Source organism: Halichoerus grypus, chromosome 4, assembly GCF_964656455.1.
Source record: "Halichoerus grypus chromosome 4, mHalGry1.hap1.1, whole genome shotgun sequence".
NCBI classification, from domain to species: Eukaryota; Metazoa; Chordata; class Mammalia; order Carnivora; family Phocidae; genus Halichoerus; species Halichoerus grypus.
In genome coordinates, this window is record NC_135715.1 from 6,697,587 (window position 1) to 6,841,765 (window position 144,179).

A 144,179-nucleotide genomic window follows, 5' to 3' on the forward strand; every position below is an offset into this window, starting at 1 on the left:
CTAGCATTTCTGGCCAAGATGGACAAATAGGGACCAGATTTACCCTGACATATGAAATAACAAACAAAAACCAGACAGAATATTTGAAATAATGGGTTACAAGACATGGGACACCACGCAACCAAGGACAGTCATCTTTGAAAGTCAACAAAAAAGCAAAGCAAACAAACTGAGCCAGGCAACTGCTTATCTAAGATCAGGAACAAGGTATAGATGATTGCTCTTACAAGCTCTGTTTAACATGATACTGAAGATTCCCCCCAGAGCAGTAAGGTAAGAAAAATAACGAAAAGCCGTACAGACTACAGAGGGAAAAGTAAATTGATTTTAGCTCCAGACAATATTATGATCCACATGAACAACTAAATGGAATGGAATCTTAAAAAGCTACTAGGACTAATATGTGATTTTAGCAAGGTTGCAAGATATAAACTCAATATAAAAAAATAGTGATATATATATTTTTTTATTATTATTTTTTAAAGATTTTATTTATTTATTTGACAGAGAGAAACACAGCAAGAGAGGGAACACAAGCAGGGGGAGTGGGAGAGGGAGAAGCAGGCTCCCCGCTGAGCAGAGAGCCCGATGTGGGGCTCGATCCCAGGACCCTGGGATCATGACCTGAGCCGAAGGCAGACGCTTAACGACGGAGCCACCCAGGCACCCCCAACAAATAGTGATATTTTTAAACAAAAGTTATGAAAAGTCTGAGATTTTGAAAAAATGTGATTTATCATAGTTAAAATATGAAATACTTAGGAATAAATCTGACAAAATGTGGGAAACACTTGTATAGTTAAGATTATAAAACGCTGCAGAGAAAAATTAAAGATTACTTAAAAAGTTGCAGAGAGATCCATTTTTTAGGGTCAGAAGACTCAATATTTTTAAGATAAAAACTGTCCCCAAAATGATCTATAAACTTCATGTAACCCCAGTAAGCTGTATGTAGAAATTGAGAAGCTGAATTTAAAATTCCATGGAAATACAAAGCACATATAATAGTCATAATAATTTTTAAAAGAAGAGGAAAGAATAATTTTAAGATAGTTATTGGCATTAAGATAGAAAAATAGACCAATGGACCAAAATAAAGAGTCCAAAATAGACCCATATGTATATGCACAACTGATTTAGACAAAGAGGTGAAGACAATTTGGTAGGACATTGTCATCCTTTCAACAAATGATGCTGGAACAATTTGAGTATTTGTTGCAAAATAATTGAGTACTGATCCATGTCTATGACTATATATGTGTAAAACGATATATAGAACTGTATGACTATATATGATCATAAACCTAAATATAAGACCTCAAACTATAAAAAATTTAGAAGAAATGATAGGAGACTATATTAAAAATCCCAGCTTCATCTATAAAATAATAAGGAGCCACTAAAAGTTTCAAGAAGAGCAATGATGTGATCAGGTTCGCCTACTCTGCTGGCACGCCTGGGAAAGATGCTTAACCCCAATACCTCAGTTTCCTCATCTGAAAAATAAAGATTAATAATTGATTTTAATTCTTGCAAAACACCCAGTGTTCATATTAGGCTTGAATCAGGTCTGCTTCCTGTTTCTTATTGGTTAATTTTTCAACAATTGTATTGGAGACAGAATCATTAACATCTGTAATGCTTTTAAAAATGTTTGTTCACAGTAATAACATAGGATCCAGCACTCAGTGCCCATTGATTATAGAACATATACAAAATAAAGCCTCCATACAGGGGATGAAGCTACAAATAATGAAACCCTGTAGAAATTTGGTAATGAAAGTGACCCACTGTGATCTCCTACTGAATCTGAAGAAAAGACCTATTTGAAAAATGCATTTTTTAAAAAAGATTTTATTTATTCGAGAGAGAGAGAGAGAACAAGCAGGGTGAGGGGCAGAGGGAGATGGAGAAGCAGACTCCCCACTGTGCAGGGAGCCTATGTGGGGCTCGATCGCAGGACCCTGAGATCATGACCTGAGCCAAAGGCAGACACTTAACAGACTGAGCCACCCAAGCATCCCTTGAAAAATGCATTTGTATAAGATACCTTTGTGCAAAAAATGACAGTCCTTTCAAATAGAAGTGCAACTATATCATTAGATGTCGTTCTAAGATAGTTCAACTTAAAGTTCAGTTTCTAATCAGCTTTTGGCTTAATTGGTCAGAAGTGACCACGAAACCAAATGTGTTTCATGGTATTAACTACCATTACAGACTATTAAATAATACTGAACAGTAGAGATCTTATAAAAATTATTTTGAATTATAGATTCTATTTCAGTTTGGGGCAAAGGCTGAAATATAAGCAGTTAAATCGACTTTTAATGAAATTTGACAGGCATAGGAATTAATATCCAAGGTACAGAATTATTAATTCTGCAAATGATTTTTATAGCCCTCTATTATATTAAGATCCATGTGCCCGTTTTAGAAATTAAAACTGTTCTGATATTTCCATGTATGTATCTCAAAAATTGGTTTTCTGTCATATTTAATTTGTTATTAAAATATTGATATTTTCTTAAAAAATGTATATTTTCTTTTAAAATGCCCCATGAAAAATTTTTTAAATGTTTTTAGTTTATGATTTTTATATTTACATAAGTTCATTTTTATGTGAACCTTTTAAAAATCTTTATTTTTATCTTCATTTGAGTAGAATTATTTGTATAACCAAAATATTTTAAGTATGTAACCCAGACGTAAATTGTTAATCTATCTGAATGGGAGGAAATAAAATTTAGGAAAATAGTAGACATTATATCTGATGGGCTGCACCCAAACTGGTATCTCAGTGTTGATGGGCCGCAACAACCTTGAAGGAATAAGAAGCACAAGATTAACACCTGCCAGATCCCAGGTCTTGGAGGAGTGTGGTTTTAAGTCCCATCAGTTGGAGGTCTGAGCTTCTGATGTACAAAATGCCCCTGACAGGCTGTCTCATTGGGCTGGGATTAGAAAGGAGAGTTGGGGCAGGTGGAAAGCACTAAGGAGGGTCGGTGGAGTTCTTGGACTAACTTGCAGGCAGTAACACATTTCATCAGAATGTTGCTGATGGCTTCTCAGAAGAATCTGTAGAGAAAATCATTAGCCGCGGAGGGATAGTAAAACATTCAGAGGTGGTTACCTGGCCGTTTGGAATATTGGAGCGCTGCCAGATCAGGGCATTGGGCATTATACTAGCTGGCCCGCCAGATAGTGTAACTGAATAAAAGGAGTTGAGCGTAAGAAAATTGGAAGTAACTGAGACTGTAGCTGTCAGGGAGGTTCACGCTCCCTTTACAGCCCTTCGCCAGATTCCGAAGGAGGAACAAGAAGCCTTCGTTTTTCACACTCACTTCCCTTCCTACATCCACATCACCAATCCCCCAAGGGAGAATCAGACCTGATGACATCCCTGTTTTTGTACCTCATATGTAACTTAAAAAAAAAAAAAAAAGACCCGTGTTTTGGGGACAAGTGGATTTTTGGTGGGAGGGGAAGGCATCATTTTTACTTTTGTTCAAATACCAATGATGAAAATTATTATGAATATGGAAAAGATAACTAGGTAGCATTGGAATCATTGAGCAAGCTAATTATTACACTCTCACAAAGCTTGAAATGTGGTCTATTCGAAAATTCAGAACATAGACGTTTGGAAATGTCTTTATCCTTTCTGCATTTAACGTTGGGAAGGGGACAAGTAGAAATTCTAGTGCCTGGATATCCCCAGGCTAATTTCTAGACAAGTGAGTTGTGATAAGTTCAAGTTTCAGATAAGAACGTTTTTTCTTCTCTTGTTGGTTTCTTTAACTGGTGAGTAAAAATGTCCCTGGAAAGGCCTGAAAAAATTAAGAGAGTGTCTCAATGTGGGAAATTATTGAGATAAGATTTGGGTGAATTGGCATAAAAATGAGGATGTCCAGTGATTATTACTTAGTTGACTTAATAAAATATGTATGTATATATGTGTGTGTTTCTGAAAGATTAGTTCAGAGTTCTTAGTTTTTCTTTACAGCAAATACATAAAATAAATGTGAATAATTGAAGCCATTATATAGGCACCTTTCCACTCAAATTTTGTAAGTAGATATTCCAATAAAAACAAACCGACGTCCTACCTTCTGACTTAAACATAATAGATAGTACCTACATATTTAACTTTTTTAAAATGAAAAATATTTGGATTTCATGTCTTAAAGGTACATGAAGTAATATTTTTCAGCTTAAATTACCCAGATAATTTCTAAACCAATTCTTCCCTTTACTTTGCTTACATAAGTGTGGCTTTTGATGAATATAATTTAGTTGTTGGTCAATCTGTGGCACTTTAACCTTCCGGCATGGGAGCATGCCATGGAATGAAAATTTACTTTTTCATTCTCAAATGTACCAAACACAGTTTCTGTGGTCAATTTACTGTCTTTTTTTTTTCTAACTTTGTTTGGAGGACCTCATAGGACATAAGTCCTTTGACAAGGTGACCATTTTAGCACCAACATTACAAAAGCTCTTCTGTTCATAAGGGAAATATCTCCCCCTGAATTAAATCTAACCTCTTTAGTACTCCCATTTAGCCACCTGATAAATCCACTTGAGATATCTTTTGGGGAAAGAGAGGTACATGGGAACAATAACACTTCCTTTTTGAACAGTTTAATAAAGCTTCGTGAGATTTCAAGATGAAAGATAGTGTGTAATGCTGATAGCGCCCTCCAAAGCTCTGCATTCATGGATCCAATTACTTTTTTGTCATGGTAAAAGCCACAGTGGGTATATTAAATGGGAGCGTGGCTTAAGAAGTAAGGCCTAGGAGTCCGGGTATCTGGTTTCTGAGGTTGACTCAACTTCTGCTTTCTTATCTAAGTATAGCCACGCAGCTTAACTTCTTTGCCTCAGTGTCTCCTTCCATAAAATGCCTAACAAATATCTGAGAAATGCTCTTAAAATGACAGTGCAAATTGCCATTTAGAATCACATTGGAATTGCTCAGAAAAAAAATGAGGTGAGTGTTCAGCAAAGAGAAATACGATCTTCTGCTTAATTTTAGATTTTATCCTGAGTTTTACTTTTTAAAAGTCATGAGATTTCTAGAAAAGGAATGACATTTTCAAAGCCTTGAAGGCACTTGTAAAAGGATGCTCTTTCAACCGTTGTCTATTTCTCAGGGAAGTTTGATGCTGGCACTTTTCCAACTTCCTCTCCTCCCTCCTCCCAATTCCAAGTTCAAAACAATAATTGCAATGTTAACTTTTCAGATTCTGGAATATTGTCTTGGATCTGATTTGTCTAGTATAATTTTTATAAATGTATACATATCAGATCTCATCACATCATATTTGCTTACGTGGCTACTGACTTTAGATTCCATCCCCAAACCCTCAGAATGATTCATGTAACTGTGAAATGATGGATTATGAATTTGTGGAAGTGTCTAATTTTATTTTACAAAATTCAAGTGGATAGAACGTTGTCATTCATTTATTCATCAATTGCCCATTGTCCTGAGACAATGTGAGGCAATGTTGACAGCTGAAATGCGACCTGTAACACCTACAAACTGTTGAAAGATAAACTGAGGCCTAGGTAAACATTTTAAGAGTCTATGTGAGCAAAAATTGATTCAGGTCAAGCAGAACTAAATTGGAAGTGGGTAGGAGCACCCTACCAACAAGATCCAGGGGAGACTTTTAGAAAGAAGAGGCAGAACCAAAGCAACTGAATTATTTGATTGGTTGTAGCGTAAGTGGTTGCCTTATTTGAGAAAGCCCAGTTGGCTGTTTGTGATTGGCTGTCCTTCAGTTGTGATTTCTTAATCTTGAGGCGTTTCAGGCTTAGGTTTTGGTTTGCTTACACAGATAGCTAGTAGAGCATTAAAGCCACCTCAGTCTAATGGGGTCCTTGTTTAATTAATTTAAGAGTAACAAATGGTCATACTCTTAAAATATTCATACTTAAATATGTATTTTTCTGGTAATGAGCAGCATTATGAGGATACATTTTTTGAAGGATGTCTAGAAGGTTAAAACAAGTATTTTCTATAGGCACCTGTGACTGTGTATTTTGAGACGGGCTGTTGTGAAACATCATAACCCCACAGACACTTATGTCAACAAATCAAAGACATAGGCATCAGGTATTTGGCTACGACAGATAAATTGGGTATCAAAGATCATTTTCATTACTTATAATAAATTAAATAAGTTATGGAACTACTGAATAGAAGTAAAATAAATATAAATATTTTAGAGTTAGATTATCTGTTCCAGAATTGAGAATCCTAAATTGAACTATGTCGACAAGTAAATTTCTAGCATATCCATGATTTTCACAGGATCGTACCCGCAGCGTGCTCTTGCCTGACTCCATATTCCAAAGGAAATTTCGGTAAGAAAATGGAAGAATTTAGCTTCATTTTGGAGATATGAGAATTTATTTAAGTAACTTCCCTGTAGTCCAAAGATTAGGTAGCTCTGATTGGAGCTCAAGACTGAAAATTAGTGGAAATAACTTCTTACAGACCTTGTCTAAATTTAACTTGGCTTCAAACCAGTAAACTGTAGCCTCTACAACTTTGTGGACAGATTATAGCTCATCAGTATGACTAAAAAATCACTGTGGAATTGCTCTGTAATAGTTCTGTTGCTATGCCTATAAATATAATTTTACTGTGAGACTTCTCCATTTTCTAGCCGCTCAGCTATACTTTTCTGTATCAAACTGAAGGGCCTCAGGAATATTGTAAATGACAAATTAAAATAGTCTCAGATAAAACACAGTAAGTCAACACTAAATTATCAGTGGTTAATAAAAGAAAAAATAAATCATTGAATTTCAGAAGTATTTTTAAAAATCACGTTCTGCAATTGATTTTAGCTTACTCTCTTTTTTATACAAGTCTAAAAAGGTAAAATGAAATTATTCAAATTTCAATTACATTCCACTGTGCCTCACCTACAGGAAATGTAAAAATAAAACACTATTGAGGCAAAAGAGACATTGTTCCCTAAATAAATAATTAAAAGGTTGTTATAAGGGACAAGAGAAGGATGGGGAATCCTTCTTGTAGCTGGATAGAATTTGAGTATTAGTGGGGAAAGGAAAAGAAAAGAATCTGGAAGGGGTGCCTGGATGGTTCAGTCGGTTAAGCGTCTGCCTTCTGCTCACGTCATGATCTAGGGTCCTGGGATCAAGCCCCACATCGGGCTCCCTGCTCAGCGGGGAGTCTGCTTCTCTCTCTCTCTCTCCCTCTGCCCCCCACCCCCCCGCTCGTTCTCTCTTTCTTTAAAATAAATGAAATCTTTAAAAAAAAGAATCTGGAAAACTGTTTTAAATAGTTTATATTGAAACAAAGAGAAAAAGACTAAAGCAGGCAGCCTGAGATTTGTACTTTTCCTTTTTCATATTATCATTGTGTATATAGAACTGATTTTCTGCTTATTTCCCTATTTCTCTGTAGCTTTGTTGTTCTCAAAGTGTGACCCAGCATCAGAATCACTTGGGGTGCTTGATAAAGATGGTATTTTACAGATGATCCAGATTTCCTGCAGGTGTAATGCCTGGCAACCCACAAATTTCACAAAGTTGCCAAGTACTTCTTGGAAAAAACAAAACTTAATACTACCAGAAATGGTGTGATGAGAAAATATGAAGAAATCAATGACTACCGTCTTTCTGTTTTTGTTAAGACTATATTTTAGAATAGTTTTAGGCTCACAGCAAAATTGAGGGGAGGGTACTGAGAGTTCCTATGTATTTCTTCTGGCATGCATGCATGACCTCCCCCTTATCTGCATCACTCACTAGAATAGTACATTTTTTACTGAGGAAGAACCTGAATTTACATGTTAAAATCACTGTATAACTCCCTAGTTTACATCAGGTTTCACTCATGGTGATGCACATTCGGTGGGTTTGAACAAACGTATAATGACATGTATCCATAATTATAGTATCAGGCAGAGAATTTTCAATCTCCTAAAAATCATCTGTGCTCTACCTATTCATACTTCCCCGTTCCCAGCCCCTGACTACTACTATTTTTTTTTTTTTTTACTTCCTCCATAGTTTTGCCTTTTCCAGAATGTCATAGAGTTGGAAACATGCAGTATGTAGCATTTTCAGATTACTTTCACTTAGTAAGATGCATTTAGGATTCCCCTATTTCTTTTCATGACTTGATAGTTTATTTCTTTTTAGTGCTGAATAATATTCCATTGTCTGGATGTATTTTATTTCTTCATTCACCTATTGAAGGACACCTTGGTTGCTTCCAAGTTTTGGCAATTATGAATAACGCTGCTGTAAACATCCGTGAGCAGGTTTTTGTGTGGACATATATTTTCACACTTTTTAGGTAAATACTGAGAGGTACGGTTGCTGAATCATATGGTAGGAGGATGTTTAGTTTTGTAAGAAACTGCCACACGGTCTTCCAAAGTGCACATTTTGCATCCCACTAACAATGACTGAGAGTTTCGGGTACTGCACATCCTCACCAGCATTTGGTCTTGTCAGTGTTATGTATTTCTAATATGCATGTAGTGGTATCTCCTTGTTTTCATTTGCATTTCCTTGATGACATATGATGTGGAACATCTTTTTATATGCTTATTGCCATCTGTATATTTTCTTTGGTGAGGTGTCTGTTGGGTCTTTGGCCCCTTTTTAAAATGAGGTTGTTTGTTTTTTTTTTTTTTAAGATTTTATTTATTTACTTATTTGAGAGAGAGAGAGAGAGTGTGTGCACACAAGCTTTGGGGAGAGATAAAGGGAGAAGGAGAAGCAGACTCCCTGCTGAGCAGGGAGCCCAATGTGGGGCTCCATCCCAGGACCCCGGGATCATGACCTGAGCCAAAGGCAGATGCTTAACCGACTGAGCCACCCAGGTGCCCATAAAATGAGGTTGTCTGTTTTCTAAGTGTTGTGTTTTAAGACTTTTTTGTTTATTTTGGTTAATAGTCCTTTATCAAATAGATATGGATTTTGGAAAAATTCTCTTTCAATCTGTGCCTTATCTTCTCATTCTTTTGACGTTGTCTTTCACAGAGCAGAAGTTTTTAATTTTAATGGAATCTGGATTATCAATTACTTACTTCATGGATCCTGCCTTTGGTGTTATATCTAAAAAAAAAAAAAATCCATCCATATATTCAGGGTCATCTGGGTTTTCATCTATGTTATCTTCTAGGAGTTTTATAATTTTGTGTTTTATGTTTAGCTGTGTGATCCTTTTTTTAATTTAATTTTTGTGAAGGGTGTAGTTATATCTCTATTTGGTGGTGATGATGATGATGTTCGTTATTTTGCATATGGATGTCCAGTTGTTCCAAAACCATATGTTGGGAGACTGACTTTTCTCCATTGTATTGCCTTTGCTCTTTTATCAATGATCAAGTGACTATATATACGTGGCTTTATTTCTGGGCTTTCTATTCTGTCCCATTGATTTGTTTATTCTTTCATCAATGCCACACTGTCTTGATTACTATAACTTCACAATAAGTCTTGATGTAGGGTAGTGTCAGCCCTCTAACTTTGTTCTTTTTCTTCAACATTGTGTTGTCTATTCTGGGTCTTTTGCCTCTCAATATAAACTTTAGAATCAGTTTTCGATATCCATAAAATAACTTACTGGGATTTTGATTGGGATTGCTTTGAATCTATAGGTCAAGTTAGGAGAAGTGACATCTTAATAAGGTTCAATCTTCTTATCCATGATTATGGGACATCTCTCCACTTATTCTTTGATTTTATTCATCATAGTTTTGTAAATACTTATGTTTAAAGAGTTTTAAAAATAGATACTGTACTTTAGGGAAATAAAGAATTTTTGAGCTAGAAGGAAATTAAAAATAGAATTTTATCTGATATTAAAATCCTGAAAGGTTGTTTTCATAAAGTTCAACATTAAGCACTTGGTTTTCTTATGCTTCAAAGTTTAAAATGAAGTAAATTTATTTTCTGCTTAAATAAATGGGTATGAAGAGTAAGTGATTCAAATACATAATCATCTCTATAAATGTCTGTGTTGCAGTTGAAAATAAACATCTCAGTGTCCTTCCTTCTTTCCTTCCCCCTCCCTTCCTTCCTTCCTCCCTCCCTCCCTTCCTTCCTTCCTTCCTTCTTTCCGTCCTTCCTTCCTTCCTTTCTTCCTTTTTTCCTTCTGTTTTCCTGTCTGTGTCTTCCCTGTCTTCTTTCTAGTAGTAGTACTTAAATTGACAAATATGGATATTAACTATATCACATTTTTTAATGTACATGCTATTTTAATAGTTGTGCAGAGATTATAGGGATTCTCCAGTTTACCTAATTTTGTAGAAGCTGTTGGTTGGTTGGAACTAAATTTCTATTAAAAATGACTGTAATAAATGTAGTATGTTGCTTAAAATCCATGCAGTATGCTTTGAGATTTACCCAAAATTAAGAGTGACTCCTTTGTTTGGATAAGACTACACTTTGAATCATTTAATTATAGTAAAACAAAATACCAAGATGTCAAGAAACAAAAGCGAAATGTGTTGCCTCCCCCTTCATTTTACATGAAATGCAGAGCCCAGATAACACTTAAGTAACATGCATAGCCTTTGCAATGTTCGATATCTTATGAGTTAGTGGCCCATCATCCCTTCCCTGGGTGAGTCCTGTGAGGTTTACTCTTCCGTATGACATGGCCTTTCCTCACTTGCTGACCATAGGCAGGTTTTGGAGGGGATCTTAAGTTATCTGGGTATAAATTGTTCCTTTAATTTTGATGTATAAAGGGAATGGACTGTGAAGGTGATTGTAGGGAAAAATATGAAAGAATTGAAATGGATTAAAAAGATGAGTAAATGACCGGTCCAGCACCATCTTCTAAGATGCCTCTGCCTTTCATTGTTTTTGAGCTATTTCACAACTTTGTAAATTATAAGACAATGATACTAATGCAAATGAGTTTCTTTAAAAATTGCAGTTGTGTCCAGTGAAATGCAATTGATTGTTGCCCTGCAAATAGACCTATTTTACCTATATGTAACTTTAAATTCCCCTCTGAAATGGTTGTAACATCTTGCCGTTTCTCCCATTAATTAATGATTTAAGTAAAATGTTTGATATGTGTTCATTTTATATCTATATGAACTTAGGATTAAACAGTTTTTTAGGGGCGCCTGGGTGGCTCAGTTGGTTAAGCGACTGCCTTTGGCTCAGGTCATGATTCCGGAGTCCTGGGATCGAGTCCCGCCTCGGGCTCCTGGCTCCCTGCTTCTCCCTCTGACCCTCTCCCCTCTCATGCTGTTTCTCTCTCTCTCTCCCTCTCTCTCAAATAAATAAATAAATAAATAAAATCTTTAAACAATTTTTTAAAGATTTTATTTATTTATTAGAGAGAGTGCCCACGAGCAGAGGGGGTGGGTGGGGGCAGAGGAAGAGGGAGAGAGAATCCAAGCAGAATCCCAACAGGGGGCTCGATCTCACCACCCTGAGAACAGGACTTGAGCCAAAACCAAGAGTCTTCTGATCAACCAACTGCGCCACCCAGGTGCCCCTGATTGAACAGTTTTAATATCTTATTATTTAACACCATTTAATTTACTTTCTAATTAATAAACACTCCTGTCTTTACTTTCTACTAAATCACAGAAACTTACTTAAAATTCTCAGCCCATTGACTTAGGTTAAGTAGTAAATGTTCTTCAGTTTGTTCCCCTGTACACCGCAGAAATCAGTTCGATGCTCCTTTTTTCCTTTACAAATTTTAGGGCCTTCTTTTATCAGGGCTATGATGAAAAAGAAGGAATGCTACCCCAAAAGTCAATTTGAATCTACTTTAATTATTCTAGAGTAGTGAAACCATAATTGGAAAGCAAATTATAAGCTTGAGTTTGTAAAATCTGTTACTTTTCACTCATTGTCACCATTAAAACATAAGGCCCTCATAAACATAGGACACAGGAGAATTCATTTTAAAGCAGAGAAGGTTTATAAGATGAAGGAGAGAAATGCAGTCAGGGCCCAACAGGACGCATGTAGGAGGTTAAGACTGGAGGAATCATAAGGGAATTTCAGAGAAAATTCTGCCCTTCAGCTATTTTGGCTTTAAAATCCTGTCTAGCACTAATATTATTGAGCCATTTGGTATAGTCCTCCAGTACCTAAACAGGATGCTTAATCTCTGCTCCCTATAGAAAAAGTTAGATACCCTACCAACTTCTTTCTATATGTGTGAAGCATAAAGGCTTTTTGGTGCCTTTTCTAATTTTACACCTGTTTTTAAACTGAGGCTTGATCTGACGGAAACATACACTTGGAAAAATGTTCTCTTTATCCCAATGTTCCTTATTCATATATTTGCACAGCTATCAAGATTAGCATGAAAGAGATATTTATTCCAAGATCCCTCTCCTTTTGATGCTGTTTCCCTCTGTTTATCCACAATTATTTTCATAACAATGTATTGTGATGCTGCAAACTAGGGACAAGTCTCTGGAGGAAACAGTGTTCCAAGGCATGGCCATCATTAGGAGACAATAAGCTTGTTTTCATTCCAACATTCTTAGCTTTGTTAAAGGCTAAGTGGAAGAAATTAACATACTGCACGCCTTACAAAGAAAATTGTTTCTAATTATTTTGCTTCTCAAATTATTCCGTGAGCCATTGATTGGACTTTAAATATGTTTCATATCAGTTACCCTCAGCTAACATAATTTTTCAGTGTTGTTAAAGATAGTCTATTAATTGAAATAAGATTATTCTACTAAATAAAAGTAAATAAAATGACTTGGGTAGCCAGAGTATTCAAGTAACCATTAATTTTGGTCGGAAATTAGAAGTAGGATGAGCCAAATGTTTGAATATCTAAAACTTAGCTTTCAAATACTGATTGTCTGTGCCTTTCAGGCAAGATGGAATTGAATTTAGAAAAATGTTAAGAAAAGTGTGTGTTTATTATGCTATCAAGGGCGGAGGTAGGCAGAATGATAGGGCTGCAAAGATGTCTAGGTCTTTTTTTTTTTTTTTTTAAACATTTTATTTATTTATTTGACAGAGAGAGACACAGTGAGGGAGGGAACACAAGCAGGGGGAGTGGGAGAGGGAGAGGCAGGCTCCCCGCGGAGCAGGGAGCCCGATGCGGGGCTCGATCCCAGGACCCTGGGATCATGACCTGAGCCGAAGGCAGACGCTTAACGACTGAGCCACCCAGGCGCCCAAGATGTCTAGGTCTTAATGCCTGTGGATATATTACCTTATATAGCAAAAGGGAGTTTGCATGTGTGATTAATCTTGAGGTGAGGAGAGTAACCTGCTTATCTTGGTGGGGCCAATCTAATCAAATGAGCCCTAAAAAAAACAAAAAACAAAAAAAAACCAGAGCATTTTCCCAGTTGTGGTCAGAGGGAGGCATAATGATGGAAGTTCATTAGAGAGATAAAACATTGCTGGTTTCAAGATGGAGGAAGGAGCTCAAAAGCCAAGGAAAACAAGCAGGCTCTAGAAGCCGGGCTGTCTCCTGGAGCCTCCAGCAGGAATACAGCCTTGGTGACACCTTTATTTTAACTAGGTGAGGACTGTGTTGAACTTCTGATGTACAGAATTGTAAGATAATGAAAATGTGTGCTTTTTAGCCACTAAATTTGTGGTAGTTTCCTAGGACAGTGACAGTAAATTAACATAAGGCCATATCTTGGCATGTGATATTTTGTTAATTATGATAGTTTAGAAAAGCTCTACAAAATAGCTATAATTAACTTATTCCTTTTTTTTAAATCATAACTCTCTAGAGATTTAACAAAATTAACATTGACAGATAATTAAGTGAGGAGCGATAGACCCAGGATTGGGTTGTGCATGTAGATATTTACAAGGTGCTGTTTTCCAGATTTTCATGTGAAAGCAAAACCACTACCTTAAATTCCTACTTACACAAATAGAGCATGAAATTAAGGGAAAGGATTTAATTTTTGGCTTTTCATGGAAAGCTATTTCTGTTTATAAACTTTTAAAAATCTGTATGTTTCACATGGTTGCATTTTCTGAACTATAAGTGTGAATGGTTATTAACACTCTAGCACCCAAAAGTTATATTTTAATTGGAAAAATTGGAGTCCTATATCTTGCAAATTAATTGAAGTCTCTCTACTTTTGAAAATATGTCAAAAGTATTATGCAGTTTTACCACAGTGTAATCTAGCTTCTGGAAGAATCTAAATTAATATCAAGATTAAAAGTAACATAGTGATAGAGATTAAGGGGTTTTTAGATTTTCTCAGAGGATTATGGCATTGAAAACCTATGAAGTATTTAACCCAATTTACATTTGAATTAAAAATTGAAGTAGTTATTGGTAATGTTTAGATTACTAGACAGCCAGCCCACATAAGGGAGTAAAAATAACCACCATTAATGGAGCACAGAATATGTATCCTGTATGGCACATGTACTGTCCTATCTTCTCAATAATCCAGCCACGTTAAGTATTAAATTTTCCTTTTCTTATATTGAGAAAACCAAGGTTGCCATTTTGTCATCACCAGTGCAAGTCTACAGCTGGTAAGTGGCTGACAGGACAGTTCCCTCCAAGTTTCTTTGACTATCAAACTTTTGCTGTTTTAGATCTCCAGCCTGGTGCCTCTGCTTTTAACTGAAAAATAAACACAGAGAAAATCCCATGTCCACACAATGCTAACAAATCCCGGAGAATAAACTCTTAGTACGGGCAGGTAGAATGGGAGTTTGGAACAGTACAACTCTGTCTGCCTGTGTGGGTTACAGATGGTCACACAATCTGTGATCCTCCTCCCAGGGGGACGTAAGGTGTCTCCTCTCCTTCATCAGGGGAGGTACCTGGGCTGGTTCTTTTTTGACCAATAGAAAATGACAGAATCAAGGCCATGTCAGATACTGGGCTCTGATGGCTTCTCTACCTTGTTTCTTGGAACACTCACTCTGGAACCCCTGAGCCACTATGGAAGATGTCTGCGCATACAAAGGCCAGCATGCTGTAGGAATCTCAAGGTAACCCTGTAAAGATGTGAAAGGCAGGAGAGGAGGGGGAGGGGAGGGAGAAGCCCCGCAGCCATCTCCCCTTTTCTAGCTTCTGGTCCTCCCAGCGAACTCATAGACCTTGTGAATAGTGATAAACTTTCCCTGCTCTGCCCTGCCCACGTTCCTGACCCACAGAATCAAGATGTATAATAATAAATTTTGACTGTAAGTCACTAAATGAGGGTGGAGTTTGTTAGGCAGCAAAAGTTAATCAGAACTAGGTAGTGGGTAATTTTGCTCCCTGTTGCATCGAAATGTAATGGTTGTTCACATACTCATTCCTTAATTTGCTCTGCTTTCCGGTTTTCCAGTGAATTTTGAGAAAAGAAAATGGTATCCACAGCTTCATTGTCTCCTCTTCTTTCAAACTGACATTCATTCAAATCCTGTGGTCTTAATACTTGGAATCCATTGAGCCCAACATGGGTCACTTAGGAATCACCCAGAATTAATTGTTTTCATCTTCATCCCAGTGACTTGCAGTCAGTGACACGTTTTAGGATGAATTCAGGCATACCAACTGTCACTTTGCTGGACGTAATGCTGTGTTTGAAATATCCCAAATCCTTCATAAATTGGGAAATTGACTCAAGATCAATACTGCTGCAGTTAATCCCTTTGTACATGCTAATATATTAAATAAGTGTTCATTATTCTCATTTAAAGCAGTTTGGTTATTTTACTGAGACCCTGTATGTAGACGGTCAAGATTATAGTGATTTGTCTTTCCCAGGATTCCATATTTTTAAAATTATAGTTTGCCACACCTGATGCCAATTTTTAGGATGTAATTGTGACAAATAAGGAAAAATCAGAATGAATAAGCCTATAGACTTTGGCAGGAGAGATTGTTTGCATAGTGGAGTGTTTATATTGTTCACACATGAGAGTTTGCAGTTTCCAAGTGAATGATTGCAGGCAGAGCTGGAGGATATCTGTGTGGTTCCATTTCTGGTATGGGTCGATGGCAGACCACTTACTTTTAGAGTCTTCTAGACTCAACCGGGCAGCTGTGGGTAGCATCAGTTAGCAACTAGCTCTGAGCTAGAAATAAGAGCACTGGTGTATTCTAGCAGGCCCAATGACCAGACACTCATGAGGGATTAGGGTGACTTGGGACTCCTAGGGCTTGGAATACACTCCGTTAGTTGGAATGGTGGGGTACTCATTCCATCTCTAGAGACTTCCCACAGTTGACTTCATGCACAAGGCTCTGTGCAAACATCACAACACTGGCAAGCAAAAGAAGACAGAGGAAAGCATTGTGGTCAGACAGACTCTCAGCTAAGGGAAATAGATGTGGGGAAAACCCAGGCGTCTTCATGGACTGGGGCCTTATTCAGTGAAACTAGGATTTTGCTCTGAGTATCACAAAATGTGGAAGTGGTTAATAGAATATCTTTTATGAAAGGATATAACTCTCATATCCATAGTAGGAACCATGGCCAGTCTCATGGTTTCGACCAAATCATAAGATCTGACTATGAGGGAGAATGATAATTCTAGAACCAATGTGTCCAATGTGGTAGCCCCTAGCAGTATATGGCTATTTCAATTTATATTAAAAATTCAGTTCTGAGCGACACTAGCCATATTTCAAGTGCTCAGTAGCCACATACGCCTGCTGCCATATTGGACGGTGCAGATATAGACCACTTCCATTGCTGCAGAAAGTTGTCTTACACTACTCCCCTAGAACCAAGCCAGGTTCTTTTGTGAGGTGGGGGACTGAAATGCTGAATCACAGTGTGACACTCTGCTTACTGCTCTTAGCTAAAATAGGCTTGCCAACCTGTGTGGTTGGGCTGGAGAATTCCACAAGCCACTAGTTCTTAGAGATGTTGCTGGACCTTCAGACTAGATAGCAGAAAATTTGAGAGCATTCTTGTGATAATTGCTCATCCACCCACTTTGTTCACACTTCTCCTAGGACTCATTTAACCATTCAGCAAATATTTCCTGAGACCCTACTCTTTACCGGGTGCTAGTGCAGACACCAAGACTCTGCAGTGAAAAAACAAAAACCAGCTAAACAAACAAAAACCAAAAAAACAAGGGCTCTGCTCTTATGCAGCTTACATTCTATGTTGTTGATATGACAGGAAAAAAAAAAAAGTCAAACATGTAAGATAATTTCACACCGTATTAAGTTCTGTGAAGAATATTTTAAAAGGTGGGGGAGGTTGATGCTCAGGAGATCAAAAAAGGCTTCGTTGAGAATAAGCATATAAGAATAATACAAAGATTCAATAATCCATTTGTTCTACACACACACACACACACACACACACACACATATGTAGATATATAAATATATATATTTAACACCGTTAATAGCTAGTTCATGATTTATGTGACCAATAATACTAGTCTTATACCAGTAAAATTCCATAAATTGTGAGAGCAATTCAAGACCCCTGTTCATTCCCAATATACTGAATTTGAATCTCATGCATGTGGTCCTGAGATTAGTATCTTTAAAAATAACTAAAAGTAATTTTTAGGCATAGCCAGACTAATCATGAGGACACCTGAACGCTCCCTTGAACTTGATTTACTAGAAAATGAGAAACAATTGAAAGGAAACAAATATTTTGACCCAGGTTGCCTCAGCATCAAAATGAATGATAGATGGAAAAGATAAAGGGAATTATGAAAAACAAACAGAAACTCCTAAATTAATTTAGATTAACAGCTCAGAGGGACAACATTGAGTTGTATCCATGAGAGTATAAATAATAAAAAGAAGCAAAATGTCTTTTTTTTTTTTTTTAAAGATTTTATTTATTTATTTGAGAGAGAGAGAATGAGAGAGAACACATGAGAGGGGATAGGGTCAGAGGGCAAAGCAGACTCCCTGCCGAGCAGGGAGCCCGATGCGGGACTCGATCCAGGGACTCCAGGATCATGACCTGAGCCGAAGGCAGTCGCTTAACCAACTGAGCCACCCAGGCGCCCAAGAAGCAAAATGTCTTGAAGAGCCAAGTATAAGAAAGGATCAGCAGTAACCCTGAGATTTTAAATTTCATGTCTGAGATAAAGATGATGATGGTATTTTGAGATAAAACCAAACCAAAAATATTAAGAGAAGTAGTATGGGTTTATTTTTTACATATTATAAATTTGTTATTACTTGTTCTTTAGTTGTGGATGCATACTTTTCCTTTCTCTAAAGTTCTAAGACAAGCAAAAATAATAAAGAGAAACATGCTTTCATGCCAGAAACTAAGCTAGAAAAAATTTCTCATGCCCAACATAATTTTAAGACTCTCACATTATCCAAAATATATATACTTCAAATTAGAATTTCCAGATTAGATCCACCTTCTTATTACAGTTAATTATGAAAAAAAAAAAAACCCAGCAACTCTTTGTCTTCTTTAGAATCATTTTTAGAACTTAAAACATGAATAATATTTTTCCAAAATAAATCAGTTAACATCAAAGTCCAATAAAAAAGTAAACTGGACTACATGTATTCATATATTAGCTTGACCTAAGTCTGGGATCTGGGCCAAAGTTTTCAAATTATACTATCATTATTTACAGAAAGAAGGAAATGTTAACTAACATTATTAAATAAAAGCACGTATACACATGCATAACAGGAAGCAAACTACATGCTAATGTTAATGAATGTTGAAGATGTATATTTATACACACAGGGAAGATAAAATATCCTCTTGAGTAGTGTTGGAAATAGTAGCTATGCCAGGGGAAAATTTATACCATCTCCTTGGTTGTAGGGTATTCATTTATCTTGTTACAGAAATATACAAAAAAGCCACTTCCCCAGTTGCCTAAAACAAAATTGAAATTGAACATTTTGCATTTGAAGTTCTTTCCACCACCTCGTTTCTTGATGAATGGCAGATAATGAAACGTAGGTGTCTGCAAAAATAAATGTAGTATACGGGCTACCTCGGTCTTCTATGAAGTACATGTTTTATGTATTTAAAGAAAAAATTTACCTCTGTCCAGAAAGTTGGCTCTTTTGTATTCATGATGGACCCTGTTTTGAGTCCTGTTTCTTTTGCTACATTCCACTTGGTTCAGCACAGATGATTTCATATTTTGTTAGGATTCCATATTAAGGCAAGTTGTATTTAGTGCTTAAAAGACTTTTCCTAATCAACCTAGACGTTTAGGCCACCTATCGAGACAAACATCCCACTCTTCTATCTGAAATATTTGATCTCTCTTGCCCCGTTGTTGTTTTGTGTGTTTGGGAGATGATCATCTTGGTGTGGGGTCCTGATTTTCCCAGTGACTTTGCAGCCCAGGAACTTGGCTGAAATGTTGATGAGCCCAGACAGAAGAGGTGATGATGGCAGGAAAAGATAATTGGGAAATAGTGCCCTGGGGAAGAAATAGTTTGGCGGGGAGAGAAGTGCTTGACCACTTTTTCTCAAAGGACATTTATTTTTGAAAGACAGAATTAGGAGTGTGCAATTGCAGAGGCAACTTGGTTTTGCAGAAATATATACCCCAACATGCTTAAACTCGTTTGCTTTAAAGGTTAAAAAAAAAAAAAATAGAAGAAAAATGTGCATCTCTTGAAGAGATTTCCAAACTGTCATTGTGAGTAGTAATCCAATATTTCAATTTAGGAATTGAGAGGGTTTTAAGTAAGAAGCAATCATTCTGGGGAGAAAGCAAATATAAATGCCAGCAGTCAAAAAACCTGTGAAAAGATATGACTAAAACCGAGATTTTAAATATTTATCTGTAATTCTTGACTTTTAAAGTCCACAGACACGTTCCCTCGTGAGAAGAATACAAAAATGTGAAAATGTTAAAGAAAAGCATAAGAAATATTTCAAAGAGAAACAAATTAAGACAATATTAGTATTGTTACAAACTCTAAAATCAAACAGAAAATACTTCTCAGTAAGATTGGATGTTAGTTCGAGGGAGAAGAAAACTATTACAAAAATAATTTTTTATTAGTATCACTTATTTTTATTTATTTCGGCCTTGTGACTTGCCAGTCAATTAGTACATGGTAGCAGACTTTGTTTTTTATTATTATATAAGAAAGGTTTCATTCTCTCATTTTAGGGAAAATTTTAACTAAATTGTCTAATTGAATGTTGTAAATACTTCAGGACGAGCTCAGGCCAGGCTTCGTTGGAGACATCTCTCTATTATTCTAGGACTTTTTGCTTCCTGTCTGCCACCCTGATTCCCTCCTCAGAGGCCCCTGTCCTCCTGGCCTGGCTCAGAGCTGTCTTTTTCCTGATAGTTGAGAAATATTTTAAAAAACAAATTCACATGTTGCTGATTCAAGTATCTTACTGTCTGACAGGAGGGATATATATTTTGTTAAACTTTCTTTATTCTTATGGATATGTCCCTCTCCATGCCTACATGTGTTTATTCCATATCAGTGTGCATAGATCTGCTCATTCCTTTCAACGGCTATATAGTATCTCCAGCTGTCAATCAGTCACTGTCAGTGGTTATCTGATTTGCGTACATTTCCTCACCTAAGGAGCAGCGCCTTCCTGGGCTTCTAGCCATGTTTTCTATTTGTTGGTCCGTGAGTCTGTCTACCATACTTTCCACCTATGATATGTTGCACACTCCTGAAGATTGGAGTATTGAAATTCATACTGCTGCATCCTACTCCACATATAAAAAATAGGATTGCCAAAGGACTACCATGTATTAATTGACTTGGTTTGTATCAATTTATATTCTTATTACTTCTTTACTCCAACTGTTGCCACACAAACTCAACAGCACTGGATGTTATAATTCTTGTATCTTTTTTAACCCAGTGTATTGTCAAAAAAGCGACTTTATTTTTTTATTTTGGCCTCTCTAGTGGGTTTTGTGGTATATAGTTAGGACTTTAATATTTATTGAATGAAAAAATAAACATTGCCTATTCTTTTGTTTTTCTGCAAGAAAAAAACACATTGGTCAAAACATTTGAACATTTGTGCAAGATAAACAGACATTTTAATGGGGATTTTTCTCGGTATTTGTGATATTTTTAATTTTAATGATCATTATTTAAAAGGACTCCATTGAAATGGACAAAGTGATTCCTCTCAATTATACTGTTCAAATTTTTCTCAGTGTAATTATAGATGTTCTTTATAATAAAGGGATATAGACTGACTTTGAAAAGTTCTAAAGAGATTAGATAGTAATCATCACATTAATATATAAAATGCACACATCTTAAATTAATGTAATACGTAGTTTAAGATTATATCAGCCAGCAGTTCATTAAATTTGCTCCATTTACTGCCAATATTTTTTTTATTAAACAATGAAGTCTCCCTAAATATCCTTGGCTCTTTTCCATATGGTAATTTGTATACTTCTCACCAATATTTGATCATTTGATCTTAAAATTTCAAATATTCTTTAATTTTAAATAAACCTAAAATTTCTATGTGTGAACAGCCAGGCTAACAGGGGAACGGTGTCTAGAGTTACAAGTCAATATGGTTGGTTAATACCATTCTCTTCATGAGCGTCTACAGGAAAATTTTATAAATAGCCTTTTTAATGCAAGACTTCTCTTAAACTCACACCCATAATAATTCTGTGCAGAAATAAGACGGCCAAATATGTGGAAATAAATTCCATTTGTGTATTAAATATCTAAGATAGGAAAAAGTATGCATATAAAATTTAAAGCTAGCTAAGGATTCATTGAAAAATTTTTGTATACCGTCTATCCAAATCTGGTTTTAAAGAGACTGTAACATAATTCCAGGAATAAAGACCTTCTGGAATTGGGATTTATGGAAAAGAGATTATAGCTCCATTTGGTTCTAGAAATGCAAAGGGTCTGAATGATCATCTAGGCAGAAGGTACTTTTCTTTCCATGCTAAAGATTAAATGTGGGTTCTGAAAATATTGCTTTAAGCAAGCACACATTTCTTCCACCAGCATTAAATTTTGTATTGATTAATAGTTACCATTTCTTCCCCCTTTGGAAAGAAAACCTGTAGGGACAAAAATCACTATTCTGCTTGCATTGAAATCCCTACTGACAATGAAAAGTAAGCACTGATTTTTGACAGGAGGGTGCAGCTTAGTGAAGAAATGATTTGAACCCTGGATGAGATAATGCTCCTATGATATCGTTATCTAAACAGGATGTATGTGATATCAGTCCAAAGGATTGTATTCCTTTAAATTCCTATATTGTTAATTTCAGAGCATTTTGAGATAGAACATTTCTTTCAACTGTGAAAAGTAACTCTTTTATAAAACATGACTCTTTATGATAATTCTTTTGAAAAATTATCTGAGTACGGGAAGAGTAACGGAATAGCAAGGGTGGTGATCACAGGGGTTTTGGCCACTTCAGGATTTCAGATAGTGTCTCTGAATTTATCAGGCTCTGGAAAAATCCATCAAGGTTGTAGAAAGTAATCAAGTAATGACTGAGGATGCATCCTGAATCCTGTTATGTGATGTGCCACGTCTCTTGTAGAGGGGAAGTCATAGCTGAAGGTGACAGGGATGAGGCAGGGCAGCCTCTTAATACTCTCAACAGTTTCCAACTCATGTCAGGCCAAAACTGTAATAAGAAAGCTCACAGCAGCTGCCTACACTGTATTTGGTTCTAACTCAGATGAGAACATTCATCATTTCTCTGCCCTTCATGAATGCACATGCATGTGCATTTTCAAATAAAAAGTCAAAAGATACTTCAAGGTTTGGATAGAATCCTCATACTTAAAAGTAACCCAAAAGAGCAGAGCTTTGAAACTTCAGCAAGTAGTAAACAAATAGCAAGATCTTGTCCATTTAAATGTGTATGTCTTCAGATCTGTCAGGTCTTTCCAAATTGTATTTTTGATATGAAAATAGCAGGTTAAATTTAACCTACACAAGGTCCTACAGACTCCTGGCTGATCTGTTTTACTTAATTGTCCTAAAATCTAAAGTAAAAAGAATTTTGAAATCATACTGACAGTATTTGAATAACAAAAACCAGTGCTTCTTGATATTTTTCTATAGACTTTTATACATAGTATCTAATTTAGTATTTATAATAATATTATTAATTAAGTGATTTTTTATAACTTTAAGTGATTTGTTCAGAGATCCATTAAGGATTTAGAGGGAGAAAAACCCTATTCTTTCATCATGTCATTACACTGTGCTATCCCAGTACCATCTAGTAAATGGTTGACATTCTCTACAATTAAACTTGTAGTACGGAGGCTTAGAAAATATTACATATATTTGGATTTCCATTTGGTACTTTATAATGATCACTATCATAATTTAAAATTAGATTTGAAAAACTCTTAGAAAACTAATGTCTGTCTTTTATTTCTTTTTCTTTTTCTTTTTCTTTTTGGTGAGAATGATATTCTTTTGGTATACTCTGGTAATCTTTATGACTCACTTGTTATTTATCAATCCATTCACTATTTTCTTAAATTTAAATAAATTTCAGATTATATATATATATTTTTTAAATATTTATTTATTTGAGAGAGAGAGAGAGCATGCATGAGTGGGGGTTAAGGGAGCAGGGGCAGAGGGAGAGGGACAAGAAGACTCCCCACTGAGCAGGGAGCCTGATGCGGGGCTCGATCCCAGGACCCTGAGATCATGACCTGAGCCGAAGGCAGTTGCTTAACTGACTGAGCCACCCAGGTGCCCCCAGATTTAACATATTTAAACTGAACAAATAAGCCAGTGGTGTCACAACTTAAAATTTGTTTGTCAAGGTCATTCCTATGTGAAAAAATATAATTAATAAAGGTACTACAAAATTTTGCTTGCCCATAAGGCAAATATTTGTGCTTTGATACACCATACAGTTATTGAATATCCTCATTTTTTCAGGCTCTGAGTTTATGGTGATGATCAAAACTGAGCTCCCTGCTCTGTTTACAATCCTATCTGGGAAAACAGTATTAATTAGAGAAGCACATTAATTGCTGTATACTTGATTCAAATTCAGACGATGATGATTCTGAAAAAGATTAGGCAACACAACTGGCTCAAACTGGGAGATCGGGGAAGGCTTCCTGAAGAATTCCTGACGGAGCGGCAAGAAATCTGTAGGCTGAGACGTGACACAGGAGCCTGGCTTGGGGGGCATTTGAGGAGGAGAAGCAGGCTGTGGGAGGAGCTGGACCAGGAGGGAGCCTGACAGTTCCAAGAAAGGGAAAACGGTTCCCAATGGATGGAAAGCAGAGTGCAGTTTTGCCAAAGAATCCAGGGGCTTGCCTAGGCAAGAAGGCTGAATTTTAGCCAAAAGACTGAGAAGCCATTAGAGGGACTTGGTGTGGACCAGATCAGATTTGCATTTGCAGCTCTCTCTCAGCTTGCAGTACTGGGGGGGTGGAGGTGGGGATGGGATGGGTGCAAAGTGGATGGGGGAGGGGAGGCAAGTCAGGAGTGCAGGGGAAGAACAGTGGCAGGAATCAGGGGAGGAGTGGATAATGACCTCTCTTTGGTTGTGTTTTTACAAGGAGACACGCATTTGCAGAGCATTTTCTGTCTGATAGAGGGATAAGCGTCCCCCAGACAGCATGAGAGACTGGCCCAATCAGAACATGCTCCGGTGTGTGCAAGCTGAACATCAGCTCTGCATGGTAATGTGATTTTAAAACACTCTCTCAGGGACGCCTGGGTGGCTCAGTTGGTTATGTGTCTGCCTTGGGATCATGACCTGAGCCAAGTGTTGCCGAGCCTTGCTCAGCAGGGAGCCTGCTTCTCCCTCTGTCTGCATCTCCCCCTGCTTTTGTGCTCTCTCTCTGACAAATAAACTAATAAAATATTTTAAAAAATTAAAAATAAAATAAAACACTCTTAAATCTATGTAAATAAGGTAAAAATGTTGAAAGATCATTGTATGCTCTTGGTGGTCAGAGATTCAGACTTGGAGTAGCCTACATTTACTGCAATTCGATGAGATCTGCTTCTGAGTGCAGCTCCCCACCCATAAAAAAAAATGACAAACGATACTTGTCTTTGTTAATAAGCAAGACTGGGTTAGGATTACCACAGAGTCAATACTTATGCCAAAAAGAGTATTGCAACCAAACCCAGAAAATACTATATGTTTTGCTAAGTGAAAAGCACCTCACTGAATATCTGGAAACCTCATTGTCTTCCCATTTTGGCTCTTTTATGAGTTACCATAACTCAGCTCTAGCTGTAATGTAACTGACCAGCACTGATGATGAAATCAGTAGCCACTAAAACAAAAATAAATGGTGTTTGGGGTGCAAGAAACACTTAGCCATTTTCATCTCAGGGGAAATACATCTGACTTAAATATATTTCACCTCCCGATATTTCATATATATTAGTAAACCATTATTTTACCAAAATTTTTACAATATCTAATCAAGATACATAATGATGTCCTCTCTCTCTTTGTGCTTATGTAGAGTCAGTGCGTGTTTTAGATGGGAATCACAATGTCATTCAATTTCATTAAAAATCATTTACGGTTGGGACTTTGTTTTAAGCTTTTCCTACTATTCAGTTCAAAAAGCCTTCAAACAAGTCACTTGGGGAGAATATAGTCAGAGAGCTTAGTTGGAAGTCCCCAAATTTGGGAGATAAAGAGGCATCCCTTAACACATATATGATTCGGCACATAAAATTCATTTTACAGATGCAACTATTTTATTTTATTTTTTTTAAGATTTTATTTATTTGTCGGCGGGGGGAGCCCAACTGGGGGAGCAGCAGAGGCAGAAGGAGAAGCAGGCTCCCTGGGGAGCAAGGAGCCTGAAGCTGGGCTCTACCCCAGGGATCATGACCTGAGCAGAAAGCAGACACTTAACCGACTGAGCCACCCAGGCGTCCCAAGATGCAACTATTTTAATGCAACGTTCAAATTAAGAAACTGAGATCTCATGACTTTTAGCGCATTAATGTTGTTGATTCATTTTTTGAAGGTTGCTGATTCTGAAGAGATTTTATGCCTTAACTGACTCCCCTGTTATAACGATTATGTTAGCTGAGGTGGCATGATTTGTGCACGTTGCCCCCTTGGGGGGGCACAGTGACCCCTCCTATTTCTATTATTTTCTATTTCTTGAACACAGCTGACTATTTAAATTGCAGTGAGGTTTGTGTCTGAGCTAGGACTGGTGTTAGAACAGGTTGAAATTTAAGGAGGAGGAATGACAGAATCCCCAGGCACAGACAAAAAGTATACCAAGGAAGCTTCAGAGGAGAAGCCTCTTGACCTTGACACAGGCCTTAGTAAGCTTCTGATAATGGATGAAAAGGAAAATAAAGAGGCACCCACACCACTGGGTGTGGGTGTCTGTAATTTATATTATCTGTATACATATGTATGGATTGTTCTAGCAGTGTCTGTTTATATTGATCTATCTATATTATTTGCTTAAAATATAAAGAGTTGACAGTTGGTAGGCTGCGTCTCACATCGTCTATTCTGGCTAAAATGTGGAAGTATGAAGAGGTTGTGATTACAACCATTTATGATTCAGTCAAGTAGTAAGTACTGTCGAGATGATATATCCAATCAGATATTAGGAGGAGCATCTGATTGTAGTAGATTATTCTATCTTAAGAGAGAGGCTGTGGCTATTTAGATTGTGATTTTTGAGTTTATGAGGGCAAAGCAAACTGCCTGCTGAACTCCTCATCATGCGTAGAAGAAACTAACAGGCAAAGGTAAAAATGCCTTATCATCTACAACTGACCTGATTGTATCACAACAGGAAAGGAGCTGACTCTCAGACCTGGAACTAGGTTTGCTGACTCACTGGGCACACAAGTGTTCAGGGACATATGTTGTGAATTTGGAAAGTAGATGAATATATAAAGTCATATGAATATTTATAACTATCTAGTGCTTTTCAGAGCCTGTTTATTAACACAAAACAATTTTAGATGGGCTATCAAGAAAGTACTTTAAAACAAATCGTAGTCTATTTATTTAACAAACATTGATTACGATGCACAAAGTAATGTGCTCCAATAATATAAGCTACACATTTATCAAAGAATCCATAGTTTAATAGATTTTACTGCGCTGATTATTAACAAAATTGCTTGAAATGCTATATCAACAGTTTTAAATACAAATGCACAGTGACCAAGCTCTAATATAAATGAATGAATTTGACCTGCTGGAAGACCATAGACAGACCATAGGATGCTGAGCAGACCACAGTGAACAGAGGAGACTTTGCCCCCTATAAATGGTTGCCATGACTTCGTTTTCCTTAACTGATGCCAACTGAGAATACTATTCCTATTGACAGATTTTTTAAAAACAAAATTCTACATACAATTTCCAACATTATAAAATCAGCAGCCAATTCTGATACTCAATATTCAACTGCCAGACCAAATGAGTACTCAGGGGGAAATGGCCAGAGGGCTCCCCAGGATGGGACCTTGCCTGTCCTGGTATTGAGAAAATGACTCCAGCGTAGAAAGTCCATGTAAATTGTTGGGGTGCCTGGGTGGCTCAGTCAGTTGAGCATCGGACTCTTGATTTTGGCTCAGATCATGACCTCAGAGTCCTGAGATGGATGGAGCACCCTGTCAGGCTGATGCTCGGTGCGGAATCTGCTTTTCCCTCTCCCTCTGCTCCCCCACTTGCTTGCGTGCTCTCTCTCTCTCAAATAAATACATAAATAAGTAAAGTCTTTTTTTAAAAAAAGGAAAGAAATCCGATGTAAATTGTGCTAACTTTACATATTGAAGGGAATCCCACCAGAGGCGTGTTTCAGAATGTCTTTTTACAGAATGACCCAAAGCAAAAAAATCTCAGAATTTTTATTTTTATGAGTGTGAATTTTAAATGGAAACACACACAGTCTATACTCTATGTACTGATGAAATGTCCTTGTCAAATGACAGCTTGACCAGATTGCTCATTTGAAGTTTATACCTCCCTTCATAAGTAAAAGAATCATTTCAGTTCTTTCCTTTCTCTCCTTTTTTTTTTTTTTTTTTCTTCCCTGTTTGTAAACAGCTCCACTGTGGGTCACCGGGGCCTGCCTGCTCTCTGCCCTGGTGTAGGAGGGAAGGAGAGAATGGGGAGGGATGATTCACAGTGTGGAGGGCTGGGCACGAGAAGGCCACTAAGCAGAGTCGGTCAGAATACTAGAACGGCCAGAACAATTTGCTGGATTAAAAATTCTCTTCCTTATGAATATTATTAAAATTGATTCAGTCACCTTGATTTCAGCTTCTTCCTCTCTGACTCGCTCTGATTTTCAGAGGCATTAAGTTGTTGCCCAAGATATGTGTAAATAGGGTCCTTTTCTCTCTACTCAACTTCCTAATGCAAAGGAAGTCCATCGATCATATAGAGAAGGAATAAGTGAAGGGGACTTATTAATTTTTTTTCTTTAAACCAGAAGATCTCCATAATCTTGGCTGCTTGCTTGCATTGGAGATGATATTCAACGAGTGCAGTTTAGGGGCACCTGGGTGGCTCAGCCGTTAAGGGTCTGCCTTCAGCTCAGGTCATGATCCCAGGGTCCTGGGATCGAGCCCCACATCGGGCTCCCTGCTCGGCGGGAAGCCTGCTTCTCCGTCTCCCACTGCCCCTGCTTGTGTTCCCTCTCTTGCTGTGTCTCTCTCTGTCAAATAAATAAAATCTGAAAAAAAAAAAAAAAGTGCAGTTTACAATCCAAAGGACTGGACCCATTCTGTAGTAATTTTCTTTATTTGAGGGCATGTGTCTTCTTTATTGTATTCTTTCTTGTTTATCCATCTTGCCAAGTTTTCCAGTAGAAGTATCCAAATAAGATCTTTAGCAACTTACTTTGGATGTTAGTTTTCTTTTGAAGGACAGTTATTAAACTCCTAAGAATGCTCATTTTCTTCTTTTTTTTTTTTTCCTTTTTCTGATAAAGCAGTGTCATCACTTTTTTCCAGTCTTCTATTTCTCAATAATATGTTACATTGAAGGAACACAAAATGGTCTTAATTTTGCAATAATGATCAAGGCAAAAAGTGTTTCCCGGGAACTAATGCTTCCCCGACAGGACGAAATGGCTTGAGGTCCAGCTGGTTAATATGCCGCAGGAAATGCCACCAGCCAAGATTTGTATTATTTCCCTGAGATGAAAATGAACCCCCCCCCCCCAGAAAAAGGCGAAATGGATTTTTTTTTCCCACTAATGGGTAAAATGGCCTCATTTTGGATGCAGAAGACATTTGAAGAGAAGGTATGTGTTCCATAACAGCTAAATCAAAATTTTCAGTGATCTCTGCTCTTGTTTTTAATACAGTACAGAGCAAACTATAATCACAGGAAAGGCCTGAGCTTGCTTTTTGAGCTTCTGCACTCTTAAACATTTCTTCTTCTTTATTTAAAGAAGCAGAAGGGGAGGAGAAACATTCAAATACAATTTTGCTGCAAGCCAGTGACCTTATCGGCCTTTTCTTAGATAGAAGTACCTTTCAACTTCATTCAGTTTGGTAATTTCTTTTTCTGTCTTCCTTTTTTTTTTTTTTTTTTAAAGATTTTATTTATTTATTTGAGAGAGAGAGAATGAGAGAGAGCGAGTACATGAGAGTGGGGAGGGTCAGAGGGAGAAGCAGACTCCCCGACGAGCAGGGAGCCCGATGCGGGACTCGATCCAGGGACTCCAGGATCATGACCCGAGCCGAAGGCAGTCGCTCAACCAACTGAGCCACCCAGGCGCCCCTCTTTTTCTGTCTTCCATTTAGATTTAGCCAGAGATAGATTTTTAACAGGTTGCACTATATGTGCATTTTCCTAAAATAGTGAAGCTGCTATTAACAGATCGGTATAATAGTTAAAGTAATTAGAAGGATTCCATCCTTGTGTTAATTAACACATATTTATGATTGCCCGCGTGAACAAGGGCAAAGGGGGTAGAGAGGTGTTAAGATGTGTCAGTTAGATTTCAAGTCTTCAAAGACCTTTCATTCTAGCATAGGGTAAAGACAAGCATATATAATTATAATACAAGATGGTACATAAAAATGTGAAAAGTGTCCTTCCATGTTTCAAAGTAAGAGTGACCAGCTCTGGCTCAGTCCATCTGTGGGATCTTTGGGAGAGGATTCGACATATGAACAACTTGCTAATAGGTAGTCTTGCTCTCAGGAGCCGAACTGGGCATTCATGTGGTCAGAATTGGTAGGTGCAGAAATGCAGATTTTCTTAACAATGGTTCTAAGAGCTTTATCGTTCAAAGAAACCTAGTTTGAATAAATAGAACAAACAGAGAGCAGACGTTTATACCTACTTTCACCATGTGCTAAATGGATCAGGGTGGGGCTTCAAGGCCACATTCAACGGGGTCCACAGCACTCCGTGGCACAGGATAGAGTGAAGAAATCCAGAGGTCTCCACTGCAACAGAATAGCTCTGTCTCCCTGAAGAAATCCTTCCAGCTAGAAATGTATTTGGGTCTACAGGTGTTTTCTTTAAAATGCAACCAACCCTTTGGTATATTTTAAGCTTTACAGAAAAGTCACCTTCGGTTTAGCATGGAATGGCTTAAAAATCAGATTACTTTTCTCCAAATACCTGATATAATTTCCATTAAGGAGATAGACATTTTGATAGCGGTTGGTGGGGAGAAGTTACTTTGAAGTGAAGTGTTCCTGGGCAGAATGCAGACCAGAGGGTTGTGAGTAGTCAGAAGAGCCTTGGGGAAGCAGAGGAGGGGGTTCTCAAAAGCCAGGAAACAGATGCTGCACAGAGGGGGCAGAGCAAGGACATTCAACCCCTTCGAATTATACCACTCATTCGCTGGCCCTAAAGAGTTACTACAAGAAGATGAATCTTAATAATAGCTTTTGACCTACTTTGAATCTTCAGTATGTCTTAGCTTGGTTTTTTTTTTTTTTTCTTGCCCCTCAATCACATAGCTATATAGAGTAAGTGCACTGTCAAATCAAGAACTCCTATTCAAGTAGGCTTTAAAAATGTCACAAAAGAATGTTTGAGTCTACGTCTGCATAGAGATACTGCCCTCAGTGTGCTCAAGGTGGTGTTTGAGAGCTTATAGTGTCTACGGAAGACTTAGAATGTTGTAGGATAAGAGATGGCTGTGTTTCCCTTGATATTAAATATCTCAGATGGTCATTGTGAGCCCCACGCATGGAGTCCATGCTGTGTCCGAAACTCGCTGTGCTGTGGGTCAGTGACCCACTATCCACTCTGGATGGACTACAATGTTTTTGAGAAAAATGGCTTCATTCTTTACTATCTCTCTAAAATGGTGGCTAACATATAAATAAAGAATGAATAAATGCATGCGTTCTTAATACATTATGACTAGTCTGTATGTTCTTTTAGCATTACCTTTAGATACCATTTTTTCATAAGAGTTGCAGTTCTTTGGTTTTGTTGTGTTTGGCTTTTTCTCTGTATAAAAGGAAGACTTGCACAGGGATGTGACAGGTATCTCTTCTATATCTAAACATTCTTTAAAATGTGTGGACAGAGAAAGGTAGAGAGCGTGACCTGAAAATAGGGGTAGATTGGAATGTAAACAAACTGGGAATTAAATAGAATACCAAACACTTACTAACATTTTCCATAGTTTCAGTAGACTCTACCCATTCTTTATTCCCTAACAACTGATCTTTCAGAGATAAGTGAAAAATATGATCTTGTTTCTGTCTCTGCTTAAAACCAGCTTGGGTCTTAGCATAGAATGAGGTAAATCTAACCACATGCCAATCATTCATATAGTGACATATAAGTAGTATTTAGTAAGAACTAAAAATTATTTATGATCAGCTCTTGTTAGGAGTTCAGGATATTCAGTATGACTCAATTTTTTTTCCTTCCCTTGCAACCAAATTATATACTACGAAGACTTGTGATTTTTGTTTCTATCCAACACATGCATATACATAAAGACATCGTTAGGAAAAGTGATAATTAACGAAACTTTTTGGAGTGAGTATAGATAGTGTTCTGCTGTGACAGATTTTTTTCTTCACAGAATTCATTTTCTGTGTATCTACCATGTGTCAGATACTCCAGAGTTTCTGTGGTAGATACAAAAGGCTTACATGACATTTTTCTACAAAGAAGTTTGATCAATAGTGAGAGGATAAGCCAACACATGTAAAATATTTCTAGAGAAATGTGAACAAATAGTAAAGTGTTGAATTGAGTGAAACAAGTGCTTTCTGGCTTTTAAGACATTAGAGGTAGTGATTGTGGAAAGCACCATGGCGGGAATGTGAGAGTTAAAACAGAAAGTCCATGAATGGATACAGTTCATGCACACAATAAGGAGAGAGCCCAATTTCCGCATACCAGGTATTTTTGTTTAATTTAATATTCATTCTTTGCCTGGTTCCAGTCAAGATGACCTCAAGCTTTCTACTCCAGAACAAGCCAGACAAGTTCCACTTCTTATAGGTGTTAAATTCCTTCTCTTATTAATTTTGTTCATTGGAGTCATTAGTTGGTAGATCCCAATTCAGGTATTTGTCCTCCTTAATTTCATGCTACAGTTCCATGGGCTAATGATACAGTATTCCTCAAATGAATCTGAAAGTTTCATTTATGCCAGAATTTCTATCATAAAAGCATAGTTGAGAGTGTTGATGGAAAATTAAGATGATATAAATATGTAAGAGCTGGGAAATATATAATCTTAAACATTCCACATTATTTTTATTATCTTTTTCTCACAGCCTTATGAGGCCTTGGATACTAATATAAAAACCAAAATTAGAAACCTCTCCTCTGTGGATGTTTACTGCTCAGTCTACAGTGCATGCAGTCTTGATTTTAAAGCTCTAACACACACACACACACACACACACACACACACACACACACACACAAATGATACTGTTTTACCTTCTGACAGGTAAAAAACCAGAGCCTAATTGTTGTGGTGGTTGTGAATTTTGAGCAAAGGTATTTTCTAAGAAGATGTATTTTTTCTTTTAATTTTCATTCCCAACTTCACAATATACATATATGTAGAGGTTGTGATTTTAATGGGCTCCCACCCTCACATGTACACAGATGTACACATGCTTTCAAACATAAACACACAAATATGTAAACATATATATGAAGATTGGTTACAACACAATTCACTCCCAAATCTCACTCCTCTTATGCTTACTGTTCAAGAGCTGTATAACTTTCCAGGGTTGGTTTCTGCTCCTCGACCCCCACCAAGGTTGAGTTGAGCTAAAGAACAAGAATATTATGGTGTTATTAAAATGAGAAGCTTCTCAAAAGGTTTCAGGATTTGACGTCCTATACTAAAAGCAACCCTTATTGAAATATAAATATAATGAAACCATTAATTACATAAAAGTAGAAATATTTCTAATTTTCAAAACTACTTCTCACTGAATACATATTGGGAATCAGGTTATCTACAGGATCCATGCACAATAGAAAACATTATCCACATATCATAGATGATGAAACCATTACACAGAGAAAGTGGTTTGCCACAGATTGCCATAGATCGTGAGTTGGGGAGCAGGGGATCAGTTCTCAGTCACTTCTATTCCAAAGCCAAAGCATCTTCCATAAAAGCAGAAATACCGCCACATGTTTCACGTGCTAACTCATTTAACATTACAGGTGTTTTATATAGATTCATGCTTGACATCAAAATCACAGAATTTTGGAACAAGGGTAGACCTTATCACGATATTTTAGTAATTGGCTGCTGAGCTGTACTCATCTATTTTTGAATTCTCTTCTCTCTGAAACATCTGTAAAAATCAATAGAACCATCCGTTGACTTTCAGGTGGGCTTTAGCTTTCACAAGCTTTTAACTACCAGGCTTCTCCCATGTACTTTCCAATTCTGGCTTAAGGAGCAACTACCATCTACATGGGTGAGTTAAAATGCAAGGGCAAGTAGGTTTTGCCACTCTCACAGTGAACTCTTCCTCTGATATGCAGAGTGATCGGGCTTCCCAAATTATCTCTGGTGAAGAAGCGAGTTTTGATTTGTGTGCGTTTCCACTCTGTTTTGGGCCAAGATAACAATGTTTGGTCTAGTGCACATGGCACGTTTGCAGCTTGCCACACACGTTCTTTGCTGGTTCATCCAAACCCTGAGTCGTCTTTGTCCAACTCCATGAGATAAATCCACTAAGGGATGGGTGTCATGGCAGGGCCAAATTTCTATCAAAGATTCCAAGATGTTAACTGCAAATTCTGAATGCCTATCATCACTGTTAGGTTTTGGACTTGTGTTGGTTCACAGACCACACTTTGAGAAGAACTAAGAGGAATTACTCGTTAATTTGTAACAGCTCAGCTACCAACCCGATGAGAAAAAAAATTTTTTTTGGCAAGGAATTTATATTGTGATTCGTATTCACTGTGCTAATATGTGTTAAACAGTCAGAGAATAGACCTGCCTGGTATTTGGGAAAACATTTTCCTTCCCCTGCCTTTAAAAGCACTTACAGGCACCAGAAGACAGCAGAGTAGGAAACATCGCGGGCTACCTGGGCCAGTGAGTTGTGTCAGAGTCGGCCCATGCCCTCTGACGCTCAAATACACCGAGAAGTGAAGGGATTCATCAGCAGGGCGCAGAGAAGGGGACGTGCGTACACCCAATCAGTCAAGGTGACTGACAGCCTGTGAAAATATTACAATGAAACACCGTGTTTTGCTACGGAGGTCACTAAAAGTGGCCCGCCTAGATGTTAATGGGTCAGGTTTCACAGGTGTGTGGCATCGGTCTTAAAATCTCCATAGTGCGCATGCTTCAAGTAAACCAAAGGCAGTCAGAGAGAAGCCGGACAGTTTTTGAGATGCTCAGAGAATCGAGAAGTGGAATGCCTCCTGAGCCAGCAGTCCATCGGGACTTTGGATAGAATTTAGTAGAGTTGACTCCAGACGCTAAATATGTGCGGGTCTAACTGCTTTGTCGTATTCCATTGAATACATGCCCGTGCATTACCTTTCCATTTCTGCTGTGTCACAGGTCTAGAATGGCGCCATTCGCCTTGGCCACAAGCCAGGCTAAGACGACCAGTTTAGAAGAAAACTTGACTACCCTCTGGTGACCTTGCTACCTGTGAATGAATGTGACTGCTCATTTGTAAAGGCTCTGGGCGGGGGCAGTGGATCACTCCCTGATTTCTGATAGTTAAATAATGTGCTGGATCTATATCTATAAATATGGGTATATATTTGTTTTTTTTCAGACGAACCTATAATACCATATGCATTATCATGAATATTAACTGCTAGGAAGGCTAATAGCATTTAATTACGAGGATAGAGTAGCTTCAGTTTGGTGGACATACTCCGTGAGCAAGCAAGGATAATTCATACGAACACATGCCTTTGCCATCCAAATAAAGAGGATTAAGTCTATATTTGAGTTTGTGGAAAAGTTTTTAATTATTCTATTTTGTGTGTAGCCCTCTGGCTAAACATCTCCTAGCACAGGGAGCGTAGAAATCACTGGGAGGTCCTAGTGAAACACTAGGGGTTGCCCGCCCCATAAGCCGAGGGTGGGCTTGGATTTATGTTCTAACGACTTCCCAGGTGATGCTCACTCGATTCTCAGGTTGGTCTTCTGATTAAAAGTGAGTATAATGCTCCACTATTAACAGATCAAAGCCCAAAACTCCATTGCAGGGTGCAGCAGGACCATGAAAATCTGGCCCAACCCCCTTTTCCATTCTCAGGTCCTCCCATGACTCTTGCTCGACTGCGCACTGACAATGCTCGAGCTCAGTATTGGCCATTCTCTGAATATACCGTCGTCTTTGAGGTTTTCCTGTTCGATCTTACCGTCCCTTCTGCCCAGAGTGTCCCTCCACCTGTAGAGTGAAAAATGATCACCTTTCCTTCAAGGCAAGTTCCAGTCAAATTTCTTCTAAGGAAAATACTACCTAGGACTAAATTTAAGTGAATAAAATGAGGACCTCTCAAAATTTGATTATAGTGGATTGTTTCATCATGTAATTTATGGACGTCCTGAGGATGCTGCTACGTGCTTCAGTCCGTTCCATTAGGGGGTACAAGATTCAGTGTGAATTTTGGATCATAAACTGTTTTCATCATTCACTTGATACCATTTCATTTTGTATCATGATTTTTAATAAAAAGTTTCTGTCTATGAGAATGTTTGATATGGATTTTAATAATGTGCCAAACCACACACACAAAAATGTTGACCATAACACTTACGAACATCGTTCATTATCATACTTAAAATGCAAATAGCTTAGGTATGAGGAAAAGTCATTATAAATGATATATTTATTTATTTTTAATTTTTTTTATAGATTTTATTTATTTATTTGAGAGAGAGAGAGAGTCAGCATGGGGAGGGGGCGCAGAGAGGGAGAAACAGTCTCCCCACTGAGCATGGAGTCCAATGCAGGGCTCGATCCCAGGACCCCCGAGATCATGACCTGAGCCGAAGGCAGATGCTTAACCAACTGAGTCATCCAGGTGCCCCAAAGATACAAAGATATATTTATTTCTAAAGCGTGACTTTTCTTGGAGATTTCAGTTATGCATTCAGGTGTAAGTCGTTCTTATAAAGACACATTCATTTAGCCTAACAAAATTGTCTCAGATCCTGATTTTGTATCTGTGAGATATAAACTTCTGTGTATACCTAAGTTTGCAAGATTTCAAATCTTCGTACATATAAACAGGTAGTTCTGCAGAGTCTGACATTGTTGTTAGGTTTTACTAAAGCTTGAAACCTAAGTTTCTGCCAAAAAGGTTCCCGGTTAATCTGCTTCAAATAGTGGTGAATGCTTTATCATTAGCCAAATGGGGAAGGCATGGCTGCCTGCAGTCTTCCTTAAAGGTTAAAGAGTGATATATGGGTGCTAAGTAAAGGCTTATCAGGTTACTGTACATCAGAACACTGATAAAACTTCCTCAGGAAAGAACCAAATGGAACAAGGACCTTTTCAGAAAATGTTGGTTTGTAGATATGACATTACAATGGAACTCATCTAAATGACAGCATGGCTTAAGGATGGAATTTTTACTCCCAGATCAGGAAATTCTACAGCAGGAACCAAAGTCTGGCTTAGCTCTTGAGCTGTGGCCAGAATCTAGGTTGTTTTTCTGCTGTATGCTGGTTTTCAGAGACATGCGAGTTTCGGAAGATAAGAACAGAAGGGCGTATTAGTTGCCACAGGTGGTACTTACCAGATTAACCAAAGGAGCGGAGGCCCCGGGACAAGTCTTCATTCTCCCTGGTGTCTTTACAAGTCGAGCGTGGCGCTCATACTTGAAATCCCGATGTGAAAATGGAAGAAGAAGTAGAAGGTGTGTGAGCCATAGAAACAGAGTCTCAGGGCCCCCTTCGAGATCGTAAGACTTTGCTTTTATATTTTGTTCTGTTTGCTGTTGCGTCCTGTGCTTTTAAAAAATCTATTTTGTGCCAGTCATTTAATGGCAGGTCTTCTTTAAAATGTGTCTGGGTCTGTTTGGAGAAGTAGAGATAATAAGGCACGCAAATTTGTGAGAATAAGCCCAGAAAAAGGAGCCTCTTAAGTTAATTGTGTGTTTCTCACTAATTCCCACCAAGGGCATGAAAGCCACCACTTAAGTGATCTTTCTGTTGATTAGGGTAAGCATCCAGGAAGTCCTTTTTGTTATCTAATCTAAGTCGCTCTGGCTAAAATTCTCCCTGTTTTGTTTTTGATAGAGAGAGCCTATTTCCCCATTATATACAGTGGTCATGGAGCCATAATATATTTTGTGAACCCCGAGAGGAAACCAAGCAGCAAGCATGTTTTTAATCTTCATTTAGTGCCAGCGTTGGGTACTCTATGTATGTACATATAACGAGGACGTAATGTATTGTAACCTACTTGGGAAATTGTAATTTGTAGGGACAGGTAAATTGTGGATTTGAGATTCAGACTCAGGCCTGACTAGTTCTAAAGTTCATATTCCTCTTCTCCATATTCTATCATTCTCCAAAAAGCATGAAGAAAGAACAAACATGGTTCATATAACCCTGAAAGGTACTCTGATATTTAATGTAATACTTAAGGAGAGAAAATTTAAAACAGGCTTCATGAATTCACTGATCAAAATTATACTGAGAAACAGTGTTTGGAAGGGTCAGGAACTGGTGGTTCACCAAATTGACAAGTTCAATATATCGTATCGTTGTGGTCTCATTTGATGTGCATAAGCATGCTAATTATGTTTGTCACAATTTTATACATATTGCAGTTATCACAAAAGTTATATTAGAACACTCCATGAACAGTATGATCTGCATTAACAAATCCACATTTCACCATGAAAAGGGTTAGTTTTCCAGATGAAATGCCACTATAGCTATGTAAAGGGGTAGGAGGTGGATCAATCCAAGTTTAGCCACTCCAGTGAAGTCATCCCAGCAGCCTAGGGTGACTTGGTCATCAGCATCGGTGGTCCCCCCAGGTGTGGAATCCATATTTATGGGATTCATCTAGAGATAGGTGGCGCCTGGGTTCAGCTGTGCACAGGGCGGAAGCCACGCAAAGGTGTCCCGGACCACATGAAGTGGGCGATGGCGGCTCAGTCTACAGCCTCGCAGATCGCGGATACTTGACCCCTCTATAGAACACAGGTTCATTCTTTGTCTCTGACCAAAGTCAGTGCTTCAATTCTGGGCAAAGTCGTAAGAATTCTTCAGCTTTTTAAAGTTTAAAAGAAATTTTATAGCTATTTGCATTTGGTATTGTCATAAAGTGGATATATAAAAGATGTCTAAAGTATGGTTTCTGTCTTTGTGGAGTTTTGAATATTGTTGACAGGACAAGATGAATGGAAGAAGCAATTATAAGCAGGATTTGAGTTTTTCTCTAGCTTTAACTTGTATTAGGTAAGTCAGTTCTTGGGTCTGGACCACTCTGCAGTGAAAGGGCTGGACTACACTGTGTCCAAGTTCCGACTGAATTTACTACTTCTATCATTCTACTCAATGTCAAGTGAATAGGGTACAGAGAATAAAGCCAAAGGGATTCCAAGGAGGGAGAGAGAAAGAGAGAATCAGATGTGGTCAGAGAAGTCCTGGATTAGACAAGCTTTTGACTGATATTAAAAAATTAAGGGTAAGAATGAGCTCAATGGAGAGGTCAGAGGGCAGAGGGTTATTATGGGGAAAATGGAAAGAATAAGGAAACCAGAAGTGAAAAAGGCATGAGGTAGTCATCTGGCATTGAGAAGTTTGGCTCAACTGCTGGAAATGAAGGATGGCTTTGTATCAGAGAGTATTGGGGTTGCTTATGGAAATCCGTGCACACCGGGCCAGCAGGGCTGGGTTTGAGCTCAAAGATAAAGAGGAAGCATCAATCAGGGACCGTTCCCTCGCAGACCCAGAGGAAAGGGGAATGCTCATCTCAAGCAGTTTGAGCAAGATGAAACTGGTAGCCATCATTTCCAGTTATGATCGGCCCATAAAATATTCGGGGGAAAAATAAAGAATCAAATGCCAAGACTTACTTAAAAGTACCTGGAGATTCACAACAAACAAGTTTGCAAAGACTCTGGTAGAACAGATCTGCAGTTCCACATGGTAACGATTAGCAGAACTGGGTATCTGCCATACCTTCACCAGGGCCTGGGAGCTACAGGTTGTTCCAAGTGAGGCAGGGGCTGCTTCTCAGCCTCTGCAGGGGACAGGAGGGTGTTTGAGTCTGAGACCTTTGGTGTAGGGACCCAGGTGGATCTTCAGAAAGGAGAAGGCCCTCATTTAGAGTGGGCATAGAAGAGAAGGGTTATATGGGAGTTATATAGGAGTTTCGCAATCAAATTTGTGAATTCACATAGGAAAGGGAGGGCTGCTCACACAATGAGGAAGATTAAAAATGCTTAGTGTGTATGTTAATAATCACTAATACTTTTGGAAGTCCTTAGATAACAGGCACTTAATTGTATAATTTCAGCATTATGTTAGATGGCAATTGAAAACATTATATTCATCTAAGTGTTCCCTTGTAACTGCTTCAAAATTTCGGCGTACCAGAATAGGTATGAATGTTAAAGAAAAGGATGTTGTCCTACTTCGTGCTTAACTTATTTTTGAGTACACAGATTTCTTGTCTAGCACCTTGGGATGAGTTTTTAAAATATGATCTATGTTCTTAATAACCTGTATTGAACATCTTGATGCTAAAGACAAGTAAGTTATTATAATCAATTCAATGTGGGCTGGTCAAGTGTTTCCTTTTTCACAAAGTAGGTTGCAATTCTCACGCCAGCTTTGCCAAATTGAAAATAAATATGCCTGTCTGGAAAAGAATCCAAGTGAGATTTTATAAATGAAATAATATGCTTTAATGCCAGGTACCAAAGATGGATCAAGAACACCATATTTGGGCATGAAGAGCTACTAAATGTGACTGCACTTAGCCTAGGAAATCAGTGATTTACCAGTTCCTACTACTTCCTGATTTATGTATATTGTCTATGACCCAGCTATTTACTAAGGAGAGGGAGGTGATGCTATGAATCCTATGTGAAAGATGAATCCTATGCTATTTACTGTAGTTAGACTTTGTGTTCCTTTTGACTCTTAAGTGAATTCTGAGGCCTCTGAAATAAAATTAAAAAACCTGTTTATTAATTTTTATTTGTACAACTGTACTTAATCTACAACTAACTGCGTAGTGAACACATTTTGAAATCAATCCAGTTAATGCATGACTGGTTTTTTTTTTTTTTTTTAATCTTTTTGCATTCTTTTCTTACTTAGTTTTTAACTGCAATCCCCAAATCTGAAGATGGCTTGGAAAACTAGAACAGATTTGTGAAACTGAGTAATTTTTCAAAAGTCTTGAAACAGAATAAAACCAAATTGAAATAGGTAAAGTGGGGCTCAAAATCATATTGCTTCTCAGTTGCCAGTAAATTTTGTATTTGTGGTAAATTGATGTAGACAAAGCAAGCACACAATAGTTTCACCAGACATTCACAGCATGTGATTCCAAGACCATAGCAGGGTTTGGTTTGAGTTTATTTTCTGAGTTGTCTTGGATGCTCTCCTTCCGGGTATGTCTTCTCTTCAGTCTCATGTGTCGTGTCTTATTTCAACTCTCTGACAGCATAAGCAAGCATTAGAGCAGAATAATCTGTATGCACAGTGGGAGAAAGAGGCAGACCAAATACACACTGAATAGGGAACAAGAAGTTTCCCGCAGTTGATAACATTATTCTCCCTGGTAAAGAAGTAGATATGCTAAGCATATGGAGACATGCTCATGGATCAATAAGGAGAACTTCTAAATATATGACCATCCTGTGAAAATTTATATCTTGACTGAGGATATGTTTTGATAGCATAAGTAATATTCTCATAAAATTTTTGGAGTGACACATGAGGAATGAGGGAAACCATAATATAAAAAGCACATGTTAGATCCTTGCCAACGATTGCGCCATCTTTCTGCCTTATAAAGACATTGATTTTCATCCTATCCTGCTCTTTTATAGTAGCTCAGTTCTATATATCTTGAGAATTCCTTTGGGAATAAAACACATCTGAAATTAGTGTAATGAGCTTAAGTTAGGGGAAAAGCAAGATTCCCTGGATCTTGGATAAATACACTTAGTTTAACAAATTTGTCAAAATGTATCCACTGAGGATATAATTTTCCTTAAAAAATATGATGTATACCTTTATTTATTTGATTATTTTTTCTTAACCTCAGAGCCTTTAGGATAAACTTGGAAAGGAAATTCTGCTAGACTTATGGTTTTCATATGGTGCCTTAAATTCTAACATTTCTTTCAGATATTCACCCCCAAGACTCATTTTAGATCTATTTGCTGTGGGAGAAGAGTCAGAAAGAGACTTTATGATGAAGTTTCTTCTTCTTTTCCTGATCTTCTTAAAAATAGGAGAAATGGATTCTGAATTATCGAATACTCCACTAGGAATTCAGCAGGTGGTTCCAAATTAAATTCACGAAATTCCAGGATGACATTTTCCTTAGATAATCCCAGAATATAACTTTACCAACTGCATGGGATTCAAACCAAGCTTCTTGCTAAGAGGTAAAACATAAATCATTAGGCTCTAAAATCAAGAATAATACTGTCAATTACAATTTCATGGTTACAAATGAGTAAATGAAGGACCAGTATGGGGGCGTCTGGATGGCTCAGTCTGTTAAACAACTGCCTTTGGCTCAGGTCAGGATCCCAGGGTCCTGGGATTGAGCCCCACGTCAGGCTCCCTGCTCAGCAGGGAGCCTGCTTCTCCCTCTCCCTCTGCTGCACCCCTTGCTTGTGCTCTCTCTCCGGCTCTCTCTCTCAAATAAATAAAGTCTTTAAAAAATTTTAAAAAAATAACGTACCAGTATGCATTGGAGTAGAGAGAGTTTAAAAGTCATAAATACCTGAAAAAAATTCCTTACAGGTCGAAGTTCTACAGTATCAGAAGTTCAATCTTGTTATACCTTTTGATAAATCTGTTAAGAAAATAGCTTGTTGGGTTATATTTGATTATTTGTACTTCCATATCAATCTTTGGATTCCTCCTATGCATTTGTAGCTATCCTTAGAAACGGTGAAATTGGTTAAAATATCCACAATATGGAATAGACAATAAAATTTCCTAGTTAGCATATTATGTTGATTTAAAACTCATTTTTGTGGGCGCCTGGGTGGCTCAGTTGGTTGGGCGACTGCCTTCGGCTCAGGTCATGATCCTGGAGTCCCGGGATCGAGTCCCGCATTGGGCTCCCCGCTCAGCGGGGAGTCTGCTTCTCCCTCTCCCACTCCCCCCTCTTGTGCTTTCTCTCTCAAATAAATAAATAAAATCTTTAAATAAAAAATAAAACTCATTTTTGTCCCATGAATTTTAGTTTTGATTAATTCATAAAAACCACTTTTTTTATTATGTTGTTAATCACCATACATTACATCATTAGTTTTTGATGTAGTGTTCCATGATTCATTGTTTGCGTATAACACCCAGTGCTCCATTCAGTACGTGCCCTCCTTAGTACCCATCACCAGGCTAACCCATCCCCCCCCTCCCCTCTAGAACCCTCAGTTTGTTTCTCAGAGTCCATAGTCTCTCATGGTTCGTTTCCCCCCCTTGATTCTTCCCTTCCTGCTATCTTCTTCTTCTTCTTCTTCTTCTTCTTCTTTTTTTTTTTTAACATATAAGGCATTATTTGTTTCAGAGGTACAGGTCTGTGATTAAACAGTCTTACCCAATTCGTAGCCACTTTTAGAAACAGAAATGATTAAATTTTCAGCAAACATTATTTAATGAAATGAGTTTCTCACAGATATGTTTGCTAGAGCCAAATTCTATGGTGAAAGCCATAATCTTATCCTTGATCTAAAAATGAATGTAATAAATTTAATCTCATAATTTATTTACTCTAGTATATTTATTCTACAGGCACATGGTGAATAATATAAAATAGTTTATTGATTATATTGAAAAAATAGAGATACAGTGGATTCAGAGGATGGAGTGAACGCATTATTCTCATTAATTAGATTTCATGAGTAACATTTATGACATTTCTGTTTCCTGGAATTTGAACTTAGGCTTGCTGTAAACAACTGAATCGTCTTTTTTCTTTGAAAAAAATCTGATGGGCTCTGGATGGCACAGTAAAAATTATAAAACATTACACTGTAAAAATATTAATATTGCAAAACCTTACAAAAATTATAGTACAATGTTATTTTGCCATTTGCTTTTTTATGTAAACATCAGGAAAAAAAAAAAAAAACAAACTCCAGCCATGAGAGCTTCTAATAAGAGTCAACTGAGCATGGGCTGACTCTCCTACAATACCAGAATCCCTCACGGAACTTTCTTCAGGAAAGTCCAAATTCCACTGCTCACATTTCTAAACATTCTAAAATTCCTGGTTCTGGAAAATAAGGTATTAATCCTTCCAGTTGTGATTTTCCATGTTTCTATGTTACAGTATTGTTGTACTCTACCTTCCCCCAACTTACATTAAGCACAAACTGCATGCCAGTTATTGGGCTAAGAGAACATCACACTGACAATGACATTAAATTTTCAAAATACTCATTTAAGGGAGATAGTGACGAAGAATGACACGGAAATGAGTACTTTCTTCAAGATCACAGAGCTGAGTAAGTAATGAGAAGAGATCATTTAGTTTATACTTCCAAAGACTCTGCTTTTTGTACCAGTTCGGAAGGACTCAGTTCAAACCTCACTTTTCACAGAAAGCTTATAGAACCTCTTCAGGCAATTCACAAGCTTTGTAATCTTTCTGGGACAAACTTTTTCTGAAAGGACCAGATGTCAACATTTTAGCTTTGCGGGCCATAAGGGTTCTCTCTCCTACTCAACTCTCTGTTGTAGCGTGAAAAAATATGTGGACGTTGGTAAACCAAGGGATGGGATGTGTTTCAATAAAACTTTATTAATGGATACTATATTTAATTATCATATATGTATGGATACATATTTATTTATAGACATTATATAAAGTTAGAATTTCATGTGGTGTTCACCTGTCATGAAAGGTCATTCTTTTATTTGTTAGTTTTACTTGTTTGTTTTCTCATTTGTGGAAAAATGGAAAACCATTCTTGGCTCACAGGCCTTACACAAACAAGTGGCATCTGCAGGCCATAGTTTGCCAGCCTCTATTCTAGAGTAGGATCTTTCAAACCTAAATGTCTCCTGCCCCATAGATGTTCTCTAATAACTAAGAAGTAATGAGAGACCACTCTACCCAAAATGTCTTGTGATACTGATAACACACAGTATTTATTACATGCCACCCAAAATGTTTTATGCATATTATTTAAGTGAGTGTCACCCCAGTCCCATGGAATAGATATGATTTACTTAAAACAATGGCTGAAATGGGGCTTTGACCACTGTTGGGACATCTCTGGCCTCACCCATGAATGTCGCAGAATCCAAATGTTTATCTCTAAACTTTGAAAAACATAATTTGTCTATCTTTAAAGGCCAAGGAAAACTTTTCACATTTCAGGAGGAAGGGCTAAACTAGACAAACCTACACAATACTGATATTTGGGAGCATCGGCCTTCTAGGGATTTTTGGAGGTCACTTTGACATCTTAGTAATGAGTACAGAGTAATTGTGCACATGAGAACACACTATGCATGTTCTAATTACATGATCCCTTGCTCTACCTTCGGAGTTTTGATTTAACGGACGCATAGATCAAACACAAACAATAGCATAGGAGCAGAATATATAGCCACTATGTTTTGATTATTACAGTCATTTTTTCCTAAGTATAATAGATGTCTTAAACCCAACCTGTTGGCTACTTAGCTAACTTTGTGAAGAGAATAAAGACAGATGGCAAGATGAGCCTCATATACACATACGATATATTTAACTGCATTGTACTGAACAGATACTCTTTCAGGTGAAAATTGCCTGACCTTTCTTGATAGAACAGTTAGGTTTTACAAGAAAATGAGATATACTTCTTGTTTTTACAGCCTTCCCTTTAAGGACTAAATAGTGAAATTATAGCTATCTGCCACCGACTTGACAAAACTCCAACTGTGTTTATTGCTTTACCTTTGTTTTATTTAACACTTGACCTCAGAAACCTTTGTAAAGTGTCTTTAGTTACTACAGAATCTGGAAACATTGAGCAAATATATCATTCTTTGTCCGTACTTCAGGGGGAAGGCCATTTTTCCCTGTCAAAATTTTCAAGCTTTGGGGCTTCAAATAATTGAAGTTAAGGAGTATTTGTATTTTTAATATTTCTCTCATCGGTTTTCTAAAAAAATCAATTTAATAAATGCTTACATCTGTCAATGTCATTAAACCACAAAGCGTGTGTATATATATATATATACACACACACACATATATATATTACATGTTATTATCGATTTAATAGCAGGGGAAAGAGTAATGAAAAATATTATAAATATACTTAATTTACAACTCTTTCAACATTTTGCATATCTCTTAAAAGGGACATGTGTATACATACACACACACCCCCCATCACCACCAATTTATGAGGTGATGAAAATATATAATTTGCTTTGCTAAGTAACTAACTCATAAAGTTAATACATTGCTTAAAGTGCCAAAACTTTGTAAGAACCCACGCGACAAATGGACTAAAAATACATGTAGATTACATTACAGGTATTATTAATTATATTGTATATCATCTGTATTCTAAGTGTTATATCATATGAAGACTGGAAAAAGCAGAAGTATCTTACTGAGAAAACGAGCTCTGATATCTTCATGAAGGAAGAAGTGATTGTGATATAATGTGGCACAAAAGAGTTTGAATTAGTTTAGCCAAAGAAGATAAATATACTGAAATAAACAATTAACACCTGGCACAATCCTTCTCCTAACCAGTTGTCACATTGTATTGAAATAATCTCTAGCCAAGCTTTTTACCGTGAAACTCTATGCTTCCATAAGGGATTTAGTCCATCTGTACGTTTAAACCTTAACCCAAGCACTGACAAATGATTGGTCCTCACCAAATATAAAACAAATATAATAAATATTTGTTTCAACCAACTGAAGAAAGAAGTCTTTTCAATTAATAATAGGGTTTTCAATGTAATTAGAACCACACAACACACACACACACACACACACACACACACATGAACAGAGAGAGAGAGAGAGAGGGAGAGAGAGATCTCCTAGGAAAATCAAACTTTCAGATAAAGTGAGGATTTTAAAACATGAATTGACTAACTTTTCCTAATTCACCTAGTTCTGCTAATTCTCAGGGGAGAAGGAAATAAAGACCTAAGATTTATTTAGTGTCTCTTCTGTAGAACATGATGTGCTAGGAAATTTTCATTCTTTATTCTTTTCAGTGCCAGTAGTTTTGGGATAGCACCTCATAGTAAGCTACATGTAATAATGATTCATCTATTTTGTACTAATACTTATCACAGCAGTTTGAAATATGTTACTCTATGGCAATGGTAATTATAGCATTTTGAAATATTTTATCAATATTTTATTTTTATATAAAATATGAAATATTTTACCATATTAGTAGTAAAATTCGTTCCTATTTTTAAACTTTCCATAATTTATTTTTTTTCAGATTCATTATCTCCTATAAATTTTATGTCATTTAATTTTTGTACAAAGTAAACTACTGAATTTAATTGATGAATATGAAATTGCAATCTGGTCCTTACAGACTTTCAGTAAACTAGTATCAACATTTTTTAGGAGGAATTATAATCTGATCTGACTGTCAAGGATGAAAAATTCTGTCCTGTCTTAATTGTCAAGTCACATTTTTACAAGTAGCAGAAACATTGCTGGAGGTGGGGAGGAAAGGGGCCAAAGAAAATGAACAATTGTTGGCTGGTACCCTGGATTGTTTTGTGCCCGATTTCAATTCTTCTTACATTTCTTTACAATTACTCTTCAAAATTTCAGAAGAGACTTTAAACTTATTTTTCATAATGATTTTCAAAATTTCTTCTGCCAAGTGGGCTAATATGGTGCTTTCTTGTGTGCTCTGATGTTCTAGTCACGGAGACATAATGTTTTCACTCCCAAAAATAGAATACAGATATATCTTTTTGTAATGTGACCACATCTTTCAAGACTCATTTGATATATTTGTTATGCTCACTTGGAACTTCAACAATATTTCTGTGTTTCCTTATTTTTCATTTTTATCTTACATGACAATAGTGTTTAAATAAAACCATGTAATTCACTATTAGGGGCTAGCCTCCACCATATCTCAGACTGGCCTAAAAACAAGTTACTCTTCCTAAGATTACATAGTCATAAAGATATTCATTAAAATTCAAAACACTAAAAATAGAAATATGACTTTGCTGTCTAAACTGATGGCTATTCTCTTTTTTATTTTTTTTAACTCCTGAGAGTAGGGTGTAATTTACAATCATCTTTATAAGTTCATAATTGAGGAGAGGCTGTGATTCAACAATGCCTGCCAAGTTGTGAGGCTCACATTTTCTTTAGAGAAATATTGCTTATTTGTGCAGTGTGCACCATGCCTTAACTAGATGTGTATGCCAATGGTTTTATTTTCAAGCACTCATATTCATAGATTCCTGCCATATGATTGCATTTTACAGTAAAATATGAGTGTATTCATAATGATTTCATTTAAATCTATTCATCGTTTATAAAAATGCTTAATGAAAATGCTATGATTTGAATATCAATTATGTGAAAATCTCCAATCATCATTGATTATTCTGGTCAGTTGCTGAGAGATGTTCCTCACTTTCAATATCAATTTCCACATTCTGTCTATAATAGCAACAATAGATATTTAGATAGCAACCGACTGTATTAACATGCATATTATCTTATTTAAGCCACTTAACAAACACATGGCATAATTATTACTATCCATACTTTATAAGTGAGAGATGTGAGATTCAGAGAGGTTAAGTAATTTATTTGAGATTTCTTAACTAATAAGTGACCAAGACAGGAATTAAATCTTGTGTATAAAATCCAGTATAATTTTCATATATATTTAAAATACTCTCAGCAAAGATGAATAGAAGTTTTATTTTATAGACTAGGATATCTGTAAGATGTCAACTTTAAGGAATCTGATCTATTCTTAATTATTTTAATTCCAGAGTTATTTAGTTATTTAACTCCAGAATTATTTAATTCCAAAGATGAAATAAATGATTGTCTGTCTCCTGTTATCTCACAAATGATATGACTTTGTACTTAGGGATATTAGGACAGGAAGATACGGGCTTTGGCTAAAATGGAAGGGCTTTGGACTATGTGTAAAAATGTGTTCTGTCAGTGTGGCGCCCAAGGAATCCCTTCCTTTGACATCTTTACAGGATGAACTCCCCAGTGATTATGGAAGATTTATTTTCTGTATATGATGATGGAAAATTAACTAAATGATTTTCAATATTGGGGCCATCAGCGTCTCTAAGGAACTGAAGAATGAGTGTGCAAACACATAATTTGACTACAAAGAATAATATTTGATGGCCTCATGATCAATTTGAATATAGAAGCATATGCATACACATCATTTCCATCTTATGTAGAATGAAGGAGAAGCAGAGGCAGATGGAGAGTTGCCTGCTCAACCGTGCCTTGAGTCCCCGTCATTTTATCCACTCACGGGAATCAGCTGAAAGTTGCACTTGGATATTTCCTACTCTGACTCAAATAGTCTTTTGATTAAAATCATACGATTATTAGTTTTTATTTTCCAGATGGAAAAATGAAGACCAAAGAGTGTTTATGTGGAAACTAGTTTCCCTGATCCTGTACAGTATTTTTTTTCACTTCCAAAATCTTAGATACACTATTGCAGACTAACACATCCTTTATTCATCCACTTAATCTACATTTTTTCTGTATTTTATTCAAAAGCATACCAGAAAGAACAGAAGCATTAAAGAAAAAAAAAAAAAAGAATGTTTCATATGTAACTTGTTTTGCTATTCATCAGTGAAGGGCACTTGGTCAGTAAAGGGATTTCTCATCAGTACACCCACTGTCTCTGCACAAACTAAATTGGCATGTGGAAAGCATGGCTTAAAGTTTGGGACCATATTTCACCCTAGCACATCCCAAGAACACTATCAAAGCCCTTAACAATCATTCCTCCAGTAAAGAACATAATTAGACTCGTGCTAATGATAGATAACAAGTCATATAATTTTTACACAAGTGAAGAATGTTAACTTTTATCAAACTAAATTTCAGAAAGGCTTAGTGAATTGTCTAACATTCCACAACAAAATTGTGCAAAGACTCCCTGGAACTCAGTTATGTACGAGTTAGTTACTGGGAAACTGTGTATGAGTGTTTCTCCCCCATGATGCCCTCATGTTTGGCCAACTGTGACATATTCCATGAAATACATAATTTATGTAAATACAACAAAGAAAAACAAAGCTCTTAGTTATTAACTATTGTGCCAATTTGTGTTCTTTAGCTACTAATAAAATAAACCAACTGTACCTGTCTGATAAAAGCAAAAAAGTTAATGTGTTAAGGATGAGGGGTAGCCCAGAGAATTAAACAGCTACAGATTCTGCACCAGGAAGGACGGGAGAAAGACTAAGCCAGGCATCCTTGTGCAAGGTCTCAGCTCCAGTCCCATTTAGGCCCCTCCCCAGGGATGAATCAGCCACGTGGGTGTTTTCCTTCCTTGTATCCTTCCATTCAAGGGTCAGATACTGAGAAAGAAATCCCTACTGACCCTGCTCGTCCAAGACAGGGCAAGTGCCCTGCTTGGCAGTCCAGAATAGAAGAGTAGTTTCCCAAGGAAACTGAAGGTTCTTGCCAGAAAAGAAGAAAAGTGGTTCCTAGTCATCAAGCAAGACCTCATGATTTGTCAAAGCTCAATTTAAAAGTCACTTCCTGCAAGGAACCATTTTCTCATTCCCCTAAACTTTCTGGGTAAATTGACTTTCACTAGACAAGCATGTGACAGGTATTCAAGAAAATGAGATATACTGGAGGGTGAGGGAGACCAGCCCTTGCCCTTAGGGAGCATACATTCTAGCAGAAAAAGGTATTTCCAAGCCACCAATTTTGTCCTTCTCTCAGGATCCCAATATCCAGCGCTTTAGTTATAAGTTTTCCCCATACAGAGATTTGTAACTCTTTAGTGATGATTTTTTTTTAAATTGATATTTCTATCTTCTATAACATTTAGCATATCGTGTGTCACAGAATGCACACTAATTACCACTTTAACAGTGGCCTTAGGTGCATAATCTCTTAACTTGGTCTCCTGATTATCCTGTTTCTGATGGCTTTGCTATAGATACAATAAAATCCAGATTCTCAAAATAATTCTTCTTTCTTTTTTTTAAAAGATTTGTTTATTTATTTTAGAGAGTGAGAGAGAGAGAGAGAGCACATGGGGGGGAGGGGCAGAGGGAGAGAATCTTCAGCTGACTCCCTACTGAAGTGCGGGGTGGGGAGGCACTGGATCCCAGGACACTGAGATCACAACCTGAGCTAATACCAAGAGTTGAGCACTCAACTGACTGAGCCACCCAGGTACCCCTCAAAATGATTCTTAAAGCAGTTCATAACTTTCCTTCCTCCAATTGTTTTTATCACTATACCATTTATGTGGTTTACATTGTAATCCTACCCTGTTGCCAGACTTAAATTCATCTCCCACTTTGGTCTTACATTTAGTCATTGTTTATACCTCTATTGTTGAGACAAATTCTGTGCTTTATATTGGAATTGTTTCTATATGTTTCTGTGGACCCTATAGATTGTAAGCTCCTGGGGAGGAAGGATTATTCAGCTATAGTTCTCTTCAACTTCTAATCGGGTGGTTTGCACAAAATAAGAATTCAATTATTGTTTACTGAATTAAACAAGATATGATTTTGATCATTTATTAAAAGGTATTTGTATGTATTATATGCCAACATTATATTCTCCCTGTAGAAAAAGTTATATGCAGTGTATTCATCACTCTTAAGGGTATCAGAGCATAAAATAATTGGAATAAACTATTAGGACGGATACATAGTATACCTCTATAGAAGTATTAAGAAGGGAATGGCTAATTCTATGTAGGTGAACTTGCAGATACGAAGTTAGGTGTTTTCCAAGACAAAGAGGCAGTAGCAGGAAGAACAAATACACAAATACACAAATACACAAAGCAGGAAGGATGTGGGACATTCAATTCAATGAGCAAAACTAAGTGATCAGGAAGGAAGATTACATATCAATATAACTATAGTTAAAGAATTTTAAAAATCTTTCTTGCTGTTGGTAATGGAGACCCATTGGAAGGTTTTGAGATGAACTATGTGTTTGGATATACATTTTCAGAAGCTCATTTTGACATCCTGTGGGGAATGGCTCCCTGAGGAAGTTAGTAAGGCAAAGAGCCTGACCTAATTTTGGCAGCAGCAGTGAATTTTTAACAAGGGAATGAGCACAAGACATGGTAATGTGTCTGTTAAGCCGAGTCCAAAGCACGTGGTAACCGACAACAGGAGGGAATGTGGGGGGGGAGTGGTTATCCAGGTTGACCCCAAGGTTTCATGGGAGAGAGAAAGAATGAATAGTGGTCCCATTACCGAGACTGAGGAAGGGGGGAAAGAAGCAATCAGAGAGAATGGGAAGGGTAGGCCAGGGGAAAGGAAGGCACTCGAGCACACTGCAGGTTAAGGGCAAGGATCATGGGGAGAAGAAGACCTTTGGGATTTTCAAAATTTAAGTGTGGAGAGAGGACCATAATCCATAACAAAGAGACTTGGTCAGGAAGAAAGAGGAAGGTAGAGAATTTTGGAAACCAATGGTGGTGTTTTGAGGAAAAAGTGTTTAACATGAGGATATCGAATATTACTGAGAAGATCAAGTCTGCTGAGCAGGGCTTGAAACATTAGCAACCAGTCAACTGAGGCTTAAGAACAGGAGAAACTGTCTCAAAAGCTTACTCTGTTCTGGAGAAAGAGTGGATATATTTTTAATCCTGTAGTTGTTTTACCATCACTATTTTGACCTTGGAAGCATTCTGATTCTGTGTTAATGATTATAAACATTTAAATCAGAATTATACTAGTACCAATAAATTATTGATGAGAAATTAAAAAAAAAAAAAAAAAAACAATTTACTGAGAACTGGTATTAGGTAAGGGAGTATCCAAACATCTGGATCTTATCCCCAAGTACTAACGCTATTAGGCAGCCATATTATGTGAAATAAACCTTGAAGTAGTGTCAAAAAAAAAAAAAAAAAAGAACAGGAGAAACTGTAATGGTGGCAGGGGCCATGGGCATGGTTATTGAGTACTGACCAGGAAGGAGCAAAAGGAAGCCTGGGGTGCTGGATATTTTCCATTTCTCAGTCCACATTCTGATTCTATTACTGCATTTACGTGCTTTGCTCTAGGTATATAATGCCAAACTGAGGGTTGCTTGGGGGGAGGGGGGTGGGGTATGGGGTCAGTGAGTGATGGACATTAGGGAGGGTATGTGTTGTAATGAGCACTGGGTATTATATAAGACTGATGAATCACAGACCTGTACCCCTGAAACAAATAATACATTATATGTTAATTAATTGAATTTAAATGAAAAAATTAAAAAAGAATAAAATCAGTGAACGATAACACCTAGAGAAAATGTAAAATGACTTCTGCAAGTTACTTGGGCATTACTAAGTCAGACACAAGATTTGAAACTGGATCTGTTTGACTCCCATGCAGTTGCCGTTAACCACTGTGCTAACTGCCCCCAGACCCGACTCTTACCCCTCACGGTCCATTGGCACGGCAAAATGGGCTTCCTCCTGTTGGCCCCTCTTAACACTATCTTCAATGTATCTGCTATTCTAAGCAATAGATTGAATTATTTTCACTTGCAATTTTAAAATATTTTTTTTCTGAGCTCTCCGTCAAGGGATTATACAGATACTACATGTAGGTTTGCTTAAATCCAAAGCTATTCATAGATCTGAAAAAAACTTTTTAATCTAGTGTCAATATGATATATGATAATGGAAATGATACTATTAGATCTTAATATCCTGAACCAAAAAACTTAAAAAAAAATATTTGAATATCACGGAATAGAGGGAAATACTCAAAGAAAGGAGACATCTTTTCTTATAGGGATAGTTAAGTCTCTTTCTCTTTATAAAATTTCTTTTTTACTCACAATGTAGAGTCCTTTACTTTTTCTTTTCAGCTTAATAACTTCTTGAGACATTATGCATATTTTAATATGATTAATCTTATTTTACCTTTATGGAAGTATTTTGAGTTAGGCAGGACAGATATTTTGACATCTGTTTAACATATGAATGAATTGTGGACTGACAAATAATAAATGATGTTTTGCTAGACCATAGATCTAGTGGCTTAAATAGATATTTAAATGCAGAGCAGCTGAACTGACCAGCTGATGGAGGCACTTTATCTTCTTGGCAGACTGATTTCTCATAGTGACCAAACATATTTGCAGTACAGTGTAAACACCATTCTCCTGTGAGCTTTGTTGGTGGGCGTCCACCAAGGAACTGATATCTGGGTTTCCCACAAGTAGAGTTTTCAACCTGAAAACCCGGAAGCCACAGCCTGAAGAAAAGCCACCACCCTAAGATGTCTCCCAGGAGCCCTGTCCCAGTTCATGACCTGAGCTATAACGCTCCTCTGGCTGCTATTTGTCTTAATAAGGGTGTTGCTTCTCCCACGGATCATAGCTTAAAGTGCTAGTGTCAATTTAAGGTAAGTCCACAGTTCATATGTATTTAAATACACACATTTCAAATGGTGTGATGAAAATTAATCGATTTTCAGTCTACATGCAATATATAAAAATGCAACTCTCTCAAATTAAAAATGTGTCGAGATTGGCATAATTTCATAGCTTGTGGACCAAGTGAACTACAAAATGGGTGCACTCTTGACACTCTGTGACCGCATTTCAGCACGTAGATAGGTATAGTTGCCATCTTTTGTCAGAATTGTGTTGGCTTATGAATTTAGAATAATTCTGGGCATGCAGACTTCATGTGACATGTGACCATTCCATACACCATCCTAGTATTAATTTTAGAAAGATGCCCTGCATACCTGAAAATGTGATTTAGTATCACTCTAAGCTCTAAGTTCTAAGCTGTGTTGCTTCTTTAAGCAAAATTATGTAAACTATTTTAAAAAATATATTGAGTTTTTCATTAGCAATAGAAAGTAATGTCATGAGTAAAAAAAGGATGTCTATTTTGTTATGCATGATCTATAAAATGTTATTTTTAATAGTTTTTTTAAATTAACCATAGGTTAATGATCCAAAAAATCTATTCAATGTATGTGTCATATATCTTACATTCATGTCAATCTACAATACCCTCACTTATTTATGCATAGCTTTACCAAACTGAATGTCTGTTTCACTCACTATAAAATTTTGTAAAAGTATGAATATGCTCAGATCTTAAGCTTCTCATAAATATTTTTTGAATGAATAAATGTGACCAATAAATGTGACCGCTTTTGTAAAGGCGAAGGAGTTTGAGTTATAGCGATTTGATTCCATTCCCTTTAATTTTTTGAAATATTACATGATACAAAAATCATATGCACAATTTAGACTCATAGCCATTTTTAGAAACTATAATTTTTGATTCAAAAGAAATCTGCAATCTTGCAAAAATGAGACTCAGTTTAACAGTGTGTTTCCAAAGAAATTGTAGCTGCTTTTCTTGCCTTTCTTCTTAGACAAGAGACTTGTGATAAGGAGAAAAAAAATCACAAAATTCCACAGGGCCCGTAAATATAGGCAAGGAGTCCTATAGTTGTAAGCACATCATCGGGAGTGAGAACGAAACAGGCTCTTTTCTAGTTCTCCATCTTACCATCTTACTATTATTGACATGGCAATGTCACTCACTAGTGATGTGCTCCTGGACAATTCACATGGTTCCTCCGGGTTTTACTTTCTTCATCTGGACTTAGATGAGCCCAAAGACTACTTCACCAGCTTAGAATTGACTTGCTCTTTCCAGATTAAAATTTAAGCAGATGCAGTATCAGATCTAATTTGTTTTTTGCAGATAAAAAAATGTGAAAAGGCTTATTATCAACTGGATTTTATCTGTTTTTCCTGTATAATGTTTCTAATGCAACACTGGGTTTTTGTGTACACCTCGAGTTTAAAGCAAAAAGTAAGACAATAGTTCTGTAGGACACATCTGTTGCTTTGCTATGACACTCTTACTTAAAAAAAAAAAAAAAAACTTTAATCTGAACCATTTTTAAGAGGTCTGGTTCTTCAGGTTTTTACAAGTTCCATGAATACCCTACTGTTCCTTTGGACATCGTTATTAGTCTGGTTGGCTATAGGTGCTGAGCAGCAGAATTGCTACAGCTGAAGGCTGGACCAGATGGATACCCTTCTGATAGCCTAAAAGCTGAAGATGTTCAGGTCACCATGTACATGATTCACAGCCAGACAGTGTCATGTTATTCCTCTAAAATCCAGTGTCTTAACAAATGCTATGCCTCATTTTTAATGATGTAAAATAGAAGTTTTAACAGCCTATCATTTCTTTTGTATAGGCTGTCCTCTAGGACCCCGACCATAGGAGCCCAGCAGAGTTTCCTGAGTGACAGATTGGGAAAGAGGGACAGAGTCTATTAGAAGGAAAAGGAAAAAGGGAAGTGTGTCTAGCAGACAAAACAGATACCACAGAGGACCTTTCTGAGACCATTCATCCCATAACAAGAGAACAATAATGATTAAACATTAAAATTATAACACTTGCTGGGAAAACTGGATCTACACCTATAAAAGAATCAATCTGGGCCCCTATCTCACTTCATACCATATACAGAAATTAACTCAAAATGGATCAAAGACCTGAAGGGAAGAAATAAAAATATAAAACCCTTAGAAGAAAATATAGGTGAAAATCATTGTGTCTTTGGATTAGGCCATGGTTTCTTAGATACGACACCAAGAGCACAAGCAACAAAAGAAAACTAGATAAGTTAGTTTTTTTTTAAAGATTTATTTATTTGAGATAGAGCATGTGAGTGGGGCTGGGGGTAGGGGGTGCAGAGGGAGAGGAGTCGCAGACTCCCTGGTGAGCGCAGAGCCTGATGCAGGACTGGATCTCACGACCCTGAGATCATGACCTGAGCCAAAAGCAAGAGTCAGATGCTCAACCGACTGACCCACCCAGGCACACCTAGATAAATGAGATTTTATTTAAAAAAAAAAAAAAAAAAAAAACCTTTTGTGCATCAAAGAACACTAAGAAAGTGAAAGACAACAAAATGGGAGAAAATATTTGCAAATATATATTCGATAAGGATTTAGTATCCAGAATATAAAAAGAACTCTTAGAACTCAGCAATACAGAGATAACCCAGTTAAAACCTGGGCGAAGTATTTGAATAGACTTTTCTCCAAAGAAGATACAGGGGCACCTAGGTGGCTCAGTTGCTTAAGTGTCCAACTCCTGATTTCAGCTCTGGTCATAATCTTGGATCGTGAGAGCAAGCCCCACATCAGGCCCTGCACTCAGCAAGGAGTCTGCTTGAGACTCTTTCCCTCTGCCCCTCCCCTTGCTCGTGCTCTTTCCCTCTCTCTCTATCTCAAATAAATAAAAAAATCTTCAAAGAAGACATACAAATGTTCACAAGTACATGAAAAAATTGCTCAATATCATTAGTCATTAGGGAATGCAAATTAAAACGACAGTGACAAACCACCTTGGATCTGCTAGGATGGTTATAATCAAACAAACATAACAAGGAAGGTGTGGAGAAACTGGGACCCTCATACATTGCAAGTGGGAATGCCACATGGTCCAGCAACTATGGAAAACAGCTTGAGACTTCCTCAAAATTAAACATAGTTTACCATGTGGACCAGCAATTCCAGTCCTACATACATATCTGAGAGAAGTGAAAACAGGTTCAAATACAGACATGTACGTGAATATTCATACCAGCATACTCATAATGTCAAAAAGTAGAAAAAAATAAACTATCTACCAGCTGATGCATATCTACTAGTTGATGAATGCCCGTACAATGGAATATTATTCAGTAACAAAAAGAAATGAAGCATGATACAAGTTCATGTTACAACATGAACATGTTACAATATGAACTCTGAAAACATGCTAAGTGAAAGGAATCAGACACAAAATGCTACACAGTGTACTATCCCGTTCATGTGAAATGTGTGCAGTAGGCGAATCCACAGAAACAGGGACTGACTGACGAGTGGTGGCCAGGTGCTGGAGGAAGAGCGGCGTTTGGCCTAACTGCTAGGGCTTCCGAGGAGTGTGATAAAAGTGCTCTGGGTTTAGTTAGTAGTGATGGTTGAACAACACAACGACTGTACTAAAATAACATTCAAGAGTACACTTGAAAATGGTGAATTTTATCTTGTGTGACATATGTCACAAAAAGAAGTGTTAAAAAGACCCACTGAATTAAATGAACAGCCAACTATAAATATCTACAGGTATAGACAAGTGTGCAAATAGTTATCAACAATCTATTCTTGTGAAAAGATTACTAACAGTTGTCTAATAAGATGAAACTGAACATGTGTTTAATTGCTTCGTTTATTAAGTATTTATTTGCGTGCCTACTATGTGCTAGGCACTGTCCTGGGCTCAAATAAAGATAGATTCTAGAAAACATCAGTTGTTCACGTTTTTATTTCAAGACCCTTTATACTCTCAAAAATTATTGAAGACCTTATAGAGCGTTTGCTTATATAGGACATAATCTATCAATATTTTCTGTACTAGAAATTAAAACTAAGGGGCACCTAAGGGGCTCAGTCAGTTGAGCATCTGACCCTTGGTTTTGACTGACTCATTATCTCAGGGTCGTAAGATCGACCTGTGAGCTCTGTGCTCAACACTGAGCCTGCTTATCCCCCACCCTCCCCCACTTGTGCTCTCTCTCTCTCTCAAATAAATAAATAAAATCTTTAAAAAAATAAAAATTATAAAAAAAATTAAAACTGAGAAATGTTAAAAAATATTAACTAAATACAACAATAAAAACACATTATCTTTGATTATAAGTTCTAAAACAAAAATGAATGAGATTGGCATTGTTTAAATAGAGTTGACCCTTGAACAACTTGAGAGTTAGGGGAGACCCCTGCCATGCAGTTGGAAATTCATGCAGTTGGAAAAACTTTTCACTCCCCCCAAAATTTACTAATAGCCTCCTGTGGACTAGAAGCCTTTACTGATAACATGTACTCAAGGGTTGAAATTTAATACAATTAATCTTTTTCACTGCTTCACTGAGGATCTTCTTGGAAGCTTTGTGTTTGTTTCCAGTAGATGCATGGTGTGGAAGACATCAGTGACGACTAGGATAGTGATCCTTACATCTTGATCTGATCTATGCTCTTGTGAGATTTTACCCACTATCACTTTTGGTCCAGTCATAAGAATGGATTTGACTTTGTAGACCCCCTAACTGGTCTCAGGGGCACCCATAGATCCACGCACCATACTTTCACAACTGCTGCTCTAGATTCTCGGGGTTTCCTCTGAGTTCCTTTGTCAGTTGTCCTTTTTCATATTTCTCTACATGGTAGAGTGTTTCTCATTGTCTCTTGGATTTTTAACATTGTAGTTTCTATTAGGGCTTCAATAGATAGGCACATCCCTTGATGCTTCTTTTCTTTCTGGAATCTTCTCTAGCATGCCATATGAGCTCGCTATATAAGGCCATTCTTCTCCACCTCCTCTGAGCTCTTGCTGTGGTTGCTCTGGGGAGCCTTCTGTCCTTGGAGTACAGAAGACCTTGTAAGCCTGGACATTCATGCAGGGCTGTTTGAGCAACCCACCTTGAGGTTCACATCTGCATTCATTTTCTTGCATAGTCATTTCCTCTAAAAGCTATTCCCTGCTATGTGGAGGAGGTTTGGTGGCCTCTTAGGTTGTCTTCTTAAGTAACTGAATGGTGGGAGGGATAATTTATTTGCTCATAAGAACATCCAGTGCCACAAAGTGCCATTAAAAGAGTTCTCCCTGTCCTCCAGCTAGTTTAGAATGCTTATCAGTTTCTCACCTTTACAGTCCTTACTGCCTCCTGCCAAGATTAGGACCCAATCCCAGGAGTGGCCTGTCCTTCCCAGAAATTTCAAATTTCAATGCTTGAAAGTAAAAGATTACGATTGCTGCCAATTGGGTTTATGGGCTTATGTGCTCTGCTTTGGTGACAGTTAATATAAAAAATGGAGAAATAAATAGATCTTAATATATTATTTAAATTTGGATGAATTGAAATGGAACTCTAACTGTATCGTGTCTCTCATGATTAAGGTTGCTGTTCTCAACCTGCTGCTTCTGCTGGCCTCAAAGATAAACTCCCTGACAGTGGGGGCAAGATTCTGTGGGAGTTTGGTTCCCAACTATCTGTGACTTTCTGGACAAAGATTTCATAACATCTTCAAGCCCATAGTGGTCCAAAAGGTGGTAAAAATCACTTAGTACTGATCTTAAGCTTCCAAATAATAAATAGATGGGTAGTGAGATAGAAATCATATCATAATTTAATGTATTCCACATTACTTTGGTACAATGTAGAATTTGTGATTAATCTGTTCCACTATTTTCCTTTTTTTTTCTTTCGAAAGTACACAAAAACTATGACAAAAATAGTCATTTCTCAATAGATGCCCATCAGTTGAGTTAGTTGAAGCACAAAAAAATGAATTTAATTGGCTAATACATTTTGTGGGTCAAAATTGACCCTAGGAATTACTTTTAGAGCTATTCTTCTGTGTTATTGTACTTTATAAACTTACTATTGGTAATTTTTTTAATTTAAAAATTAGGATTAGTAGCATTTTAGGACTTAAAGATAAAAATAAATAAAATATAAATATACTTACTTTGCATTTTAAGCATATGCTTTCATGCCATATGGAATCCCAAAATACCACAGGTATTAGGGAAAAGTAAGCTCTTGTTGCCTTAAAAGATATTCCTTTGTTGAGTTCATACTGCTAACCTTTTAGGGTATTGACAGCCTATTATTTTTTATATGTGCCATCTTTATCCAGGAAACTGAAAGAACAACTAATTATATCCTTCTGCAAATGAATGCAGCAGAATGGCTTTTGTTCAACACAATTTTAAGTCTATTGAACAGGAATGCTGAATGGCTTAAGGATTTACCAGGGAGCGTGTGTTCCTGTGTGCGCACGCACGCACCACGTACGGCCACTTCCGTGGCACAGGGATATGATTGCACACTATGCTCTGTTAGAAATTGAGCCCATTCTTTTGGACCACGTCTCTCATTTAGCTTGTATATTTTTGGTATGATGGACATGGTAAATACTGTTCCTAAAGTTTGTACTGGGAAAGGGCAAAAGGAGTGAAAAATTAAAGTGAAGTTCATGAAAATAAACCTATTAACAAAAGCATAGTGATTTCTGGAATAATCCCTTCATCACTGCCTTATATCACAGTACTTTCTCATAAATAATTGTACAAGCAACTCCAGACATAGTGCAGTTTTGGGGAACTGCACTGCAAGATGCACTAGCTGCATTCAGGACCCACAGGAGTCTTGGGTTCCAAAACCTCCTTCAAGTGAAATTCCCAGATGCTTTCAGAGGAGAGGCAAGCTAATGGGCACATTAACTAGGAGCTGATTGAAGGAAGCCCATGCAGCAAGGTGGTGGCGATGGGGATGGGCGAGGTGTCAAGTAAAGAGTTTGAAGGTGAATCCTCTAGATATTAAAGGGAAGCTATCTTCTTGGGTAATCATGCTCTTCTCACCTCTCCAATCCTCCTTTTTAGCCCCAAATCACTGAATTGTATGTGTGTACAGATTTCAGGAAGATGTTCAAGCTTCGGGCAAGCAAGCATAATCTTTCTCTTCCATCTCTGTAATCACTGAGGTCTTCTGAAATTAGTGCCATCATCCATAAGAGCTTCCTGTTGCCACTTATGGTACCAGTCAGTTCGCTGGGAAGGCATGAGTTCGTAGAATTCATCCTAGCCAGAGGGTGGGCCTTCACAGGACAAGGGAGGAGACGGCTGCATACTCCACTTGTGTCCTTGGACGTTACTCGAGGTGTAGAGTGATTTCAACTCATTGTAATATCCTTGTGCTGAAGAAAAGGTTTGATGGTACAGTTAATATTTGTTTTCTTTACCTTACGGGGATTTTATTGCTCTTGGCAGTATTAAACGTAGCTGTTTTCCCATGGCCAAGGTGCATATCAATATTTTAATAACAATAATGTTTAAGCTATCTTATGGTTTTACAGTTCACTAGAATGCTAGTAGTTTAGATCTCTCGCTTATGTTATTGTATTTACACTAATAATATTTAGATCTGTTTCAATCATGAGCCACAAATATTATGTTTAATTAGGAATACCCTGCCCACTGTGAGATAAAGGGACTGTTCTGGTGCTGATGTCATTTTCACTGCTCAGATAGCATTTTAGTGGTTATATTGATCCAGGAACAGTGCATGCTGAATTACCCCTTTCCACCTCAAACCCTTGAAGGCACGGCTTAGGCTGTTGTTGTTGTTTTTCTTTTTAATACATTTGTATCTTAGTCCCAACTTAGTTTTTTATCTGTATTATAGTAGTTGATCAAAAACTATTTGTTGAATGAATGCATAATGTATGATACTTAGGCATTTTTTACTTCAGATATGAATGATCATTTTTTAGTGAAAAAATGCATTCCAGCATTCTAAAATTCTCAAACCATGACCCTGTGTAAAATGGTAGGTAAGATTTTTCTAGAATGAAATGTGAAGCATGTTTTTTAAACTTTCCACATCCAACAGCTACTGTAGAATGGTTTTTTATTACATAAATAATTTTAGAAAGTATATAATATATACTGTATAAAACTTAGTATGTATCTAAATATATTATATTTAGTTATATATAAATCTATATATTTATATATACTTATATAGAGACATATATTTATATATGGATATAAATTTATATCTAAATTTATAAAATTTAGAGTAAACATTTATACAGGTGAAAGGAATTATACAAAGTATTAATGATGAAGGTATTATTTTAAAAAAATACTCTTAAAACTAACAATTATTTATTCACTCTTACCTTGTGCCAATCATTATATAATTGTGGAAAGTAGGTAGCAATGAAGAACCCATTCATATAGAACACTGAAGCCTCAAGACAGAAGGTAACAAACTCTCCAAGGTCATACAGCTAATACGTGGAAAAGTGGGGTTCTTATCAAAAGCAATCTTAAGTCAGAATGGTTTTACTTCTTTTTGGATAGGAAGGGTACTTGCACATAACAAAAATTCAAACAGTATAGAATTATAAAAATCACAGAACAAAAAGCCCCCTTTCCCACCCCTCCAATTCCTTCTAATTTTTTTATTAAAAATCATAGTATATTATATATCCATTATAACAAATATATATCCATTATGCATATTAATTATGTATTATCATTATATGTACAATAGATAATGTGTACATTTTGTATATATAACATACAGTGGGTCTATGTAATAGGTATGTAATAGGTGTATACACCTTTCTTTAGTAATAGGGCTGCATGCACAAATCTGTCATATTTAATTAATAGCTATATGGAATTCTGATCTGTGGATCGACTTAAGTTACCTTGTTCTTATTAATTAATTTCTAGTTTGTTTCTATTGCCATTTTTATGTTTTGCTATTCCTAAAAGTGGTGGAGTATCGTTCTTATCTAAAAAGTTAATTTCATTTATGTCTTCCATAGAATGTGTCACTGTTACTGAAGTACAAGAGTCAAGATGACAAAAAAGTAGATGAAGGAGGTTCACAAAATCCAGATAACTGACTTACCTGGGTAATGAGTATACGGAGGTTTATTGTGATTGCTTTTCCTGTGTTTGTAAGTGCTTAACATTTTTACAATGATTTAATATAAGTTCCTTTATTAGGCAACTGAATTTTAGGGAAGGATCAAAATGCCCCACAAATTCCCCTTTTCTCCATAATAACATAGGGGCTTCAAATCTGGACATGTTAACCCATTTCTAGAAGAAAATATAAATGATGTGAATGCATTAGGAGACTTAAAGTCCATGGCAGTGAAGTTTGAAAAAGGGTTTTATAACGAAGGATGATAGCAGTGAACAGATTTTTGGAATGAAGTAATGTCATTCAGTGAGAAGGATTATTTGATGAGGGATATTTTGAAACAACTGGGGACAGTGAAGTCAGTGGATGAGAAATTAACAGTGTAAATGTCTCAAAGGAAGAAGATCTGTGATTACTTTGAAGATTCTCTCTATTCTCTCTGTGTAACTATATTTCTCTCTCTATATTCTCTCCATATAACTATATTTATATTTATCCATCTGCATCTGTACTTGTATCCACATCCGTAACTATAGGCGCACACACACACACACACACACACACACACACACACACACACACACCTGTATCGATAGGCTGGTTTTAGCCTCCTTGTGGTAACATATGGTTTATTTATGTAAAGCTGCGATCCATTCACAAAACTTAGCACATATTTCTGCCATGTCATCGTGATTAGGGGAGTGATGTGCTCTCCCGACTTTGCGAATTCAGCCCAATAGGGACAGCTATTTTTCTGAGTCTATGGGTTGTGAAAACAGTGGCACCATCATGACTTACAGACTCCTATGGTGGTCTCACGTCTGTGGTTTAGAAGATTATTAGCTCTCTAGTGGGAGCTTCACACCCAGTGGCCAAGAGAAACTTGCAGATGGGAACAGAGAGTATTTGCTGTTCTGATTGCAATTATTCAAACCTTTTAGCCTTGAAATGTGATTGAAATGTATTTGCCATACTCTCCTGACCTCTGTGTGTGTGTTTGTATGTGTGTGTATGTGTAATTACACAAAAAATGGTGATGTATAAAATGTCTCCAACTAAAAATCTGTGGATAACAGATTACAGTACTGTATGGGAAAATATGATGAATGCCATTCATGCACAGCCAAGCCCCACTGGTTTCAATTCAGTTTGGATTCTCTTCCTTCATCAGTGAGACCCTATATTACCCTCAACTTTTCAGACTCCCTTCCCACAGACTTCAGGATGGAAGCTTACTCTGCATTGCTTATACCTGCTCTTTATGTTCTAAATAAAGTCTTAAGCAAGGGTTCCCTCTTGGTGTCTAGTCACTGAGCTGTGAAGGACGGTAGAGTGTATTAACTTCATAATAGGATTAATTTTATATCATGGCCCAAGTTGCTGTACTTTAATTATTTTTTCCCACTAGAAAAAGGAACTAGTAGTGTACAAAATCCCCCAGAACCTTAGGCCACTTGTAGCTCAGAGGCTGAAGTGGGCTTCAAGTGCCTAAGGATTATCTCTATTCATTTGAATGTTTTCTGGCTAGAATGTTAGCAAGCTGAGTGTATTTTGAGAAAATACTAAAGGAAATGGCTGATAAAAATATCAATGTCAAATATCTGCTTAACGGAGATACATATCTGTTCTTTCTCAAAGCGCTGTTAAGCTGCCCTCCATATGCTTATCATAGAAACAATGATCTCACAGTGGTTTTATCTCCAGACATTTTCCTGACCAGACGGAAAGAATCTGTGGAAGTAGGCATGTCCCTCGTTTGTTTTAATGGGGACTGGGTTGGTTCTCATATGAGGAATCCACTTACACATGATGTTAAGATCTACAGACGCAGTCATTGAATGCTGTGTAAACTCCAACCTCTGCACACAGGGAGCTGGAGTTCCAAACTGCTGAAGCCAAATAAACAAAATGGCAAGGAAGTGGTGATAAACTTTCCTTGGAATATTGGCTCTTCTTCTTGTTTATGAAACTGCCAGCTGATAAACTTCTGGTAACTTTTTAAAATATCTTCTAATTACTCAGAGTTTCCCTTAAGGAACTTAGTAGCCAAGTGGTGGGAAGGGGCACGTTTAGGTGGAAATCAGGAAAGAATGTGTTAAGTGAGCAGAGTGTTGAAAAAGACCGGCCTGAATAGGGTGTAGAAAAGCAATTGTAAGATAAGGGAGCAAATGTGGTGTCAATGGGGGGAAAAAAGGAATTGCGGTATCGAGTAAAAAAAAAAAAAACTAATTTGTGGATTTTGTTATGTGAACTACACATTTTGAGCTTACCAGGCTTGGGGAATAATGTCAATCTTTTCTTTTTTGCATATCATCTGGCTACAAAATTTTAGACATTTTATGGAAATCAAATGAATATTTAAAGTCACAGAGAGGCTTAGGAATTTTTAATATCCTGCTGACTTTTTTCCTGTTACATTATGGCTTAAATCACTGTTCAATTAATTTTCCTTCTCGTTAATGGGAAAAAAAAGAATTTAGAAGAAATATAATTACAAATAAAGTAAGGCACTTGCACTTTTATAAAGAATCTATAGTAGATCCTAGATATTTATGAAATGTATATGTACTTTATAAATTACCAAATTTGTGAATTACATTACTAAATTTAATTTCCTGCATAAAATACAATGAAATGTAATGAAAGATTCAAAGTAATCCCTTTGGACACTTGGTTTTCCATAAATATAATTGTATTCCATAAATATAAGGTGAGATGCTACTTTATGTAATCTAAATGTCTATTCTCTAACCCAGAAGCAATGCTTTTATAGTACATTTTACCTTTATTTAACTTCTGTCACCAAAACAAGCAATTTAGAATAGTTTCACACAGAAAAATATTATTGATATGTCTGTATCATTATCAAGAAAACCCTTTTAAATTCCATGTGTTGGAGAATTTCTTCACTTGTGAGGCGACGGACTTCTGCACACCATCTCGTAAGAAACTCATGTCCATATACAAAAAAAAAAAAAAAGGACATATCCTAACATATACTGAACTGTTAAGGTGGGTACCGAGCAGATGAAATGTTGCAGGCTAGATCTGATAGTGGCAGCTTTCTAGTCTACCTGTGCTTAAGACAAGTAAGGTAGTCTTGCTTCTCAGCGTGATGGTGAGTTTTCCACTTCTTCTACCTCTCCCAACTAGAATCCCCAAATGTGTATGTCTGTATCTTATCCAGTGCTGCCCAAGGAAAGGTGTGTTTATCAGCTTGAGATTCTGCTTGTGAAAGACTGGGGTTTATCTTGCTTCCAGAAACAGAAGGCACAGAGGAACCAGCCCTGAATTCCTGCGTAGTTGTTAACAAGTAAATGATTTCTTTGTCAGTTATTCCACTCACTCGCTGATATGATAGCTCTTTCCAGAATCAAGGCCTTGTTGATTTCTTTTCCAAACCTCAGAGCAATTCTCTCCAAAACTTTGTAGAGGGGTGGTGCCTTGACCACATGAAAAGGAGTTGAGGTTCCAAACCAACCCACACTAGCACGATTTGCATAATGCAAGTCTCATCGATTTCTACCATCCTCTGTAACTTCCAGATGGGACTTCTAAAGACATTATCCCTGGAGAGCTCATGCCAAGTCTAGCACAATTCTTTATAGAAGTGGTGCTCAAAGTATGGCTACTTAACTACCTGCATCATTATTATCTAAGAATTAAAAAAAAAAAAAAAAAAACAAGTCCAAAGAACAAAGCTATAGTAGGATGCCTCTACTCGTGTGGAATTCCTGGCACTATATTGTCTGTATCGGTTTTATTTTCACCATTGTCACGTCAGAACTGAACACAGTGAATGGCAAGAAATATTTCTTTTGCATGTTTTTTTTTTTAAGATTTTCTTTCTTTATTTAAGATATAGAGAAAGAGCAAGAGAGAGAGCATGAGTGGGGCGCAGAGGGAGAGGGAGAAGTAGACCCCGCGGAGCAGGGAGCCCAATGCGGGACTCAATCCCAGGACCTAGGATCATGACCTTAGTTGAAGGCAGATGCCCAACCGACTGAGCCATCCAGGCGCCCCTGGCAATAAATATTTCTTGAATAAAGAACTGTTGTACCACCTCCCACCACATCACACCCCATGCATCTTCAGATCCCAAAGAAAAATGTCCAAAAATTTATCCAAAGAAAGACTCAAGGAGAAAAGGGTACATAAGAAGAATATCAAAGTATCTCAGTAATTCTTTTTCAGAGGAAAAGTGGCTTGATCATATTTTTATTCATTGAGAATATACTAAATTTGCTTAGATTCTTCTGATAGTTCTAGAAATTCTATTGAGGCATTTATACATAAAATAGTTTAAAAAATATTTATTGCAGAGTTGAATCTGATAATAGTATATAACAGCAATATTGTGCCAACTATCTTAATGTTCTAGGTGTGCTTCATAAGAAACTCATTCTGAATATGGAAAATTGAGGTTGCAAAGCATGTAGTAGATACAAAGATGTATTTTTAATATGTTATCTTAATAGAAAGAGGATACAGATTTTGAAAAAAAAGCTCTTAATCTGTTAAAATTATGAAAAATCATTATATTTAGAAATACCTATAAATCTCAGGATTTAAAACAAGTATGTTATAGTATAATGGTTATAGTATAATGCTATTATCCATTCATAAAATTTACTGCAAAATGTTAGTGCCAGCAACTTCACATAACACTTTTATTTCCCCCCTGTGATAAAACACTATTTCTTTGTGGAACTAAAATAGTATACAGATTAGGTGAAAACTTTAGAAACTGGCTTACAGACTTTATATTATCATTTGTTCTTGGTTTTGCTAACTGTGTCCAAAAAGCAAAGTTCATTTCAGTTGAGATTGCCTGACTGCAACCTTGACATTTCACCAAGTCTTTGCTGTAGGGAGCTCAAGAGAATGTACAAGACTATTCAATTTAATTTGGCTTTAAAATCTCATTGTATCTGGCAATTTAAGACATAGAAGAGTAACTTTTCCCCAGTTAAAAGAAACTTCTGGTGTTTGGTTAGCAAGATAATGAATACCCAGACAGGCAGTGTGTTATAGGTAGTGCACGAGCTTTGGAATTAATAGACCTTGGCTTAGATTTCAGATCTTCCAATTATTAGCTATGTCAGCCAGGGCAAATTACCTTAATTCCCTCTACTCAATTTATTGATCTGGAAAAAGAGGGCAATAAATCCTATCGTTCATGGTTGTAGTGAGTGGTAAAGTATCTAATATGTGTGAAAATGACTAGGCTAGTAACTGACTATGGGATATACCATTTACCTTCATGTGCACTTTGTGCTAGGGAGGATAATAGTCATTGTATAGGTTACCACATTATAAATATGAATATGAACACAAATATACATATTTGCCATTTAGAGTACATATCCATGCACGTGCACACACACACCTCTATAAAAAATGGTCATGGGATTAGCATTTAATAAAATGGAATTATAACATCGGGAGACAATATAATATGATAATTAAGAACAAAGACTTTTTGGACAGACACAAATGAAAGACTCTTGGTTCTACTTATTTCCTGCATGATTTTGGGCAAGTTATTCAACCTTTTTAGTCTCATTTTCTTCCTAAGAGAGTCCATACCTATGTCATAGATTTCTTGCGTGGAATAAAGGAGTTTGTATATAGGAAAGCAGGGTCACAGTGACCAATACAAAGGAAGTAATCAATACACGGACATGATTATTTTACAGATCTCTTGAAAAAGATACTTAAGCTTAGAAAATCAGATCAGAGGGGCACCTGGGTGGCTCAGTCAGTTAAACGTCCAACTCTTGATTTCAGTCAGGTCATGATCTCATGGTTGTGGGATCAAGACCCAAGGGCTCCATACTTAGCAGGGAGTCTGCTTGAGATTCTCTCTCTCCCTCTGCCCCTCCCTCTGCACGTGCTCTCTCTCTCTTTCAAAGTAAGTAAATAAATAAATCTTAAAAAAAAAAAAGAGGAAAAATAAAATGAAATCAGAGCCCCTTATTGGATGAAATGATAGTAACTGGACACAGTGGGAAAGATCAGTGATGGAGTATCAGAATGGATTTTATTGGATGAAATGATAGTAACTGGCTACAGCAGAAAGATCAGGATGGACTTTCTTGACTTTGAGGTTGGAATTTAAGCTTCCTCCCCAGGTTTTTTCAAAAAAGAGTAATACTCTGAGTAGCAGGATTCCTCTGTCTTAACCCAACCTCTCTCAAACTTTATCTGTGTGAACTTTGGGAAGAACAAACTCTAAGTGAAATTTAAAGTCTCTGAATAAATAGAATGTATTAGTATTCAATTTTATTTAAAAAAGTGACCTTGATGGCTTATATTTTAGTTTTTAATATGAAAAATGTTTTAAATTTTTAAATCGAATAATGGTGGCTAAATTAATGAAGTCACCAAAAGTGACTTCAGCAGAGGAGGATTTTAATAATTAAGTGGATAAGTTGACCCATTCTGTGACTACCAGTCTTTCTCTTTTGCCAGCCCCCTTTGTCATAGCCCAGTGGGTTCATGAACAGAATGACCATGACAGCAGAGAGGGATGTTATGCATGGGCTTTAGTAACATGGACTTCCACTTACCAAGACTGACTTGGCTCTGACCACTGATTGTGCCCAATCTGCCAGTGGCTGAGATCAACAGAGTCCTCGATATGACACAGTTCCCTCGGGCGATCAGTCAGCTACCTGGTGGCAGGTGAATTACACGGGACTTCCGTCACAGAAGTGGCAGCATTTTGATCTTACTGGAATAGACCCTTACTCTGGATATGGATTGGCCATCCCTGCAAATATATTTCTGCCAAAACAACAACCAGAATCTTATAGAATTCCTGTGCACTATCATGATATTTCACACAGCATGGCATCTAACCAAGGAACTTACTCCTTGTAAAAGAAGTGTGATAATGGGCCCTTGCTCAAGAAATTCACTGTAACACTCCTCCACTGATGCAGGTAGAATGGTAGAATGATTTTTTGAAGACTCTGCACAGGTTCTGTGGAAATACCTTGCAGGGCTGGGACAAGGTTCTCCAGAACTCTGTGTATGCTCTGAATCACCATCCAATAGATGTTGCAAATTATTTTGTCAAAATTGATCTTCTTGGGGCGCCTGGGTGGCTCAGTCGTTAAGCGTCTGCCTTTGGCTCAGGTCATGATCCCGCATCAGGCTCCCTGCTCAGCGGGAGGCCTGCTTCTCCCTCTCCCACTCCCCCTGCTTGTGTTCCCTCTCTCACTGTGTCTCTCTCTGTCAAATAAATAAATAAAATCTTTAAAAAAAAATTGATCTTCTTCACATATGTATTGTCAATAGAAACTAGTAAACTTGTCAATTTGTCCTCACTCATAATTGAATGACAAACCTTTTTTTTTGGGGGGGGGGAGATAATCAGTTACTAATACATACATATATATATTTGTTTGTATGTATACACATACATACATACATATGTATGATTGAAGCATGATCAACATGGTGTTATATTAGTTACAGGTGTACAGTATAATGATTCAACAAGTTTATACATTGTCAATGCTCATCACAATAAGAGTATTATGAATCCCCTTTATCTTTTTCACTCATTGCCCTTAGCCACCTCCCCTCTGGCAACCACCAGTTCTCTGATTTAACAGTCTATTTTTTGTTTGTCTCTTTTTTCTTTGTTTTGTTCTTAAATTCCACATATAAGTGAAATCACATGGTATTAGTCTTTCTCTTTCGACTTACTTCACTTAGCATTATATGTTCTAAGTTGATCTATGTTATTGCAAATGGCAAGATCTTGTTCTTTTTGTGGCTGAATAGTATTTCATTGTATATATACACCACATCTTCTTTATCCATTCATCTATGGATGGACATTTGGGTTGCTTCCATATCTTGGCTATTGTAAATAATGCTGCAATAAACATAGGGGTGCATGTATCTTTTTGAATTAGTGTTTTTTGTTTTCTTTGCACGCAATAGTGAAATTACTGGGTCATATGGTAATTCAATTTTTAACTTTTTGGAGCAAACCCCATACTGTTTTCCACAATGGCTGAACCAATTTGCTTCTCCACCAACAGTGTATGAGGGTTCCTTTTTCTTCACATCTTCTCCAACACTTATTATTTACTGTCTTTTTGACTGTAGCCATTCTGACAGTGTACTGATATCTCATTATGGTTTTGAGTTGCATTTCCCTGATGTTGAGTGATGTTGAACATCTTTTCAAGTGCCTGTTGGCCATTTGTCTGTTTTCTTTGAAAAAATAAAAAAGTCTTTTCAGGTCCTTTGTCTGTTTTTAAATTGGATTATTATTTTTTTTTATTTATTTGTCTTTGGTGTTGAGTTGTAGAAGTTTTTGTTTTTTTTTCTTTTTTCTTTTTTTTTGGAGGTTCTTTATATTATTTGGATATTAACTGCTTATTGGATATATCCTTTGCAAGTACGTTCTCCCATTCAGTACATTGCTTGTCATTTTGTTGATAGTTTATTAAGCCATTTTTATTAATTTTAGTTTCAAAAAATGTATTATATATTGGGACAACTAGGTGGCTCAGTCAATTAAACATCTGACTCTTGATTTTGGCTCAAGTCCTGATAGCAGGGTCATGAGATCAAGCTCTGTGTTGGGCTCCATGCTCAGCAGGGAGTCTGCCTGCGATTCTCTCCCTCCCTCCGCCCCCCCATGCATTCTCTCTCTCTAAAATAATAAATAAATAAATCTTTAAAAACTATGTATATATATATAAATATAATATATACACGTATATACACTATATATATACACTATATATATGTATATACTATATATATATATATAGTATATAGTAAGGAAAATCTTAAACAGATAGTTATTTGGCAGAGAGTCAAAAAATTACATTACACTTGGGGCACCTGGGTGGCTCAGTTGGTTGAGCGTCTGCCTTCCGCTCAGGTTGTGATCCCGGGGTCCTGGGATCGAGCTCCACGTCTGGCTCCCTGCTTGGTGGGGAGTCTGCTTCTCCCTCTCCCTCTGCCTACCACTGTGCCTACTTGTGCTCTCTCTCTATCTCTCTGTCAAATAAATAAATAAAATCTTTGAAGAAAAAAAAATTACATTACACGATAAATTCCAGAAACTGCAGTGCTGTCAGTATTTTTGTTTCTTTTGAGGTTGATTCTACTGGGTTTAAATGTCTCTGCAGTTAAAATTTTTAATAGAAAAAATTTAAATGATCATATAGAATGACTGATTTAATGTTATTCAAATTCTGTTTTCTTCATCTTTATAATTATTGTGTTATAATTGTTTATTTCAAATCAGCTGTTCAACACAGGAACATAAGGACTGTGCTGGAAGCAAATCTAAATGATCCCCAAACTCTATGAACTTTTTCTTGAAATGAATGACTAGCTGAGTCAGTGTTTTTCAGGGTCACTTTTAAAACTGACTCTAATTTAACATCCATGTAGAATACAGTATTTATTGGGGCACCTGTGTGGCTCAGTAGGTTGAGCGTCTCCCTTCGGCTCAGGTCGTGATCCCGGGGTCCTGGGATCGAGTCCCACATCTGGCTCCCTGCTCAGCGGGGAGTCTGCTTCTCCTACTCACTCTGCTGCTCCCCCTGCTTGTGCTCTCACTCTCAAATAAATAAATAAAATATTTTTTAAAAAGAATATAGTATTAAATAATAAGTATGCTAATTTGATATTTAAGCATACATTATTAAATTCAAGAGAAACAATGTAATTGTTTAGAACTTAGACCAATAAAATATTTTGGGGAGGAAGACTTTTTAATCATGAACTGGGGATATATCCATGGCATAGTGTGAGGCAGAATTGGGACGACCTCATTGTCCTTTGAACTCAGTGCAATTTCCTCTTTGATTATAGATTGACAGAAAACTGTGGGTTTCTTAAAATCAAAGTAAAGCTCTTATCTAATGTATTTCCATTTCACAAGTGCAGTTACTCTTGTATATGGGAACAGGCACCTTTGCTGAAGACTAGGAAAAAGTTTATATAATTAACTTTTGATGTTCTCACAATAACTTTACTCAGAAATATCTACCTTCCCTTTATTTGAAGGACTTTGGATCTGTAATTTGACTCAAATTTGGGAATGGAGTGAGGATTAAAACTATTTTGATGGTTTCAATCAGATCTCTATGCAGTAGAGCTAGAATACTTGTCAAAAATAGAAATATAATAGTACCTTAAAGAGCAGACATTAATTATGATCCTTGGAAATCCCTGGTCAATTTACAGCTACAGTAATCCATGGGAATATAATTCTGGTGACTCCAGTGGCCCTTATGTTCATTAGGACCACAACAGCACTTTGCGTCTTATGAATAAATCCTGTGTCTTTGGTTTCTGACAACACAAATATTTCCAATCCCAGTATTTTTGGAGAGACCTAAGTTCCTTTGGCATCACTCACCTGTAATTTCTTTTGATAAAAAGTTATCTAATCTCTTGATAAAAGGAATCATCTGGGAGAATGATAGTTAGTGAATAGTTAAGCAGGTCACAATATTGACAGACATTCTAGCATTCCATATTCCAAAGACCTCACATCCTTCCTACTTTAAATGCAATGGATTTCTGACATTGTACCCCTCATGGGTTTCCACTGAGACCAACTTTTAGCCAACATGCTTATTAAACAACTAGAAATAAGTTCAACTGCTCAAGATAAACTAGTCTATCCAGAGTCTTTGGATAAGGGTCCAATTTGAAATTTTTTTCCTGATTGAGCACCCTCAGAATCCATTCCTTTGAAAATTCTCACAAATAATACTGATATAAATAAGTCTAGCAAGTCTGTTGCTATGTCATTTTTTTTTCTGTGTATACTTGGCTCCTATTCCTACTTTAGCTCTAGCTAAATTCAAGGTCTAGATACAATGAACATTGGGTAGGTAGGAAGTGGGATGAGAATTGTCTTCACCGTCTGAGGTAATTCCCTCATTTGCCATTGCTGCTAAAACAGGCTGGGAAATGGACACATTTATGTTTCCTATTATTATCCTAATAAATTGCTTTTTCTGCTTATGCTAGTCAAAATTCATTAATTGTGCTTTCATTCAAGGACCCTAAGAGATAAAAAAAAGTTACCTAAATGTTGAGGCATTGAACAGGAAAGAATTGGAAACTGATTAGTGAAATGGGGATATATGGGAAGATTCAGAGAATGCAGCCACTGGATTCATTCAGCTTTCCTAGTATATCACTTGCTGGACTATTAAACCTCAGATGTAAACCTTAAACTTTTATTTTTATGTCACCACTCGAGTTTCAAAATACTTGGTGATAAGATACTTTCAACTGCCTTTGGGATCTTCTGATTTCATTTTGACTGCAAAGGGCATAGGAAGGAAGAGACAGCACACTGTTTTTGTTTCTTTGTTTGAGTGATGGAACTCCATGTAGCACAAAGTCTTGCACAAAGTAGGAAGCAGGCTGAGAGCATTGATATACAAAAAAAAAAAGAAAAAAAGAAAAAGAAAAGGAAAAGAAAGAAGGAAAAAGTGACAAATGTCTAGATACAGCCAGAGTATTTTAAGTCAATACTGTATGTCCTTTTCTTCATCTTCAGTGTTTAAGGCAATTTGAACATTAATAACTGTGCTATAAAATTACCTTTCTTTTAAAATATAGATGAATTATTAGTTTTGAATATTTAATATTAAGTTCATTTATCCAATGCTCCTTAACCTTTTTCATTATTTTAAGTTTTTGAAGTATTTCTACATTCATAGCATTTTCTTTAATATGTAAATGGAAAAAAATCACTCAACATTAAACATCTTACTCTTTATAAATCTAAATATAATGTGTGCCTTATTGTTGAAGTTTTGGATACAACAGTAATAATTTTACCATCCTGATACCATGTTGTAATTCTATAGATTTTTCCACTCTACTTATTTGAAGGATAAACTATTGTTTAATAGATGGCATAGATTCTAGAATCTTATTGAGAGAGATCTTAAAAGCAATTTTGAAATGTTCTCCTATTTCTTGCAGGAGATACATTTTGGGGAGAGTTATTTTCTCTGATTCTTTAAGTAGATAATCTTTTGACTATCATTTCATACATCTAGTGATTTTTTTCTGTGTTATCTGTTGTGCTAGGAAAAGTGCTAGGAATTGTGCTAGGAATATATACCAGTAGTTTTCAACTCTGGCTGCAGTTTGGTTCACTTGAGGATCCTTTACAGCGCACTGATGACTTAGTACCATTCCTCCAATATTGAACCAGATTCTCCAATGTCATGGCCCTGGCATTGGTATTTAAAACAAAAATCTTCCCAAGTCATTTTAAGCACAGCCACGATTGATATTCACTGGAATAGATAATACGGAATGCAAGAAGGCATAGATTGTGACTCCTCTCTTTTTGTAAAAGACCAATGTCCACAAATTAAAAGAAAAAAACAACAAACTCCAGAAATACTGTTAACTCAGAGGGATCAGACCGAGTGGAGAGCACGAATAATACTCTGCATAATGGGGCTCACTCCTGGTATAAATATATACAACAAGCAAAACAGTGTACTCAGTGTACTCAAAGGGCTTGCCCTCAAATGCATAGCCAGCAGTAGAGTAGGACCTCCACCCAGAGGTAGGTTTTATTCCAGGTAATAATGGTTTCAAGCAGGACAGATGATACAAAACTATTTTAAGAATAGCATGTGTGAAGTTTATCCTATCACTGACTTTTAGGACTAATTTCATTTAAAAATTTTTCCATATAAATTTCTATTAATTTAAGGCACTGAATAGCTGTAAGGTCAACAATAGATTTGGTACCATTCTGCTTTGAGCTTAGATGGACCAAGTACTTTGGAGGAAAATAAAATCCATTTTTGTGAAAATAAATCCATCTTTGTTATGATGTACTTGCTACAAATGACTCATTATTTCCTGCTATCATAAGACATTCAATGGCAAAACAAAATATTCATGTCTAAATTATAACGTATTGATTAAATTTTTCTGATTGTTTTGCCAGTTTTCTCATGTCATAAACAATGCCCTAGAGATAGTAATACATATTTATATAAGACTTATTCAGTTTTATGGTACTTTTGGATGACGATAAAATAATTAATATATTCATTTTCATATGGGTATGATCAATGGTGAATTAGAATATTTGTTTTAATATTTCCAGACTTATATTTGAGAGACTAACTGTATGTACAGGTTTTATACTATTGGATAGAATGAGCATTCTTTCTTCTCATATTTTTTAGTTATAGTTTTATAGATATGGTCTTAGTCCTAAAATACACAAGAATTTTCCTTTACACTAGTAGGTTTCTAAGTCAATGTAAAATTTTGCAATATGGTGTCACAAAAAAAAATTTTGTTTTGAAAATAAACATTTTCATTTTTTTCCCTCAAACCAGTGCTTAAAGTAATCAATCTCATATTTTATTTTAGTCATATACCTTGAAATTGGTACACTGATTTGACAGGCTTGAAAAATTATAGAATGAATATTTTAACATAATTATAACTTAAATGAATAGTCTTAGAGTATAAATCAACTGCATGTTTGCTCAAAGAAATTTCAAATATTCTTTAACCATACCATAAACTGAATATTTTTTACCAATTTCCTAGTGTTACTTTCTCTGTCTTATTTTACAAGTACTCTTCAATATTTAATCTTTAACAGTCTTTTGGAAATGAACTGTGTTAGGAAAATAAAATCTTTGGAAAAGTAAGTTATGATGAGATGGAAATGATAGGTACATTAGACCGTTAAAGTCTTTCTGTTGTTGCAGTCTTACTCATTTACCAAGGCATTGCTCTTGTTAATCTATTGTCCTCTATTATTTATGCATCTTATTCATGCTGCTGCAAAGAATGTCAGTAGTATACATATCTATGTTACCATGTTATTTTGGACAATGTAAATATATAGGAAGAATTTCAGATATATATAACCTCACTACTTTCCCTTTCTCCCATTCATTTTTGTTGATTCTTCACATGTTGCAAACCTTCGAATATCCCTTTCTTATTTTTCATTATTTAATTCATGTTACCTTAGGCCTATTAATAAGTAAATATCTTGATGCCTTGTCCTGATTTTCTAAAATTCTCAAGGGAGCATACAGATTAACCTCTATTAGAATTTTTCTCCTATTACTAGTTTGGTACAAGTGAATTACATATGTAAACACAAATATTAAAGTTCATGTATTTATAATTTATGCACATTATTATACAAGCAATATAAGAAACTGATTAAACTGAGAGACGCCAGAAGACAGGGAAAATATTACATTTTTATGTTAGGTAAATCTGGATATAAACTTTACTCACATTTTCATACAATATTGAAATAGCCAAATGGAATCTAATGGTCATCATTGGTGCTTCCCATTTTCCCATATGATGGAAGTGGTTCTAGTAGGGATGCATGGGTTGATCTGGCTTAGTATCCATGAAAAGATGTCCAGAATGCACCATGCAATGTCACGATTCAAATTAAGTTCAAAGAAGGAATCAGGTATTCAAGGTACAGGTTGATTTGCTTCTACTTCTTAAAACCCAGAAAACACATAGCCTTGCTATCCTTTGTGACTGCATTCTCCTTTACTTACCTTCCTGCACGTTATTTTGCCCCTGACACACTCATTCATTAGTATGACTTTTTCTCTCTTTATTTCCCCTATTTCAATGAAGGATTTTAGAAGAGAACTCAATCATTGCTAAAATAATTTACAAAATAGGTAAGCATCCCTTTGACTTTTTGATAAACATCGATTTCTGATGGATGTGGTGTATGAAGGACCATAAGTTGAAGGAAGCAATGATTTAACTTAGCACAACTAATAATCATGAAGCACCTACCTTGTATAAATTGATATTCAAAATGAGTATGACACAAACATAATTTTCAAGAATCTTATGGGTTGGGAGTTGAGATATAAGATGAAAGGAGAAAAGGTATAAAAACCAACTATACAATAAGTTAGAGTAAAACTTTTGCTTAAAGGAAGTAAAATGTCAATAATTTGAGATGTGATAAACACTTTATTTTTTATTGAAGTATAATTACCATACAGTGTTATATTAGTTTCAGGTGTAAATATAATGATGAAACAATTCTTTACATTCCTCTGTGCTCATTATGATACATGTTTTCTTAATCCCCTTTATCTATTTCGCCCACCCCCCACTGCCCTCCCCTCTGGCAACCACTGGTTTGTTCTCTGAATTTAAGAGTCTGTTTGTTTGTTTGTTTGTTTTGTATGTCTTTTTTTCTTTGTTCATTTATTGTGTTTCCTAAATTCCACATATAAGTGAAATCATACAGTATTTGTCTTTCTCTGTCTGACTTATTTCACTAAGCATTATAGGCTCTAGATCCATCCATGTTGTTGCAGATGTCAAGATTTCATTCTTTTTTATGGCTGAATAGTATTCCTGTGTGTGTGTGTGTGTGTGTGTGTGTGTGTGTGTGTGTGTGTGTGTAGCACATCTTCTTTATCCATTCATCTATAGATGGACAGTTGGGTTGCTTCCACATCTTGGCTATTGTAAGTAATGCTGCAGTAAACATAAGAGTACATATATCTTTTCAAATTAGTGTTCTCATTTTCTTTAGATAGATACCTAGTAGTAGAATTATTGGATCACATGGTAATTCCACTTTTAATTTTTTTGAGGAAAATCCATACTGTTGTCCACAGTGGCTACATCAATTTGTCTTCCCACCAACAGTGCACTAGGATTCTCTTTTCTCCACATTTATGCCTACATTTGTTATTTCTTGTCTTGATTCTAATCATTCTGACAAGTGTGAGGTGATGTCTCATTGTGGTTTTGACTTGCATTTCCCTGATGATTAGTGATGTTGAGCGTCTTTTCATGTGTCTGTTGGCCATTTGTCTTCTTTGGGAAAAAAAAAAATGTCTACTTAGATCCTCTGCCCATTTTTTAATCAGATTTTTTTTTTTTTTTTTTTTGGTGTTGAAGTTTTTAAGTTCTTTATATATTTTGGGTATTAACCCCTTATTGTATATGTCATTTGAAAATATCTTGTCATTTATTCTACTGAATAAATTCATTAGGTTGCCTTCTCACTTTGCTGTACAAAAGCTTTTATTTTGATGTAGTCCCAATAGTTTAATTTTGCTCTAGTTTCCCTTGCCTGAAGAGACATATCTAGAAAAAATTTTTACAGCCAATGTCAAAGAAATTATTGCCTGTGTTTTCCTCTAGGATTTTTATGGTTTGAGGTCTCACATTTAGGTCTTTAATCCATTTTGAGTTTATTTTTTGTGTACGGTGTAAGAAAGTGGTCCAGCTTCATTCTTTTGCATGTAGCTGTCCAGCTCTCCCCACACCATTTGCTGAAGAAACTGTCTTTTCTCCACTGTATATTCTTTCCTCCTTTGTTGTAGATTAGTTGAGCATATAAGTATGGGTTTACTTCTGAGATGTGATAAAAACTTTAAATATAGTGATAATTAATAGAATATGTCCTAAAATATAAAGGCTGAGAAACATCTTACAGGAAGCAGATCACTTTCCTAGAAAGACAGTTAACTTATAATTCCTTAAAGCTTAAATTTTTCAATAAGGTTCAGCAAATACTACCTCCTTTGACTCTCACACCAACTGAAGCTTTCCTAGTAGGTAACGTGGTCTCTGGTTCACTATAAAAAAAATGTGACTTTGATTTTTTTTTTTTTTTTTTTTTTTAATGCCTGACAGGAAGGTGGGAAGGGGCTGGCATCTCAGACCATAGAAGTACAATTCAGAACTGCAACTTCTCATCTGGAATTGAACCTGGAAAAATCAGGTAAGGGAATTAAATCCTAACCTAAGAATATCTCCCCTAATCAGATATAGTCTTAGGTATTTTGGGGATTTTTTTTAGCAGTCATGAAATTATTAGATTCACATTAAAACATTTCAGAGACTGAGAAGATCTTGAAAAGGTAGAGAATAGAATCAACCTAAGGAAATGCAATATACTATATATAATTATAACACTCCACACTAAGTCCAGAAGGTATACTCCAGTTATAGATGGGTTAGATATGGATCAATACCAGCCCTTATAAGAAAGATCTAAGTCTTAATTGACTGAAGGCTCAATCCGAGACAACAGAGTTTTGAAGGCCAAAAATGCCAATGCGAGGAAAAGGGAGTCGGTGAGGAAGACAGGATTGTTCTTGCTCTTCCAAGATGTTAACACATCCCACCCATAAGCTGCATTTGTTCTTCAAAGGAAAATTGACAGACTAATTCAAACACATCCCAAGAAGAAGGATAAAGATTGGCTAGACGATCATCCTCTATGAGGATCATTTGAAAGAACTGAGGAGGTGTTTCTTGAAAGGAGGTAAATTGGTTGAGACTGGGGTGGGGAAGGATTGCCAGGTTTGGAAGGAGCTACTTTCAAAATATTTCAGGGTGTTACATGAAAGAACATTTAGACTTTTCTGTGGCTCTTGAAGGCAGAACAGGAACCATCAGGTGTAGATTTCAATGCAGCATCATGACTACTTTTCTGAGAACTATGTTATCCATCCAGCAGTTGAAAGCACTGCTTTTTTGCTATGCTGTAAAATAGTGCTTTCATCTGGATTACCTTGAAAGTCCATCCTGACTGATATTCTATTATTTCATTAATTATATATTGCATCTTTGCATAATAGCTTAGATATGGTGTTACAGATTGATTAGCACATGCGGAAGAATTTAAGGCTTTGTTGTTCTACAATACATAAAATAGTAGAAAATACAGCTTAGGTGCCTAAAGTACTGATAACATGAAACATATGGGATTGAATGGAGTAGAAACATAGCTAGCTTCACCTTAGTTTCACAAAACAGGTATATGATGGCATTTAAAGGAACAAAAGGTGTTTGAAGGAACAATAAAAACAACAAAACATGATGTTAGCATCAGAAGCATGATAAGAAGCTTAGTATAACATTTCAATCCTCACATTTTAATTATATTTTCTCAATAGGTATTTGCTCAGTGGATGAATGTATAAATGAATTATGAAGCAGGGAGCTTATTTTCAACACTTCAGTGAGATTTCTATATGGACAGCTCAGTGTAATGTAAGAAGATGTCTAATGATATGGGAAAACATGGCCCTAGGTGTCAATTTCTTCTTGACATGGTCCCAAATCACTTTTTTAAATGGTTTTACCTGGATCCTGTGCCACAGTGAAATGTCACTGAACCCATGTAGAGGGAGTTGGGATTTTTGATCTTGTGCTAAATCAGGCTCACTATGGGTGGCAGCTGGTCTATAACTGAGAAGAAAAGTCTGGCTGTTTTGGGTGTGGGCATTGCTTCTATAATCGCAGCAATGTGCTCACTTGGCATATCATCAAATATTCTTTTTGAACCTGTCTGATCATTTCCAGAGAGGGGAGGTCTATTTTGTTATGGTTCGTTGAACCATCATTTAGAAAAATGCTGCATTTTAATGGAATAGCTTCTAGGGCTGGGTGTTTTAGTCATGTCTACAAGGGTCTACTAAATACTGACAATGCCAAAAGCTAGTTTTAATACTGCAGTAAGGTATGAAAAAAGAAATAGAGATTTTTTGGAACAGGGGTTACATTTGAAATGACCCAGGGTTAGAATTACATATAGAGGCAGATTAAGTCTTGAGAAAGATCAAAGACATGAATGCTATTTGCTTGAGTCCTGCAGATATTCCAGGGATGAATCGCGTTCAGTGGTCAAAATTCCCTTTTCTCTTGACAGTATTTTATTCATGACCCTACTTTTAAATCTGAAAATTCTATTTGGTAATATATAATGTTACTGTTAAAGTCACTTGACATAAGATGTCTTACTACATGAAAATTCCTATTTTTAATCCTTGGAACAGAAATAAAATATATGCAATTGCATAATGTTTGACAGTCAGCTCTTAAGGGAAACCCAAGTCTGAGGTTGACATTGAATAGAACACTAATGCATGTGCTTCAACTATTTTTGATACCCAAAGTATTGAAATATGGTGAAGATGGTGGGAGAAATTCCCCAGTCTGGAGATCTTCTGGAATCCCTTCATCTTTCTTAACTCCTTGATTCAAATGTCTCTAAACTTAGGAGTTTTCTACCATCATCATTTACAACTCAGAGTTGAATGCAAATTAAAATTTTCCTTCTCTTGCTTTGTGTCAGTTAAGATTACTTTTGGTTACATACGAAGTGAATTGGTCCAGAGTACTTTACAAAGTAGAGAGACTTTTTTTTTTTCTCACGTAAAAGAAACACAAATGTAGGTAGTACAGAGCTTGTGCAATGGCTTGATGAAGTTATCAAGGACACAAATTTCTTCTATTATCTTGCCTAGCTTAGGACTTGTTATCCTCATGTTAGCAATATGGCTGCTATGTCTCCAGCCATCATGCTTGTATTTCTGATAGGAAGAAGGTTAAGGAGAGCAAAGGACAAAATGCAAAAGCCGAAAAGACATATGTAAGCAGTTACTTATATTAACATATCAATGTTCACACATTTTGGCAAACCTTATCTGCAAGAGATTCTGGGCAGATAAATATTTTAAATTGGGTACATTGCAACTTTATACAAAATAATAAGGATCTATTAGTAAGGAAGAAGTTATGAATGGATAGATATTGAACAGGCAACTAAGTTTAAAGTTATTAAACTTTAAAAGGGAAAATATATATCTAATTATACAAAAAAAAAAAATTGTCAGTACCGAGTACTGAGAAAACCCAGAAAAGTGAAAGAAAATCAAATAATTTTAAAAAGTTAACTGAAACTCTACTTGCTGGAAGAAAGAATGTTAATAATGGTTAGCTGCTTTTTTCTTCTCTTTCTCATACTTGATCTCTTGTTCTCTGTATATGATTGTGCTTTGTGTTGGTTTTGAAAAATAATGCTAAAGAATGCATTACATCACAGTTCAATTCTTTTACATCTGCCTATTATAAATATTTCTAGTAGTAATAGCTACTATTTTACAACCGTTTTAAAGACCTATCACGTTCTATCATATGCATATACTTCTACATGCTTAAGCTAAGTGCATAATGGAGATTATTTCAATTTTTCCTATTGACAATTTTTAAGTCCCTTAAATATATATTAATATATATATATATATATATATATATATATATATATATATACATACTTCATACTTAGATTGTTTCTGTAGGATGCATTTTGAAAGTGGAAATTAATCAGAGCATATGCACATTTTAAGGCTTTTAATATGTAACTAAGTAGCATGACGAGTGCATGTTGTCTCTCTGATCTCCCACTCTCTTTAGAATCTTTGCTGTTTAATAGGTAGAGGAAATAATATCTTAATATTATCTTAATTGTAGTTCATTTATATACCAGGAGGAGCTGTAATTTTTGGATGTGTGAGGCCATTGACTCTTAATCCTTGAAAATCACTTCTTCATGTGCTTTGCCTTTTGTCCTATGCTCTGCTCATTTCTCATTTCACCCACTTCTTTCCATCTTTATCCACTTTCCAAGCCCCCAAACTCTCCCTGCCTAGTGCTCCAAACAGTCTTGCAGGGCCTCCCACCTCACTGTGGCTTTTATTTCTGGGAAGGATTGGCAAAGACAGGGATGGAACGGGCTCCTGTGCCCAAATCACCATTTTCCCCAGAGCTCCCCTTCATATTTACACTTGAGTTTCACTCCTAATTACCGAATGACGGCAAGTGTTCCCTAAGTGTTCCTTCACTTGGAATCACAAAACCTGGGTTGGGTCTCAGCTCTATTATTGAGGTCTGTGAAAGGTTCGGGAAGGCAGCCAGTCCCTCATATTCTTCTTTCCTCCCAAGATTATAGCCAATCCAGAGACTGACATAGGAGATCAGAGATCTAGGATTAAAACAGCTGAGCTATCGCTAATAAAAGTTATATTGGAGAATAAGGCTTGGGCTCTGTGGCCCCATTGGCCTCCTAACACGTGTGCCTTCAAATCCTCAGACTACCTCACTCCATTCCCGACAGTTCTGGACAACAGCCGACCCACTGAATTTATCACATCGTAAAAAACAAACTTGACTGTTACTTCATGGAGATATGGTGGAGAGCCCAGCAGAGGCTGAGCCTGTGTGTCTGGTCCCCTCTCCCAAGCTCTGCAGTAGGGAGGGAGTCCAGCCTTTTTCTAGAGGGAGCCCCTGTGCGTGAATATGGACACAGGAACTCAGGACACCTGCGTTCCTCCCGATGTCTTCCACCACCCTCTGTGTGACGTTGGCCAAGCTTTCTCAATTCTTTTAGATTTTGTTTTCTCAGGTTAAGCTGGAAATAATACCATTTCTAAGGATTTAGTAATGCACTATTCAAAAGGAATCCTAAAATTCATGTCTAGGTTTTCTGAACTGTAGGTTTGATCCAACACACAAATTCCTTTTTTTTTTTAATGTGTCATACAGAATTAAGGATTAAGGGGCCAACAGCACACAAAGAGCATTTGAGTACTTTTTCCTATATTTACAATTAAAAATAAGTAGTAGTAATAACAATTTAAGATGATAAAATTTCATATGTAGTCAAATAATTTGATAAACTTGAAGTTTTATATTTTCTTTGCAGTTTAAGTTTCTCGATGTGATTTTCAAAATTGCATTTTAGAAAACCTTTTTTTTAAAGAAAAATATATAATTTTGACATTTCCCCTATTCTTGCTTGACATTGACATCGTCACTGTCTCCTCATGCTCTCCTTTTGCAGAAAGAAAGTAGATACATATGTCATTGTGTCATCCATGTCTGGGGGGGACATAAAGGAGTATTTTGACCTTCATACTCAGGTCAAAATTATATAAAATTGATATTATTGTCCATTTGTTTTGATACTTGGTTTTAGTATCTTTAATTTAAATGACATTGACTAAATTATGTCCTTTGAAATTCTGTGAGATTTCTGAGAGGAAGGTATACGTATAAAGTTAGGATTCCACGTGTCTTTGAGAACTCTAGCGATCACGTGCGCCAGAGGCCCGACCGTGCCCCGGATGTGCGGCAGGGGCCCCGGATGTGTAGCAGGGGCCCCGGATGTGCGGCAGGGGCCCCGGATGTGCGGCAGGGGCCCCGGATGTGCGGCAGGGGCCCCGGATGTGCGGCAGGGGCCCCGGAACTCCTGGGGCGGAAATGCACGCCCCAACCTCACCAAAGACCTGTAGACCTTGAAGAGGAGGGCTGTGTGCCGCGGAAGACAGCAACATACCGGCATTTAACATGTCCTTGTGTGTGTAGTCATGTCAGAAATTGGAAGATTTAAGTGCGGAGAACCAAGGTCAGGAAGAGCATGGCAAGGGCTTTGCACGCAGAGCGAACTGATGGAAGCTGGCGTGTGATGTAAGCTGCACTCGCGGCTGAGCACCAAGGTTGGGAGTCTGTCGGCGCTCTGAGATGCAGGCATTAAAAAGCCCCTAAAGCCCCCAAATGCTCATCTGAATGCTGAAAAAATAAATCGGGAGGGGGACACTACGAAATTCACGACTTTATTGCAATTTTGAATTGCTTTCGAAATGACTAAGTACGATTTGTCCAGGCAGGCAATACGCTACGATCTAGCTTGTAGAACGCACATTAGAAATCCATATCTTAATCAATCAGCATCGTGAACAAATTTGATAAAATCCCTTTTTCCTTTTTATCCCCTTACTCTTTTTGAAACTTCATCACCGACACGGCAAAGAGACTATCTTTATGCCACGGGAACAGAAGTCGTAAGAGATTTCATTCATCTTACTTTTTGTGTAATCCCCACAAGGGAGGCGGGAGGCAGACTGGCAAAAAAAAAAAAAGGAATGAACTGCTATGGTTTTTACTTATTATTAAAATGTATTACACTTTTTCCTAATGCAAATGGGATTTAAATTTGATGCTTCTTATCTTAAATCTGTTATGGCCATTACAATTTCTGTTGTGTTAAATTACTGCTTTCTTTACTTTCTTATCCATAAAGTCCTTGTCTAGACCCTGGCTAACTAATACATTTAGATTAATGAAATGTCTTTCTCGTAGTGCTCTGGCTTTCTGGCTTCGAGCCTTTCTGACTTTGAGCTAATCCTACTCTTATGCATGATCCAATCCAGAGGGATAAATGATCATAAAACCCTCTGTTTTATTCCCCACTACTTAACATTACTTGACTCCAAGTATATCCATGACCTTGCCTTATTTCTGGCCAAGATGTCTCATTTCTCAAACTCTCATTTGTTCATTACTCATACTTTCTTCCCCATCCCACTTAATAGGATCCCCACACTTAGAATCATTCTCCACAGCCTCGCCTATGTTTGTGTCCTTCCTCACCACGGCACTTACTCCCAAACAGAGACCGGCAGAATGATGTCCTCGCTGCAGAGACTCAGTGACTCAGACTCAGTCTTCTTACAGATCCTGTCTGCAGAGCCTCACACTTGCTCCAACCTAATTTTTATATAGTGTGTGAAATCTACATGGTCATTCTGTTCCCTCTTTGGATTCCTTAACCCCACATCTGACTTCCCACTTCACTAGGATCCTTGAGGCTATGAGCCCCGAAGATAAACCTCAACAACACCATGCGCTCAGCAGTCAACAAAGTACAGTATCTTCGTATCACCTTCATTTCAAGAATTCAGTAACATATTTTCCATGAAGGCCCATGAAAAACACATTTAAAACAATATCACATAATTCTCCAAGATCGTGACTAAGTGAACAGAATCTAGGGTCAGAGACATAGGGGTTTTATTCCCATTGTGGCATTTGTAAGTTTTATAATTTTGAGAAATTTCTTATCTGTATGAGGTCGCAAATAAAGCTCATAACTCACATTATTGTTTTGAATATTAATTAAAATAATACACGTAAACAGCACAGAGCTGCCTGACACACTGTGAAATCTCTGTAGTTTGTTTTTAAGAGTCATTTCAAAGGTACAGTCACTGGTAGCCTAAAATAATGGTCCACAGAGGAATGTGATGTGGTGGAATTTGTGACCTGAATGAAGATCGGGTCTGCCTCTTGTCTCTGGTAATTTATAGAAGCAGGAGTTTGGGTAAGCCCCTTAACCTCAGTTGTAAAATGAAGGTATTAATGAATACATTATGGGTTCTGGTGATGATGAAGGGATTTCTTGAGCAGGGGAATGCTTCATAAACTAGTAGGTGTTACGTAAATGTTATTGAAATATGGAGTTATTACTGACCTTTTAAGAAAGAACAAGAATATGCATTTTATGTGTAATTTTTACTCAATTATATTTTGGGTTTAAGCATAGGAGTAGAAATTGCCTTTAATAATAAAAGTAAAGAAAGGAAAACATGCATACTGACCAGGGGTTAGAAAGAAGATTGATTTGAGAAGGAAGGCCTGAAATATTTGTTTGTTTTTTGATACTTTGCTCCCTTGCACTGTATGATATGGGTCAGTTTTTTAATTACTATATTTCAGTGAAGTTATACCTGTCTATCTTGGTTCATGATCCTGTGAGTCATTATAAAATAGCTTATTTGGAACTTACTATGAAATAGTCTTAGAAGGTATTTCTTTTCTGTTTCTATTCTGGGAACCCCCCCCCCACAAAAAAAATCTACATAGTACCTTTGCTATATTGTGATACAAATAAAAAAATAATAAAAATCAACAATGTTCCCTCGACATCACCACATTACGTTTTTTCTTAACTTTCGGGCTGTTCTTTTCAGTTTGACAACGGATGCAAAGTTCTTAAAAGCCATCTAACTAAGGTCATGTTGCCTGTAGCCTCTCTTTATAGATAAAACAATGCAGAAATTGGTCATTTAAATACTGAAAGCATACTTTGACTTATCTTTTAAATGGATATCTCATGGTCCTTGATTCAAGGACCTACAACTGTAGAGCATTGCGGAGAGTGAAAATGGGTTGTTAGAGTAGATGGTATAAGCTGTTGGGTGGGTTAGTGATGCCAAGCCCGCTCTACTACATGCACTCCGAGGACACGCTGGTTTGGATCATAAGGGATCCGTAAGGGATCACTTGAGACCTGCCATTACCTTGGCAATATGCGGCCTTCTGTAGTAACTTACATGTGTTGGTGGTGAATGTCTGTTCCAGTAAGTTTGAAAAGGGATTCTAGATGCGTGTTCTTGTACCAAAACATTTTACCCAGATCATAAGAATGGATATTTATCTAAATTTCAGAATTGTCATTCATTTAAAAGTGGGGAGATCAACTTCTATGATTGTCAGTACTGGATTTAGGCTTAGAGTGGACACTTTCAGGGCTCTTTTAGTCATCTTTGGTAATCAGAATAATGACAGTAGCATAGATGGTAACTCATATTTTCGGAGGACGTGTTTATTCAGAACTCTTTGAAGTGACATATATGCATGGTCTTGTTTAAGTTTCACGATTAGCCAAATAGGTAGACACTGTTATTTTTCCTATTCGGGGGAGGAGGCAATTGAGGCACAGGGAAGTAAAAATGAGTAATATATAGGGGTTTGCTTTGAACAAAACATCACCCTTGTCCAGGAGCCAAGTGCCTCAAATTTCACTGTCAGTTTGATTGTTTACCTTGCTTTTGTGAGTATTCTTTTAAATAAAAACAATTTTGGAAGGGCTGATTCATTAAGCCATTGAGTTAGTGCTTATTAATTAATCCATTATGAAAGGCAGTCCCTTGAGAATCTCAGTACACTGGGTGCCCAAAGAAGCAGATGGAATTGAAAGAGAATAAATGGGTCAGAATGAGCAAATAAGCTCAAATTCTATGTTTAGTTATTTCATACATGTGATATATTTATAAACTTTCTATAATGTTATAGGTCATTTGATCTCAATTAAAAAAAACTGTTATAGATTATGTCAAAAAGGAGAAATGAAAAACTCAAATTAGTACAGATTAAAAAATCATCCATGCAACAGTAACCTGCACAAACAGCTCACCCACTTCTGCGTGACATGGAGAGAGATTGGATGCAAAGCAGTGCACATGACCAACGCTGTCTGGGGACCTTAAGATGCTATTAGAAAATACATCCATGCTAGAACCCCTATATGCAGAAAATGTACAGCTAGCCGTGAACTTCGCATAGTTTAGTTGGGAGTTCACTAATAATGCTTTCAAGACAATAAGTGGAAAGGGATGCACATATGGGGACGTGTCCGCAAGAACTTAAAAAGTGGAGTTGTGTTTATGAGTGTTTTTGGTTTAATGGAATAAGCATACATATAGGACAATTTTGGTTTGAAATTGGAATCTTTCATTCCAGCTTTTGGGTTTGTTTCTCAAAAGATTCATCACATTCAAGACTTAAATTCTAGAAGCCAGCTCCTCATGGGTTAGTTTCTTGGGTAATAATTCTTGTAGACATATGGAAAATGATTTTTTGAGTCATATAAGTCAATATCTGATAAAATGGATTTAGCAGAAACTTTCTAAATATTCACCTTTTGGCTGAGGCTAAGCCTGGAGAGTTTAAAGCCCAAAAGGAGAATTTTTTGGGAAAGTTATGAATGAATGGATACTAGTTTATTATGGAAATACAATTGTAACCAAGCACTATAATGTGTCTAGACATACGGGGCTTGGTTGCCAAAAATGAAGTGTTCTAGCTTTAAGAGAAATCCTCGTGGAAAGTGCACAAGATGTTACATGGTGAGAATTCTACCAAAGACCCATATGTGCTCCTGGCACCATTTGGAACTCGTTCCTTTTTTTAGGAAGGGATTCTTATGGATAGGCTGGAAACTATGAACACTATTCCTCGGACATAAGCATAGGTCTGGGAGAGAAAAATACTGTGTAAAGAAGAACGGTTTTAAGAAGTTTGAAGATTATTGTAGTTTTCTATTTTTTCTTATTTTGTTTAAGGGTATTTGACAAAGCTATTGCCATGTGGTGATTTTAGGAGAACCCAGTCAATGACAAATTTAGCAGTTCATTCTCCTTCCCTGACTTTTTCTTTTTTTTTTTTTTTTTTTGAAGATTGTATTACAATCCTTCAGATTCTTAGAGGCTTTAGGTTAAAATCCAAGGTGAAATGTTCTTATAAGGCCATAAATATGACAAGGGTCATAAAGGAATTCCTTAAGGTTTAGAAAAGGAGTGGGGTATTTTTAAGGATACTATCTTTGATGGAAAGAGAAAAACAAACTTAATGTGCACCTTAAAAATTCTCATGCCAGTAATCAACCTCACATTGATTTTGAGATCACCAACAAGACTATATTTTGGAGAGTTTGATTTCCTGGCAGTCTGTTCTTTGACGCTGCAGGTTTTAAATGTGCGTGTGTGTGTGCGTGTGTGCGTGTACGCGCATGCTCACATGTGTGTAGATATCCAGCAATCTAAATCACTTCCAAGCACTTATTTTTACAAATGACTTTATACTTCTTTATACAGAAAGAAGAATTATTCTCTTGCGTTTTTAGAACCACTTCCAGCAGTGTGTCTCCAGAGTCAAATAGAGCTGTCTTCATCATTTTTACATATAGACTTCCTCAAACACTAAAAAGAATGATAATCGCCTAATTATAAATTCACTGTTAATATAGCCTTAGAGCTGAGAACATTTCACTCTAGTAGTTAATTTAGTCTGTGGTAAATTCTCACTGTTATTTAATGTCATTTATCACCTGCTGTTTTGTCTTACTGAGAACATCCTGCCTGCCCCACAGTCTCCAGTACATGGACCTTCTGTGACTTTAATGTGCTCAGAACAAAGGCTCCAAAGTGCAGCTATCAGGAGAATTTTGGCAACTTGCCTTAGATATATTCAAGCCATTTTGCTGCCTGTCACTCAGTGCTCTACAAATTGAACTCCGAGGAGAGGTAAAAAGGGTCTATGAGGCATTTTTTTTTCTGGGAAGAATATGCTAATAAAGCGTCATCAGCAGGAAGCAGGCTGTGTCTGAAAGAGTTTTGTCAACTCTGAATTAATTTTGTGTGTTAAGGAACACGGGGGTGCTTCTAGAGCCGGTCTGTGGTAATTAATCCTTCCTGTTTCTGGAAGAACAGAACTGTAATAAATGCAGCCCAGATTTAACAGATGTGTGCACACAATGTCTGCTTTATGAGGAGTAAAACAAAATGATGGGTACAGAACAAAAAAATATTGATTTAAAAAACTAAAACAGTATGGAAAGCACGAAGCTTGGAATTCCCAGAGTTTATGCAAATATAGTATTCCTTTAAATGTTCACAGACAACGTGTTTGGAAAACATCTGTCCATGGGATTGGTGCTGGGAAGAGGCTCAAAAAGACAGATGTTTCTTGTTCCTTAGAAAATTGAGTAAAAAAAATTGCACACAAGCATAAGGTAAGGGTTGGAGTTCACTGTACCTAGGTGTGGTTGGAGTTGGATCCAAGTCATCAAATGGTGACCTCATCCTGGGATGAATCTCTCATTATGCTCTTCCTTGTTTTGTTTTGTTTTTCTTTCTTTCTTTCCAAAATGCATTATGGAGGAAAAAAATTCAAGTTATATTATCTGTAACTCTGAACACCATGCTTGTGTGGCAGTTTGAATGACGTCACAAACAGGAGAGTTTGCCTTTCAAAATTGGACAGGCAAATTGCACCACCAATGCTGTTATCTGATATATTCAAACACAAGATTCACAGAAAGGTGAATAAGGGCAGGTTGACATGGTATTCATTAAAACAAATCTATACAGAAAAAACCATTTTCAGGTCAGGGCTACCAAAGCCATCTAGCTCATTAGCTCATTCCCTTCTTTCTTTTCTTTTTTCTTTTTTCCTTTTCCTTTTGATCTCATTAAGCTATCCCTGCCAATATGGCTAGGAGGTGCGAGTCTGACATGGTTAAGTTAAAATGGAATAATGGGGAAAATGCCCGGCCAGCAGGAATCATTTTGATAGGGCATGCTTTAAACAGATTTTAACATATCTTTCTCTTCTATCATGAAGATATCTTAAGTGTATATTTAAAAATTCAGAATCAAAATTTTAGGGCCTACTGTGAAAAGCATATCATAAAATCCAGCTCCCTCCACGTTGCCTATAGCTTGTCACGTAGAGTAAATATCGAAAACACTTGAGCTCACTTCCAATGAAATGTATTACTTACTTCATGCAAAATAGCAGTTCATTTTGCTTTTGGCAATGTTACCCATGGAAAAGCGATTTTAAATTCAGTCCTGGTTAACCCTTTACATTTCACATCGATTTCAGGTAGGGACTTTCTACTTCAAAGAATTTTAGCTTTCACCATAGTGGTTTCACCAGATTACTTGGTAGGTTATGTAAAAGCTCTTTGATTAGCTGTCTTCACATTACTTAGGGTGCACATCAAAGTCAATCATTTAATTGTTGTTCGAAGTTGTTGATATGTTTCAGTGAAATAAAAGACTAGAAATTACTTGCGACTCTCATAGAAAGAGCAGTGCCACTGAGCAAACCTGCTCATTCCATGGGTTGTTTTCAAGTCTAGTTGTTAAGGCATTCATGGAGAAAGCATCCTTCTTACCGTGTGTTATATGCAGCTTATCATGCTGTAAGTGTAGGAAGAAGTCACTGCCGGAGTTAACTCATTAACTATTTTTTTAATTGCATATTAGATTCTTCAACTATAATGAAACTCCATATGCTATATTTAAGTGAAACAAAAATACATAAAATCATTGCCTGCCCTTGAGGAAGTCATACTCTAATCTGGCTCCTCTGGATATTTAACATTTCATTTATAAAATATAATAAGAGGATTCAAGACCCAGGAACAGTGATTTAGATTTCACCAGCTCACGGGTTCAACTAATGAAAAGCCATTCCAAGTGGAAGGACCAGTTAATGTAAGGGCCTATAAGATCATGGTTCCATAAAATAATTTTAAGAAGTATTTTGTCAGGAACTTGGAACCTACAGGTCTTCATCCAAAGCTTACTCCTTACTTAGTGCAAAGAACTCCACAAGTAACAGTAAACACCCTGGAATCATCGAACGTAACAAGCATGCTAACCACAAGGCCTGTTTGGGATCAACATGGTACTGGATATCAACTTGGGCCAGTGTATCTAATTACCAAAGAACTTGAGAATACAGCATAATGGCAGAGAAGTGTGGGAGTCCAGAGTCATAGCAGGAAAAAAAAAATTAAGGCCTTCCAAAAAAATTTTGGGATCTCTTCTCTGACTTACTTAAAAGCTCCTGTGGGTTTTAGGGGGGATGGGTCAGGTTTTCCTTGAGGCATCTTAAACCCTCTGTTCACCAATGAGTACTCCTCCCCAGGGTCTGGGAACTTAGTTGTAAAGTAATGTCCCTTTCTCACAGTTGTTTTCAAAGCCCAGGATAAATTGAAATCATCTAGGCAGTGCCAGGGCCTCACCTCTAGTGATTCTGATTTTCTAAAACTTTTGTGTCCTTGAAAGAGGGTATACTTGAGAAGTGGTTAGCAGAGTACTTACCGGGTGCTCAGTAAATGCAAGTTATGATTATTATAATTACTGTGGTTATCAGGGTTAACAACTCCTGAAGATGATTTTGATGCAACTCGTGTCCAGGAATCACTGTATTGGAGTACAAAAGATCAACACTGTCATCCTGCGATTCGCCTGGAGTTCACACGCAGGGATGTGGAGGACTGAAGACCACAAGTCATGGCTGGATGCAGTGTGTTTCTGTTTTGCTGTGTGATTGTTAAATATATGTATACGAGAATCTCAGACAGCTATTTCTGTGACTCCAAGGCAAACCCAGTGATGTTGCACGTTGCCATTTTCCCCAACATTACTTGCGTTCTCAAATTTCAGTGTCTTCTAAGGACAGCAGTGATGCTCATTTCGACCTCGCTTCACCTATGATGTGCTATTTGGGGGTTGAGAATAAAGGAGGAGGGTGAAAAATATCTAGAGCTCAACCATTCAAAACTGGACTAGACGTTTACAGTTTGACACTAAAAGCACCATATTTTTTTTTTTTTCAACATTCCTCTGGCTATTTGGGGTCTTTTCTGGTTCCATACAAACTTTAGGATTATTTGTTCCGTTTCTTTGAAAAAAGTGGATGGTATTTTGATGGGGATTGCATTGAATGTGTAGATTGCTCTAGGTAGCATTGACATCTTCACAATATTTGTTCTTCCCATCCATGAGCATGGAACGTTTTTCCATTTCTTTGTGTCTTCTTCAGTCTCTTTCATGAGTATTTTATAGTTTTCTGAGTACAGATTCTTTGCCTCTTTGGTTAGATTTATTCCTAGGTATCTTATGGTTTTGGGTGCAATTGATCGACTCCTTAATTTCTCATTCTTCTGTCTTGTTGTTGGTGTATATAAATGCAACTGATTTCTATGCATTGATTTTATATCCTGCCACTTTACTGAATTCCTGTATGAACTCTAGCAGTTTTGGGGTGGAGTCTTTTGGGTTTTCCACATAAAGTATCATATCATCTGCATAGCCAAACTATGGAAAGGGCCAAGATATCCATCAACAGATGAATGGATAAAGAAGATGTGGTGTATATACCCAATGGAATATTATGCAGCCATCAAAAAAATGAAATCTTGCTGTTTTCTACAATGTGGATGGAGCTAGAGGGTATTACGCTAAGCAAAATAAGTCAATCAGGGAAAGACATGTATCATATGATCTCACTGATATGAGGAATTCTTAATCTCAGGAAACAAACTGAGGGTTGCTGGAGTGGTGGGGGGTGGGAGGGATGGGGTGGCTGGGTGATAGACATTGAGGAGGGTATGTGCTATGGTAAGTGCTGTGAATTGTGTAAGACTATTGAATCCCAGACCTGTACCTCTGAAACAAATAATACATTATATGTTAAAAAAAAGAAAGAAGAAGAAGATAGGAAGGGAAAAATGGAGGGGGGGATATGAGAGGGGGAGACGAACCATGAGAGACTATGGACTCTGAGAAACAAACTGAGGGTTCTAGAGGGGAGGGGGGTGGGGGGCCATGGGTTAGCCTGGTGAGGGGTATTAAAGAGGGCATGTATTGAATGGAGCACTGGGTGTTATATGCAAACAATGAATCATGGAACACTACATCAAAAACTAATGATGTAATGTATGGTGATTAACAGAACATAATAAAATAAAATTTAAAAAATTTTAAAAATTTAAAATAATTAAAAAAAATAAAAGCACCGTATTTTAACCCTTGCCTACTTAACTGATTTGGTTCACACACCTTCAGAGGTCATATGTAGCTCGTAACATGTCCCTCTTTCTGTGCATTCCTGGACTCAGTGGAGGCCACAACATTTAAGCCGATATTGCCTAGAACATGAAATTGAAGTTGCTGTATATTTTTCCAAAATGGCTGGTAGAAATCAGTTTCTAAAACCTTGCTGATTCTCTCACCATCTTCAGTTAGTGATGATAAACCATGTCATGTGAAACCTTCAAAATGTTTAAGGATGGAGACAGAAGATGTCCCTTCCAAATTGCTATCAATAAAAGCAATAATAAAGTTGTTATTAAAAGCTCACAGTGCATCAGGGAGTAAGAGTAAAGAGTTAGTAAATCTGTCAAATGTTCATTATTCTGGACTCCTGCTTAGGAATGTTCTCAGATCCCAACATGGCACTGCTGTGTGTGATATCCCCGGGCAAGTGCATAAAATAACAGTGGTAATGAGGTGTGTAGAAATGTGCTTATCTCTTTTCACCCATCATCCTGGAGCTGGGATAACATGGACTAAATGAAAAAGCAATCTTTAGGAGGTTAACATATCCCAGATACAAAGTTACTGAACCCTTTGGAAGGGTTTGTTTGAAGAAGTGGCCAAAATTTGGTTCCATGTAGGAAAAAAGTTGCCATCCTCCCATCTGCCTCCCCGGCTCCCCAATCACCACCTCCAGCCCACTCTCTTCAGGATAAATCAATTTGTCAGAGCAACTGAGCACCTATGTGGGGGGATGTTCCTGGTAATTAAGGTTTATAACAGCAGCTGTTTTTGAATCTTGGCTTTTAACCTTATGTTGGTGGGGGAAGCCATCCTTAAAACATCTGGGTGCCTTGCTGAAACAATAGCTTAGCTTCTGCAGTAATCTTGTATAATTTCTGGTGAATAGTAGGGTACATTTAAACAGTTCTAATGGAGTGAACAATACTGTTTTAAAGGGCTTTGATCATTACTTATCTTTCAGCTGATTATAGGAATCTTGTTGGAAGCGTTCAAAGGATTTTTAATTTTGAATCTCTTTATGTCTTCAACCTAGTGATGACACTAATTTCCCCCATTGCCTGTGAAAGGAAGCTTAGTTTTGTCCTCAGACGTTTTTGTTCCCTCTGTCATGTCTTTTGTGTATGCAGATGGGGCTGATTAATTCCAAGGCCTTTGCCACATTAAAAAATAATTTAAATAACTAGACATGGTAAAGACAACCAAAGTGTTTCTGTTTAAGGAGGAAACTACCAACAATACAAATACATATATTCAATTTTTATTTCTTCTAAACAGAAACAATGGCACTGTTTGCCGTTCATGTACAAATGGAATCTCCATGTCATGGAAATAATAGGATTTTCTGAATTAACCACCTTTCCCTTGTTCTTTTCTTTAATATTCACTAGAAAGGGGGAAACAAAACACAATGCTCATTGAACAGATTTGAAATGAGTAGGACTTGCTATAAAAGGAGGCATATGCTCTCATCATCCACCTCTCACCCAACAGGATAATTGTGAAGGAGAAAAAGTCTCAGAAGAAAATGGAGCATTGGTATGTTTTGTAATTGTAACAAAATAAAAACAACGAATTAGAGGTCTTACATTAGGTAGTTTTCTTTAACCATGAAAACCTGCCTCCTGTAATATTTAAGCAGGTGTCTATAATTGACTTTCTTTTTTTTTAACATTGCATGTTTTCTGAGATATTTAATGACAATTGTGTGACAACATTGCATACTTTAATACAGCATCTGATTACCTGTGTATGGTAACATTTGTCAATTTTTTGCACTGGTGGGTATCCACATTCACTCCCTTCATCTGACAGCCCCCCTTTTTTGGGGGGGAGGGTATCCCCTGTTTTGTGTGGTCTCAGCAGGAAATCAGCTTCCTGGGTCTGCTGCCCACACCGGGGCCACATTTCCTCTGATCTTAGCCGGGGAAGGGAGGTAAGCTCTTGACTTAAACCCTGCCGATCAGAAGCTTAGTACCAGGACTCTGTGTCTTGAGGCAGTGCCACAAAGATTGTAAAATACTATAGAGCTTAGAGCGACCCTGCAGAGGGAGAAGCAACCACCCACGGGCCGGCCTTAAAACATCTGGGACCTCACCTGCACTTCCTGCCATCTGGTCCCAAGTCACACCAATTCTTTCCTTTCCCGGCATCTTTCCAGTACATTAATTCACTTAGTTGAGATAGGTAGGTTCAATTTTTGATTTTTGTTATGTCAACTCCACAAGTGATATACTTTGGTAGGTGTAGAAACTGGGCTATTTTAATAGGATTTCTTTTCATTAGCTAGTTGTTTTATAATTGCATTTTGAAAGTATTATTTATGATACAAATTAGTAAAGTAGAAGAACATAATAAAAATATAGAAAAACAGTTAAAAACAATAAATCCTTCAAATCTACTCTAGGCAAATCTGGACAACAGCATTATCATTAAACTCCTTCATGTGATGTAGCAAATAGAATGGAACTCAGAGCTGAGAAGAGGCCAAACAGGAGCTCCCAAGGAGAACTCAGCTCAGGTCTAAGAGCCGAAAGTGAACAGATGTGGGTCTGATGTGGGAACTGATGTGGGTCTTTCCTTCTAGAAGTGTGATCTGTAGACCAACAGCATCAGTGTCACCTGGGACTTGTTAGAAATGCAGACTCTTGGGTCCAACTCCGGACCCGTCGAACCCATAGCTGTACTTTAACAAGATGCCCATTTGTATGGATGTTAAAGTCTGAAATGAAGGTATGGATCATGTCGTACACATGAGATGTGGCCTCTGTGACATGTGACATCTGTCATGTGACAATGACAATGCCCAGGTGAAACTGTAACCCCAAAACCAGCAGGTGCAAAAAATTGTGTAATTGGATCTGAAAACAACTCTAAAATGAAAAGGTGCATCTATACTTTATCAAGTATACGTGTGTGTGTGTGTGTGTGTGTGTGTGTGTGTGTCTGGCTCCTTAGGAATACTTTAAATTCCTTAATATTCAAATTCTGCATCATTGGCTAATTAAGAATTATAGAACTGGAAAGAATAAGAAACAGAAGTATTATGCGATTTTGGATGAGGAAGTCGAGACATTTCCTCCGCATTGGATCAGACGCTTCTCCCAAAGCGTCAGCATTAGTCTCTGTGTACTGACGAGAGCTTCACACAGAAGCTCTTAGTGAAATCTGGAGGACAACTGAAAAATCCCTTCCAATATTTGTGGTGCTCTCAGACATCGGATGTTTATTGATCACGACGGACTCCAGGAAGTTGGTGGATGTTTTTATCTTGTGGCAGAGACAGAAAAAATATGAATTTCAGGTTCCCAAATTGCAAATGCTCTTTTTTGCGGAATGCTTGAATAGGCTGGGGGAGGGAAAGTGATTTTTGAAGAGTTTGTTGGGATCTGGTTGAATAAAATATAATGCTCTCCTGGGTTTATTTTTTTTTTAAGATTTTATTTATTTATTTGAGAGAGAGAGACACAGCGAGAAAGGGACACAAGCAGGGGGAGGGTCAGAGGGAGAAGCAGGCTTCCTGCCGAGCAGGGAGCCCGATGCAGGGCTCCATCCAAGGACCCTGGGACCATGACCTGAGCCGGAGGCAGACGCTTAACGACTGAGCTACCCAGGATCCCCTGCTCTCCTGGGTTTAAATTAAAATTAAAAAGTCAACAACCACGAACCTATAATACACAATGGTGAACTCTTAAGAAATAGTATGCTAGAGGTTTCAGAACATCCCTAGATAAAAAAGGGGGAAAAAATCTGTCTTAGGATGGCTCTCCTTTGCAGTTTTCTATTGCTAGAGAATATTGACTCTAACTTGAAAGGAGTGATACATATTTATTATATCTCCATCTCTCACTTATGTTTTTGCAGTGGCTCATACTTTACAAAATGCATTCTCATATAATAACATCTCCTTTGGTCCTAATACAGCCCCATGAACTGAGCCAGCCAGGCATGATGGACATTTTATTTTCCATCACAGACAAAGAGGTAAGGTAGTTGTTTCGCTGGGTTTGAATACTGGCTCTGGAATTTACTGCCCATTAGGAAATGATGTAAAGAGCTTGTCCACTGAACCATTGAAAATTTTTCCCAAGCACTTACCATGTGGCTAGCCCTTCGCTGAGCACTGGACTATGTCCGAGATTCAGACATGGTCCTTGAGCTCCTGGAACCTAGACACACATGTATATGGAGACAAGTTTGCCTTTTTAACCATAGCCTATCAGACTCAAAGTGTGTGTTCTTTATCTTCAATCACACCACCTGTGGCCCCTAGAATATTGTTAATATGGGACACTTCAAAAAAGTATGTTTTGGAGGTTTATATTATATTTCATGTTTTAATCTGGTTTTTCTTTTTAAAGTATTTGACTTCAAAGTAAGTTATTTTTTTTTAATTGAAATAATGCTGCCAACAACCCATTACCCATCCTTAGTGTTCTGTAGTGTCCATTACCTGTCAAGAGAGAAGCATTGAGGTTTGCTCTCATTAATTTTTAAGAGACTGTGCTGGGAGGTTTTCCTCAGAAATAAAGACAAGGCCTTGAGCCTTTCGGTTTGGTGCCTGCCCCGGCTACCTTCTTTATTCTGTGGGCTCCTGATCTTCCCTCTTTTGTGCTACTATGCATACTTCCCTCCCCTGCTCCTTGCTGGCTTCAGGCTTGAACTCCGATTTTGGGACCTACGCCCCTCCTTTTCATCAGATTTCATCCACTATGTCAAGGTTGCCTGTCACCGTCATTCTGAAAGCCCCACGTACTGCTCCATGGCATCGTTGAGCATGATTGTAACTTCAGATTTACTGGGTAAGTTGCAGTGCTTATTCTTCACGAGAACAGAAAAAAATTACTTTTATTTCAACATGGATTTCATGGGTCTAGCACATCTCATTTGCTACATATGCGTTGATGGGATTTAGGAGTGATTCATGGCACATCGATGATTTTCTCTCTGTCCTGTTTGGAAAGAATGTTGTAGGATCCATATGTGACACAGTTCATTGTGAGCATGTCAGAGCACATATTATTTTGGAGATAGCATTAGGAAACATCCAGCTGATAGTCCATAAGCTAGTACTTCGATGTGGGATTTAAGTTTTGCTTGTTCATCTGCTTTGAGACTAGAAGTGTATGGAGGAGGGAGTCACTGGTTTCTAAAATATACTTAATTATATATAGGAGGAAATTGACCAAAGTATAGTTTTTTTGCAAAGCCTTTTAAAGCATGTATGTCAGAGTGGAGCAATTATAGTTTAATAGTGGTTGGCGAAGGTATTATGAAAAGGGACAAATAGCAAATATTTTAGGTTTTGTGGGCCATCCTGTGTCTGTTGCAGCTACTCTACTTTGCTGATCTACGAAAGAATCCACAAATAACATGGAAACATCAGGTGTGGCTGTGTTCTAATGAAACATTTACAGACACAGGCCGTGAGCAGGTTTGGCCCATGGCTTCTAGCTTTCAGACCCTTTATTGTATTACAGATGCACTTCGGGATCATTTCTTAGGTTATTCGAAAGCTTCAGGGGGTGGGGAAGGCATGGAGGAGTTGCCTCAGTGGGCATTTTGTGCAGCTACTCATATGCTCCCAGCTACTTCGGGTTGTCCACTAAAAACTTGGCTGTGAGCCTTACATAACCTGTGATTTTTTTTATAGTGATTCTTGACCATTTTTCTGCCTCCAGAGTAGGAATGTGTGCACCTCAGTCACATTAGTGTCTTCTCTCAGTGGTGAGGCGTCAAAGAGGGTCAGACAATTAAACTAAATTGATCTTAGCAAAATGGTTATTCTTCCATTTTTAATAATCCCAAGACCCACATGTTTTTATTCCTCTGGCGGCTTATTTTTCATTATGTTTATATGTATCTGGCAGTTAAAAATAGCTTGGACTCTTATTTTTTCCCAATACTTTTCATATGATTAACATTTAACAGGAAAGGTACTTCTCATTGCTGTTCACTTGGGGCCGACGCTTGCTACTGTTAGATAAAGGTAGAGCCCTGAGTAAGTTACTAAGGAGCATTCTATGTTGGTATGTATTGGACCTGGGTCCTAAGTTGCCAGTGTTTTATAGTTAATTTCCTTCCTCCATCAAAGGCTAGGACATCTGGGAGGGGGATATGCTCAACTTGTTTTATCTACCTCCTGGATCAGTGGACTAGCCTAGTCATCCTCTTCTTGTGCTGATGGGTGGGAGCACAAAAGAGCATAAATACCCAATAAAGGTGAAAGTATGCCGTTCCTCTGTAGACAGAGAGGAGGACAATTGTGAAAGAACTGAGGAGGGGAAGCCAGAAGGGTGCCTAAGTCTCATGTGTTCTCACACCGAGTCATGTTGAGAAGAGCAATACGATAATTAAGAGTATGGGATGGGTCTGTTAGCCCCACCATGCTTGTGTGCCCCTAGATCTTTGCTTATCCTCCCCAGGGTTTCTGAAAACTGACTTAAACAGATGATGCAAATTTAATCTCAATAATTGATAATAACCTTAAACTTAAAACCTTAAAATAACCTCAGAATATGTTGTGGCAGTAATAAAAATATGTACAGCATGGTCATAGAGTCGTAAAACATGTGAATTTTTAAGATTTTTTTTTAATATTGATTGATAGATTGATTTTACAGATTAAAGTCTCTTTGCTTACTTCTAGTGAAATATGCCAGAAGCACAAGCTCATTCACTGAAAATCAGAAAAAAAAATTACTGAAGTAACACATCAGATACATTTTTATATATTGATAGAAATGCTACATTGATGTACCATGTTCATTAAAATTTTGCATCCAACATCAACCTGCGTTTTCTAAGGAGGTAACACTGAATGTACCGTGTAATGTAATAGGACATCAGTGATTGTTTGTCAAGTTAATATACTTTTGTTTCCAGACTTTCTTTATGGTCATCTTGTATAACTTTAAATAGGAATTTTTGTCAATATAACCATATTAATATTTTTTAAAGTTATAAAATTCCTCATGGATAAGAATGATCAAACAAACAGAAATATCAAATAGAATGAGAAATACTGATCTATCGTTCATGATATTTTCAGATACTCACATGAAGGACAGTTGATATTTTGACTTGACCTGCTCTGGTGGCAAATACACTTAGGTATGTCACCGGTGCCGAGTGAATTAAGTACCTACTCAGTGTGGCACACACAATATTGTGTATCCCACAAACCTTTTCCAGATTCTTCCTTTGTGCCCAGGAACACTGCCTTTCCCAGGCCCGTCCAACTCCGGGGGCTATGTGGTAGTCACGGCCATAGGATGTGGTGGAAGTCCTGGGCATCTCTGCAAGGCCTGTCCCCTGCATTCTCCCTCTTTGGAGGTGGACAATGCAGAGGGTCCACCGGAGGCCTCCATGGAGGCCCTCAGAGTCAGTGAAGATTATGTCCAGCTGATCTCCTAAGATGGTGCTAGAGCCTTAGCAGACAATGGCCTTCCCTGGGTGGAGCCACTGGGACTTCAGGTGGACAAGTTACTGCACCGCAGTTTGCCTGACCTGATTGATACACCTCAAATAAACACACGAGCGTGGGGAGTATAGGGAGGGCACGGGCAGTGCGTGTGGACTTAGGAAAAGCTTTATGATGAAATGAGATTTGCCATGAGCTTTGAGGATGGAGTTGCAATCAACCAGCTCCTGAATGTTCTCGTACCTGCCTCACGCTTTCATGCCATAAAGCACCGCTCAGAGCTCTGCTGAAGCCAGCTATGCCTTTCCCTATATTTAAATATCAATGCCCTAAAATAAAATGCCAGGGTCTTAGAAAGCCTTCCCTGAAGTCCCAGCAACATTTTTTTTCAGACCAGCCTCGTGTGTCATCTTCAGGATTATGGAACTTATTTCATGCATTTTTAATAGTTGTTTACAGTATTATTTTACTGTCTAGCTTGTGATTTCCTTAAGGTTAAAGATCATATCCTTTGTATCGTTCTATGCCCTACAGCACTTAAGAGAACATTTGTACATAGCCATTTCATCATTTATTTACAAACACAAATGTGCACTCTCTATGAGTCACACACCATAATGGGTCTGGGGATCAATACACGTATGCCCAATTGAGCTGAATTGTTAGCGAGATACAGAAAGACATCAGAGGCTGATGGAAGCATTACGAGTATAGGACCAGCATCGTACAGGGACAAGGACTGTGTGTGTCCGCAAGTTCAAGCACAGTTGGAGTGGGAGGCAAGCACAGAGAGAGCTGAGCAGTTTGGAGGAAAGTCTTGAATGCCAAGCCGAGTGCAATTGACTCTACTTAGTGCAGAGAAGTCAACAAAATTCAGTAGCATAACATTTGGCCATCGGAAAACCCACAGAAATAAAATTTGCATATCAAGTTTTAACTCGAAGATGGAATACATGAAAAATATATGGTGTCTAGTCTCAGATTATTACTCTCTACCAGGGCAATAAGAATAATTCCACAAGCCGACAGTCAGCTGCTAATTAGCTAGTTTTTTTTTTTTTTCCTCGAAGATTTCCTAGATCTCCAATTGGGCAAAATGGTATCTACAGAGGTTAAAGAGTATTGGAATTAAAAAGACACCAACTTTCAATGGATTAAGGAGATGTGTGCCCCACAGGTGGACTGCGAGGACGTTCCTAGCTCGCTGCCTGATGGACTTGTACTGCTGGAGACTTCAATTACCACCCTGCCAGGCCCTCTGCAGGGATGTGAGTCTGCCTTCTTCCGGGCGTGTTTCATGGTGCATGGTGCTGGCAGTCCTTGTGAGTCCCTAAGGAAACATAATACCTGCATCGTGGAGAGCTATGGGATTTACGCTCCCCCCGATCGGCTTCAGATCCAAACCTAACTGTTATTTTTACAGGAGACAATTGTGATTTTAACTGGACATGTCATTATCAGGACCACTATGAGACAGTGGTCAAAGGGAAGCCTTTGGAAAGAAAGTGTTCCTTGAGGTAACATGAAAATTTTCAGGTAAATTGATTGTATGTCATTTTTATGCAAAAAATGTGAGGGCTTTTTAATGTGAGGGCTTTTTAATGTATCGTGTATCTGCAAAAAAGTAGTTAAGAGAATCATTTAATCCTGTAGGTGTTATCTCTATTACCAGCTTATTCCTTAAGCAAGATTCAGCCTACGTCCCCCTACAAGCTGGGGAAGCCAAAAACTCTTCCCACTTGAGCATGTGCTTCAGGAACACAGTATGTCATCTTGATATAATAAAGTCGTGGCCTCTTGGAGACTTCTCTGCAATGGGCAGTTGCTTTGTTTCGAGGGGCACGTGATGCAGGGGTAGAGCTGACACCACTCTATGCTTTACCATTACCCCGGATTCTTCTCCTTTAAGCACATGAAACCAAAGCCTCTTACTTGTCTCTTAGAGGGAAAAAGAAAAGCAAAACTTTTGGTGTTATTCAGTTATGTTGTTGTTGTTGTTGTTATGGGATGCAAGTGGAATGACGAAGCATGATTGTATGTGGGTCCAGCATCTTCTAGGGGAAATGTTACCAGGAAAATGTTACCCTTTGCTACATGGGGGTGAAAAAGCTCACTTTTCCTGTGCTCAGATCATTTAGTCATAAATAAGCAGGAGGTGGGTAGTATCCCAAGCTGGCTGGGTTCCTCTGCTCAATAACAGGGATACTATACCTACAAGGACAGGCCTGCCTTCTCAGTGAAGATGTAACATGTGTGTCCTAAGACCATGCCCCTGGAATTCCTTAGCTCCAAATCTCAGTCCGCTGAGATCCAATTGCATTGTGCTTTCCTACTAACCTCGACCCTCGTTCTACCTTTCGTGGTAGCTCCCACATCTTTCTACTTCTCTTCTTTGGGGAGCTGGCCACTTGCCATGCCACTCCAAATGAGTTCCCAGTTTGGTTCTCGTATTCTACTCTTGGCAACCCACCTTCATTGCTGACCACCACATTTGATCTGTTTTCCTTGGCAAGGGCTCCAGTGAGAAAAAAGAAAGCTAAGAGAGAGGGGTCTTCCCCATTAAGAAAAAGAGATCTCAAAGAGCAGTTTAGCAGTTTGTGTGGGGAACTTTATGTTATTATATACGATTTAGTTGTGATGAGAGTCGAGATGAAACATTTAGAAGGTTTTACCCGAAGTGTCATTTATTTCCATCTTTGGGGAACTAAAAATTGGGTTTAGGATTTTCCAGTTCCAGAGCCTTGCCTGTTAATCAGTAATTCACATGACCATATATATCCAGTTGTTCCTTTTTAAAGACATGTATTGAGCACCTATTATAGGCAAGGCTCTGGGGGTAAAAATTCAAATGTTATGATCTCATTCTTGGGTTGGATTTCATACTGTGTAGAGGGTAACATACTTCATGAAAGACCTTGCAACGTAAGGAGAAGACCATTTTTTATTATAGAACCTTAAGTCATTATCTGTGAGCCCTCCGAGTGTAGAATCAATGACTCTGTGAAGGTCCAGAGCATCCGAGTGCCCAGGACCGACAAGAAAAGGCAGCACCCCACTGGGTCTCATCCACAAGTGAGGAAAAGTGCATGGTCCCCAGCTCACTGCAGTGAGAACTCTAGCTGAGTGGAGAGGCACAATGATCACTCAGAGGATCCTCGAAATCCCTTCTGAGAAAATCAAATATATCTGAACCTCTTTTCATGTGGGTTTGTTGGTGCCAAGCCAATGGGTTGCCCATGAGGAAACTTTCTTGACTTAGAACATGTCAGCACAGTGAATTAATCTAAATTATTTGCACTAAGGACATCACGAACATGTATGGTCCACATAGAAATCCCTAGTACGATGTGACATGGCTGATAATGAACCATTTAGAAATACAGGAACAGAAGGATAGTTACATAGCTTGTGTTTCCCAAACTGGACTGGCCCATGGGGCAAACATAGTATCCAATATCATTTTTCCAGCTCTGGGATCTGTGCTGCTGGAATTCTGGGTTCCTTCAAAATCCTTTCGGATAGTTTTGGAAGCCTCCTCCTTAGAATATGTGTGTTTGAGAGGTCTCTTCAGTGCTCCACTAGCTCGTTTTCTCTTGTTTTCTGTTTTGCGTTTCCTATTTTCCCTCACTCCTTCTGAATCACTGTCATAATGTGTGCTCTTCATTCTGAAGCCTGAGTTGGAAGCCGTGCCACTAATATCTACCAATTATGCCTTTGCCACTGTGCGGTCCGACAAAAGAGGCACCATTGCCAATACGCAGCCTAATTATGGCTGCCGCTGTCCATAGGAGACTTGTTAATGCCCCCTGATAGCTGTTCTGAGGCTTCTCGTGTCTGATGTGCGGATCTGAAACCTCTCCTGCCGATGCCAAAACGGTCGCTGCCAGGATCACAGGCATTGTCTCTTGCGTTACAAACACATCTGGCAGTAATACAGCCAACGCGTTCAGGGTCCCAAGGAGGTTTTTGTATCGCCTCTTTAGTTTCCACTCTCTTTCTTTACACCTCTATAATAAGCTGAATAACGTCCCCCGAAGAGCTCAAACCCTCATCCCTTGAACCTGCAAATGGTACCTTATTTGGAAAAAGGGTCCTTGCGGATGTGATGAGGCATCTTGAGATGGGGAGATGAGCCACGATTATCCAGTGAGGTCCTTAATGCTATCACCTAGGAGATGCAGAGGAGAAGATGATGTGGACACAGAGGTTCGGACTGTCAGCAGCCCCCGGAAGCGGGAAGAAGCAAGGGGCAGATTCTCCCTGGAGCCTCCGAAAGGAGTGTTGGCTTTGTGAAATCATGATTTCAGCTCAGAGATGCTGATTTTTGGACTTCCGACCCCCAGACTCTGGAAGAGGAAATTTCTGTTGTTTTAAGCCCCCAGGTTTGTGGGGATTATCACAGTAGCCACAGGAAGCTAACAGGAGCACTGTCCGCTGGGGCTCGGCACAGATGCAGGGGGCAGGACCGGGGAGAATGCATGCTGGGGAAGGTGGGGACCTCTGAGAAACTTAGGTACCAAGTAGGAAAGGAAAAGACACACTTCTCGCTTCTGTTGTGAACTGGAAGTTATTCTAGAATTAAATTTGAGCCTAATAAGGTGAGCACTCAGAAAATTTTCAAAATATCACCAAATATAAATGATGGGCGTTGAATTTGAGCACATACAGTCCTATTTGTATTGCCTCCCAAAAATTATCTCTAGAAATTCAAATGTAAACAAGAAAAGTACACAAGCAATGCACATGCACAAATGTTGTATGGGAATCAGCCGGGGAAATTATGATTATCTCTGTTGACCTGAGAATGTTTATTTTGAAACTTAAAAATGATCTGTGTTTTTCTTTTCTTTTCTTTTTTTTGCGGGGACAAAACAATATTTTTAGGAAGCTAGCCCTGAAAACCATCTCAGTTCCATATGAGCAGATGCTGTTGGCATCAGTCAGGATACTCGCTGACTGCAGAGTGCTGGACTCCACGCCAGCCACGTGAAGGGCGAGGCCTTCGGCGACTTTGTCAAAATGGATGTAACACAGGGATAGATAAAAATTTTGCAAAAGGGAAGGGAAGTTTGAAAAGGAAAAACAGAGAGAGAGAGTGAAAAACAATAAGATCAGAGTTATCCCTCTGCAAGATCATTGGTCCTTTGCAAGATGGGGCCTGGCAAATGCTTAGAACTCAGAATGATTTTATGAGTGTGCGTGGCTCAGCCAGAGTGGGACCAGGGGCCTCGTCCTCACTGTGCTTCTGTTCTTAAGGGATTCCTGTGTAAGAGTCATCTGGGAAAATGTCTCTGGTAGTTAGCCGCGGCCATGAGGCATTGCTGTTTTAAGAACACCTTCTCCAGTGTCTGCAGAACAAACGGGAGGCTTTCCGGGTGTGGTACTAAACTCCGGATGAAGGGATGGCTGACCTAGATGTCGCCTGTTGGCCCCTGTCGCCCAGTCCAGAGGTTGAACTGTGAAGGAGCAGGTTCTCACCACTCAGAGGGCAGGAGCTGAACAGAAATGGGCCCAGACCCAGCTCGCCTCGGGGTGTGTGGGGACGGGAGAGACGGGGAAGAGTGTCTTCAGCTCTGCTAGTTTTGTTATAGTGCTCCTGCCCACCCCCCGCCCCAAATTCCGGCATCAGATCCACTGATCAGTTCAGGGGGAAATTTTGAGATTTTTCAGCGAACTTACAAATAATGGGAAGTATGGATACCATGAATAACAGAAAAAGAGTGACTGGGGGAAAACATTGCAAGAGAATGTTGATGGCCTGTTTTATGCCAAGTACACAGAACAGCCAGGGAGGGGCTGCAGGCTCTGTAATGCTCAATCCTAAGGAAATATCATTACTTCTGCACTCTAAATGGCAGTAGAAGAGAGTCACAGACTGGGGAATTGTGAGACTCGAAGTGGCTAGTATTTGCCCATTTGAGTTTATTCTAAGTGTTGTTTTTTAGATATAGTGGTGGATGCTAGAGCTGGTCACCATTTTGCAGGAGTCTCTTCTGATTGTACTTGCACATGGGAAGTTGGGGACCCTCTGGGCCATCCAAAGGAAAAACTGAGTCTTGAGTTGAGAAGGGTGACAGCCTCTTAGCAGCCTCTGGGCTCTTGGGCCCTGGCTGACCCTGACAGTGAGGAGACTCATTCAGATTGCTAAGGCCCCCAGGGAAATGGGTAAAAAGACCCAAAAAAAGAAATGAAATACCTTATTTTCTGTGATCAGTCTATTCTCTGCTGACTGCAGTAAAGGGAAGTATCCCTGGGGAGCCCATGGAGAAACTCGCAATTTCCCCCTCCTGTCTCCAGGGGACCCTTACTCTTCAACAGTTGGGAATGTAATTCATTTCAGAATATGAGCAACTTGCGGCACCAAACTGTGGCTCTAAGAAAGTCAAAGGTGGTGAATGTCTGGTTTAATTTCATACTATGCACATGAAAAGCCAATCTTTGTGCAGACACACAGCATCAAAAAATCCAACATCTTGTGATGAAAAGCAAGCCAAGCTTCTCTTTAAAAATTTCATTAAGTCCATGAAATCTGTGTGCAAATGCTTGAAGGAGGGACCAGGGAATGGCGCAGGGTTCACAGCGGGCCGAGGCTCCAAGTCATTTATTGTCACAGTGGCGTTGAGCTATGTGGAAGACAAATGTTTGGCGTCTTCTATACTAAAAAACACTAAGTTACCCTTAGAGGCTGCTCATTAGATATGTACAGAGTGCTCACTGATTGAGAAAAATATGGATAGAATTTATGTAAGTCTCGACACCTAAAAGATGCTATTCAAGCAAAAGTTCCAGTTTGGTCAGCCTGAGAGTAGATCTTAGAAACAAGAATAATACTTGAGGGGCACCTGGGTAGCTCAGTCGGTTAAGTGTCTGACTCTTGAGTTGGGCTCAGGTCATGGTCTCAAGGTATGAGATTGAGCCTCAAGTCTGCTTGAGATTCTCTCTCCCTCTCCCTCTGTCCCTCCCCTCCACCTGTGCGCTCTCTCTAAATAAATAATAAACTCTTTAAAAAACAAAAAAAATAATACTTGAGTGCCTGCATTTACTTCCTGCTTAATGACTTAGAGTAGAAGGAAAAACCAAAAGCCATTTTTTACATTTGAGAATGACTAAGAGTGAGATTCCTAGAGCACAGATGAAATAGTTCATGTTTGAAATGTAAATTTTCTCTTGGAAGGTAAGTAGGTATAGATATTCTTCTAATTCAGCCTTCCTTAGTTTGGAAATGTCTTAGCTCCTGCCCTGATTGTTCACTATTACAGTAAACATTTACTGAGCATCTACTACATTCCAGATGCTGAACAGATGGTACATTTGGCATGGGGCTATCTATTCAGGTGAGGAAGAAGAAGCACCTGCCTTCACGGGAGTCACTGTCACTCAGGGACAAGACTGTAATGACATGTAATTAATCACAGGGCAGATGGGGGTGGAAACGGCGAGAAAGCACACATCAGTGCTTGGGTATGCAGAGGAGACCATGGTTTTAGAGAAGAGGAAAACCTGCTGGTGAGCCTTGAACATTGCTTCCAGGAGAGGGTCTAGGGGCTGCGAGGGGCATTGAGCAGGAAAGACACATATGAAGGTGCCGAGGAAGATGGGCATGTTTGTGACTACAGGTAGTTAGGTTTGTTTCAGTGAGAAAATGGGACAGCACCTGTTGTTGTTTATAGATATATGAAGAAGGCAGATGAGGCTTAAGTTATAGTATGAGAATCCAACATTGTATAAGTAAAAATTTCCTACAAATGAAAACAGAGAATAAAAGTGCTTTACACGGGGACTATTGTTGTGTAAGTTCTTATGTTCCTGTTTGATACTTGATACCTGAAATTTCCTTCCATCTGTACTTTTTTTTTTACTATTTTCCTTCCACAAAAGAGAGGCCAGGACCAAAGTAGGGCCTAGAAATACTTATGTGAGCTGTGTATCCACCACCCCAAATCGTACAGCAATTGTATTATGCTGTGGGTAAAATGTGAAATTTATTCTTAACAGCAAACATTTATTTCACTTGGTTTAGTGCAATTTCTGTATAACTTTTTCTAAAGTGCAGTATATACGTGTTAAGATGATGTAAATGGTAAATTTAATTAATTCAAGTAGATCTTCATTTGATCAAAGTATTACTTTTTTTTTTTATAGAAACAGACGAGTGTCCTAAAACTCCGTGTTGTTTTTGAAACAAACGTTTTGCATTTTGGGGGAATTAAAAATCACACTTTGGCAAAAAAAAAAACAGCCCCTAAACTCTTTAAATGTTTGCCTCCACATTTTTGAAAGAATTCCAAACATGGCAAAGGACATTCTCCCAAATAGAGGGAATGTGCTGGTATGTTTTCCATTAACATTATTGGGCTCTCATAGCTAACACCCTGCTTAATACCTTAGATGTGTTTTCTTATTTATGACCCACACAATTATTTACCTCTTGTAGTTCTTCCCATTTTGGCAAAAGGTCTTATAAAGCTGGTAGCTTCATCTGATCATAAGTAGCTGTGATAGCAAATAACAACTTCTTTTTAAACTCATTAGGTGAGGGAAAAATATTTCCAAGCACTCAATTTAACGGAAGCTATACCCACCACAAATTGCAATGGTCTGCATCATTCGAGGGTTTAATTGTTGGCATCCAGAGTTGGAGATGCAAATTCTCTTTCTAGCCCAATGCCAGGCACCACACCAATCCTGGTTCTATCATACGGTGGCTTCTCCACACAATCTGAGCTCTGGGGCTCAGGCAGGGCAAGGGAGTCAGGGAGGATTTCTCAAAAATTCAACAAGACACATTTTTTTATTTGAGGGAGGGGTGATGGAAAAACCACCAGGGCTCCAACTGCACACACTTTCACGACCAGCTATGTAGAAGGAAGAGAAAGGAAAGAAAGAAGACAGAAAGTCAGTGGTCCAGGTGCTGGTGAAGCATGTCTCACCTTCTTCGGTCAGGAGTGTGCATCTCTGCCTCTGCCCCGATCTTCAAGGAGAATGTAGAGCATTACATACAATTCATGAATGTTTCTATTCTCAGGGTGAAGGGGAAGATGTTTGATTAGGAAAGGATTTCTGGTCCCACAACTAGGTATATTAGAATGTCATTTTCCATTAACTCCCTCCTCCAAATAATAACTTTCAAAATGGTGAATTGCAGATTGTGTTTCTTTTCAGTGGGAGCTCAACATTTGGGTTGGGTGAAAACAGCCACGATTAGACACACATGTAGAGAAGTCTCAGCTCATGCAATTCTAGCCACAGAACAATGGCACCATGCTTCCTTTAAAGGATTTGATTGCTGCTCCAGCTACTGCTCAGGCTGAGGATGGTTTCCTCCTCCTTTTTTATTTATACAAGGGCTCTGTAATATCCATTGTTTTTCTGCAGACTGTTTGTAAGGTGGTTTGGCTAATAGCCAACTTTCGTACAAAACTTACTGTTCTTAAGCACAGTACTTGTATTAGCTAATTTAACCTTACCCACTGTAAGTAGTTTCTTTTATTAACCCTTCTATAGATCAGAAAACTGATGCATAAAATAACATCACAGTAGGTAATCTAACCAGGATTGGAGATAGTTTTAATTGATAGGGTTTTGATTAGCCCAATACATGCTTTAAGAAGTTTTAAGTCATTTGAAATCTTCATTTACATCTTATATAATAAATATAATAGCTATAATATATATATAATATAAAATAAATATAATATAATAAAATGTGCCATTATTTTAGTAAGATGATGCTATTGGCCTATTGCCCATTGTTGTGTAGAATATATTTTTAGTTATTCTGCTGGCAATGATGATTTTTCTTTCACTAATCCATTCATATCTTATCAGGTGTCCTTGTGATCCAATTTGGGATCCATCCATTGATTCGGATTTGGGACAAACTTCCTCTTATTAGGAAATTAGTACTTGATCTTGGGTCAAATTACATCATACTTTAAACAATTATATTAGACATTAGTCATAAAGATTGCTATATTTTAATTAACAGGGCAGAGTTGGAGCACATTTTTGCTTTGCTGTTTTTCCCTTCTGTTTCTGGAACTAATCTTCCCCACACTTTAAGTTCTAGTAATTGAAATATTCGAATCTGGTTGCATGTGAAACTCAGAGCGGTAACCAGCATAACTGAAGCAAGCACTTAGACCAGGTAGGTAAACATCCACTTTCCATTTGAGTTGTGGATGAATAGTGCTTCGAGGCATTCACTTCTCCACTTAGCATTTCTGTCTATTCTTTCTTCATATGGACAAAAATTGCCCACATTTTTTCCTTGTATATTTCTAAAACCTAAGCCCATAGGTGCACTTACAGCGTTTGAAGAGCTAGCACAGAAAAAATATAGTGTGCTGGGAAAAACAGGTTGACTCGGAATCAGCAGATTCTAGTGAGAGCTATTCCTCAGGCAAGGGGAAAGGAAAGAGCACCGAGCAGTGGGGATCTATGGCTTCTTGTTGGTGGCCAAGGAGGATCGTGAATAGGTAATCGGAGCAGGCAGGACCTCACAAAAAGCTTTTGGCCCCCAGTATGGCACAGAAAGAGACAAAAGCTGTAAGACATCAGGGAAACATAAGGTAAGGGAAAGTGAATATTATTGTGATATTATTCTGAACAGGACACCCATGACCACAGTCCTCCCCTGCCTGTGGGCTAAAACACACACACACACACACACACACACACACACACACACACAAACTTTTGCATTTTATAAGACTCTGAAATTAAGAACAGTACTTGATGAACCTCAAAATTAAATCGATTCAATAGAAAACAGACAAATGGAATATTCTTATACGTTTATGATTTGGACTGAGATTCACAGCCTCCACATGCTATTTTAATATACTAGGTCTTTAGGGGTGATGAATGAGAGCAATTTAGCTATCATTTACCAGCATTTGGATTATCTGAAGCAAGCCTTTAATTTTAGAGTAGTTGCATAACCTACCACTGATTCTGATCTCCCTAAAAGGTCTTAGGCAGTTTAGCATTAAAATAAATGTAATTTAGCAGTTAGGAGCACTACAATATAATTCCATGATATATTCAATTATAAATGTCAATGCATGTGAATTAATTGTTTCCCTTCTCATTAATAGTGTGTTGGTTATAGATTCTTGACTTTGATGACTTGAGTCCTATTGAGAAAATGTTTTTTCGTTCTCTCAGGAGGGCATCTCTGAGATAATAGTGCTAATATGAATCTGGGCAACAAGCTGGTAGAGAAATGCTTTTCCTCTGGGCTCTATTATAGCCACTTCAGAATAAGTATTAAAATAAAAAAAGTAACTCCAAAATAAAAATATAAAATAAAAAGTAGGAAGTGGTAAAACTACCAGAATAAAAGACAAAGAAAACAACCAGTGTCCTTGGATGATCATCTTAAAAATCCCAACTCTCAAGGACCTGGAAAAAAGGGAAAGAGGGTCTGAATCTTACCTAAAGAAGAAGAAACCATTGCTAGAAGCCACACAGGGCTCCTGGCAACCAAATATGTCTTAGCTCATTCTGCAAATATTTCCTGGGCATCTTTTAGGTGCTTTACTCAGTGCTAGATCCTGGAGATGTCAACATTAAAGGGCATGATATCAAGCCAGAGGTCTTCAAACAATGACTAGCATACTATAGGCAGTTGATAAACAAATAATGTCAATATATTTAGCAATACTATGTGTTTGAGTAGAATAAGTATATACAACATATTCAAATAGGGTGAGTATAATCAGTGATAGTATTTGTAGCAAAACTGATATTCAGTATGAAAGGAGAGAAGAAAGGCAACCTAACTGTAACTGACTTAGACTGGGCTTAGAGTAGCTTGCTCAGTTTTGAAAAGAGAAGATTTAAAAATAAGTAATTTCCAGGTGAATATTCAAAGAAGAAGAACGGAAAGGGAGAGAGAAAGCATAGTGGGTATTGGGAACCACAGAGTTTGGAGTTATGCTGGATGAAGAAGGAGCAGGCGCCGTGGGGTTTCCTGAGGATGCCCTGGTTCCCATGCCCAGTTCTGCTTGGTAAGAGAGGCTCCGTCGATGCACAGGTATTCTTATGGGAATTGGGAAGTACTAATGCAGTAGCATCCATAATGACAAACAGAAGTAACCAGCCTCCCTCGTACCTACTGAGAAACGAGTGAAGTTACACCCGTAACAAGGACATGGAATATGCACAAGGAAGTTGGTTAGAAAGCAAGAACATTGGGCCATATCTATGCCCTTTCTCCATCTAGCAAGACAGACTGTTCTTTATAGAAGATGATGCCTAAGGCTCAGATGCCCTTGATGGGAACTCAGGCAGCCTCTAATTGGCTTCAGGGGAGGAAAGAGGGTGACCAGAAGTCCCTCTCCTTCCTTTGCTTTTATGTTGGTTTTAGTATGACTCGCGTAATGTAAGCCGTCAAAGTGTAAAAGAAACAGACCTTTAGACCTCACACCGATATGTGGCTACATTTACAGGAAATGGCAATATCCCAAGCTTTAAAAGGTATTTTCTGTGCCTACCTAGGCATTCAGGGAAGAAGCACTTAACAACAAGCTGAAAATAGCAAAATTATTCTATTGGTAAATTCCCAAAGTAATCAACTACAATACAACAACAGAAGCTTCCTTTTTGTCTTAAATTTTTAGTTGTTGTCTTTAAAAGTGAAGTCAAATCAATGCATTACCTATAGTCTAATAGTTTTTGCCTCCAACAGCTATGGAATTAATTAGACCGTGTTGTCTAATCTCCCTTTGAGAGGTATGGCTCTGGCAACTATGATTCATGGAAAAAGTGAATATTCTTTATGTACACGTTATAAAAATAATAATTTTAAGGTTAAGGCTATTTGTTCACTGCTTAGACTGCTCTTGTATTTTTTTTTCAAGTTTCCCCTTTAGCTTGATTTTATCATTTGAATTTGTAATCTGATTAGCACTTAGCACAAATTTTGGGAAAATAAAGTGAAACTATTCTTGCTAACACTCTACAGCTGTTCAAGGGAAAAAAAAAAAAGATACTCCACTCGTTACTATTTAAAGGAAATTCCTCTATGCAAGAGTTTCCAATTAGGTTATAGGCCACCTTTTAGATGCTAGAGGAGATGCCTGATTACATCTGCTTCCAAAACAGTGTGGAAATTCTCACAATCCCTTTATTTAAAAAACCTGGCAATCGGATAGGAAACAGCTATGAATTAGGAAAGCAAAGTAATACCATTTAAGATCTAGAATAGTTTGATCTATAAGAGTAGAGGGATCCAGGGTAGGTGAGTAATTGAACTCATTAAAATAGGTGTCTAATAACACATTTTTCTGTCGTTCATTAAAAAATATTGTCTGCTTTATTATTTTCCTTCATATAGGAAGGCTTGTTTGCATATGTACTGTAGAGGTTATTTACAAAGCTGTAGATACAGTTTAGGCTTTCTTCTTAAGCATTGTGGTTTCTTAAAAGTCTCAATTATAAAATTTAAAGTACCACTCATAAAGATTAAACAAAATCTTACTGAATTTGGACAAAATATCTCTGCAAGCTATATGCTGCAATACTTTGTGGGATACATGGTAAATAGCCCAAGAACATAGTTAGGGATGTTCAGGTGTTCAGTTTCTTTCTCCTCTTTTTATTTCTCTTCCATTTTCCCCTTTCCTCTGATTTTCTTAATGAGAAAATACAGAAAAAATAAATCAGAATGGGGATGAATAATTTGGATTTTAAGATAGTAAGGTAGAGAAAAAATTAAAACCATTGGTGTTTGAAATAATAAGGCAAAAGATACTATTAAAAGGCAAGAATGTCTATGTCTATATATTTCATGTAAATCTGAGAACAGGAATCTAGATGTATGCATTTTTACTTGGCGCACAGCGTATGAATATATAGGTATGCGTATATATTTTTCTGCTTGATGTAGAGCACAAGAATATAAAGTTCTCTGCTGTGGACCTCTAGAAATTCTAAGAATCACAGTAACTCACATTATAAATTAAATTTTTCAGTCAAGTAGAATATCTGATGTGATTAAGAATGCATTTTTAGGGGCGCCTGGGTGGCTCAGTCGGTTAAGCGCCTGCCTTAGGCTCAGGGCATGATCCCAGGGTCTTGGGATCTAGTTCCGGATAGAGGTCCCTGCTCAGTGGGGAGTCTGCTTCTTCCTCTGCCTCTCCCCACCATTCCTGCTCTCTCTCTCTCTCAAATAAATAAATAAAATCTTTTAAAAAAAAGAATGCATTTTTAATGTAGATGCACAGTCAGCATTGACATGGTAATGAGAAAAACTAACAGCAATGAGCAAAGCTTATTTTCTTCTTACACCTCATATTAACTTCTTTTAACTCTCCTCCAGCAGCTACTGGAGGAAACAACTTTGCAACTTTCTCTCAGGTATTTGTCCCCTATACTTACCGACTGCCACTTAAATGAGTTCAATGATTGGTATCCTTTCCCATCACGTGGAACCTAAGAACATGACAATCGGTAAGCTGACTCTGGACAAGGCTCCTAAGGGAGAGGACCAGCTCTGTGGTCCTCTCATCCACCCGAAGCCCCATTCTTTCTGCCCATGACCTCTGCCTCCAGTGTTACACGAGTGCATTTTGGGGAAGATAACACATGTGACATCATGATATATTATTCTTTTTATGGGAATGTTTCTTTCCGGTTCTTTCTTTTGCCCTCTTGGTTTTAGATTGCTGCTACACAATGCGAATAATGACACAGAAGCACCCTATTTATTTAAAAGGTATCATGTGGTTACGTACATGATCTGTGATAGGGAACTAAGTGGTTCTTTCTAGAATTGATTTGAGTGGCCCTCTGAGAGAAATCAGCCAGCCCTCTAGAATGAGCTGCCATAGATACCCTTGTTCCTACTGCCCACACTGATCCATTTAAGTGTTTTATTAATAGTTTATGTGACTCTTTCATGTTTGGTATTAGTGTTTTCATACCATGAAAACTGATAACGCTGTTTTAATTGTGCTCTTGGATTGCTAATTGTTAAAATTGTATTGTGTTTCCTTCAGGTTCAATTCCTTTATGATAATATTGTTATGGCCATCTTTTAATGAGGTCAGATTACTCTCCGGCTGTGTTATCCTTCTCCCTGTCTTTTCTCTCTCTCTATTTAAAGATTTTATTTATTAGACAGAGAGAGAGAGCACAAGCAGGGAGAGTGGGAGAGGGAGAAGCAGGCTCCCCACTGAGCAGGGAGCCAGATGCGGGCCTCGATCCCAGGGCCCTGGGATCATGACCCGAGCCAAAGAGACGCTTAACCAACTGAGCCACCCAGGTGCCCCTCTCTCTTTTCTTTTTTAAAGGCAGTACTTCCTGTTCCTTGATCATTTGTCCTTTACTGTACCATAGTTTTCTATGACACTTATTCCTTCTTTCTTTTATTTATTTATTTATTTATTTTTTAAAGATTTTATTTATTTATTTGACAGAGAGAGCGAGAGAGCACAAGCAGGGGGAACAGTAGAGGGAGAGGGAGAAGCAGGCTCCATGCCAAGCAGGGAGCCCGATGCGGGGCTCGATCCCAGGACCCTGAGATCATGACCTGAGCTGAAGGCAGACACTTAACCATCTGAGCCACCCAGGTGCCCCTCCTTCTTTCTTAAGACTTTATTTTTTAAGAGCAATTTTGAGTTTCCAACAAAATTAAGAAGGTGCAGAGATTTCCCATGTGCGTGGGCTCCTCCATTATCAACATTATTCACCAGGGTGGAATGTCTTTTACTACAGGATGAACCTACACTGACACTTCACAACTACTCAAAGCTGATAGCTTACCTTAGGATGCACTCCTCTCGCTGCCACCTTCTGTGGGTTTGGATATCCCTCATTGTAATATCACACAGAGTACTGTCACTGCCCTAAAACACCTCTGGGTTCTGCCTCGCCCTTGCTCCCTGCTCTCCTGAAACCACTGATCTTTTTATTATCTTCCTGGTTTTGCCTTTTCCAGAGTCTCACATCATCAAATAATGCACAACGCGACAGGAAGAGTCTTGATTTTTCATTTTGAGGAAGTAATGAGATTTTAAGTTTAATGCCAAGATAAGTTTGTACTATTCCATTTATATAATTTCCTAAGAATCTTATCAAAATACTGATTTGGTATAGATTTTATGCCAAATATTTTAATATTTATTTAGTATAAACAGGAACTCAGACATTCTTAACCCTGCTTTTTTTTGTTGCTGTTGTTAAAAGACCCGCAAAAGCTAAATAGCTTCAGTCTAAATTGATGATCCCCTTCAGGTGAGTTGAAGCCTCTGTCCTTAGAATATTGAAGTTTTAAAATCCTGAAGAGCAATAATTAAACAGTCCTGGTCTTGTGTTCTTAGAGGGTGGGAGCTGGGAGAGGGCAGACAGAAGCACTCTTGAGAAAAGTAAGGTGCGTAGCCGGGACTCATCGCTGGTTTGTAAACCTCTGCATTTTCCTGATGATTTGGAGGCTAGGGAAACTTTTGACTGCCTTCCCTTACAAACCAAGACTGGAGGATTGATTCTTACAGGATTTTCATTTTCGAAAAGTACTTGGTCCATTAATTTTTAAACTGCAGCTTCTTACATTTTGGTATCATCTAAAACTGGATTTAACAGTCCTGGAGGTAAAGTTACTCCTGTAATAACAAGAACTCATTTTTAGATGGATGCAGCTTTGGAATGTTCCTACCTACTAAGACTCCCATTACCTTATCTGGGTAACAGTTACTCCTGTTTTGAAGCTCAACTTCTGAGCTGATTGTACTTCAAATCTCCTAGTTTTGTTTTGCTTAAAAGCAAGTATGTATTTCAATGAATTCGGAATTAAAAATATGATTCTGATTTTTCTCTAAGAGATTTTCCAAGCTTTCCAAATGTGAACTTTCCAGCTTTGGCTAATTTTTATCTAAGGAAATACAGGGTGCAAAACTGAAGCAAAATATCATTTTCTGCAAAGTTAAAATCTTGACATATTCTTTCTATTACCTACCTTTCAGGAACATGATAAATGCTCCCAACATGTGAGAGACAACATTTAAGAAAACGCCATTGCCTTAACCATGGCCGATATTTTGAAATAATTCTCAACATTATCTGTCCATGGTTGTTTTCTGCCCTTCAGAACCTCCCCAGACACTCCCCTGTGATAATTCCCACACTAAGCAGTGCCTGTCTCTGTATTAAATATTTTTGGCAAGGCTTTAAATCTTTCCTTCTTTGGTTTTGGTTGTATGAGATAGAAAAGACCTTGATTTCCACACGTCTGTAGTCACTAATGGTAACTGTCTGCTATCAACTTGCTTCACAATCTCAGAGGCATCTCGAATGTAAATAATCAAAAGAGTAAAAGAGGAGTAATAGAATATTTTGTGTCAAAATGTTATGGCTAAGAGATCTAAAAACTGCTCCAAGTATTTGTCATAAATGTAAAAGGGAGATACAAGAACCACTCCAAACTGAAAACAAAAGCTGTCTTCCATACTTGGCCATCATGGCGAGACCCATTTGGTGCGCCTTCCGACATGTGCGCACGTGAAGATCATATGCTGGGCAGATGGACGTCATCCTCGCTTGATGCTTAATGGACCGTGGCACACATGTGATGTATTAGTGTATTCACCTGTACTAATTTTACATGCACAAACATGTGTAGAGCTAAATTGCAAAGAAAGACCACTGCAGAGTTACAACTTTGCTAATAAATGACACATTTGCTAGCAGTTCAGATATTTGCATAGGGATGACAGGAGGAACTATGTTCTGAGGTGCAGATAAAAACTAATTAACCTGGAAGCATAAAGTATGGCCATGTTGGTGGTCTTAAACACTTAAATATAGGTGCTATCTTGTAATTTTAGTTTTAAAACAGATAAAATCTGATCCAAATGTCATTTTTAAATACAATATTTGGAAAGCCTATAAAACACTCTTATCACCACTACCTAAAATATGGTCTTTCCAGTAATTTAAAAATGCTTACTGATGCCAATTTAGTTTTATTTATGTGAAAAAGGGAAACTATATAGAAAAAAAATGCATACTGCAGAAAAAAAAAATAACCCACTATTAAGGGCATAGCTAGATTGGGTATGCCAAATCAAATTATGTCTTTTTTTTTTCTTTTTACAAACCATCAAACCAAAACTGTCTTTTTCCCCTTAATATCAGCAAGATTCTGCTACCATGAGACAGCTCCCAGAGGTTCATTGCTATTTTTAATAAAGGAAGGAATATTGTGGACGCTGTGTGTATGCTCATTGTAAACCATTTTTGCTGGACTCAGTCTGAACATATAGAAGAATGACACAGAGCAGACCAGGAGACATCTGAAGTGTGTATCAGCCAGGCAGTGATTGCTGGCACTTGCCAAGTATTTAAATTAAATTTGGATATCTATCTCCATGTGTGCTTAGCACATACATAGTTTCCTTAGGCCACAAACTTCTATTTGCTGTTAAGTAAAAACAGTCTCCTTTGTTTCCAGATAAGATACAATGTGTTTTCTTTAGCTCTTTCAAACTTTATTATTAGGCTCTAAAATATAAAAGTTCAATAGTAATCTAAAACAAAAAGTGGGATCAAGAGATTGGTCTTTAGTGCAGAGAATGGTTCTATAGTTGCATAATTATAACTAAAGTTCTAAGTCTGCTTATTTTCCATCAACATACAGATAATATTTCAAGTTTAATTCCCACTGAGGTTTTGCACCTTTTAAAATACTTTAGTATTCGGGGCAGCTGGGTGGCTCAGTCATTAAGCGTCTGCCTTCGGCTCCGGTCATGATCCCAGGGTCCTGGGATCGAGCCCCGCATCGGGCTCCCTGCTCGGTGGGAAGCCTGCTTCTCCCTCTCCCACTCCCCCTGCTTGTGTTCCTTCTCTCGCTTTGTCTCTCTCTGTCAAATAAATAAATAAAATCTTTAAAAAAATACTTTAGTATTTTTTAATACGAAGAGAGTCAACTATGCTAGCTTTTTCTTGTTCTCAGGCAACTTAATTTTCACAAGGGTCCCGAGAGGCATTTGGACTTCTGCTCCAGTCCTGAAGTGAACTAGGGAGTGAAGAAATGGAAGTGTGGTCCTTAGAGCTAGCAGCCACAGACTCTTCCAAAGCCAATGTGGGAGAAAGAGAGGTATTTCAGAGGTAGCTGCTCCAACTGCTTTATGATTCTTGAAATCACTAAGTGTTGAGTCATCCATGAGAAAGAAGCCGAAAGGAGCATACAGCTACATAACTTACACTCAAATGATCTTTATTTTTTTTTTAAGATCCTATTTTTTATTTGACAGAAAGAGAGAGAGCGAGAGAGCACAAAGAGGGGGAGGAGCAGAGGGAGAGAGAGACGCAGGATCCCCGCTGAGCAGGGAGCTGACCTGGGGCCCTGAGATCATGACCTGAGTCAAAGGCAGACGCTTAACTGACTGAGCCCCTCAAATCATCTTTTAAAAAAATCGGGACCTAATAATGATGCCCAGAATGGGACGTTTAATGACTATTTTATTTACATCTTAGGTAAGTTTCCTTCTTGCAAGCAATTCAGATAAGGTCCATTTTGGCCACATGCTACTGAATATATTAGAGAGCAAGTGGCAAGTATTGATTCAAGTAGAAAACCGTGAATTTAAAAAATGGTGAGATAGTCCATATCTTTTTTTTTTTTTTAAAGATTTTATTTATTTATTTGAGAGAGAGAAAGCATGAGAGGGGGGAGGGTCAGAGAGAGAAGCAGACTCCCTGCCGAGCAGGGAGCCCGATGCGGGACTCGATCCTGGCACTCCAGGATCATGACCTGAGCTGAAGGCAGTCGCTTAACCAACTGAGCCACCCAGGCGCCCGAGATAGTCCATATCTTACACATCTTGTATTCAACTGTATATGTTGGTATATGCTTTCCTGTCCTATCTCTTTCTTTTCTTTTCTTTCTCCCCTTTCATTTTATTATTATTTTCCAAAGCAAGAGATTTCCATTTAAGAATTTGAATGACCAGTGCACCTGTTCCTTAAAACAGACACATTTAGAGATAATATTCCTTCAAAAGCACCTCGTGGCTTTATTGGCATCTTGATTTCATCTGTTGCTTAAAATTGATATCCTATTTCTAAAGTGTTCCCCATCAGGTCATATCCATATATGCAGTTTAACTTTACCACCGTGAATTAAAAACATAGGTTAAACATCCACTTTGTGCAAATCTCAGCGTAAAGCCCAGGTAGACAAAAAAAGATAAATGAAATATAGTCTTAGCCTATGATTTCTGACTCTCTAAAAGATTAACTGATTTTGACCAGCGGTCAAAGAAAGAGAGGCAAATTTCTCTGGGTCACCACAGCTTCGTGGCAGCGCTAGACATACTGTCAGTGTGACTCGATCCCAAGGAAACCCAGTCCTAATTTGGAAATGGAGAAAGTGAGTTCGAAATAGTCTAGGTTCTGCAGTTTTCATTTGCATCATAGGACTGACAGGAATGCAACCCAGGGGTTCCCAGAGGAAGGCGATTTGGGAACATATGCCATCTAGTAGGTAGAGGCTAGGGATGCTGCTCAGTATCCTGCAATGCACAGGATGGTCCCCCACAACAAAAAATTATCTGGTCCCAAATGTGAACAATGCAGATTACTTCACATGTGATTCAATAAACAGTCTATGATGTAATTTTTATTAATCGATAGCCAAAACACTTAATGAACAACTCTTCAGATTTGTTCCAAAAACTCAATTAGTCAGAATGGCTGAATGGGATTTTGGGTGTCAATAAAGAAATTGTATTAAACCATTTGTCCACTTACTTAAGAGATCATTCAGTAATTCACCATTAAAAATAATGGCGAAAAAACGGAAAAAATGCTGTGAAATGCTGAACCAGTTTGATCGGCGATTCTGTGAAATCATTTCTTTGACTAGTTATTTTGTAATGGTAGAAACATGAGTTTAGATTCAAGGTAACATTGGGAACGTGGCCCCTTGGCTTTGCCTTTCTGAGCCTCCAGGACTCTGTAAAATAGGGCAGTCTTGCAGAGTAGCTGTGACTATGGAAATGAGACTGTGCACGTCAGGACAGATGCTAAGGGGCTAAGAAGAGAGAGCATCATTTTGCTGGCACCACGAGTGTCGGACTTTTTACGAGTATTACCGTTAGCACTGAGAGTACCCCCTCTCCTGCCATCCTATATACAGGATTCTGTGTGAAGAGTAGGGAAAGGAAGACCTCCTGAGTACAACTCCATCATTTTTTAGCTTTTAGAAGTTAGGAAGTTTTCTTAATCTCTCTTGAAATCTCAATTTTCTCATCTGTAAAACTAACTTTAATACACTTTAGTTCATGCACCCAATGTTCAGAGTGTGTTGGAATTCTGTGTATAGAAGGAAGAAAAGTCATTCATATTTTGCACTCTTACCCAAGCATATAGTGTTAGAAAAAAATAAAATATATATGGGGATGGGTAAGGTAATGTTAGGAAAGAATATTGGAAAATTATGAGGGAATCTTCTCTCTTCCTAGCCTACTCCAGTCTAGAAAAACATGTCTAATGAAAATCAATCCATTCTTCTTTGATTGAGATAGTTAATTATCATTGGCCCCTATTGATGATATTTTATTACCATGATCTCATTATCAAAGGGTGGCTCCGATTAAGGTCTTACTTATATTACACTGCTACATAAATTGAATAGGACATAGCTTACTAACATGCGTGTCTAAGTTCATTAAGCCAAAAGAAAAAATATTGCCAGAGTGATAGTCATGTCTGAATTTACCAACGACCTAAATTCCAAGTTCCCTACAATGATCTCCAACATGTTTCGTGTCCCCCATGTCCAAGAAATGCATGTGAGTTTTCTCCAAGTTCAGTTTAGATCCTCCGTTAGAATTCATTCCTGAATTATTTTTTTCCCTACTACATTTTATTTCTCTGCCATTAGGGAAAGTTAAATTAAAAATTTTTGCTGCTTGGGACACCTGGGTGGCTCAGTCTGTTAAGCGTCTGACTCCTGATTTCAGCTCAGGTCATGATCTCAGGATCTTGAGATCAAGCCCCACATGGGGCTTGGCGCTCAGTGGGGACTCTGTTTCTCTCTCTCTCCCCTTCTCCCTCTGCTCCTAACCCCACTTGCACTCTCTCTAAATTAAATAAATAAAATCTTTAAAAAGAACCTTTACTGTTTTATTTTTATTAAAACAGATGCAACTGTTGTCACCTGTTATGTTAACTAAAATGGAGATTTCATACTTCTAGAAACAAGTGCATCACTGGGAGAATTACGGGAATACTTAGGAATCGGTTAAAAACAATGGCTGTAAATTACTATTTTCCTTATCTTAAATTATCAGTGTTTTTGGATAAATGCTGCTGATTGAATTTCATACAATATCAAAACTGAGTCATGGGAATTTCTCCTCCAAAGGCAACAATTCTCATGACATTGAGTCTCTCCCCTCGTGTGTGCCCTTGTGAGTAATTCCAGAACTTGACTTGGCTACCATTTATGGCATATATCAGAACTGCTCGGACTTGATAAATGAAGTTGGTACCATAAGAAGAATGTAACTTGCTCTGTTCCAGGACTGTTTGGTGAGTTCCTTCATGTTATTTTTAATGGACTTAAAAAAAATGCATTGCTTCATTTTTAAGACCATAGTGCCTCTTAACAAGTGCTGTGCTATTTTGTAAAACACCTTTTTAGTTGAGCTGACAAGTATGTACAGTGAGTGTAGATTCCATGTGTGACTTAAAATAACCGTGAAGACAAATCAACCCTGGGAATTTGGGTCAATAACAAAAGAACCTGTATGAAGCCCACAGTCACAGTGTTTGCTGGTACCAGCAGGAGAAGTAATGTAGTCTTGTTGGTATTAAGCTGGAGTAATGCTTTAAAGTGTGTGGCTGCCTTCTTCCGAGGTAGAATAATCCATAACTCAGCTCTCCGGGGACACCTTCTGTATTACGGCATATTTCTATATTCAGCAGTAATAAAAGATGTCATTCGGATGACCCGAGGTCTACAATTTCATGCTATGGAAAGAAAAAGCTATCTCCTTCCCTCCACAAGGACCTTCTTCATGGCTAATTAGGGAGCCCTGTCTTTCCATCACAGTTAGCTGCCTGGTCAGACCTCGCTGTAACATTGTCAGAACTTGAATAACATGGATCTTTGGGCTAAAAGAAAACTTTAGAGTTGATTCTTTTATTCTGTTTTTTTTTTTCCCCCCTAAATAATCTTGGAAAGATTTGTGTAAATATTCATTTGTAAGTCCCGGTCCCAGGAGCCTATCCGGATTTTACTTGGATGCTCTGTGTTTATTTAGTGCAAAGTAGGAAGCTAGATTTGCTGATATTTTCAATATAAATTCCATTATTCATGGATCTGTTTAGATTTTTTAAATTCACGTGCAGTAAATCTTATTTTTTTGTTTTTTTAAATTAACTAAGATTGGAGTTTTAAATTATTTTCCTTTCAGTTCAAAATACACTTTATTTTTTCCCCTAATGCATTTCTTAAAATTCAGAATATATATATATGATTTTTATTTATTTATTTGTCAGAGAGAGAGAGAGAACAAGCAGGGGGAACAGCAGGCAGAGGGAGAAGCAGGCTCCCTGCTGAGCAAGGAGCCCAATGCAGGACTGGATCCCAGGACCCTGGGACCATGACCTGAGCCAAAGGCAGATGCTTAACCTACTGAGCCACCCAGGTGTCCCAAATTCTGAATGTATTTAAAGAATAGTTTGTTTGTTCTGTCTCTGTCCTGGTGATAAACAGTTATCATATTAAATGTATGGGAAGTAACATGGTTTTTATTTTTATTTTTATTTTTTTTTTACAGTTTTTTTTTTTTTTAAGATTTTATTTATTTGACAGAGAGAGACACAGCGAGAGAGGGAACACAAGCAGAGGGAGAGGAGAGGGAGAAGCAGGCTTCCCGCCGAGCAGGGAGCCTGATGCGGGGCTCGATCCCAGGATCCTGGGATCATGACCTGAGCCGAAGGCAGACGCTTAACGACTGAGCCACCCAGGCGCCCCAGTAACATGGTTTTTAGAAAAATGAATATTTTTAATCTGGCCATCAAGAAAGTTTTTAAAAACTGAATTAAGGGGGGCACCTGGGTGGCTCAGTCAGTTAAGCATCTGCCCTCAGCTCAAGTCATGATCTCAGGGTCTGGGGATCAAGCCTCAGGTGGGGCTCTGTGCTCAGTGGGAAGCCAGCTTCTCCCTCTCCCTCTGCCCCTCCCCCAGCTCATGCGCTCTCCGTCTCTCTCAAATAAATAAAATCTTCAAAAAGAATTAAAAAATAAAAAAATAAAACCTGAATGACAAACCAGGTGGAAATACTAATTTAATCAGGGAACATTCTGAAGGGATTTTCATCACAGTAAAACATTTGAGTTTACAATTTTCAAGAGGAGCTCTGAACTGTATGAACTGGTCAAAACTCTACTTGAGTATAATTTAAAAAGTTTCATCTTGTTCAACTTCTCATAATAACAGTTTACTACCTGCTGTGAAAGTCAGCCTTTACTTACCTGAATTCTGGGTCATCAAACGATAATCTTAACATTTTTATTGTTATAATTCATATTCTAATATTTAATGAATAAGTTTAAATTTGGACCTCCTAGGCACAGACAAATTTACAGGATTCCCTTGAACAATGGCTGGTGAGACCGAAGACTGAAGATTGTGGTTGTATATTTTTCTACCAAATCCATCCAATCAGTGTCTCATCAATGTGAGCATTAGGAATAATATTTATATCATCCGGGTTTTTCGTTAAAGGTGATATATCAAAACATGTTAATTCCTTTGTTTATTGGCAATATTCTTAAAATACTTATTCTAAGACATTTGAGACCTGGAATCCTGAGGCATTGCATTATACCTTATTCGACTAATAGGAATTATGAGTTCAGTACCTCTATTCTTTCAATAATTCATTGTTCCACTAATCCTACAATTGTTAACTGACTATTTACTGTCTGTCAGGCATTGGTCTAATTTACAGGGATGCAGCTATGAATTAGAAAAAGCTCCCTGCCCTCATACAGTTTACATATAAGTCGATGAAAAATAAACACATCAATAAAATAACAGCTTCTTGCTACAAGCTATAAAGCAAAATGCCCAAAGGTGAAGAATAGAGATTCACTGTCCTGGATTGTGAGACAAAACACAAGGTTCGATGTTTATTTATCCCACAACTAGAGTACAGGGGAGGGATAGTTTTTGAGGAGTAGGCAAATGTGGTAATATTGTCTTGGGACAAAAAAAAAAAAAGATTGTCAAGTGAGATTAGGGCAGGATTATCTGCTTTCCAGTCTGGTTTGAGGCATGTAGTATGGACTGAGGAGTACTTCTTTCTTTCTTTTTTGTTTTTAAGATTTTATTTATTTTTTGAGAGAGAGAGAGCACAAGCAGAGCAAGTGGCAGAGGGAGAGGGAGAAGCAGACTCCCCGCTGAGCAGAGAGCCCAATGCGGGACTTGATCCCAGGACCCTGGGAGCATGAGCTGAGCAGAAGGCAGACACTTCACCGACTAAGCCACTCAGGTGCCTAGGAGTATTTTTTTTTCTTTTATTCACAAAGTAAAAAGTGGCAAGAGAAAAAAAAAGGACCAGATTTGGGTATGTTTTACACTAAAGTTGCTTGCAATTTCAAAGAAGGATGCCAACAGAGGAAAGTGATACTCACCAAGCCCTTGTGAAAGGAAAGGGCTGTGAGACAGCCGTGTCCCTGTCACACACAGACGGACAGAGTCGGGTTGGAAAGATCGCCCCTGAATGGGAATAATACAGCATCACCAGAGCCCCTCCCACAGGGCTCCCTTCCTTTGCATTTCCATCATAAAGGGGCAGTTGAAAGCTATTTGCATAGTTTCTAGTCCTTGAAAAGACATATTGTTTCCTTTTCTTCCCTTATTTTGATAAAATAATCTCATATGCAGAGGAGACTGTGATTGGCAAGCTCAGCTCATCTTGGTTTTGGTCTAGAGAGCAGGATAAAGTGCAATCCAATTTTGAGACCTATCTACAATTTTGCTTAATATTCCCATTGCGAGAAGTCAGGAGATTTAGGAGAGAACTATAATTGCCCCATATTTAAGATATTATTGAGAATGCAATGGTGATTTTAAACTGCACTTTGAGATTCAGCCTCATCATTTTGGAAAAAAATAATACTTTTTTCAAGTTCATTTGCAAAGTTCCAATGAATTCTTTTTCTAGGTTTTATTTAAATTAAAAGAAAGTTAATAAAAAGGTTTGCGGTGTAAGAGGTTATCAGAGGTGTTTGCCATTATTCCTTTTACCTTTAAATGCACTTTCCAGCATATTTATTAGTATAGTTTATAATGAACCTGGTAAAAAGAGAATTAAAGAAACCTGACATATTATTGCCGTGGTAGGATTTGGCAAAACTTAATGGAGCAGGCTAGGAATTAACTATCCACCTCCTCTAATGGTCCATTTTTGTCTCTGATCTAACCTGGAGTCATCTTGTATCCTTCACATGAAATCCATTTTGCATTTTCAGAGTCAAATGTTGCCAAATCATCACAAGCTGACAAAAGGGTAACAGATTCTGAATAAGCACCACCTTTTCTCTTCCCAAGGCAGAAAAATGCCTATAAAAGATATCTTTGTTCTCCTTCTATCTTTTTTCACTAATAAGGTGTTTTTTTTTTTTTTCCCTAAAACATTTATTGGCTGTTATATTTTGTCAGCATGTTTAGTAGAAAGGCTTCAGTTCTTGTTTATTGAGTTGTTTGCTTAATGGTGAACAAAATGGTGACTAGTCACATCTTCTGTGATTCCAGCTCCATTAGGGTCTTTGATTCTTATCAATTTTTGTGTTGCTGCTATTTTTTTTTATTATTTATCATTATTATTGGCTTTTTGAATGCACATTTTAATTAATGACATTTTAATTGTTCAGCCCGTTAGTTTTTCAGTTAACAACTTCCCTTACAAGGTGTACTAGACAGGAGGCCTAGGCTGTGTTAAAAGGGCTAACACAGTTGAGACTCACCATATGGGGGGACACTAGCTCCAGGTTTCTGATAGCTTTTTTGAGCTGATAACAATTAAAAGCCTCCTGAAGGACTAGCTGTATTTTGATTGTAACAAAAAGGAGGAGAAAATGTTGCCAAAATTCTGGGGTGAGAGGGAAAGAAAAAGGAAAAAAAAAAGAAAAAAGAAGAAGAAAAAAAGAAAGAAAAGCTTGCCTCTGTGATAAACCCCCAAGGGAAGTGAAATGAGATTAAAAAAAAAAAAAACACTAAGATATGTGTGTGACATGCCATATAGCAAGTCTTTAATTGTATTCTTTGTCACTTGATAGGATAAAAATGTAGACACTTAATAGAAATTAAAAAGCCATTTTTCTTAAGTTAGCTCTGCGCCAGGCCTGGTGAATAAAACCATGCTGCCAAAGACCTTGGCCCAGAGCCATTATTTGTGTAGCTACTTCTTGTTCAGAAATCAGAAAGTCATTTAAGCCTGGGGTAGACAGCTGTGTGAAGAGTTATCAAGTAAGTGATGTCTGTAGATTAGTAAAGCAGAAAAGTATGCGGCTGGAGGTACGATCTGAAATGCAACAGTTTTTGGAAATGCTTGGGAGCTGAAAGAATGGATGAAGAGAAAGGGGAAAAAAGAAACAAAATTTGACAGCCAGAATAAGAACATGATATATATATATATATATGAAATAATACATTATATTATGTATATTGTGTGTGTGTACATATATATATATATATATTTCTTTTAGTATATGTGCTGCCGAAGCGAGCACTATATATATTTCTTTTAAAGTAGATTATACTACTTATACTTTGTGTTTCTACCATTTATTTTTAAATAGATGTTTTGACATTAATTCCCTCAGGGAAAAATGATGTAAAACTAACCATACAAAGTCTTCTAGGCTAGATTTTGTTTGGAAGTAAAGATTATACATGGCAAAGGAAGGCCTTACCTCTAGCGTCAGCATTTCCAAATGACACTGGTAATACGATTGTATAATAAGGCCAATAGCACAAATCCGAGTTGACGGTCTACGCTTGAGGACCATGTTGTGCAGGTGTGTGTGTTTTTGGAGTCAGTTGTGATAAAATAAGGTTTTGAGATTAGATAGAATGAACCAATGGACTCAAGCATACCCTCCCCCCGACACGCCATTCTTATTTTTACTTAAATTAATTGCTTTTGGTTTGAAGTTGGCAATCCTGCTACCGGAGACTGTGAAACAATAGTTTACTTAATCAAAATCTACCAGATAATAATGTCAATAGGAATTCGAGAGTTTCAGGTCAGCGGGGAGGATGCGAGGAAGCCCCTTCGTATTTGTTCTAGCTGTGTAGTGCAGCGGAACCGGACACCACAGAGCTCAAGAGTATGAAAGCAACAATGATTAGTTTGCCGGCAGTTCTGCAGTGTGGTCAGTGCCGTGTAGACCGCTCAGCATCAGCCGGGCCAGCCCGAGGGCCGGCGTTGTTTGACAGCTGGGACTAGAATCAGTGTACGGATCACGTGGCCTGACAGTGGGGGCTGGATAATCAGCTGGGATTTCAGCTGGGGTTGTCGGCTGGGACACGTGCGCGTGTTCTTATCATGTGACTACTTGGCTTCCTGACAGCGCATTTGTCAGCTTCCCAAGTGAGTATCCCAAAGAGATAAAGGGGATGAGTATGACTTTCCTATGACCCAGCCTTGGAAACCACTAGTATCCCTTCTGTCTACACACAGCGTTCCACCCAGGTTCAAGGGGAAGGGACAGAGAACCCACCACTTGATGGGAGTAATGCCAATGAGCATGTTAAGAAAAGCATGTGAGGTGGGAAATCTTGTGGAGGACCTCTTTGGAAAATACAGTTGGTCACAGCCTGTCCTGGGACCACAACTATCCATTTTCTTCTCACGTGCAAAATATGTTTGAACCCTCCCCCAAGAACCCGCAGGCTCATGCCCTCCTGATACCACTGTGAACTCTCCCATTGCACCATCTAGGTCCTCTCCAGGTGTGGAGGATGCTCCTCGGGTACAGTTCCTCCATACTGCTATTCGACGATGTCCTTCCAGTCCTGAGACCTGTGAACTACAGAGACAAGTTCCCTACCCAGCTCCCCGACTACACACCTAGTATTCAATGGCGACCCAGGCACTGAATAAGGACTTTCAACACTCCTGTTCTGGAAGGGGGAGAATAGGAGGCACACAGTGGCCTCTAGCAATTCTGAAATCCTATAAGACACATGTTGCCACTTCCTTGATTTTTTTCTTTCTATATTTATTTATTTTTCAAGATAAATTAAAGCTCTTCAATAAGGAGAAGGTGTTTTTATATTTGTAGGAGGGAGTTTTTTCTTAGAAATTCTTAGGCTGTGTTGGGGTTCATCATTTCTCACTATACGTAAAGGGGACCTCGACAACTGTGGTAGATTGTACTTTCCAAAGTGGGCACCACACTAGGCCCCATTCCACATGTTCTTCTTACCATGTGGTGTTGCCCTGCTGTCTTTGAGTGAGTGAATTCCATCCCTCTGAACCTGAGTGGCATTTAGGGTGCCCCAAATGAGAGAGCTTGGTGAAGGTGATGCAGAACCAGTCAGAGCAGAGCGAGGTCATGCCCTACCGCTGTGTTTTCTTGAGGTGCTCATTTTTAGAACCCCATCATCATGCTGGGAGAAAACCAAACAGCAGCAAGGAGAGAGATTATACCTGAGTGTTCTGGCTGACAGCCTGTTGTGGACTGAATGATTGTATCTTCCCAAATCCATATGTTGAAGCCCTAATCTTCAATATGATGGTATTTGGAGGTGGGACTTTGGACGTTAATTAGATTTAGCTGGGGTCATGAGGGAGGACCCCCATGGTGAGATTAGGGCCCTTGTAGGAAGAGGGAGAGACATCAGCGCTTCCTCTCCCTGCCATGAGGGGGCACAGAGAGAAAGCAGCTATCTGCAAGCCAGGAAGAGGACTCACACCAGGAGCCAAATCTGCTGGAACCTTGATCTTGAACTTCCCAGCATGCAGAACTGTAAGAAATAAGTGTGCATGGTTTAGGTGAAACAGTCCATGGTATTTTGTTATAGCAGGGTGTGCTGACTAATACCTAGCCCCGTCTGAAGTCCCAGCCCACATCCAGAGTCAATTTTCAGGCATGCACGAGCAACTTGGATGATTTCAGTCCCTCAGGTCAAGCCATCTCCAGCCTTCCAGCTTCTCTTGCTGGTTCCTCATGGGACAGAGACAAGGTACGTTCTCCAGGTCTGGCCCACATAGCAGATTAGTGAGCTATAAAACGATTGTTGATGTTCAAAGCCACTGGTTTAAGGTGAATTGAAACATACTTTGGAACCAAGAAGGAAGATCCTGCAGTAAGAAGCCAGGCATGGGGCCATTAGCTCGGGGACAGGGCAGTGGACAGAAACAGGGAGGGTATTAGGGACACTGTTCACGCGGGAATCTTGGAGATGGTGTGAGCTGAAACCTGGTGGGTCTCAAGGAGGCTTTTGGGACCCACGTAAAGGAAAATCAGAAAATGATATTAAAAGCTAGTGAAAAGGAAACCCTTGTTATATAGTAGCAGGAAGTTTTGTAACAGCACTGCCTTGAGTAACATAAAAAATTTTTTAAAAAGTTCTTAATGAAGCTTAGGATCTAGAGAAGAGATTTTCAGGCAGCACAGTGATCTGAGAACCACTTGGCTTCATCTCATGGCCTTTGATAAATGTTGGAGGAGAGAGGTAATCTGGAAAAAGAACGGGTAAATGTGCAGTTGCCAGGGTTTGCTGGGTTTGGAAATAAAACTGTTCCTCATTCCTAGCCCCTCGAGATGGCAGATTATGCTGAAATTAAGAAATGACTTCTGGACAGAGGATGAATCCACTATCAGCCACACAAAGTGGTGAGCAGAAGCCAAGGTTGTGACCATAAAACCTTTGTGAAGAACTCAGAGTGATTTAGGTGGTGCCTCATAAATACGCCCTTTCACACTAGAATTATTTGTGTGATCGTTAATACTATTTTAATTATATGTATAGTATTTATTTAGGGGGAAAATTCAACTTAAGCCTCTGAGCCTAAGTGTCCTTTTATTGTGAAATAGTATTACTGTGTATAATAAAATTGTGTTCAGTAGAGCAGACCAGCTTCTATTCTTAAGCTTTACGATATACAGTAGTTATTTAATCATTATTTTAATCAAACGTATGGGGTGAGCAGGGTAAATCTCATCATTTGTTTTCCCAGTGGCATTAGAAGTCTGCTCTAGTCTATGGCAGATGTCATCTGATCTCAGAAGCTAGCGGGGTCAGGCCTGGTTAGTACTCGGATGGGAGATGTCTGCTTCAACATCTACACACCTCGTTACCCCTCAGGCTGGTACTGATTCTTTGGTTTCAGGAGTGTCTCCACTACCCCAGGCACTGAACCCATGACCTGTGGCGTCCCCTTCCATCTCAAAACAGCCCCCTTCAAGCAGTGTTATGACACCGGCTGTCACATGAGGCAACAAAAAAGCCGGAATGATTAAATTGGATTTTTGGTACCACATTACTGCTCTGTTAGAGAATCAGGGGTCTAATCTGGTTTTTACGACTTAAAAATAAGCACGTTATCTTTCCATTTCACCTGGCCATCTTGCGTAGGACAGAGCAATAACACAAAGAAAAGAAAAGAAAAGAGAAAAGAAAAGAAAAGAAGAAAAGAAAGGCACTTGATGTCTAATATTTTTGCTCTAAAATACTGAGACTTTATATTTTTAATATCTCCCAATAAGTTCTCCTAAGACATGTTTTTATATCAATTAAACAAAGAACTTCTGCTTTAAATTTTTTCAATTTATGATTCACGTGGAAGGGGTCACTCCTATAACATGTGTTGAATAGATTTTAGAGAACTGCATATATCAGGATGTCCTGGTTTGTTACACTTTCTTATTTCGATTAAAAAAAGTATGATCTGAAGTTGAATTTGCTTACTAACTCCAACATAAGACACATATAAACAAAACAGCTACTCCATATGTAGATGGTGAGAACTTTATTTTCACATTCCGTGTGTGTCAATGCATGCATTGTAGTAAATATATGAATCACAATCTGATAACATAGTGGCAATCCTATGTCCTCCTTTAACCAGAATTGTCCTTAGGGCTCATTGGTTTTGGTGTGCAGCCCTTGCAATGTGAAATAAATAAAAGTTCTTTCATTCTTTGGACTTCATTCATTCTTCTTCCAACAAAATGTATTGAGCTAGGTGTCAGATGCTATGTTAATCCTCCTTGATTTAGGGGCGCCTGGGTGGCTCAGTTGATTGGGCAACTGCCTTCAGCTCAGGTCACAATCCTGGAGTCCCAGGATCCAGTCCCGCGTGGGGCTCCTTGCTCAGTGGGGAGTCTGCTTCTCCCTCTGGCCCTCCCCCATCTCGTGCTCTCTCTCTCTCTCATTCTCTCTCTCTCAAATAAATAAATAAAATCTTTAAAAATAAATAGATAAATAAATCCTTGATTTATATCTAGGCAATCAGAAGGAAAAATAAACTTAAAACGCAGGGAGGTCAGTATTAGCATACAGCTATGAACAAGGTTCCTTGGAATGTCAGAACGGGGGTCCTGGAGGGTTCAGTGAGGAAGGGATTTTTAGTGCACAGACGTGTAGGACTTAAGCCAAATTGAGCAACTAATCGATGATCATGGAAAGAACCTGTCCCCATTACCAGAGAGCAGGTAAAAAGAGTCTATTTGTAACTGAGAGGCAATGAAATGAACAACTGGCATCCTTACAGATCCTGAGGGTGAGGAATTAGGAAGTGACAGTGGGGATGGCTTGTCCCTCCTTCACACCTGAGGCTCATCTAGAACACCACATGGCTGGGAATTTGGGGTTTGGGAATCTCCCAGAAGCTTGTTCACTCGCATGTCCTTCGTCAGGGCTGGGATGAACTGAAGACTAGGATGATTGAACAAAACTCCCTCATGTTGCCTCCTCAGGCAGCTTGGCTTCCTTACAGCATGGTGGCCTCAGGGAATCCCATGATTTCTTGCTTGGAGCTCTAAGAACCAGTGGTCCAGGAAACTAGGCGAAAGCTGCATTGTTTTGTGTAACCTAGCCCCGTGTATCACACAGAGCCACTTCTGTTGTGTTGTACTGGTTACAAGCAGTCGGCAGGCCCTCCTGGATTCAAGGGGAGTGGGGCACAGAGGAGTGTCAAAGTCACATTGTACAAGAGCAGGTGCAATGTGTGCTCATCCTCGGCCATCAATCTCAGCATGCAGTCTCTCTCTATCCATCACTCGAACACTAACAAAATCTAACTGGCTTTCTTCTATTATTTTTTTTGTATTTTTGACGGCTCTACCCTAGTTTCTCAATTAAAATGATCTCTTGCATCTTTGTAGATGAACTTCTGAATATTGAATCAAAGGATTTTGATGGAAAAATTTGTATTGTCGCTGAAGAAGGGAACATATCCAAGAATGGAGTGTGTCAGCATTGCATTTTTGGCATTCACTGGCTTGTGAAATTGTCAAGTATTCTAGAAGGACAGAGTATTAGTGAAACGATGGAAGAAGTCATTTTAGTTTTCATTATATGTTTAGCAAAAATAGGAAGTTGGTAGTGAAATACTCTCAAACTTTGCTAAGATAATCTATTTTTTTTCCCCCTGATGTCATTTGAGTCTTTACAATCCTTGACGTTCCATACATAAAATTCTGTTTTCCAAGCATCCCTGTCATCACATTTGCTTATTTGCTTTCTATGTAGGGCAGTGTTTCTAAATTCTCCTCTTGACTTCCCATGTCCAACAATTAAATGTCAGTATACAGTTCTACACAATTTTCTTGAGCTACGTCATCATCTTGCATGGTTTTATTATCACCCATGTTCCATACTGCTATCACTGAAAATTCAGAATTCTGGAAGTATGTATCCAGTGGCCCCCGGGCATCTCTATGGGATTATTTTGGAGGTTACCGGAACTCACTAGATCTGGAATTGAAACCATCATCTTTTCTTCCAAATCAGTTTTTCTTTTTAAACTTCCTTCTCCGCACACTGGTGCCATCATGCATATGGTAGCCCAAACCAGAACCCCTCCAACTGATGGCAGTATTCCCGACTACACTAACCTCATCATAGACTTCTTTACTAGGTGCTTCTGTCCACCCTACCCTGCTCACCCCTGGCCCGGTTGAGGCCTTTGTCTTCTCTCACCGGTCACCCAGCTCGTCAGTCTTAACAACTACCAATTCATTTCCTAAAGAGTTGCTGCAGACATATTCTAAAAGGTGAATGTGATTGTATCACAACCCTGCTTAGATTTTTTGAAATCACTCTCATAGAGTTCAAACAACATTGCTATGATTCAGACCGCCCTCTATTTTGCCAGTAGCAAATTTAGGACTACGTTTTTCAGCCATACTTGATTTCTTAAACCATTATACTGTGAGGCATGTCATAGGCTCTGTGCTGGAGCTGTAGGTGCCAGTCTTTAGATCCCTCTGATGGCCTTGTTTCTGTTTCCCGTGTTGACTTTGGGCTCCCCTATGTCCTCCTGGCCAGAGAGCATCCGTGTCTCACACTGCTTCTAGCTTCAAATACACTCCTGGTGTGGTGGTAAAATGTGCAGAGGGAATCGTTCTATAAACTCATTATTGAATCTCAGTCTGTTCGTGGGCTTGTGTTCCTGACACCTGACCTTTAAAGTGTTGTGTTCAGCCTTCCCACCCTTCCCATAGGTGAGACAGGAAGGACAGAGGGCCTGCAGTGAGGTCACTGACCTCCCCCCTCTCCCCTGCCCCCCAGGTAAATTCTTTTCCTGCACTTGGACCATAGTTTTGGAAAACTCTATGAGCGTATTTCATAAGGGCTACTTTCCCCTCCCCCATCAGAGCCAAAAGGAGATTTTTCTCCGTTCTTCACTCAAAGAGCCTGGCAGGATTCTTGCTGCAAACCCATGAAAGCATTTAGTCCTCGCTTAGCACTCAGTCCTTAGAAAGTCTCAAACTTTGCTAAGATAATCTATTTTTTTTTCCTTATATCATTTGAGTCTTTAAAACAATAATCTCGGCTTCCATAGTTCATCAGCCCTGCCATTCAGGTCTTCCGTCCAGGTTGTGTCTCCAGCAACCTCTATTCAGGTAAGCTGACCTCACCAATCAGATTTCAGGGTGAGGTTTGTCCCGGGACTTCAGGTCTCTAACGGGTTCAAGAAAAGATGTTTATCGTCACTGTGTTCAGCTGCTTCTTATTCTATAAGACTGATGACTCCAAAGCTCAACCTGTCAATACTTTTTTATAAGTTGGTGAAAACTTACTGGCCCATGGTTGTATACCTACTTTTGTATTGGGTACAAAACTTTGGTATGTATTTATTTCTACCTACCTGGTTTCTAAAATGCTTTGAATTGTAACTGACCACCAGTCACCATTTCCTTCAAACTGTCACAGCTAAACAGACACTGAGCACTTTCACGATTGTGCGGGCTTCACACGTTCTCCCACTGAAAGCACTCTTCACCTCCTGGCGATGCAAATACCAGCTCGCTGTCTAGAGGAGCAAACTGAAGCTGCAAGTAACAGATCATCCAAACTCAAAGGTTAGAAAGAGGCAAAAGCTGTATTTTCATTTAGATTTCTGGCTTCAATTCCACAAAGATCTGAGAATTGGGGAAGCAATCCTTAATCTCTTGAAATAGTGATTAAGATAGCCTATGTTTAAGTGCAAGATTCTGCAGTAATCTTACCTGGATGGTTTTTCCCTTCTTTGCGGTCACACAGTTATGGAGGCAGGGGGTCACTCCTACTTCCCCAGTGCCTGAGATGCTCTCCGAATTCCCCTCTCTGCATTTGAAGTTTCTCGGAATATTGCAGGCATTTTAAGTAGTTTCCCCCCATTCACAAAGGATGACTCCAGCAAGGGTTGACAACAGTTTTATGGGACTGACAAAATGAATCATAACCAGTTACTGTAAATCATGGTTTTGTTTAGAAGAATTTGATTTTCAAAGCAGCCAAAGCTTACATGCCTTCTCTCTAGAAGCAGGATTGAAGGAGAACTTTGCTCTTGGTGGATTTAACAACACAAAACTTATTATGCCTAAAGAGGTAGTTATAGCATGACAAGTATGTTTTTTTTTTTTACCTTTATGGATTAATCCCCTTAGATTCACAGTATAATAATAATAATAATAATGAGAAGTTATTTCCTAAGTGACAATCATTTTTTTCATGAACATAAGTTGCTTTTTAAGTATTTAGGAGTATTCAGTTTTTTTTCATAGTCCCATGGCACGTCTGTTTTTGGCATTATGAAACGTTCCAACATTCACTTGCCCTGGGTGAGTCAACCTGCCAGTTTCATTGGTTCTGGAGACCCGTCTTCACAGTATTTGGTTATATTATTATCTGTCAATACCTTAAATTTTATGGTTAAGAAATACAAATTTATAAGGTAGGAATATACAGAAGTGGATTTAAATTTCTCCATCTGTTAGATCATTGCTGTCATTTACTGTGGGCAAGTGGGCTTTCAGTAGGTTTTTCAGAGTATTTGGAGTTCATATGTGAATAGCAGATTTTAGATTCTGTATCCTAGAGGGTATTATAAACATTAATTAACTCCCATAACAACCCTGGGAAATGTGGGCTTTTATGTCTATTTTGTGGATAAAGAACTTGCAACTTGTAATCAAGCAACACTGAGCCAGATACTGAAGATTTTCCCATAAACAATGAGCCATAGTCACAGGAGGTTTGGACTTAAAAAAAAAAAAAAAAAAAGTCATGTTTGGCAATCATTTTCATTTGTAGTTTTTTTATTCAGTAAATATTAATTTATTTTTTGCTATATGGTAGGCATTAAACCTGCCCACATTCTTCCCCATTTTGCGTGAAAGTTATTCTAAGTACATTCCTCTTACTAGCAATCACGGTTACTTGCCACCACAGATTGATCTGTATTCTTGCTTCTGTCTTTTTATTATGAATTTAAGAACAGCTGCTGTTTGGTTTACCAATTTCCCACCACCTTTTCCTTTTATATAACTTATTTCCACACCCTTTTGCATACTTCTGCAAGAGTTCTGAAGAAGAGATGTCTCTTCTCATCTTTCAAGTAATCCCATCCCTTTTTGCTTCCAGAAGTATATGATTCCCATACTTAATGTATTCTTTGTCCAGTATTTTCTGTGCCAATCTCCTCATGCATTCTTCCTTCTAACTCTTCCATTTAAAAATCCATTGATATGCTCCCTTCCAAATGGCTATCCTATTTTGCCAAGTCTCTAATAGTCAAACCCTTAAACATGTGTTTTTATATTCATTGTGACCATTCCCTTAGCTCATATTCCTTTTTGCAACAGCTTGCCAAATCTATCCTGTTTATCATACTGTGAATTCAGATATCTCAGTGTTATTGACTTGAAGTTTGTATCCCTCCAAAATCCGTATGGTAGGATCCTCACCCCCAAGGTGATGAGATTAGGAGGTGGAGCCTTTGGGGGTGATTAGGTCATGAGGGTAGAGCTTTTATGAGTGGGATTAGTGCTTTTATGAAAGAGGCCCCCACAGAACTCCCTCACCTTCCCACCTGTGAGGGCACAAGAAGAAGTCAACCCAGTGCAGGGTCCTCATCCAGCCAAGCTGTCCTATCCTGGGACCTCCAGCTTCCAGAACTGTGAGGAATACAGTTCTGTTTTTTGTAAGCCACTCAGGCTGTGGTATTTTGTTATAGCAGCCTGAAGGGACTGAAACACTGAATAACCAGATAGCCTAGACTTCTTTTCATACCTTATAGCTTTTTAATATTTTTAATCAACCTTTTAAACATTGTCTCTTCTTAAACCATTTAAAACTTTCCTTTATTTAACATTATTGGATAAGTCCCATTCTTCAAATTCCAATCTTTCTAAGCTTTTGACTTCTGTTGGTTTTCCTGACACCATATTTTCCTATGATGATAGATAGATAGATAGGCAATTTTTTTTTTCTCTCTGATTGCTTCTTCTCTGCTTTTCTCTCACATCACTAAATCCCTCCTGAGGAAAATAATCCAGCCCTCTGTTCTTACAGGCCAACCTTACACCATCTGTTCAACTACTCACTGCCTTGTAGAGTGGGGTACATAACTGTACACTGGCTGTTGCAGATAAGAAACGATGTGATGTCTACAACTAAAGCATTAAGGAAATAGAGAAATAACACTTCTTTATTTCTATTTAAATAAGCTCTGTTTGCATGTTGAGTTACCATTCAAACAGACTCATGAGGTGGGTCTGCCATTTGGTCTTGAGCGTTGGCCTAAGAAGACACTTGCTGAAGAATCCCTCATGTTAACCAGTTCCTCATGAAACACTCCATGCTGGGCTCTGTTGACCTGTTCCTGCTTTCAGTTTGCTTGTAATCAGCAGATGCTTTAATATCATATGTAAGGTTTATTCCCCTGTTTTGTAATTATAACAGGCTGTGATGCTCTCTGAGGAGGTCTAAGACACATTTTACGTGGATTTCCTATGAACTCTTTTCCATTTTTGAGACTTTCTTCCACATCCCCAGCCCTTCACCCAAAGCTCCACCTGGTATCAGAGAATGGGTCATCTATTTGAAGCAAAGAACTTATATGTTTTCTTCATCTCCATCCATTTCTTTCCTTTTTAACCCACGGAATCTGTCAGGCCTCCATGGGAGGCTCAGAATCCAGTTCTCAGCCACAGATATTTCTTTCATGTATCGAAGCTTCTCCAACAAAGGGTTTAGCTTTCTAGAGACCAAAGGCAGGATACTACTTAATTTCTATTTTCCTTATTGTCACATTTGAACCCAAGATAGAGCATTCTAACTCCTGGAACACTGATGGTATCAATGGCAAAGTTCATTAGGAGAAAAACAACGAACTTCAAGGTACAAACCGAATAAATGAGACCTGGGAGCATTTCGGATTGTTCTGTACTTTTACATGTTCACAAGTTTGATAGAACTGGAGCAGAACCCCAGCTCTCTGCCCAGCCAGCCTGTCATCATCTAAGAAGAGATGACACAGAGTCCTGTGATGGCCTCCCTATACTCACTCCTTCTGGTTCCTTGAAGGAACTTCCAGAGGTACTGGTGGGGTCAGAATAAGCCTTTTCATGCCCAGGTCAACATGCTGTGCCACTGGCAAGTAAAAGGACTTCAACACCTGTGCTTCTGCATTGATCCAGAGCTGAGATGTCCCCTACACCCAAGGACACGGCATGGTTGGAAGTGTCCCAGTGCGGGGGTGAAGATTGCAGACTCCACCGTGGTCCACTACTCTGTCAATCCAGCTATGTCTTAGGGTGAGTTCCTTCACATTCCTGCTTCCGTTTTTACTAAGGGATACTTACCATCCTTGAAATGTGAAGTTGTGAGAATTCACTAAGTAAAACACTTTATGCAGAACCTGGCACATAGTAAATACTCAAAAACTGTTCATCATTCCCATTATGGTGACGCTGGGTCTTAATAGAGGATTTGGCACAAGTTGTGTTGAGAAGTCATTGAAGTGTCACCCATTCAATAATTTGAACTGCACAGCTAAGGTTCAATTAAAGAGTCCTTTTTAGTAAATTGAGTTCTGTGCCTTTTTAAAAAGTTTCTTGTTGTGACAGGGATAAAATTAATATTTATTTTATTTTTTATCAGCAATGGAAGAATTCACCTTAGTTCAGTAATCTATTCAGTTGCCTCTTATTTCACAACAAATGACAATTTAAGGACTTTTTCTTTCGACTCTGTGGGCTATCTGGGTGAGTCTTCTGTCAGTCCTGCCTGGACTCATAAGTGTGGTTATTGTTTCCATTGGGTGGATTTTCTCAGATCCAAGTTCAGCTGGGACGTTGTGAAGGCTGGATCTCTTTCTCTGTGGAATCAAGGCCTTTCTTACCACATGGTCCTTGAATTTCAGGGACAGTATCCTGGGATCCTTACATGGCAGCCGGGTTCCAAGAATGCGTGTTCCAGGGAGTGAACACTCATCAAGCCTCTGTAGGCATCCGGCTTGCTAATGGCCCATTGTCCCAAGAGAATCACATGAGCATGCTAGAATCACTGTTGGGTGTGCTGGTAAAGAGGAGTTGGAACTAGAAGGTGTGATTCATTAGCAGCTATCAATATAACTGCACTGTCAGACTGTGGTGGTTCAGATGGCATGGATTTAGTTAGGCTAGGCACGCATGGTTCCAAGTAAAAGTTGCTCAAAAGAGGAACAACATGAAATTGGAAGGAGGCAGTCAAGTAATCATCACTGCTTCCTAGAGGTTGTTGTAGTCAGATGTCAGGGAACACAGAAATGTCTGATGGGTTCCAGCAGCTTCTTGTTCTTCTCTGGTCTAGGTATGGCTCTTCCTCCTGTCTACTGACCCTTTTGGGCAGTAGTGATCCCAACTCCATGATCATATACTTAGTTCTAGACCCAGAGTCTTGATCACACAGATGTCTCAGCTTCCCAGATGTAGCCCTTGAGGTTTCCTTCTTGGTCCCAGTTTGGGGCATAATTGGATTCTCTGATGACTACAGAGGACTCCTGCTCTGATCTTACCTACATTCCAGGTCCTGACTTTTCCATGTATCCCAACTATTGTGTAGGGTCTAATCCTTGTTATTCTTTTCCCACAACACTTCTCAGGGCTCTGATGCCTTTAAGAACCCCTGACTGATGCAGTGATGAACTCAGTACTCATTTGGTTGGGTTCTCACACTCCTTGCATAAGCCATAAGGAAGGAGAAACAATTGGATTATAGATGTGGATGTTCAATATATAAAGGTAACTTTGTGCCATAAACTAAATAGGAAAACACAAGCTTGCTATTGTAATTAGTCCAATACTTCATATTTATAATAGTTTAATTCTCATTAGAATAATATGTCTTCAAGTCTCACTGTTATGATTCCTAAATATGGTGAAGTTATACGTCAGCTAATTTTTTTCATGTTATAATATAAAATGAGTGTGGAATTGCTTTGTATTTATGCAAACAAAAATGAAATTCCTGCAAGTCTTTATACAGTTCTCTTGATTTTATTTTTCTTCTAATCTTATTAGTTTTGTAATGTACTACCCACTACTTCTTTAGTATGGTGATTTTCTTCTTTGTTCTGTTGAATATCACTTACCCAACAACAGCAACCAAAGTTATCCACAATTTTAACAAACGATGTAGTGCTCTGAAGAAATAGATTTGGGGGCACTTAGGTGGCTCAGTGGGTTGAGCATCTGACCCTTGGTTTCAGCTCAAGTCATGATCTCAGGGTCATGAGATCAAGCCCCACATTGGGCTCCATATTCAGCAGGGAGTCTGCTTGAGATTCTCTCCCTCTCCCTCTTCCTCTGCTGCTTTGCCCCCTCCCCCTCTATCCCTC